A 126,556-nucleotide genomic window follows, 5' to 3' on the forward strand; every position below is an offset into this window, starting at 1 on the left:
CGGCGCGCGGTCAAGGCTTGTGACGAAGCCTGGCGCGCCGCGAAGGCTGTGCGAGTCGCTGGCTGGTACCGCCTGAGTGGGGTACGACATATCCCGTTGGCGGCGGTTTAGGCTGCGAACTGATCGGGTGAACAGGGGTGGTGTCACGAGCAGGCGGCGGAAGACGACTGCAGCTAGACGTTGTTGATACACAACGCCAAGGGAAGGGATGTCGTGTATTACGCCTCACACACGCGGAACAGCTCCTGGATCGTTTCCACGCCACTAAACCAGGCCTTCTCCCACTTGGCGCAGGCGTCCGCCGTCTGTTGGACGGCGGCGGACCACACTTCAACTCCGGCGACTCGCTCGCTGGCCCAGGCCTCGAGGCACGCGGCGCGCGCCTCTTCCACGGCCGCCGCCAGCGCCAGCTCCAGCGACCGCCGCCCATCGGCGCTGAGGTGCGCGGCACCGGCCAGCGGAAACAGCGCGGCACTGCACGACTGCGCCACGTACGCCGCGTTCAGCTCAAAGCCGCGGCACAGCTCGTCACGTGCCACACCGCACTCGCCGTCGAGTGCGTGCAGCTCGCCGACGTACGTCTCCTTCTCGGCGATGGCCTGCTCGACGAGCGCCAGCAGGCGGGGGTGCATGTTGGGGTGGCCGAGGGCCGGCCGCAGTCGGCGCTCTAGCTCGGCGGCCGTGCGCCGCCACTCGTCCTGCCGGGCTGCCAGCTGACGCTCGCAGTCGCGCGTTAGACTCGCCGCCTGGCGACAGTACAGCTGCGCTTGATGACGAAACACCAGCGCCGGGATGCTCGCCGCCTGCGCCGCGAACGCGCTGAACTCGTCACAGAACTCGGCGAAGCACGACAGCTGGTACTCGACGCTCTGAGCGTAGTGCACCTGGAAACGGGCGTAGACGAGGGCGAGGAACTCCTCGAACGTGGCCGGGATGAAGCCCGGACGAGTGACCGCCCGACTGCCCTTCATGGCATAGAAGCCGACCGCCGTAGTCTTTGTCTCCTCCAGCACAGTGAGGATCTTCCGTTTGATCTTCTGGATAAAATTGTTGGAGTCATCCGGGTCCTCAACATCCCCAAATATCATCATCCGCACCTCGGGATCTTCCATTTTTGAAAGCAATGGCTTCTTCTTCTCGTTTTCACGCCGACTGCGTTTCTGCGACTTGGCCGATTTGTGCTTGGCTCTGGTGGCCGTCGGGGTCGTCGAGTCCTGATTGCCAGACACGTCGGCTGCGTAGCTAGATGACCCCGGCGCCTCCCCCGATATGACCGAAGACAGGAACGTTCCCTCGGAGGGCGCCAGATCGTGATTAGCCTGTGTCTCCTCCCCAGCGGCTGAGAGGATGGCCTGTCCCGTCCTGCCACCACTTCCAGCGGGGTCCTTCGCGCCATCCTGGTGGCGGGTGCCGGGCGATTTGTTCCCTTTGGCGCGGGACTTGACGCCGAGTTTTCCCTCTTCCGCACCGCTGTCGAAGGTGCCCTGTTCGACGCCGTCGGTGAGTCGCACGGTAGCGCCATCTGTAACCGTGTCGCGAAACGTTTCGGTCGCAGATCCGTTAGGAGGCAAGCCGGTAGCAGATGGCGCTGCGGTCGACTGGCCCGCCTCCTCCGCGGACGCTCTAGACTGTTCCGACTCTGTCGGAGGGTGCGCGATCGGCATTTGGAAAGAGACGGTGCCGTTCAGGGGAGCGTAATAGAGGTACTGATGACGGGGAACCAACTGCGAGAAGATCTCCCCGACAAGATCCAGAATAGATGTCCCCTCGGTTATGCAAGCCGACAACCCCACCGACTGGTGTTCCCACTCGACGGAAGTTGTCGGCTCGAAGAAAATGCTCAGCTGACTCTCTCTTTTCAAGTTAACTTTCCACGTCTTCTCGTACTGATCTATTCTTTCCGTAAGTTTTTCAATCATAGTTCTGGTTTGCTGTGTTTCTTCTTGGTCGATGCGAACCTCAGACTTAATCAGTGTCTGAATGGACACAAAGCTGTGCTGCATGCTTTCAGACAGCTTAACATCTCCAATCTGACCCCTAATGCTAGCGTCCACCCTTCGAATAGATTCATCCAGAAGCGAGCACAATATTTCCATTTTGTGCTCCAGACTTTTGACGTGCGCCTTTCCCGTCTGGTCAATGGTGAGCAGCAGCCTCCTCAACGACCCGCGATACTTGGAGATCTCATCTTTGCTGAAATTCCCAATAACAGCCTCGCCTTTGTCATCCCGCCGGACCACGGGCCGTCGCGGGCTGCGCTTCCTGGCCGAGCCTCCAGCCGACGAGCCCCGTCTGGTGTCGGCCCGGCCCGCTGACGCCGCGCTCCGCTTCCCCGCCGAGCTCCTGCTGCCCCTTCCCGACCTCCGCTGGGCCTGCTGCCGCGACGCGCCGGCGCCGGCGCCGTCGGCCGCGCCGCCGGCGCCGGCCGCGTGCGTCTCCACGGTCTCCGTCGGGTCGGCCTGCGGGATCAGCTGATCCAGGAACGCCTCCGTGCTGGCGATCAGGTCGGCGCTAAACGCAGTCACGCGCTGCCGGAAGACGCCCGACCGCTCCACCAGATACTCGACGAAGCGCGTCTCGCGCTGCGTCATCTGCGTCAGCATCATCTCCAGGACGTAGCTGCGCGTGGCCGAGCGCGAGCGTGCCTCGTGCTGCGTCATCCAGGCGCGGTCCTCGGCCAGCCGCTCCTGCATGCACTCCAGCTCGGCACTCAGGAGCGACTGTAGATCCTGCCGACGACGCGCGCGGCCCGAGAGCACGCGCGGGTCAGCCCGGCTGGGGCACACCAGGCAATGCAGACCCGCTCGCACATAACGCTAACACCCAAAGGTACAAAAGCACACACATGTTGGGTATATGCGCAGCGAAGGCGCGTGTGTGTGCCTCTGCCACTCGCTTAAAAGCGCACATATTCGACACGCCATATGAATAATTTCCACGCGGATGCATCTACGCACGCCCAATTTCAACCCCCACGAAAACGCACCATGCAGTCCACCAGCGCTGAAAATCGTCGACGTATACCATCAGCGGCCTTCGCCTTCAGGGAACGCTCAGGCGAATCGGCGGGGTGCGAGCGACCCCTCACTGCCCGGAAGACAACCAGCGCACGGTCGAGCGTAACTGCGCGCGCTGAGGCGGGGTGCGGGCGACCCCTCACTGCCCGGAAGATAATCAGCGCACGGCCGAGCGTAATGCGCGCGCTGAGGCGGGGCGCGAGCGACCCCTCACTGCCGGAAAAACATCAGCGCACGGCCGAGCGTAACTGCGCGGCGCTGAGGGCGGGTGCGAGCGACCCCTCACTGCCGGAAAACAGTCAGCGCACGGCCGAGCGTAACTGCGCGCGCTGAGGCGGGGTGCGAGCGACCCCTCACTGCCGGAAAACAGTCAGTGCACGGCCGAGCGTAACTGCGCGCGCTGAGGCGGGTGCGAGCGACCCCTCACTGCCGGAAAACAGTCAGCGCACGGCCGAGCGTAACTGCGCGCGCTGAGGCGGGCTACGAGCGACCCCTCACTGTCCGGAAGACAATCAGCGCACGGCCGAGCGTAACTGCGCGCGCTGAGGCGGGCTACGAGCGACCCCTCACTGCTCGGAAGACAACCAGCGCACGGCCCGATGCGTAACTGCCGCGCCTGAGGCGGGGTGCGAGCGACCCCTCACTGCCCGGAAGACAGTCAGCGCACGGCCGAGCGTAACTGCGCGCGCTGTGGCGGGGTCGCCCGGTAGCCGGCAGCGTCGGCCGGGCGTGTGCCAGCTCCGGGGGCGAGGCCATCCCGCCGCCCCGCGCCCGCCCCGCCCCGCCCCGCCCCGCCCCGCCTCGGGCCGCACGCGGCAAGGTCACGGCAGCACGCTCGCTCTGCAGAGGGGCGCATCAGATGGTATCGGGGCGCTCTCCCCACCCTGCGGTCCTGCTCTGGGGGCCGTGTCTAACTGTAACAGCCGGGATGAGCGGCGGAGGGGAGGAGTGAGAGGGGGGAGGGGGGGGGGCGTCTGCGGTCGGGCACGGATGCACGGGATGTCGGCCATGACTGGTCAGCTGGAGGTCGCCCGGACTGAAAAACGGAGCGGGGTTCCGAAGGGCATCGCCGAGCAATCATAACAGCTCCCGGACAGAGAAGGTAAGAGCCAGAGAGGAGAGGAGGAGAGAAGGAAAGAGAGAGAAAAGGAAGGAGAGAGGGAGAGAGAGAGGAAGAGAGAGAGAGAAAGAGAAAGAGGGAGAGGAAGAGAGAGAGAGAGGGAGAGAGAGGGGGAGAGAGAGAGAGAGCGAGAGAGAGAGAAAGAGGGAGGGAGAGAGAGAGAGAGGGGGGAGAATGAGAAAGGAGGAGGAGGAGGGAGGGGTCGGAGAAAATGAAGAATGTCGTTCCGATGAGTGAATGCAGATAGGTGGATGGAAATGGATAGGTCGATTGATAAGTGAACAACATTTCTAAATGGAACCACACCTCTGATGCCTATGCAAGAAAGCATTAAAAGATGCATCCAACAATAGCCCGAACGATATAGCACAGAATCCTGCCGTCGACGGACGAGCATGGCCGGTAGGTGATGACAGGCGGCGCGCCCGAGGCCGTTACCGCGAGCTGCTCACTGACGGATCGGCAGTGGCTGTCCACTCGCTGCTGGTGCAGCTGAATCTCAGACGAGCGACGGTCGTGTACTGTCGTCTCAATCTCGGACACCCTGAGAACAGTTGTGTTAGGCCAAGTTCCCTTGTCAATAAACATATAATCTCTTCACATCAGCATTGGCCATGGCCCTGCGCAGCGCCCTGTGTTTATGTCGCTGGTATTTACCAGCAGATCTGGCGAGGGGCGGCGATCAGCGATGCACCCCAATCAGTCGTTAATGAGCTCCCATGCAGTGGAACAGTTTGAGGGCCCTGTTATTTTCACCTTTCTTAAACGTGCGCTCCAATTTCAGGGTTGGTGTTTAGTGTTAGATGTATCGCCCTAGCATTAAGGATGATCTAGAACATAATCTGCGCTATCATCGATATAGCATATTTGATGAACGACACAGGCACACGATTTTCTGATAGCACAATAAAACATAACTCACGCGATTAAATCAAGCAGCAATTATTTTCGCGTAAAACTTGCAACACTGATGCAGCTCTTGTGTTATGTTGAACAGCATCGATATGAATGGCTATCCATAACATTGCCAGTGGGTTAAGAGTCTACCAGCGATACCATACACACAATAGTTGTGCTACATAAACACAGCAACATTAAACAGTCATATCGTTGGTGTCAGCAGTGGTCGTAATTGCCACAGATGTCTTAAATACCTGAGCGACAGCTCCTCAGCCTTTCTGTTAAACACGGCCTTCATGGCCTTCAGCTTGTCCAGCAAGAAGTCCCCCAGGTCCTGTTCCAGTCTGCGCCGCTCCCACGAGAGAAACCAGTGGATGTTAGCCGCGGACAGGGACTGCAGCTCGGCCAGGGTTTCAGGCGCAAGAAGAACCTGCATGGAATTGGCCGAATACGATCAGGATAATCAGCGACCTCATTCCGGGAGACCACGATATAAATAGCGCCGCCAGTGACGTGACAGCACTATTTAACTATTTGGCCCTGCCATCACGGTCAAGAAATAAAATTGGATATGAAACGTGCAGAGATATGCTCTTTCTGACAGATATGCCACTAACACGTGTAAAGTTCAGCTGGCTTGATTTCCAGTTTAATGGACATTCAACTTCAAGCTACCGGGTTCGACTGCGGCACCGGCTTTAGACAGCACAGCTGATCACCTCAACGCCCCATCGTCGCTCATCATCACCCTGGAGCTGGCATGTGCCCAACTCACCCGGCGACAGGGGGCCAGCAGCCGGTGGCAGCCCCCGGGGGGCTCCTCCGGCGGCGGCTCGGCCGACGTCACCGTGCCCTCCAGCTTCTCGGATACGTTGGCCAGCGCCAGGCTTGTCTCGGCCTCGAGCCTCTCACTGTAGGCGAGCAGAAGCAGCAGGCGCCGCTCCTGTGCCGACGCGGCGCAGCATAACACGACGAAAGACGAAAAACCGGGTGGGGGTGGGGGTGGGGTGGGTGGGGTTCTTTCTCGCTTGGCTGCGCCCTTACTGTCGGGGCACAGTAGTGGGTAACACGCTGTTCAGATACCGCAAAGCTTGCACATTATCCTGATCAGCCATGGGAGGTTACCACACTTTCGCATCATCCTGACCCGCCTCGGGAGGCTACGCTCTCTGTCAGCAAATAAGGTGGCACACGAGGAACAATACGCGGCTGCTTTACATTTAAGAAAACTGGATTTCCGCACGCAATTTCAGGGAGTGTTCCACACATGTATAGCCTTTTGAACTGAAATAGCCATGTTAACGAGCATTCGGTGTGGTTCAAGTCCTGCCCATCTTAACACGCCTCCAGGTGGCCGGTCGAATACGATTTACTCGGGTGGGGGTAAATTTGACCACCTGAGATCTCAAAAACTGAGAAAGTTTAAGAGACACTTAATTAATGAGACACTTAATTCACAAGACAGGTTGACTTGTATATGAGATCCCTTGTGTCAAACTTTGATAATCCTAGATTATAGCCATGGGGTCAAATAAGAGCACACAAGGTCAACCTTCAGAATGGTGTCTGAAGTGTCCCCAAGCCCCCTCGTGCAACCGCCGTAAGGCTAAACACTTGTCCTAAGCAAAAGACCAATGGCGTTCAACTAAGGTCGGTGACCTTGTCTGACCTTTATGAGGTCAAAGTCACCAAATGACTACGAGATGCTCCTATTTTACCATTTGTCTGTTGCGGCCCCCATTCTTAAAAATTCAAATGAGCAGCAGAAGCTGCCGCATACACCAAGCCCCGGGTAAAAAAGCAGATTAGTTTTGACCTCGGTCTGACCTTCATATCTGACCCTAGGTCAATGGAATTGGATGCTATTCTACGTGCAATCGGTTTATTTCCTATGAAACTATCTCCGATATGTAAGGCTTCGTCTAACACTCGTTGCATCACATTGAACGATTTCATAAAAATGCCCTTCACCGACAGCCATGGTCTGACTTTGATCTGCCTTTGATAAGGTCAGCGACCTTAGAAGATGCATCTAACACTTTTGCATCAAGGGATCCGCTTTTCAGGTTTTTCCACCTTTGTAAAGTTTGGCGCGTTTACGCCGCGCCGTTCGGAAATCATTCTGGAAAAACCTGCGGGGTGGGGGGCTAATTTGGCCCCGACCAAGCGCACGACCAAGACCTAAGACCCTTTAGTTTCTGAGCTAAGCGCCCATGAAGATGTGCAGATTATTTTGTATAAAAGTGAATTGAGATGAAATCCTTGCGATACTCATATACTTTATGTTCGTTTGCACGCACCCGGGTAGCCGGCTGATACCCTTCGCTCGGGTGGGGTCAATTTGAACCCAGTAAGATCTCTGGAACTAAGAAAGCTGGAGACACCAAACTTGCAGGGTGTGTTGATCTGTACGTGAGCTCACTTAAGTCAAATTTTGAGGCCACTAGGTCATAATCTTTGGGTCAAATAAGGTCAAATAAGGTTAAATTCCAGGTTCGTCTCCAAAGTTCCCAGAGCCTAGATAACTGTTCCTAAGCACAAGGTCACAAGCTCATTTAAGATCAGTAACCTTGCTTGACCTTTTGAAGGTCATGGTGATACAAACCATACCAGACTGCTCTGAGCTTGAATTTGAATAAGGGACAAAGATTACGCTAGGCGGTATGCTCTTTAAAAAATGTCGACATGGGTCATCTTAGGTCAATGACCTATTATGACCTTTAAGAAGTCAAATGAAGATGTATGATGCTGTTCCTCCCATCAATGAATTCAAAATGAGCACCGGAAAATACCCCATATAGCAAGCCCTAGAGCAATAAAACAGGTTTATTTTGACCTTGGTCTGACCATCATACCTGACCATAGGTCAACTTAATTTGCTCATTCAATGTTTGTGTTGCCTAATAAAGCATCCCAGAGATGTGTAGCTTCGTCAAGCACTCCGTTGTTGCATCAGATTGAACGATTCCCTAGAAGTTGGCTTTGCTGAAACCATGGCCTGACTTTGACCTGCCATACGTCAGCGACTTTACGAGGTATGTCTAGATTTTTTATACCAAACAATCCGATATTTAATTTTCAACATCTATGCAAACTTTGGCCCGGCTATGCCGTGCCGTTCGAAAACCATTCTGGAAAAACCTTCCGAGGGTCAATTTGACCCCCACCCGAGCGCGTGTTAAGTAAGTTGCATTGTAGATGAATTTTCAGTAATGGGTCTCACAGGGTCAAAATTTATATAATCACTATAGTCGTATATGAATATATAATACGTATATGCTATATGTAGTTATTTTATTAGTATATATGATTATAGTTGAATTTTTGACTCCGTAAGCAAAGTTCGTGACCGAAAATTCATCAAAAATACAACTTACTTAACAATCGTCACGTACATAAATATTGTATGGAGGTCATCTGAATTCCCTTTAAATACTTGCCATGCCTTGCATTGTACAAGTACTGTACCACCACATATAATCTTATGCAGATTATTTAGTGCAGGCTATTTCAAGGTTATTCAGGCATTCATGACACCATAATAACGTCATTCCAGTCCGGACATTCCACTGGTCATGCGGCGATCAAGGCCAAGAAGCATATCATTGCCAAGTTGTTTATATCTGGCGTTCGTGAGTACGATATCCAGATGCAGCGGCCGTCAACAGACTCTTAATCAATGGTGTGCAAGGCACGATGACGCAGTGGACAAATGACGGAATGAAGGGTCATAGTTACTAAAAAGAGAACTTGTGTTGTCTGGAGCAGTCTCTTCCACTTTAAAGTATATCAATAGCTTTAAGTGAGCTTATTTCATCATATCTGATGCTTGATGCAATCTCTTCAAATGTGAAGCATTCTCTTAAAGTCAGTTGGCAGTTTTTGCAGTTGGCTCTTTCGCATTTATTTGTCGCCGTCCCGGAAGTGTAGCCGGCAACGCGCTGTTCCTCACCTGGAACTGCTCGTAAGTGGGCAGGAATCCCTGCATGGTGCGCGCCAGCGTCTGCTGGATCTGGTGCACCTTGTTCACTTTGGACTCCTCCAGCATGCTGATGACGGCCTTGTTGATCTTCTGCTCTAGCTGCGCCTCCTTGCCGGCCTGCTGAGTGTCCACCGCCTGGCGGCCAGCAATGGAACTATTGAACGGGCGCTGTCCAGGCATCCGGCCACATACACGCACACGCTCGCGCACACGCGCGCACGCACGCACGAGCGCACGTGTGGAGACATACACGTATGCGCACACACACGCATGCACGTATACAAACATGCTCGTACGCACGCATACACGCACGCACGCATGCACGCAGCGCATCTCAAGCCACGTGTGACACTGCCGCTGGGTGGCGGGTCGAAGCACATGGGCCCAGCTAGCGGTGTCCATGGTATCAACGGCCCTCGTGAGCGGCTTCGTGAGGTGCTGGCGCGGCGCTCAATATGTGGTCCAGAACACAGCCATCATCAACCTCGTCAATGACCTGTGACCTCCACACAGGGAGGTTCTCCGGCCGAGCGTCGGCTCCATGCATTTTAAGCGGATAAAAACAAGCGAAATATGCTCAAACCATTTTGGCATATTCATGCATAACATCGACTAACACAGGCAGAGCTCAGTAATGGGACGGGCATCTGCTAATTGTAAGGAAGATTTGGAAATGGCAGACCGTGAATAAGCATGGATGAGCGATACTGATGACCACAAATCAAGAGCTAACAGCAAACATAGCGCATAGGCGTAATGGATGTCGCTGGAGCGTTGATCGGCGTCAACACCATCGTCTTCGGCCTCACCTGTAGCTGAAGCTCCAGCTTTTTGGCGTACCGCTCGCGCTCGCCCAGATGCAGAGAGAACACCTCACAGGAGGAGGCGATGTAGTTGTACAGGTGGTCCACTTGGCCCGGCGCCGTCTGTCGACGCGCGTTTGCTGTCACACGTCGCCGATTCAGAGGATGGGGCAGTTGAGACAAAGAAAGTGGCCCGAAATACAGAGGCGTGGACGGAGATGAGAATGAGTGTATCGAGGAGGAGGATAGTGAGTAGCGATGAAAAGGAGCAGGTTGACGTAAGCATGCGTGAGCTGAGATGAGGAAGAAAAAGCTGCCATGGTGATGAGTGGATTGGGGTGGGGATGAGCGGGCCGAGATGAGGGTGAGCGCCCTCCGTTGGTGGTGATTGGGTGGGGTTAGGTGGAGATGAGCGAGCCTAGATGAGTGTGAGCGCCCTCCGTTGGTGGTGATTGGGTGGGATTAGATAGGGATGAGCGGGCCGAGCGAGATGTGAGTGAGTGCCTTCCATTGGTGGTGATTGGGTGGTGTTAGATAGGGATAAGCGGGCCGAGATGAGGGTGAGTGCCCTCCGTTGGTGGTGATTGGGTGGGCTTAGGTAGGGATAAGTGGGCCGAGATGAGGGTGAGCGTCTTCTGTTGGTGGTGATTGGGTGGGGTTAGGTGGGGATAAGCGGGCTGAGCTGAGAGTGAGTGCCCTCCGTTGGTGATGCTTAGGTGGGGTTAGGTGGGGATAAGCGAGCCGAGATGAGGGTGAGTGCCATCTGTTGGTGATGATTGGGTGGTTGGGCGGGGATGAGCGTGAAGTTGATCGTATCATTATCGTCTGCTATGAAAGCCTGCTTTGTTATACAATGTTGATCAGGCTACAGCCCGACGTCGACCTTACGCTCCAGGCAATTACAAATTGCAAGGGACTTCGACCAGACGACCAGAGTGAGCCAGACCACAGTGACCAGACCAGACCAGAATGACCAGAGGGGCCGGAGTGAAAAACACGCGTTTCATTATTAGTGCATGCGACATGACATCTGTTAACGTCACCCAGCCAGAGTTATGCGTAGGCGCAGAGCAGTAAAGAGGTTACAGCTAGATACACCACAGACTACAATGAACTTCGTGGGATAAAAACGAGCGATTCCCTTAGCTGCTGTTACAGAAGCTCCCCGAGCTTGCTCTAGGATTTTACTGATGATTGCTTACCTTGACCACTGCCTCCCAGCATCTCTCCGATTTCCGCATGTTATCCTCCACCTTCTTACGGATGGGTCCGAACATGACGGAGGTGTGCCCGTCCGCCAGAGTTTCCCAGGTGTCGCCATCAGTCACCTCCCTGTCGGCGGCGGGCGACTTCAGCTGCTCATCCGGTCAACTTGTGACAGCCGTACGAAGCGGGTGGCGTCCATTGTAGCGGTGCACACCCATGATCACTAAATGCTGTTTGTTGGGCGACGACCGGGAAGGCAGCAATCCATAGCAATCAGGTCGCAAATTCGAAGTCGCATTTCAAGTGCATACCAAAACATCCCAATCTACACACGAAGCTTCCAAAGACGGTTTGGTACCGGCGACGTGCAGAGAAGACTGTGATCACATTGGCAATCCCGACAGCTACAAGCCACATGGGTGATTACCTCACAATAAAAATAAACCACACTGTCACGCTTCAAATGACCTCACTTTCCACAAACATGTTTGCCCACTCGCTGTGGACTCGAATAACCTCACGCTAAATTGATTTGCTGTCTTGCTGGCCGCCAGATCAAGGACATGGATATAACATGAAAGGAACGCACGGATCGAGAATGAGTCATTTATGATGGCCCAGTCATAGATCAGTCCAAATGCGTCACAAAAACGACGGGCGGAGTTTGACGGCTTCCATAACAGCGGCTTGCGGACGAGGTCGGCTTCAGAGCGCCTCTCGGTCCACCGTCCCCTCATTAGCCGCGGACTGGCATGGGCGTGGTCCGGTGTTGGCTCCGACGCCGGGCAGCTTGGCGCCCAGTCAGAACGTCCGCGCCCGGTTCGGAGAGGCGTTGGGAATAGCAAAGAGAAGGCGACGATACCAGCTCCTGCTAGTGAGATCTTACAGCCCCTGTCGCTAGCCGCGTGTCAAATGATGACCACCACCCAGCAGGCGTGTCCGAAGGCTGCTGATTAGTGCGCAGGGCTGTCGTTCTCCGCCCAACTTACTGCTGAACCGCCCAGCGTACAAGCCGCACTTCAGCCTCCATTACGCCGGGGGGGGGGGGGGTGTGGAGGGAGGGGGTCAAGAGAAGTCCAGGCTGAACCGCTCAGTGTATCACCCGCACCTCAGCCTCCATCACGCCGGGAGGGGGTAGGAAGGGGGTCGGGGAAGGTCTAGCCTGAACCCGACGTGGCATGGGTGTCCACAGATGCACGGACTCCATCCGTCTTGTTCAAAGGCCGTTTCACAGGCGGCAGCCAGCGACACCTGCACCAGTCTCCGTCGGGAGAGGCCGCGTGGCCTCCACATTCCCGCGATCGCCTCGCAGATGTCCGCCTCCTCGCGAGCTCGCCGCCGTCAGTCTGACGACATCGCGAGCACCGCACACGTGCCAGGACAACTGATGAGACCGTCCAGCGCCGAAGCGCCCATGAAGCGGACCAATGCCCTCTTCGCTTCCCGGAGCATCATACGTATAACGCGGGGTTACGTGAGATGCTGAAATTGCCGACCTGGTGAGCGAGGTATCCGATAACTCGCTTCCCCCGAGAATATTCTTGTGCCTCTTTAAGGTCTCCATTGGTTCAATTCGAGTCTGACAGGACATGTGCCAGACGGCCACGATGCTGGCGCGGACTGGCAGTGGTACCGTGTTTGAAGCATCTGAACGAGCCCGGCGCAGGCTGCGACGCCAAGAGAATGGACTTCAATGCTGATAACCACCTTTAGCTCCTCTATACCTCCTTTTTTCCAGCCCAAAGACTCGGCCATCCAGTCTGTGGAGGGAGTGGGGCAACATATAATGCGCGCAGGGCAGACTCGTTGGAGGTCTTCAGGCATGTCAGCTGTAATTCGAGGTGATTACTCCGTCCGGTGAGTTTCTCTGTGTGCACCGTTCTACTGGAACCCCTCAGGTGCCCGCGGAAGACATCGCCAGAAATAACACCGTCCCACTGGAACCACTCAGACGCCCGAGGAAGCCCTCGCCAGGGGTAACACCGTCCTGTTGGAACCACTCAGACGCCCGAGGAAGCCCTCGCCAGAGGTAACACCGTCCTGTTGGAACCACTCAGACGCCCGAGGAAGCCCTCGCCAGAGGTAACACCGTCCCACTGGAACCACTGACGCATACCCCGAGGGAAGCACCTCTCGCCAGAGGTAACACCCCCGTTTTCCCCCTGTTGGAATACCATCAGACGCCCGAGGAAGGAAGCCCTCGCCAGATAATAACACCGTCCTGTAGGAGCTATTCAGATGCCCGAGGAGGAAGCCCTCCGCCAGAAATACAACAGCCGTCCTGTAGGAGCTATTCAGAGCCCAAAGAAGGCCCTCGCCAGAGGCACCACACTCGTCCCGTTAAAACCACTCAGACGCCCGAAGGAGGTCCTCGGCCGTCGGGCTCAGGGTCGCGAGAGCTTCTTCGTGCGCTGCATTTGTAACGCTCCCCGTCCACAGTGGCCGCTTCATCACTGCCGCCAGTGACAGCCGACGGTCAGCGCAATTCGCGGCCGAACAGCAGGCTTTGGTCATTGCAATGGGTAGAGATATCCCCCAGAAGATCGTGAAATGATTCTCATCGGAAAGCAAGATGTGTTCGAAGAAATCCGAGGTCATTGCCATATTTTCCTCAAATTGTCTGCGTATGAACACTTGCTTGTTTTGCCTGCAATCGACTGTTTGTGCTGTAGCTGCAGGGTTAGCGTTTGTGCTGTAGCTGTATTCCATACGGAAGCTGCCGGAGACCCTGCCTCATAATTGCGTGCAGCGTGCTCTTCTTTACGGCAAGATCCTGGGAGCGTGTCTCAGTGAGCGCTGCGGGATTTGGCACGATCGCAACCGGGACCCAGTCTTACACGTACCCTTGTTTCCATTTGTCACCACGCTCCAAATCAGCGGCTTAAATGGAGCTACGTCAACTGACACATGACAGGTATTAGAGCCATTCTTAAATTTGTTGGGCATCCTTTCCACGCCTATGATCGAATCGTAGCGTAAAAAGACACATCTTAGAAGAGAATATTTGTGCCGTCAAGTTGTAAGCATATTGAGTAACATGTTCGCATAGCACTTCTCTTGCTGACATCTGGCAATGGTATCATGCAGATGTCAACAATCTCATAGCCCCGAAGGCTTGCTCCCTAAAACAAAGGTCTGTTCCCCGTAGGTACGAAATGACCGCTCCGTCCAAAACACCGCTGGCCCTCTCCCTGGGTGTCCAGCCCTGGTGGCGCCCCTGCCCATGACGTCAGCACCAGCCAGCCGGCACGGAGCCGTCCGCCTGTTGCAGCAGCTGTCTGAGACCCGCTTGCTCACGACCCGCCCTGGGATGTTATTGCTGGATGGCGCTGTCCACTTGTGCCGGGCGTCGCCACGGCTCCGCGGACAGCCAGGGGACCGCCGGTCCCCGGCTGTGACGTCAACGAGACCAAGGCCGGCGCCGCCGCGCGCGCCCCAGGTCGCGGAAGCGGACCGGTCCTTGTCGGTGGTGCGGAGGACACCGGCGTGCGGACAGGGACAGCGGGCGGTCGGGTCAGCACTCAGACCCGTTGTATGGACGCTGGGCACCAAACGGGCGGGAGCTTTGAAATGTCTCGCCTTTCCCACCCACACTTACCGATAATAATTGTAACAATGACGTATGGTGGCTTCTTTGCCTTTGAAGTTTAAGTGACAACGAGGAATGCGTCCAATAAATCATAAGGAATGTGCAAAGCAGTGCCACAGGACCATATTGCCCGCACCAGCGCCAAATGTCTTCAGCATGTTTTTTTCAGTTTGGTCCACATAACTCATGTCTACCAATAACAATAGTTAATACTAACGACCTCGTAAAAAGTTGCACCCAATCCCATCACACGTATCAGTGCGCCAGTATTTGATAAATCAAAGCTGCTCTCAGTGGCTTGCTTCCTACCAGCTCGCACCGTTCCGTCTCTGCTGGCACGCAATGGCCAGTTAGGTGCACGACCCGATCACATCGTCACGGATATGGGATCACGACTAATCTTTCCGCCTATCTCGACCAGATGAGGAATTTTATGCCTCAATCCTTTCTCGCCCGCATCAGCATAGTGGCTAGCAGGCAAGAGCGACACGACCAACCTATCACTGCTAAGACGGATGGCTGGCTGGTAATCGTCTGAAATTAGTCTGCAAGGTGGAAAAGTTGGACATGGCCGTCGATCATTGCTCAGGAAGTCGTGCATGCATTTTCAAGTTCTGTACAGCCAGCCAAAAAAAAAAATTGTTGAAACATAAGGCCCAGAGAAAATTCAAGTCTCTGAAGAAAGTGGGAAATTGACATTTGTATTTAGATTGATATTCAGGGACTAACCAACTTGACATATGCAACGAGGGCATTCAGTTCCTCGTGTTTCGGCGTTGTGAGCTCAGCTTTCTTAGCGTGATCATAAACACGGGTTGGCACATGGATTGTTGGGAATAGAGCCGATGTCTGCTTTATAGTGACGTTTACCCGGTACGTTCTGGCATATTGAGGGTTGATGACTGAGCCATAACGTTGCTGAACCCAAGCGACGTCTCAAAAATGTCATTTTAGTAAGACATATGCCTTCCTTTTTACCCTAGGAATGTGTAGATTAATTAGGAATGTCCGAAACAATTTCACAGCTTCGATTTTTTACCCATGCGTAAACCTCTAAGACGTTATCATATGACCCTTAACAGCTGGATATCCATGGGCAACTTGGCTTCGTCCAAATTCCTGACAATGCACCCTCTGAATCTTACGCGTAGGTCAGCATCAGCTTTCTGCTTGGTACTGAGTACGCTGACCTGCAAAGATCACTGGAGAGGCCTACACAGACAGGTCAGTGCAACCTTTGCACTTCATATCTGATTCGATGTCGGCTTTTTGTGGGACGCTACCTAATTTCATCTACGCAGGTTGCCAGATTGACCTGGGTTTCGGGGTATTATTGATGCAATGCATGGGTACCATTGCACAGGCTGTGGAAGACCGTGGTTGTACCTACGACGCTTCAAACACGGTGGTCAGAAATTCAAGCTTGTAGTTTACTTGCAGTATCACGATGGCCTGACTAAGGACAGGTACTGTGGGCCATGTTCAGACTTACTTTACCGTCTGTCTATTTATACTCCCGGTAAGTACCCTCTGTATGCACATACATATACATAATATTCTCTGCCTATTGTTGTACAATACCTTATGGTGACTACACGCAAAATGTTGTGCTCACACGTTATTCACCTACGCTGGGCCATGAATTAGTATTGTTTGGCTGTAAGCAGTCGGTTGGGTTTCGTTCAGTAATGCGCTGTAAACGCATCCTAAGCCGAATACATGGAGGCGTTCCAATGGTTCTATGGGGGACTCGTTTTCTGATCTCGCGGCGCTATAAATGTCAAAATAGTAAGGAGAAATCAAACTAAGTCTCTTCCGTGACTTGAGGAGGTTCCACCAAGCAATTCATGGCAAAAAGCCGGCACCGATCACGCAGGTTCTCCGTGGAACACAACCACAGAATATTGTGCAAAACCGGTTCCACGATGAAAATTTGCGTACTTACATATCCAAGTTCGTTGCTTGTTCAAATATTAATGGAATATTAACTAAATTAATATTCTATCAATAATATACATCGATTAATAAAATTGATAGATTGATAGAATTTGACTGACAATTATCATAGCAACTAGATGATACGAAATCCTATCTATCCTCTACAGATTTTAACAAAGGCGTCAAGAAGCCTGAATTAAGGCACACAACAGCTTTGCGGGACTAGTGTTGCACACCAGCCCTTCCCACGCTAGCGCTTAGATGACTAATACGTACATAATCTGGACACGCGGTATTCCACAAGGAACCTATTGCGAAATGCACGGAAACTAGGATAGTTTGCCACTGGGGCTTGACGGCAGAATCGGTCACTGAGGCTGTATGGCGTCGCCTGCCTCTCATCCCGGCGGCAAGGGCGGGCACGGCGCGACGAATCGAACGGTGAACCCCTGTTTTCCCAGACACTTAGCTGAAAACTCTTCTATCGATACTCAGAAAGAAAGTTTACTTGAGGCGTAACTTAAGTTTTTTTTCGTCAACCCTATCAACATAGCCGGCAAACTTTATGCTGAATCCGTTTTTTTTTTGTTTCGGCATCATGTACTCAATTCGTCATTTTACGTTTTTGCATTTGGTCCAATGGGACCAAATTATTAAGTACTCTAAACGTGAAGTGGCAAATAAGCAGATGACGATGAAACAAACACGCCACCGGAGTAACAACGTAAGCTATTTTGATAGCCTGGACGGCAAACCACTGTCTTTTTTTGTTATCCTACTTGTATATTTCATATTTGGTACCGATTTATGTCCCTGTCAAACACTGTTTGCGTGAAAGGGGTGACATATCCAATGTCTGGCATTTCACGGTAAGTGCCACCCATATTAGTGACCTGTCATTGCCCTGGATTGGGCCATAAACTAGTGTTGGTTGAAGCCGGTGAATTACAAAAAAAAATGTCGTAGAAGGATAACAGCAGCTGCTCAAATACTCACACGAGCCCCTCATATACCACGCGTTTGCATGAGCAAGTTTATAAGCGAGGAGCAATCAACAGGGTTTCATAAGCCATAAAGCACTCAAACAGCCATACTAAATCGCTTCAGTGACCTGAGGTCGAATTAGGCAGTGCTCAGTAGAATGCCGTACTAATTCATGCATGATGTCCAGGCTCTAGAAAACAATGAAAACACTAGAAAATTAGAGCGAAGTGGATTGGCCCATAATCCAGAGGGATTTCATGCAGTTGCTATATTGTTTTAAATGCAGTGGTGAAAAGGTGGCATCATGTTCCATTTGTGTTAGACAATACGGAAATTACCTGACACCTACTGGCAATACTGCGTCATTTTTTGATCCCAGTGCCCTACGCTGCATTTGGTGACGTGCAACAAATTATGACAATTAAAAAGCCTATTGTTGACATGGACTCGGTCATGGTCCACTGACCTAAAATGATCCAGGTCAACATTTTGCTCTTAGGAACATACTACCTAGCATAGTATTCGTCACTTATTCGAATACAAAACTCAAAGCAGTCTTGCATGACTTTGGTCGCCATGACCTTCAAAATGTCAAAAAGGTCACTAACCTTAAATGAGCATGTGATCTTTTGCTTGGAACATTTGTCTAGGCTCTGGGGGCACTTTGGGGACCAGCCTGGTGTTTGACCTTGTTTGACCTAATTTTAGCCAAAGATCACAACCTAGGAGCCTCAAACTTGGACCTAAGTGAGAATGTGTGCAGATCAAGACGCCATGTGAATTTGGTGTCCCTAAATCTTTTAGTTCTTGAGATCTCAGGGGGAGGTTCAAATTGACCCCCACTCGAGCGAAGGGTATCCAACCGGCCACCCGGGCGCTTGTTAAAGGGAGTGTCCCACAATGGGGTTTGAATCGAAACAGCCATCATGAAGTTCATTCGATGCAGTTCACAGCTCTCTCCTTAAAACACAAACCCCTCTAGTTTCTGAGCAGCATACCCGTGAAGGTGTGCAGACTTGCAAGGAGACTATTTTAAGGTCACCCAGACATTTATGACGTCATAATAGCCTTATTAAAATCCTGCCATTCTGTTGGCCATGCGGCGTCAAGGCCAATAAAACTAAAATTGACCGTTGTTCATATCTGGCGTACGTGAGCGCCATTTCCAGATATAACGGCCGTCAATTAGCTCTCAATCGATGTTGTGCAAGGCACGATGGCCCAATTTGACTGTTTAAATGTTGACGCATTGAGGAGCATATTTACTAAACAGAGAAATTGTGTTGTCTGGAACAGCCTTTTGCGATTTCAGCACAGCAATAGTTATAAATGGCTCATTTCGTCAGATCTGATACTTGCTTTAATGTCTTCTGACGTGGGGTTTTCCCTTCAGCTGTTAAGACGAGTGCTCATTTCCCGGTCCAGCAGCGTTAAAGAAGCGGGATATCACCGAACGGAGGGAACTAGGTAACTCTGATTATCTCTGGAGACGCTGCCCACCACAAAGCCAGCCCTGGGTCATGCTTGGGCGCAGCGGCCTTGAGGTACACTGGCAAAAGTCTGAACAAAATTGATAAAACTAAAGACATCCATCGATAAAGAGTTGCATGCCTTGATGAGCTTCTAAGGCGTTTTTAACTCACTAGTAAAAACAAAACTATAGCTTTGTTAAGGTTTGTGAGAGTTTCTCACTGATCTGTCGAGGACCACTAGGGTAGAGTGATACAAATGAACTCGATAGACCGTCTTTACTGCACATCACTTTTGCGGCATTGTTCAACCTATGGACCCAATTTGAATTTCACTGTCAGACTTCCGCTTGCCCCACGGGCTTGATCCGATCTTGGATGTTGGTCCAGTTTCGGTTTCTCGACGACTTGTAGAGTGATGTGGCACCATTTTCAGAGATTTCTGATGGCATGGAGCTCATCTTTGCAGTCACTTTGAGGTAAGATCAAAGGTTAAATGGAAGGTCAAAGGTCAAACTTGATCGTGAATCAGCAATGAGCGACACACAACTTTTCTAGAACGTCGTATCTTGCTCACAAATTATGCTACTGTACCTTTATATCGAGGAGTCGAAATCAACAAGAAGCTCTTTGCGGGCTCATACCGCAATTTTTCCTAAGCTGCTCGAGTCCCAATAAAGTGACCTTAATTTGAAGTAACGCTGTCTGCTGCTTGGGAAACACTGTGGGCCGAAAGACAGCTAGACCCACGTATCTGGACACAGGTCAGAGTGAATCGGTAACAAGTACAGTGGAATCCCTTGCAAGTAACGGTGTTCTGGGGCTCGATTGATAACGTTTACGCTCAGTGGGGTGATTCATCCTTTGAAGGGAGATCATTCATAAGCCATTTACCAAAAGAAAAAATACATGCTCTTCCAAATTTACCGCTACATATGAATCTGAAGGTTATGCCTGTATTCAGATATAAGAATATTAATCATGTCCTCACTGGTTATAGCAGGAGGGAGTTCAGAGTAAAAACTGATAGAGCTCTCCCTTCTCTCCTCTAGCCGTTGTACCAGCGAGTAAATGGACATCAAAGACAGCGAAAGGGGAGTTAAATGTACAGAGCGATCATGATTATGAAAAGTAGTAGAGGAACGTGACGGGTGCTGGCCGGTAGTACTGCGCCCATGGTCTCTTAGATGTCGTCACACTAGGCGTTGAAGGTCTGCCCTATGTTTGACATTTGACATTTGGCATTTGACTCTAATTTGGCGTTAAATTAGACCTCGTGAATCAAAAGTAAGTCCAAAAGAGCTCACCAATCATAATAACCCCATAAAGATATTGGACGACCATCTGCGATCCAGGTCTATATAAAAAATTGTTTAGCATTCGACATGACGGCGACGGCCATCTTAAGGTTCTGAACAAAATTATCATGAAGGCACAAGTAGCAGCAAGCCTATTCGATTTCTCTTGCTTTATGGAGCATGTTTCCAAAAAATGCAGTGGTTAATATTTCAGTGTCAAGACTTCTCCAACTTGACGATAGCATGTTCCGGGGACCACGCTTGCACTGTCGGGCGATCGTCACGAGGCTTGCGCCTGCCACCGACGCGAATGCAAACAGCATCACTAATCATGCCGGCTCCCCTGCGGTGGTCAGCCGCGCCCAGCAGCGCATCCTGAGCGCAGCAGGGGGTCCGCCAATGGGATTCGGTTCCGGCGCGCGGGCTACCCCACTGGTCGCCTGAGTGATGGGGGGGGGGGGGGACCAGCGTCCGCTCTGCCTCCGCGGCGAGGCCGGACGCCGGCGGCCAGCACCAGTGACGTCACAAGGCTGCCGAGCGGCGGCCGTATAAATGCGCGCTGGCGGGAGCCTCGCCACTCTTCCCCTGTCCGTTCGACCGTCAGGATGTACAGACTTCTGGTAGTGTGCAGCCTGACGCTGGCCGCCGGCGCCATGCGGTTCTCGGGCGACCCCGCCGCGGCCGCCATCTTGGCCGAGACGCGCCAGCTGAACGCCGACGGCAGCTCGGACGTGGCCTACGCACAGGAGGACGGCGTGCTCTTCAAGGAGACGACCAGCAAGGACGGTGAGCGCCGCGGCTCCTACGAGTACGTCGGCGATGACAACAAGAAATACCGCGTCGAGTACGTGGCCGGCGCAGGCGGCTTCCAGATCGTGAGCAGCACGCACGTGGACAAGACGCCGGACCAGCCCCGCTCGGCGCCGCAGTCGGCGCCAGCACCGCGGCCGGCCGCCAGCCAGCCGGACGCGTGCCAACACCAACACCTTCAACATCAACTACGACCTGAGCCAGCCGACGGCGGCGCCGGCCGTCTTCGCGCCGGTCACGGCCGCCACGACAACGACCACGACGACGACGCGCCGCCCCGTCCGCAAGAACTTCCACACCGGCAAGGTGTCGCTGGAGCGCAACGACAAGGGCTACGTCTACAGCTACACCCACAACGGCTGAGCGCTTCGCTCTCCCACTCTCTTCCCCTCTCTCTAAGCACGACGCGTTGTCGTCGATCTAGTCCAGGGTGGGCGCCGCGCCTCCGGCGGTGCCAGGGCCGTCCGTTGCGGTCGGCTCCGGGCCGCCCCCGGCGTGGCGGTGCCGCGTCAATGCTAATGGGGTCGCTCACGCTTCGCTGCCTTGTTCGTCAGAGGGCGTCACGATCTTCTGTCAGGTGGCGTCCAAAGTCTTCCGCTCTGGCGGAGCGCCGAGAGCCGCGCTGCCTGTGTGGTGGCTACGCCTGTCCAGTGTTTCCTTTCAAGTGCTCAGTACTGCATCGCTGCCGATGCTCCTTGTTGTTTTGTCTGCCTGTGGTATGTTGTTGCTCCTTTCCCTCTCACTATCATGAGCATCGAATGTGTTGTCTCGCGCATTAAAGATAAAACCATGTCCATAACAGTGATTATTACGAGTGCATTCTGCACCATTAAAAATAAACCATATCCACAATAGCAACATCTGAGTTTAGACCTGATGAATGGCAAGCGCAACGAATAGGCTGGTCGCAATTTAAAGGCGAATAATGGGGTTAAGTGAAGGACAATGGCAAACACGTTAATCATACAACAGTAGCAGCCTGCCCAGTGTGGCATACGAAGAGGCAGATGACGTGAAGAATGAACACGTATGTGGTGATGCCAAACATACCTTCAAACAGAAGAGCGCTTATGACGAAACACACTGAACTTCGTTCTACTGATGTATCTACTTCATGGCGTACCTGTTGCCAATTTCATGCGCTTTTTGAGTAGCTACAGTCGTGGCAGATGGTAGTAGCATCATGGCATAGGACAACGGGAGGTGTGCAAGAACGGTGCCGTCCATAACTGTTTAGGACACAGGTGCAATGCACGTTTTTCAATAAAGATTGTATATCCTGCCATTGAACTTCGGCCAATAAAAGCGTCGACACTTTTGTTCTTTCACGTGACACGTTTTCTCATGTTTGGGTGACATGTGGTACAGAAGCAGGCATTTCCGTCGCAATGAGAATTGCCGGCGTATGACCTGAATGTCTCAGTTTCATGCATGGATATATGCAGGAGCTTGCAATGAGAAACACAGCTCAGTGTTGGTCACCAAAAACAAATATTTTGGCGCGCAGCAGGTGGGTAAAAAATTTCTTCCAGGGGATATTATAACAACATAACAGGTTTTCAGTCTACCTGCTTTTAGTGTCTACTTCGATTTTCAAATTCTCGATATTTAGTGGCATGCGTGTTCATGCATGTACAAATGTCATAAGAGAGGGGACACGTGTCCCCCGTTACCCCGCTCCGTAGAATACGTAACTGATCGCGTGTTTATGCAGCAGCCTGGCCACCGAGCAGAGCTCTTCGGGCATTCTGTGGTGAGAAACAAGCAAGTCTTTGCTTTCGAGACAGAATATACGCTACTGTTAGTGCAGGCGTTCCATAAGGGAGAACGCTCTGACTGTGCCGTTATATTGGCACGCGCATAACATATGATAAGCCTGCTTAAGACACACAAGCCTGCGAAAAGGTCGCGAAGGCAAGTCAGTTCGGGTCAGTTCGGTTCCGCCCTAATTCGTTCGGGCTGGACTGATCGCGTCGGGTGAGATCGCTCCGATTCAAGCTCTGTCGGACAGCGCAACTCCAGGGCTGACGTATCGGCGAGGCAAGAGCATTCGGGCGTGGGCCCCGCCGGCTCTCAAGTAATGCCAACATTCCCAACCGAAACAGAGCGGGCATCATCCAAACTATCTTTCAGTGATCCGAGAACAGTACACTGCCCCAAACCGTGCGAGGTCCGGTAAAACCGGGATGAAATACATATTTGAAGAGGCCTAGGCCAAGCATCGCCACCAGATTCCAATCGTTTAAGTTGGGCGAACACTCAGCAATGTTGTTTACCCACCTGCTAACCAGATCATCGCCAACCTGGTCCAGCTGTTCGTACCACGCGTTCTCCAGATCTAGGTACAATTTGCGATAGCTTTTGCAGTGCGTGGTGAACATGGCACTCATGGCGTTTAGGATTTCGTACGCCTGGTCCTGAGGATAGAAACGGAGCGGTAGTTTCCGTGCGCCCGGACCCGTTGAAACGGCCGGGTAGCGTCATCGATTTAAACGGAATGTGCATCAGAGAAAAACCGGTCACAGCACAGAACAGGGCACGCTGATTAGAGAAACAGCGCCCCCCCCCCCAAAAAAAAAAATGACCAGCCAGTACACCACTGCATCATCAAAAACAAAACCACATCCACAGCAGTAGTGCAGAAGTTCAAACTGAAGTGAAGAATGCGCAGGATAAACAGGCCGATGAACTGTACGGAGAATATGGGCACGGCACGGCACCAGTCATGAGAAAGCAGCATATCAGTCGGGAGATACATCACTAGGTTGGCTGAGTAAAATAATAAGTGGAATGGGAGAAAACTCGCCAGTCATGGCGGAGCAAAGCTCAGCAGACTGCAGATGGCGACGCAGATCAGAACGTGGGTACGATATAAGATCAGGTTAGCTGGGCAGCAGTACTTATCAGACGCCATTGTTTATTTCTAGGTCCAGGTGCGAAATGTGTGCATTAATGCAGCGGTTTTGCTCGCAAGAATACGAAAACTTACATGACGCAAACACAGCGCTTGCTCGACTTGTTCTTGTCACGAAGCATTTAATGGAGCCAGACGCCTTTGGGAACCCACGAAGATGGGTGTGACCAATACGTTAGCACGTCTGTCTTCATAAGAGTTTGTCAAGTCAAGAGGTTCGCTGATGAAATGTTCGCGCTAATTCACAGATCGCATTGGCTCAAGAAAATGTGGGTTCCGCAAAAGCAAGCAGGAGAGTTCTGCCGAGCCCAGCCAGTATCTGGTCTGTTGAGGCCAGCCAGTATCTGTTCTGCCGAGGCCAGCCAGTATCTGGTCTGCCGAGGCCAGCCAGTATCTGGTGTCTAATGGCTTTTGGTAGTCGTTGTGGCCAGAACATTAGCACAAACGTCAATGCTTTTGGATCCCCACTTATTGATCAAGGTTGAACGGTCATTTGTTTTCGACCGCGGTAACGTGTACTCGGAAAATTCTGTAAGCCACATCGACCGCTTTCCTATCCATTACTGACTGGAAAGGTTGACTGTAAATGAGATGTTACTCCAAGCCGCGTGGTCTGTTTTGTTTATTTGATCTGTAGTGGTTGCCTGATGCTTGTCTCAATAAAACAAACACCCAAAAACTGGTGGATCGAAAAGTTTGCATCTTGACAGCGCATGACAATGCAGGCAGTGACGTACGTTCGTGTCAATACAATATTTCCCTTCACTCCTTAAATTACGTCGCTGACATTGTAGCTGCGAATCACAATAAATCGTATTTGCGCCAGGCTCAGGCGGACAATGTGTAGTTTTTCCGCCATTTTCATATGTCGCACATTTCCAATTTTAAACGGCATTGGTATGCCGAGAAATCGATGCATCATTCATCGAGTAAAAAAATTGCTGCGATTTAGATAAGTTTAGATAATTTAGTCAACATAGAACATGTTACCCCGTTGCTCGAGTCCCACGCCGGATGAAGCAGATTGCAGTAATATGTCTTGAAAATAATAGCACTTCGTTTCAAAAGCCGAAGGAACTGTAGCGATGAACAATAAATACTACATAATTAACAATAGTGTGTATAAAATCGGCGACCGCAAATATATAGACCTATCAGAAGCAGGACGGGGGGGATCGGGCGGGGCGACACGGTCATAACAGTTCCCGTTAGCTGAAGTTAAGACCAGCTTGGCCTTCGAGCTTGCTCGCAGTCAGTTCTGACCTTCGCTGCCTCTCACCTGCCAGTGATCGAGAGACTCGTCGGTGACCTGCTTCAGGAACAGATCTGGCAGCCCGGTGATGTGGTCCTGGTAGTGCTGCCAGACGGCGTCCATCTCGGCCTCGAGCTCAGTGAGCGGCGCCTCCACCAGCGCCTCCACTGCGGTAGCCTCCAGGTAGCGAGCCAGACGCTTCTGGGCCTGCGTCGGCGTCAAAGCCCGGTCAGGCTCGGCGAACGATGCAGCGCTGCCGACGGCCATCCACGAGCAAAAACGGAGTTTAAGGAGAATGTTCCACATTGGACGACATTGAAGCAAGCATCAGCTGTGATGAAGTAGGCTCACTTCAAACTGTAAGTGAACTTTTAAGTGTAAAATACCGTTCTAGACAACACAATACATCTGTTAGGTAAATATGCTCTGCAATACGTCATTGTTTGATTACGTCACCGTGCCTTGCCCAACATTGATTGATAGCCAACTGACGGCCGTTATATCTGGAAATCATGCTCACGAACGCCAGATATGAACAGCTCGAAAATCATATATGATTGGCCCTGATCGTCGCTTGACTAATGGAATGACATAATTTGAATGACGTTACTATGGCGTCTTGGATGCCTGGGTGACCTTGAATACTCTCCCTGAAATAATATGCACATCAACGCGGGCTTATAGCCAAGAAATCAGAGGCGTTAATGTCTTAAGAAGGGCAGGGCTGTGAACTGCACCGAATGATTTTCAACATGGCTATTTCAGTTCAAATCCCTACGCAGATGTGGAACACTGCTTTTAACTGCTGGCATGGCGAGGAAGCACCAATCAAACTTTGGTTTCACAATCTCTTCGCCACTCCTTCAACGTCTCTCCCGGACGTTGGCTGGGCATTGATGGAGTGAGGATTATCTCTGCGCTCCTTAGAGAGGGCAAAATACGATCGAGAGGGGCACTGCTCGTAGACTATTTTCTATCAGGCGACGTCCGTCATACCTGGAAGTGGTCAGCTGATTCCGTGCCGTCTCTCGTGTGAAATAACTGTGACACATCGAAAGGACATGAGTACTTTTTACGCAATATTGTTTGACAGCGACATGATTTGGTGTCTAATCTGGGATAAAATGGCGTAAAATGACGGATTGGCACATGAGGAAGAAACAGATCAAAGTCCAGAGTTAAGTTTACCATTTTTTTCGGAGGCCTGACGACCAAGGATGAGCTTCACACCCATGCTTATCTGTTTCCGCAATATGCAGCGGGAAGCAAGTTAGGGGCCAGTCAGATAAACGCAAGCGCGAAAAAGGCTATTGATGCTGTAAGGTGACCAAAACGATATCGCTAGCTGAATCCGTCACAGTCCATGTGAACGTCTGCTGAAACATGCCGAGCTTACTTTTTTGGAAGGTCTGGAGGCAATTGAGACAGGATGACCACACTTCAAACAATGAATTCTGAAGCAGGAAACACGCTGTCAGCCTGTCCGATGGTCTCCCACGTGTCCTGAGTTCAAGATGGCTCCATGTTGCTCCCAAATCAGCCCACACCCACCTGAGTGATGTTGAGCGTGCGCCAGGCGTCTCGCCGCGCTGTCCACAAGTCCTTCAGCTTCTTCTTGGCCTGCACCTCGTTCGTCAGGCGGTTGAACCTGATTTCCGAGTACTGGCGCAGATTGTTCAGGATCACCTCGTCAATGGCCACGGCCTCCAGCTCCAGCTGCTCTTCCACCTAGCGGACGGCAGGAGTGGCGCATTGTGTGTGACCGGAAGAAATGCTAAGATGTCCACACAGCATGAAAACTGTACGAAATTTTGCACAGAGCACAGCAATTATATAACTACTCGTTGGAAAACACGTCGGAGAGCAATCGTTGAAAGAATATACTAACGTGACTCAAGCGATGGAAACGTACATTTCATTACTAGCATTACAGATTGGAAGCACTGTAAGACCAGACGTGCAGAGGCGGCCTCGCACCTCAGCGGGCATCTTGTGGAATGCCCTGGTCAGAAGCGGATGGTACTTTCGAAACACGTTCCGCAGGTGGGCGGTGCGTTCCGCCTCCAGGGACATCTGTCTGCTGATGCATTCAGCAATGATTTCGTGACGAACCCGGTAGATCTCGTGCAGGTCGTCCATCAAGGTCGCAAAATCAGCCGCCGAGTACTGTGGATGATGTCTGGTTTATCAATCATGGTTGGATAACAAATTATAAAGAATTGTCTCGTAATCGGACATGATGTCGGCATGAATCCATATCTACTCATGTGCTATTGCGGCGTCGCGGCTGCCGGGTGGTGTCTGACTTGCAACCCGACTACCGCGACACTTGGCGTCGGGGTACCCCTGGGCTAGACCACACGGACTGGGCTGGAGAAGATGACGTCATTCAGATGGAGGGGAAACCCCCAGTCTGGTGTCGCTTTTTGGTCTCGGGCTCGAACGTGGACTTTGTTGTTTGAGCATTTTCAAAAACATATGGTAAGCAAATTAGTTGGTTTTAGTCAGTTGCTTTGCCTTCAGCTTCCCACACTTTTTGTTCTCACACGGCAACCCACGCAGCCTAAAAACCGTGGTGACACGACCGACAAAAGTTCATGGACCAAACAGACCCATCCACGCAGTAACCCCCCAAAGTAATCCCCCTTTGCAAACAAATATGATAACTTCGATGTCAGGTCGTTGGCTTCGTCCTGCAGTCACCAGGGGAGCCGCGAGTGGGGAGCAAGGGAGAATGTCACCTGGCTGTGCCCGGTGTGGACTCCCTGGCAGGAGTGAACATTTTATCGTCTCGGGGACTGGGCCGTCCAGACCATGATTTCAACCACCCAGGCTATCGATACCCACCTCACAAGTCAAATCCTGGTGGCGTCCCTTGGCTCACTTTCATGATGAATACAACTTACATCATCTTCAAGACATTGTCATAATTATAAAAGCAACTGCCATAAACGATACTTCATTAAACAAACCGTTCACCAAATATATGCAACGACCTGAACGACGTCAATCGGAGCTAAGCCTGCGGACATGAGCGAAAATTCAATCCCGTACCTGAACAGTGCACTGAACTGTCTCTCCCATCGCACTGCAGCACGCTCACTTACAGAATAAAGGTATTCAAGAACATACACGCGCGCACACGCACACATTGCGCGGGTGTCCACACAAGAATCCCTCAGCGACGCACCGTGTTGAAGTGGTACGGCTCGATCCTGCTCCTCCAGCTGGTGATGTCGTCCTCTACGTAGCTGAGCAGTGTGTCCAGGCGATGCGCCTCGTCCACGGCCGCCTGTTCGATCCTGGCTTCGACCGCATGCATCTCCCGGCGCCGCTCCTGCTCCAGACGCACGAACCTGGCACGCCCCGGAGGTCAGGTGGGGTCAGCCCAGATGACTGGTGAAGACGCCGGTACTCAGCGGAGGGTGGAAATGTGGACTGTTTGTCTGTCAGCAGTTCAGAAGTTTGTCTGGGCTGTTTGCTAGCAGATCATCACCGTCTTTCTAATCTGCGGTGTCCTGATAGCTTGTACGATAACCAGCAGCTAGCGCCAAAATTAACAAGCTGGAATGACGGCCGTTTCTTCAGCTTCTCTGAAAGTGCGACGGCATTAGTGTTAGTAAGTGCGACGGCATTAGCATATGTTTTGTGCGCGCCACAGAGACATTTCTTGCCTCGAGACCTATAGGTCGAGATGTCTAGGTAGAACAAGCTCGCCAAAAACATTGTCCACAATACCAGGGGTATGATCGCCGATCAGGGTGCATGCATTCACCTTGGAAGGAGCCATCACCTTTCTTTTCTGACGATGGCGACTCTTCCCACAGCTCCACCGTCCGCGTCCTCCTCCTCCTCTGTGTCAGGCACTAGTGCCTCTCGACCTGGATCACCGATGACTGGCAAACCCCGCACCTCCCACACCTCGTCCAGCGGCCGCACGGACATGCTGCTGTCCTCCGAGCCGATCCGCGACTTCAGTCGAGCTCACGGAGGTTGTGCCCCGTCGCGCTGCCCAGCATCGGGGTCATCCTGGCTCACGCACAAAGCACCAGGCCTCCGGGACACCAGCTAAGGCCGGAGACAGGTTGTCTACAGCAAGCAAACATTCCGCGATATTGACGCGATTTTTGGAATATTGTCGGCGATCTGACTGCAGGGGTGTCAGGCCGTTATACAGTGGAAGGAGTCATGAGCACGCCGACACTGGATGCAAGGGAACTGGCAAAATAAACACTGTGGTTGGAAATTAATCACCGAAAATTCCAATGCCTCGTGAAAAGACGCCACGCGAGCCTGTGTTTCAGAAAAAAAATCAAAACGGAATTTGGACCACCTTACATGGGTGATATTCGTTAAGTTGTATTTTTGAGAAGAAAAAAAATTGGCGTAAAGTTGGCTTTTAAATAAAAATGCAGGTTGCTTAATGAAGATGAAGTGTATAATTATTTCAAGGTCATCTAAATTCCCCTTTAATACTTCCAAAGTCATACATTGCATGAGCACCGTACTATCTTAGAAAAAAACATTCATGTTGCACGCGTTTCAAATACGCAACCACGTTCGACATTCCATCCATGCTAACGTTCAACGTGGTTGTACAGAAGGCAGACAAAAAAAAAAAACAAAAAAAAAAACGGCTTGGCCTTGTTTCATCTCGATCATCCGACACGAGGACGACTTACCAGTCCCATCTGCATGTGAGACAATGTGTGCTTAGTTGCCCACAGCCTTGCGCACCCGTAACAGCTAACGTTGCAGTGCCTGCTGGTCACCGCAGCGAGCTCAGAAGGCGTCATGGACACGCAGCGTCCGAACGGCCTCGAGCGAAAGGACACCACTAAGTGCGCAACAAGGGTTTTGAGAACGACTAGCCAGCAATGTCCGTGTATTTCTACATTAGCAAGTAACAGCCGCCGACGGTCGATAGCAACTGCACACACGCACACAATGTACCGCGCAGAATGCACGGCTCAGTCAACGTTCAAGGCAGACGTCCGCCTTGCACAGATCACTCACCTAACACACGGCCATACGGGCAACCATAAAGACAGCCAGACCCAGAAAACGGCCACGGTGGTGCTGTACAGCGTGACGGACATGCCCGCTCACCACAGAGAGCGCTGCGATGCCCCATCACTCATCACCCGAACACCGCCCTACAAAACATCTCTTCAGACAGCAGTCTGCCCAAACACCGCCACCCCCAGAGCCCAGCCTGGGCCCTATTGCACCTCACAATCGGGCCAGAGCACAGCCGCGCCCGCACTAGCCCGGCAGCTGGGCGCGCCTCCGAGCATCGAGGGCGCGCGAGGCGTCCGCCCGCGTCGCCCGCCACGGACCCGCCCACTAGCCGATGATCTCGATACCCTTGAAGTACTCGGCGTCCACGTGGTTGGTCAGCCGCACCAGGTTGGAGTAGCCGTTGACGATACTGGCCAGCCGGGTGTCCTGCAGCGGCGTGGTGATGATGGTGTACAGGTGGCCGTACACCAGCGCGTCCAGCGGCGTGGGCTGGCTGCCGAAGAAGTAGGGCTCCTTGCCGAGCCGCTCCGAGAGCGCCCGGCAGCAGGTGTCCACCTGCGGACGCCGGCGAGCCGGTCCAGGTCACCAGGGGAGCCGCACTGGCACTTGGGGCGCGGCGGCACGTGGGGCGGGGATCAGAGCATGCACACGGGCATGACACCGGCCGGCCGAAATGGTACGTTTACTTGGACAGAACCGCTCATTGCGAACCACAATCATATTCAAGACCCAAGAGTTTCAAGGATGGACTACGGATAGTTCGAAAAACAGAGAGCGCAGCTAAATGCCCAACATTGCTGATCTACCGTGAAAAACAAATGATAAAGGGAAGCATACACATCACACTCCCTTCTTGCCTACACCGTTACAGTGAGATATTTTGAAGCAGCCAGCAGCCCCGCATACACCCGTGAGCAGCGTGACACGAGGGTCAGAAGCACCCCATGTCGCTCTCCACCCACCTCGGCGTAAACGGCATCCAGCGTCTTGTCAGCCCACTGCAGCGCCTGCAGGCGTGCTGCCATCTTGCGGCGACGGAGCCAGGTGAGGACGCCGCCTAGCGGCCATGGCTGGAAGGAGCCGTAGCGCGGCGCTGTGACCGTCTCGAACGTCTCGGCGTCCAGCCAGGAGATATACAGCTCGGCGTTTCCTGGCGGGGGGGGGGGGGGGGAGAGGGAGAAGAACGGTCACGCTCATCGGCAGGTGTCCCACCTCGTCGGAAAAACGGCGGCGATGCTAATGTCAGCTTGGATATCAGGGTAGATCGATTTCAAGAGCATGCATACAGGGCAAACAGGCTGATGCTCTGCGACATCATGATTCCGTCAAGGCAGCCTTTACAGGCCGGGCTGGCGAGTGCACGACGAGCCGATGCAGGCCGACGGAGGTGCCACTGCTTAGACGATGTGAAACCCTTTATGAGGCATGCCCCCGGAGTACACCAAACATGCGTTTCTGGCCACTCTACTCTACTTTATAGCAGCGCTTAACCCACTCACCCAACACATTGTGGACGAGTGAGATAAACGCCTGCATATCTGCCTGGTGTTTGCTGTCCAGGTTATTTAACATGATGCCCTTCTTCGTCACAAAAGCCACAATCGGGTCAAACTCGGAGATGACAAACTTCCCACACCTGTTGAAAAGTGGGGAAAATGCGGTTGTAGATAATGCAACCGCATTGCGATTACAAAAATAAATACCGCGGCAATATCAAAAACCTGCTGAACAAGTACAGAAAGGAAAAACACGCTGACACAAAACATTTCACAGTCTCTTAGATACAACGCAGCCAAATACAATGCTGAACATCAGAAATACAATTGCGAGCAAGCTTTCACATTTTCCTCTAAGCAAAAATAAGTTTCGAAATGCACGTAGATCTTACGATGGACACAGAACGTACTTCGACAAGTTTACAGTGCGATGTACGAAACATCGCCGTAAATACATTTCTGGCAAATCTTCCCTTCATTCTTTGCTCCCGTAAAAAATTGAAACGTATTCCAATAATACTGTCAACTCGGTGTTCCCTGTTATAGCGGTAAAACATCTTCCACACAGGAATTCGTACTAAAGTGAAGAGGCTCGTGTAACCCCACCGAGCGTGCTGCACCATATCCTTACTGTCGGATTCAGCTTCTCCTATTCCTTCACACAGAATTCCTGAATCAATGCACAGTTTCTCCACTCGAGACGACACCTAACTTGGCACATACACCGCCCGAAGATGGCGCCTGCCCCCCCATCGGCCGTCGAGTTAGACCATTCACCGACCTGAGGAGCGGCACCCTGCCGGATGGGGACATGTTCTCGGCGTTGGCCCTCTGCTCCACCGTGTATTCCAGCGAGCACATCTTCAGAAAGGCCTGCACCGCCACACACTGAGCACTGTCCGCCAGCAGTATCTGAGGAAAGGGACGTCTGTCACACCCTCAGACAGGCTGGTATCGGGTGTGAGGTCACACGCGGCTAAACATCAGCTGACGTCTTATGTCCAGATACGAGTTGCTATATTTTGTTCGAGCCTGGTACCGGCGCCAGCCTGAAGACCCGAGTCCAGGCCTGGTTTCAGCAATAGATCAATGCAAACAGCCCTGGCTTCGACTTTCAATACACACAATGCCGGAGAACATGTCCTGGCATTTGTTGGGCGTCAGCATATCTCACACCGTCGCGGACACAGTACCCCTCCAGCAATGCCGAATGATCAGTTCCGACCACCGGTTAGGCGGCATCGAAACTCTGCATCTTTACACGTGACCTCCTAGTGTATCACTCAATCCACTGACCGGTTGGAAAACGATGCATGAAAATGAAGCAATGTCATGGACCATCCAGCGAACGCACTGTCCCCTATTACGTTCATGACGGAATCTGAAAAAGCTGGCGTGACATGAAACGACTCATATGCTGTTATGGTCTTAAGGTATGCAGTATATCTAAGGTACACGCGGTGTGGTATCAAGGCACTGAAAAAAAAACTGAGAAAGCACCCATGCGTTCGGGAGCTACGGCAGGGTCCGGCTGGGGTTTGGGACACGAGCTGCTCCCACACCACAAGCCCGGCATCAAGTAACCATTTATGGGTGATAGACACGTGGGAGCACGAGACCAAAGCGGCTGTAAATACACACCGATGCAATTTCTCACCACTATGGTGCGCGTGTGACAAACGGCGAGCTGTAATGCCACCACAGCTCAACAGGCCCTTGGCCGGGCCGTGGCCACCACTGGCGGCTGGGGCGGGCGGCCGGGCGCCGCTGACGCACCTGTTCGGTGGTGTAGGGCGTGTAGAGCACGGCGTCCGGGGACCACGGCTCCGAAGCAGCCATCTCTATCGAGAGACACTCGGTGAGGGCCGTCGGCATCTTGGGTTGATGGACGCGGCCTGCTGGCAACGACGACAGTCAGCACCTTAGCTCCGAGTGTGGCTGGAGGGCAAACATACTAAAACATACACAAGTGTCATCACTTCTCATTCAGTGTGGTCCTGTACCTCAACAACCTCCTTCAGCAGCACAACAGACCATTCTTTTACATTGGTGACTGTTTCAGTCAATTCTTTTGTCAATGATGACAGTTCCAGCCCAGATTTCTATTATACCAACAATGACAAACTGTTTTCACTCAGTTTTATCAACTAGTTCAAGTTCCCCCTATTGGATACAAAATTGGCAGATAAAGCTTTGGCAAAATAAGCTTCAAGACAGGCCACTATAGCACATGGATAGACCAATGACAGCTTTGAAGTGGGACATCAATGCCTTATATCATTCTCCTTTGACCTGAGATCAAATACACACAACTTTTTGCACTGTATCTGATTCAGTACTCAGTTTGTGCCTATTTGGCCTGCAAAAGACCTTCACACTTTCAATAAAGTTATAATGTTTATCTGGCATGTTTCAGAGCATTAAGTCAGATTGATTAAGAGCACAAAGGCTGTATGCATTGCTGGCACAAATTTGTCCCCTGTGTGACTGCGAAAAAAATTGACAAGGCTAACCTCCTATGGCGGTAACCAGTGAATATTATGATCTTGATCTTGATGATCAGATCTTGCCAGCACACATTGTTCATGCAAGACTCTGCAACTGCTTGGACAGACCAGCATGCAATTTCTAACTCAAAATATCCAAATATAACATATTAAGCCCTCTGCAACATGAACTAATGGCAGGCATGTGGGGTATGGTCAAGCAAGCAATGTATACAGAGACTGGCAACCATGACTGGACAAGCAGTTTAAGGTCAGGATGTACATAACTTATCTGTAAACTTGGCCCCGAGGTGCCATACAAATTCATGAAGAATGTGTAAGCAGACTAGTACACAATTCTTTAATCACAGCTCTGCAACATTGATATCCACCATAATAACATGCTTTTGATCAAGTTTATTTTAACTAATGTTGGCTTGTGATACATAAAACTTTCCTCCATCAAGTACTTGAACATCTTATTTACCTACAAGCCAAGGTTTCTTACAAAATATTGCATGCATATGATAAAAAGGAAGGCATGGAACATATGCACACATTCTCCAAAGTCCATGGCTTATTCCAGTACAAATGACCTAGCAGCAAGAGGTTGTCACTGCATTGGGAAGCTTTTGAATGCCACACTGTGCAAGCAGACAAACATTTAAGACCTGTAGACATGACAAATAATGTACATATATGAGGAGTGAAGTGTAGTATGTAGCTTTTTGGTGGACAATTCAACAATTCAGCATAAGGTACCAGCACAAACAATAACCCACCTTTGAAATAAATAAAAATGATGTTTAACATTGTAGGCAACAACAAACATAGCAAGCATGACCAGGAACATAAAGTCAATGAACAAGCAAAGAAAATATTAACTACAAAATATCTGTTGAAAATGAACACATAAGCTTGCATGCTGAGATAACCAACACACCAATGAAGCGAAAACCTGAAAACTCAATTTAAGCAATGATAAAGCCTATACCTAACTGAAAACCTACATACATGTGCAAATAAAAATGCTTCATAAAAATGAGAATACAACTAATAGAAATAAATTAATAACTGCCAGCCAAAACTGCCTTCCTGCAAAGCTAGCTAGATTCTCCCCAGAAGCCGGTTTGATCAAACACCAATACTCTTAGTTATTTAACCTGCAATTCCAGGAAAACGTGCCGATAAAATCTGGTTACCTCATTCGACGATCAACCACAATTTGATTGACTTAAGACTCACAGAAATGACAAAATTCATTGCGTATTTTCACGTCACAGCTGCGCTCGAAATGCCCCAGGTTTTTGTCTTTAGGTACGGTACCTCAGGTTACGAAAATGGTAAATATATCAAAGGAATGCTCCACTTTCTAAGATATTGAAGCAAACATCAGATATGATGAATTAAGCTAGCTTATGCCTGTTGATATATTTTGAAATCGAAAAGGCTGCTCAATGCAACACAATTTCTCTTTGTAGGAATATGCTCTTCCATACGTCATTCCTTTATTGCTCGTGGAACGTTCGTATCACGGCTCTCACTTGATCAACCTCTTGAGGGATGATGGCACGGGGTGGTAATGTTCGCTGATCAAAATATCGCCATGTGGTCGTGTTTTGTTAGTTTCTCGCGGTGTTCTTGCATCCGTGAGTTCAAGATGCTTGCTTGCATTATCAGACTCAGCTGTAACACCTTTAAAAAAGGAGTGTGAATAAAGCAACCTTACGGGCACGGGCAGGTCAATATATGGAGGCCCCGGATAAAGCGTAGATAGAGCCTTTCGGGCGATCATCGACTCTGTTATCCTCTTTTCTTGCCTTATCCTAAATCGTCGCGACGCCCCGCTAATCCGGGGTAGGCTATATGAGTCAGCCACAAGTAGGCCGAGAGCCCCCCCCCCCCCCCCCTCCTCCTGGTAAGGGGACTTGACCGGGCGCCCAGCGCACGCTCCCGAGCGTTGCCCGCGCGGATAACAGCTCGACGGTTAGCGTCCAAGACGCATGCAGTCCTGCCCCACCGTTAATCTATTCTCCTTCACCCCATAGCCCTGAAATAATATTTTCCGGTCAAGAGAGCTCTAACTTTTGGGCGACTAAGAATAATCTGTGGAAGGCCTTTGGTTGACAACAGTGCCACCTCACGATAGCAGGGAAGGTCCCAGCGACAGCGCAGATCCATCCAATCAAATGTAAAGAAATCAGGGGGAACATGGAAGGCTCCTTATTGAACGGATTAACCCTCTATGTAGACAGATAGGGCCCCGGAGAGCAGCGTAGTTTCCCTGAACAGCGTAATGAGCCCCAAAAGCTTCCACTTTCCATCCTCTCAATCAGTGAAAAAAATTATTTTTATCTACTTATGTGCCATCCATTCTCGCTTGAGACTGCTTGAGAAGCCCCAAAAGCTTCCACTTTCCATCCTCAATCAGTGAAAAAATTATTTTTATTTACTTATGCGCCATCCATTCTCGCTTGAGACTGCTCTTGGTCGCCTTGGTCGCCTGGAAGCCCAAAGAAGTAAATTTGGTTGCGTTTTGTTAAAAAAAAAACTGCGTCTGTTCGGCCGGCCATGCTTCCCTTCGGGCCTTATGAGGCCCCTTCGTGGTCCAGAGGGGACAGAGCCCCGTGGGCCTCCCTCTTCATCCGTCCCCGACTAAGTGGTGTATTTACTCCGGAGAAAAAAAGTCGTCTTCAGCAGGCCTTTCGACCAGCATGGCAAACCTGGCAGACATGGCGTTACTGCTGTTCCTACCTACCCCCAAAATTCCCAACAAATGGGTTCTTCTCTGGATTCATCCCATTTCCTTCCCAAAATTGGTAACCTGGAGTCCAATTGTGAGCGTGTACGTGGAAGCGGGGGGGGGGGGGGGGCTGGAGACCCCACAGCCCCACCGCCCAACCGGATAGAAAACTACACCCCTGACAATAGGACCGTGATTCACACCACATAAATATCAGCATAGTGTACGTCGGAGGGCGGTTCCAGAACGCCGCCTCGGGGAGGAGTCGCGGTAAACGCAGCCTACATCTTCCTCCAAGGTCAGAAATGCATCAAATTTTGCCCAGCTGTGGTCATTGTGGGGCGCCATGGGACATCTCAACCCTGTCGGATCCACGCTTGAATACGCACACTGACTTATGTGCGCGGCGTTAACGTGCTATTCATTCTCGACGCGCTCTTCCGCCGGACGCGAACATTCGTACCTCAGAGGCCACAATCACCGCCTGTAGTCTAGACGGCCCGGTCGGCATCCACCGCCACGAGCGCCGTGAGTCCCCAGTTGCGCACCTCATAGCCGGCCAGCAAGACCGGTCGGCACGCCAAGGTCGGCCGCCGCACCGCTCCCCGATCGGCGCCGCCGGCGCGGGCGCGTCCCACCGCCCCCGCCCGGGAGGCCATCCTCGTCCCCGCAGACGCTGCTCGACTGCCGGACCCTCGCACACGTGCCAACCATATCACCGCAGCCGTATAGGCAACATGACGCACGCACGCACGCACGCCACCACCACAGCAAACACCATGGGAATTTTATCGTCTTTATTGACATTATCACGCCGCGCCGGCGACAGCACAGGCTGCCAGCCGACACACTGTCGCCGTGGCCAGGACGGCAGCGGCCCGTACGTGAAGATTTTGGCGAGCAACTGCAGAGCGGATATGGAACCCGCCACCCTTCCCGCGACCTGGGGCTCCAGGCTGGCCGTTAAACGGCGGAATCATCCCCTCCCCCGGCACATCAAGCTAGTCGCATGGTGAACGCACGTGACCTTGGTGGCAGTTACCTGGCGTCAAACAACTGTGAATATCATATCCGCATCTGACTCGCCCAGTCACCGCCACAGCACATAGTACACCCTGTGCTTGACATTTACGATGCCGGCACTGCGCCTGGTGAACGGCACTAAAGCTGACAATAGCGGACCGATGTGTAATTTTATCGCGCGAAATACTATACACCAATACGCGTCTCGCACAGTAAGCGGGAGCGTGTGCCGCGGCTACAACCATCAGAATCTGCCAAACCATGTATAGCCATGCAAATGCCAACAACACCCCTTCCCCCTCAATCAAAACCCACACCAAATTCTTCTAAGAACCCCAAAGATAAGCAAAACGCCCAGAAGTCAGTGAAAGCAAAATGTTCACGCATCTCATACCGAAAGACGACGGAGAAAACCCACTTGAGCAGTGAATGTCACCTCCATCACCTAAATGCATGGGCTCTCAAAATCGCGTTTTGACGAGACGCATCGAAAGATATGGACAGAGAAGACAAGCACAAATAAGATGAGGTACAACCGCGGCCAGCCCGGGGTCCAGTCGAGGGCGATCAGTCCGGTGTGTGGGTGTGGGTCACAGTCTATTTCTTGGGCTGGTGAATGAAGTGCCCCTGTTGAGAGGGCCGCGGCACCACCTGGCTCGGCTTAGGCTTCTCGTGAATGTGCTTCACCGCCTCCGTAGGGAACTCCCGGTTGGTGTCGTCCGCAGTAGGCTGACCTGAGGTCACGCTCAGCTTCGGCGGACTGCAAGCAATGACATCAGAAGTCACGCCGAAAGCCGCCGCTCGGTGTCGTGGATGGGATGCCTTAGTGGCATGTCAGTGCTAATACTGCAACAATCTGAGGTCAAATGACACACTGGGGCTTCCTCATGATCTCACCTCTGAGAGAACATTCCAATGGCCTGGGTGCTATCAGCTGCAGCTGCTTCCTTTCCATCTCCCTCACTATCCTTGTGTGGCTTCTTCTGCACTACACGTGCACCACCGACTTTCACTGGAAAGAACGCGATGTCAGACAGGACACTAGTAACAGCTGGCACCGCAACTCGCTGAGCTGTAGCTTGCATCAGCCGGCAACACTGGAAAAATTCTCTGAAGCTCACATGCGTCATTCCCCATGCTACCTCACATTGACTTCTGGACATGCATGAGTGCAGGGGCACCATGTCCCGACATTCTGACCGGTGAGGGGCTTAATCCAGGGATCCCACAATGAGATGACTTGTGTACATCAGTGGAGTGCTCCTGACATGAAGGATTAAAAGGCTGATCTGAAGTGGTAGGTCACATGTGAAGCAGAGCTTAAACAGTGCCAAATGGTCAGTCACCAAACTAGAAGAACAGTTCATTGACCATACCTTGTAACAAGGTACAAATGCAATGAAGGGTCAGCATCACCATTAGTTGAAAATTAGCAAAAACTGGAGGGGGGCCAGCACACTTTGGGTCCATTCTTTCTCATCATGGGTATTAGCATATTCTCAAGATGATTAGCAGTATGTGCTCCTCACAGCAATCCAGAGGAGCTATAATGCTTAAGATAACCATGGCATGCATAATATTTCAGTTAAAATGTGTAAAAATGCACAAATTATTTGTCTCCTGGTATTGACAGCATGCTACTTAAGTTTTGAACATATTGGTGAGGCCCACCACCAAAGTTGTCCAAACTTTGATATAGGTTTTCTGAAAGGGAATGTTCTACATTTAAAGATAACATGAGTTGTTAACTGCATTTACAAGGATTATTATGCTTATAGATCATGCCGTTCTGTTGGTAGTGTGCCTGATAGAATAACTAGGGGAAAGGAGAGCAAAATGTGTTTATATTTCAGCCACATGTCTTTATCAAGACAGAATTTATCTTGGTCATCTTACAAGAGGTAAGGTTAACAGTAATCAGTGATGTCTTATCTTTGCTCAGCTTTCTTATATTGGAACAAGCATCAAATGTGATAAAACAAACTCACTTAAGACTAGTGGCATAATCTTTGTTATCTAAGACTGCCCTTGACAACACAATTTCCATATGAACATGCTCCTGATTACACCATTGTTTGATTATGCCATCATGCCTTGCACAACACTGGATGAGAGCCAACTGAGAGCAGCTGTATCTGCAAATTGTGTTGACCAGTGCAAGACATGATCAACTTAACAATGACACTTGTCTTGGCCCTGATCACTGCATGGCTAATGGAATGGCAGAGTTTGAATGGCATTAATACAGTGACACAGGAGCCAGGATGACCATAAAAAAGGTTCCCCAAAATAGTATGTGCATGTTTGCAGGCATGTAGCTCAGAAACTACAAGAGTTTAGGACTTAATAAGTGAAGGGCTGTGAACTGCCCTGAATGGTCTTCAAGATGACCATTTCAGTTCCAAACCCATACAAATGTGGAGCACTTCCTTTAAACCTCCCCTTGCTGTGGTGGTATGGGAGGGGGAGGGGCTGATGCAACCCTCCAAGGTTTTTTTGGGTGTCACTCCTGCTTGATGTGCAATCATGCCCAAATTTTCAGTAGCCCATGGGGCATCCAAGGCATGTGTTTTTACACCAAAAATGTGTTCCTAGCTCTTCTGGTTTGAGAGCAGCAGCAGCTTTAGAGGAAAATTGCATGTTGAACTGTGGTCGGGTGGGCAGGAAACAATGATGCAGAGGAATGGGTGCTCTGGGCAGGCATTGTTACATCAACAGAACCATAAATCATGCATGCATGCTCAAAACACATGGAAGTATATGCCAATGTACTGATAATTAAGCACAAAATACTTTGACATATTTTGTGACACCACAGGGCATGGCTTTGTAGGCATAATGCAAAGCTGAAGTGTTTCATGGAAAATTGGACCTTTGACCTACCTTAATGGGGTCAATTATTGATCTAACAATGCATCACTGGTACTTATAAAAAATCTCACTGAGATCAATGCACTAGTGCTTTCCACTTCCATCTATTTTCATTACTTTGGAAATGCTAGGGGGTGGGGGTGGGGTGAATCAACCCCCTACCAGTCCATGTTATGAACAATTGTGAATCTAGGCAAGGGTTGACCTAGTTAAACAGAACTGGTACTAAGAATTTAACATGCCCTGTCAGGATAAGACATGGCCTCTGAGGCAGAAGTGATGAATCAGAGAGGTGGGGGTGGGAGTGAGGGCAGATGCCCACTGTGGTCGGGTGGCAGGAAACAATGATGCAGAGGAATGGGTACTGTGGGCAGACATTGTTACATTAACAGCCAGCCATCCCCTATTGTTTGGACTATGAACAGACATATAGTTGATGCTATCTCCTAGCATGCCCTTCTTTCCAGCATGGGGTGCTGCTGCTTTTGCACAAATATTACACATCTATGGTGCATATGTATATTTGTGGCCTCCTAACTTAAGATTCAATTCTATACAAATGAGTTGAGACTTAAGAATAAGCAGAAAACCAGGTCAAAATTATGCAAGACTCTATGCCAAAAGGCTGGCTTCTACCAAGATTCTGCTACTTTCTCCTCAAAGCTGGGGACTTCCAAACAAAATGCAAAAATTCCCTATAACTCAGTGACACTAAAATATAGCTGGGAAGTGAAGGAAGCTCAAAGAGTGCCCAACATCCTTTGCCAATGGTCCATGCTTCAGAGAATAGACTGTTGAGAATAAAACCTCAGATCACACAATGTCTCAGCACTTCCATATGGCTCTTTCAGAGGGTGTGCAAATGTAACAAAACCTTGTCCAATTTAAATATTTACCTGCTGGGCTGTGCCCTGCCGCCTTCTGATCAGGATCGTCAGCCATGGGGCCAGGACTATATCACAATCAACTTGACTTTCGCAGCGCCGAGTTTCCTCACACAACTGAAACAAAGTGTGACCACGTGTCACTGCTCGCTGGTTAGGAAGCGAACTTCCGCCTCAGCAATCGCACACGCCATTGGAAATGAGGACGGGTGCAGAATGCAGACGCGTTTTTAATGAAAAAAACATACACACTTTATATGAGGTCACAAAAAGTGGTAACACACGCACGCACACGCGCCCCCGCCCCACGGTACCAAAATGGTCGCGGACGTACGCCTCAATCGCAGCAGCGCACTCCAGCGCATGGTGCAAGCAAGCCCAAACCAGTGGCCGTTGTCGCAAGATTATTGAAATATATGCAGCTGATTCTTACAACTGAAATGAAAACAAATACTAAAATACCTGAAATAAATAACCATAATCTACTTCATACTTAAAGTACCCCATGAGAAAAGGCAAAAACTAAATAAAAACATAAAGCTTAAATTAGAATCTTATATCTGCTTGGTAAAACAGATACATTGCACCACCACCTTTCACTTAAACTTTTTAAAACTTCTGTGCCTTCTTTCACAGCCAGCTGTCAATGACAATTGAAGTAACTTGCTAGAATTTGGCGTTTAACGATAAGCTCTGCACAAGGTATTTATCACTGGAATATTTTTACCATTCAAGTTGTCATACACAGTACATCAGGGATCCTACTGACCAATGCATCTACACAGTGAGCAGCGATCGAGAAGAGACAACAAAACACCTTGGAAATGAGAAGAAATGCTCGGAACTGGTACAAAAACATGTCACGACGTCAAGTGCAACAGTGCACATAACTTTGCATTCCTGATAATTTTGTTAACACTGAAAACGTGCTATGTGATGAGTTTTTGTCCTTCAAATTAAAGAAAGTGCGGTAATGCTATTTTGTCGTAAACGTTGAGATGGCATTTTCATCATTTCTTTGACAGCACTTTAGTAGCCCTCATTTTCTGGTTACCTTGAGCGGCACTCCCAACGGATTTCCCAAAAGAACTAAAATTTCCCAAATCAATACCTTTATCAAGTTGGTTGAGTTATTTTTATATTAACAAACGAAAATTTTGCCACCGACTGGATAAGTGCCACCAGTAAAGACATTTTCACTAGAGGTGAAAAAACTGTTTACTATAATACTCAATTTTCCACCAAACACATGACCTGAAAAAATTTGCTCACCAAGTTAGCTGAATTTAACAAATAAGTAGAATGAAAACATAGTCGGAAGCAGAGAGCTATTCTAGAATTCAGCCTGTTTGTAAAAACGCCCATATTTCAAACCAAGCTGGCATCAACTTCCGAACGCTAGAAAGGACGCAGGCGGCACAATATATGTTAAAGTTACGTTCTGGGTGCGAGTCGCTAACTCGTTTTGAGATTCGTATGCATACCTACACGCCCAGGGTGGGGCTACTGGGGGAGGGGGCGGGGGCACAAGAATATGTATGTATCACTCTAGACAGTGACGGGACTTTGGGCATGCGATCATCAAAGCATACGATCAATTGGACCTAAAATACTGTTCGGGGTATGGCCCCGGCCCGCAGGCCGGATACCCCGTACCCCTTTCGCTGTACCTCCATACTAGGTTAGTAAAAGGACACCTCGCGCCTGTCGGGGTCCCCGGGACGGTGAACGTTTCTATTAAATTCAGAGGCCACCAGTGCTGAATAGTTGGCTTTGTGTACGCTTGAGCTCTGGGAGCCATTCACGAAACAGGGAGCAGGCCACGGTCCGCGATTGTTATTGGATGCCTCCTGCGTTGGTCGGGGCCTCTGAGACAGGGTGCTCCCATGTATCTGTAGGGTGTCAGAGAACACCTCTGTGCTAGCCAGTGAATATTTGCTTAGCTTGGCGAGCGCCGCTTCGAGGCGCTCGCGTTCCCCTCCTCCTGGCCCAGTCACCCAATGCGAGGAACGCGGCTGTGGGGACCAGGAGAGGGGGCTTACAGCGGGGACCAGAACAGCAGAACTTACAAATCGTCCATAGACACAGAGTGCTTAACAGGGAAGCCTGTGTAAACAAGGAGATCCTAGTCCGTCATGACATATTTTCTGACGAGCAATGAGGCAGAATCATAAATCTTGAGACCCCTTCTGCTTTGTTCGGGGTCCTCTGACATTAAAATGCTCAATAAGAAAAATGATAGTGACCTAGTCTACAACGAGACAGTGGAAGGGCCCTGTCAGTTACGGACCCCAGTAACAAAACGGGAGCCTTTCAAGTCATCCGGAACCTGAAATGGTCCAGAGGAGGGTTTTAGCCGGGGTCGGATTACTATAAATATGCTCACATACGTGCTTGGCTGGCACATTTTTTGTCATAGCTTTCTTCCAACCCTTTTTAATTGGATGAATGCTAGATCAGAAGTCTTTTGCAAAGTAGGGCCCTTAAGTATACTTGCCCAGCTTCGTATACGAAAATTTCAGTTCTGCGAAAGAACTTTGTGGAAGAAATTAACGTACCGTAGTACTTGGCACTGTCCGACTTGTCATTTCACATCCCTGATATTGAATGGGCGCTGCCACCGTCCACAGACTATCCAAGTGAGCAGTCAGATAGCGCGCGCACATAGACACAGCCAAAAAAAGATGTCCGGGTTCCTCCCTTTCCCCCAATCCTATCCATTTGGACTCAATTTTTATTTTGCCACCGAAGATGGCCCCTGACAATTAAAAATGAGGCACGGTGACTTCTCACTGAGCTCCCCGCACCATTTAAATTACTACCCTGGCTGTGCCACTGTGGGTGAGCATAGTGACTTCAGCACCCACGCCACCATAGGTACGTTAGGATCACCGGGAGCTGATGGCCCATCTCTTGAGCTATAAAGAGCGGCAAGCTGTGGTTTTGGGTGCGTTTTAATTCATTTTATTGAAAATTTATACCCTGCTTCCTGCAATTGGACGTTTTGGTCCTCATGTCTCGTCGGGTTTGACTATACCATACTTGAATTGGAACTGTTATTGGCGCATCAGCCTTCCTAGTGATAAACTCTCCGTGTTGACGTGCCGAATCAACTGATCAGGTCTATTTTGGTGCTTGAAGGGATATTCTGGTGGTGGAACTAATTTTGTCCCACCTTGACTATGTGGTGACGCAATATCAGTAGGCGGAGCTGGCGCATCGGTGGCGTGATCGTGGTGAGACCGATTTCATGCGGTGACGGCGCCGGGGCCGGGCAGTCGGCGCTAGGTTGCGGTGGTGGTGGGTGTCGCCGGTGGTGTACAGGTCCATCACCCGCATCTGTTGAATTCAGCGAACAGACGATACCAGCACACTTAAAAACACAGAAGGTAAAGTGCACATTTTCCTGCTTCAATGTGTTTCGATGGGTGTAGGCGTTCGTCGTTTGTATGGCAAAAGGTGATAAGTGTTTTGAAGACGGAGCTTCCGGCCTTGACACGCGATGCTCACAGGTTCCCAGGAGTGCGGAAATTAGAACATTAGGTGGACTGAATGCTCAATTTTTGGAGAACTCAACCTCAGCCCTGGGAACAGAGACTGAAAGGAAATGAGTGAAGCTGGTGCTTGGCCATTCAATGTAGGATTGAGATCTTGTGGCTACCATAAGCTGTTGAACTACCCCACCGCTCACTGGGCGTGTCATTTTGTCTCGGTTGCTTTTCATGACCAGGCAATTTTGTTTCATATGATATGCTGTATGCCAATTCCTTGCCCCTCTGTTTTTCATAGATTGTATTGTCATTGGTACCCATTTGATATTCAGTACCTCACCTTTTTTACAATGTATAGCTCTGGAGTTGAGCAATTTAACCATCATTGTATGTGCAATAATGGAAAATAATGGATATTTGAATCAGTTTGGAACCAAGTAATGGGTCAGTAAGCTAGAGCTGATGCCATAAAATGACTGCTGATATAATTTTTTATGTTTTAATATGCTTTGCTTGTTTCCAGGACCAGTATGTCTGCCAAGGGAATATGTGAGGCCACTGGGAAGGACATCTTGAACAGACACCTGGCTGGTGTAGCTGGTGTACAGCCATGCAGGTTTGCTGCTGTGGGGCCTGACACTGACTGGGATGCCCTGCTGAAACAGCATCCATGGCTGGCCACTGAGGTTTGTAAAACTCAGGTTATCTGCTGTTTTTATAGATCTTTTTATCAAGATGATCCTCCTTTTTGTACAGACAATCACCATATTGATCTTTCTGTTTATTGGATTTGCAATATATATATATATATATATATATATATATATATATATATATATATATATATATATATATATATGTATATAATATATAAATATATATATACATATTTATATATTTATATATGTATGCATGTATGCTTAAATATATAATTTTCTTGTTGGCTGGAGCATACTTTACTTACTTTACTGACTTTCTGTCCCAGCCTACTTTCACTGCATTCCCATTTGCAGAAGCTGGTGGCCAAGCCAGACCAGATGATCAAGCGGCGTGGAAAGCTGGGCCTGATCAAGGTTGGCACAGACTTCGCCGGCGCCAAAGCGTGGATCCAGGAGAAGGCGGCTGCTGACACTCAGGTGGGCGTGCCGACCGGGGCCAGTGCCGGGCCATGGCTGGGTGGATGCTATGGAAAACTCATGACATGTGTAACTGCATTAAATCCGGACATCCATATTTTGTTTGTCATCATGTGGTGCTTTTTTCAATTGCTAGAAATTTGCATTAGCTATCCTCCCAGAAATCAACTATACCTTCCCAGTTTTTCAGAGATATTGCGTCGCACGTAATAGTGAAGAATGATGACACGTTTGCGCAGCAGTGCGCAAAAACCTCAAGTAATGGTGGAAAGGTTATCAACGCATACACACTGTCCACGTGTTGCATCGCCATCATATTCTTAAGCTATCCAGTAATGCTAGTCAACAACCCTTCTGCACTTAATGGTGAATTCTAACATCTGTCGTATTATCGTAGCATGTCTGTCCCGATATGGACACAGATAGACCGGCTGTTCGATGTATCTATGCGTATATCTATGACTATATATATATATATATATATATATATATATATATATATATATATATATATATATATTCGATTCAGCGGGTCAGCGCCTATGAAGCTCGGGTGACGGTCCCGGTTTCGTTGTGGCTTCCAGAGTGGGCAGGGCTTCCCAGACCGTTCTGATTATGTCTGCGGCGTGCCCCTCATCTGGCGGCTTCTTGGATTTGGTGCGTTGCTCATTCATTAGCCCACGTGCAGGGGCAGGTCAACAAACCAATTGCAGTAACTTCTAAGTCCTCGCCAAGTCATTATTCGCGGAGAGTGTTTATACAAATTATGGAATGATCCCCGCACTAACAAGAGATGATCGTGTATCTTCCGCCATTGTTGGCTGCGCGTGACAAGTCAGGACAAGGGGCCTGAGCTGGCCAGATGGCCGCGCGTGACGAGTCAGGACGAGGCGCCTGTGCTGGCGAGATGGCTGCGCGTGACGAGTCAGGACAAGGGGCCTGAGCTCTCCAGACGTCAAGACATCGGCTTCGTCTGGGCCTGAAAGGGATTTCATCGTGGCTCGACTGCTCCCTGCAGCGGCTATTCGACGCTGCGTGTGGTCGGCGACAGCGTTGCGGTGTCGGGCGGTCCTGCGCCGCTGGCTGGGACAGCTGCTGTTTCCGTCCTGAAGTCCGGACTCCGCGCATGGATTCCAGGCACGGCCGGTCCTGACTATCGAGTTCTGGCTACGGAGTCGATGCGACGACTCCCTACCAAATGAAGTGGCTGTTGACTCGACCCTGACGTCGAGTACCGCACCTCGCCACCTGGAACATTTGGCTAACAACGGCGGGGCCCGAGACTTGTCACCGGATTGGCTTCAGAATGACTGGCCTGAAGGGTCACGACGCTCAGTGACCTCAGATGGCGAGCGCGTCGACAAACCCCACAAATGCTCTCGCCGAAACACCCGGGCGAGCGCGCCATCCACCCGTCCTGGGCCGACCCGTCCAGAGCCGAGGTCTGGCGGACGCTGGGTGGGCCGGCGACTGGCACGCGGCGGCGGCGGCGGCGGCGGCGGCGGCGGCCGTGTATTGATCGCCAACCCGCCGGCTGGCCCGTCGATCGCCGCCGCCGCCGCCGCCGCCGCCGCCGCCGCCGCCGTCGGCAGACCGTCCAGCTGGCAGCGGTCCCCACGCGGCGCCGCACATCCTCCGGTCACGCGCCTCGGGCATGTCGCCGGTGTCGAGGCGGCCTTCTGATGAAGTCGGGTCGGGTGGGGTCGACCGCGGGCGGGCTATCCGTGCGCCCAGGCGACTGAACTGGGAGTGTGCGATCCTGCTACCCAGTCCGACAGTTCGTGTCTCCCGGCACGTTAAATGCCAAGAGGGGAAGGGGGGGGGGGGGGTCTCGGATGTTTGTACCACAAGGGTTGGCTCATCAGTCGACATAGGCAAAGATCACCACTTTGTACTTTGCAATGCGGGACATTCCCTCACATACTCATTCCCTCACATACTCGTTCCATCTGTAACACATACCCATTCCCTCTGTAACAGAACGCACAGCGTTGCTCAAAATCGTCGTTTCCCACTTGGGAGGGGGAACGCGCAGGTAAAAGCGAGAGCCCTCTCCGTACAGTGGGCGCGTGGTAATGCGGCATGCCTCGGCGTCGGGCAGCACGGTACCCAGCCTGGGCGTCTCCGGTAGTGGTCTCCTGCTTTGCTGGACGTCTGGCAGCACGGTCCCCAGCCTGGGCGTCTCCGGTAGTGGTCTCCTGCTCTGCTGGACGTCCGGCAGCACGGTACCCAGCCTGGGCGTCTCCGGTAGTGGTCTCCTGCTCTGCTGGACGTCCGGCAGCAGGGTACCCAGCCTGGGCGTCTCCGGTAGTGGTCTCCGTTAGTAGTCTCCTGCTCTGCTGGACGTCCGGCAGCAGGGTACCCAGCCTGGGCGTCTCCGGTAGTGGTCTCCTGCTCTGCTGGACGTCCGGCAGCACGGTACCCAGCCTGGGCGTCTCCGGTAGTGGTCTCCTGCTCTCCTGGACGTCCGACGGCGCGGTACCCGGCCTGGGCGTCTCCGGTAGTGGTCTCCGTTAGTGGTCTCCTGCTCTGCTGGGCGCAGCCCGCTTGCTCCGCGCTAGACCTTAATGGCGTGATAACGATGGCTGGCCCGTCGCCAGACGCCGCGCCGCGTGCTACGTGCCCCGCATAGGCGGCGACGAAGTGTGCTGCCCACGCGGCGCATGAGTTTCGGAGGTAATGGGTGTGTAATGGTAATAGAGATAATGGAGAGTGTATACATTCTGCTTGCGTTCAGTAAGATTGTAATGCAGTCTTCGATGTTCTGCTCTCGCCCAAATCCTCACGTGTGAACTAGGCCGATGGCCGGTTGACATGCCACCAGTAAAATACTATGTCCCGTCTCCCCACCGTTAGCGGTGGGCTGCCATTGAACACGTTCGAATCGTGCTTGGATCTCGTGCAAGCAAACCCGCCAGATGCTAGCAGGACGCTGATGAAAGCCGCCGCCCGTTCACGCTCGCCACGTGGCGGCGTCGCCGTGTGTTGACGGCAAGATACGGAGATCAGAAACCTTTTACTGCCGACCGATACGGCACCAGATTACGGACCGCGCCGCCGCCCGGCCTCCGGAGGAGACGGAGGCCCTGGCGTGAGGCTGCACTCAGCTCATTCGGCTCGCCCGGTCTGCCCGTCGCCGGTCACCTGTCGACGCGGTCAGCAGTTGCTGGCGGGTGCCGACCGCCACCCGACGGCAGAAAAAACGCCGCCGTGGCCGTTGGCGCGTTTTCGCCGGTTTTTGCCGGACAGATCGGGCTGACTGCGCGGTGACCGTGCCCGCGGCGGTTTTTTCGGACGTCACCAGGCCGCCGGCCAGGCGCCGGGGTGGGGCGACGGCAGAAAAACGCCCCGTCGCCGGCCACCCTGGCCGTCTGTTACCGGGCGGCGCAGCAGGGCGGGGGGGGGGGGGGGGCACTGCCTCGCGTGACCACTCCCAGCACCGGCGGAGACCACCGCTGACTGTCACGTGATGCCTTCTCCAGGCGGCTTTGGTTATTTTCGGCGGGCACATGACTCGGAGACAGCGGTCGCAGAGACAGCGCTGTCTCCATGGGCCGCGATTGCGGTCAGCGGCAGCACGCCTCCTTGCCGCGCGCGCAGCTGGCTCCGACTCGTGTCGTTTGCGACGGACTGGCAACTGACCGACTGGCTGGAGGCACAGCCAGTTCGCCAAAGCTGACAAGAGGACGGTACTGACGCTGGACGCGCAGGACGCGCTCCGCCCGGAGCGTGTGGCTGGCCAGGCGGCTGTGTCTGGCGGGACCCAGCAGGTCCGGCAGGTCGCAGGACGCGCTCCGTCCGGCGCGGGTCGCTGGTCAGGCGGCTGTGTCTGGCGGGACTCAGCAGGTCCGGCAGGTCGCAGGACGCCGCACAGACCGCTGGCGCTAGAACTCTGGCGCCTGGCTGCACCACAGTGCCGCGCCGCACCCGTGTAAGCCGCGACGCGCGCTGACGCAGAGCGCTGAGTCGCGGCGCGCCGGGAGTCCATCGGCGCCCTTCCGTGTGCGTGCGGCGCCAGGCGCTGCACGGCCGGCCATCCCGTCCTGTGCGGGCTGTCCGAGAGGCGCGCCGCCGCCCTCCGCCCCGTTACCGGCCCGCTCCCTTTCGCGGACGCTGGGCAGACGAGAGGCCGGGCGGCTCAATTACGCGCGCTTCCCAGAACGGCTTCAGTGGCGGCAGGGCGCCTCCAGGGACGTCGGCGCCACGGCCGCCAGTCAGCGTGGCCACGGCCGGCCGGCTGCAGCGCCGTCAGCTGCCGAGAGGGCGGGGCTCGGCATTGATCAGCCACGGCCGCGCAGAGCCCGCCCCCCGGCACCAGGGTACCCGCCTCCGCCGGCGTCCGTCCGGCGGACCGCGTCTCGACCGGCCGGCAGTGGGTTACGTCAGATGTCCTGCGAGCGGCGGCCGCCACGGGGTCCGGCCGGCTTGGCCGGCACCAGCCCCCCCCCCCCCCCCCCGGCTCGGACCGCCTCGGCCGGCCGGAGCCGCGCGATGCACGTGGCTTCATGATGATCCGGACTGATACGTCTGTGGTGGAGCCTAGTCGCTGAGCCGGGTCCGGGGCACTCTCTCTGTCTCGGTCAGTCAGGGTCATGCCGGCTTGTCAGGGACGCTTCCGGTCAGTCAGGGACATCAGCTGGGTGGGATCCGTGTGGACGCCCCCGGTTAGTCAGCCCCCCCCCCCCCTCTCCCATGGCGCTCAGTGGGCCTGGGAGATCCTCAGCCCATATATGACGTCAGCGCCAGGGCCTCAAGCACCCATGACACTCAGAGGGCCTGGGAGATCCTCAGCCCATATATGACGTCAGGGCCAGGGCCTCAAGCACTCATGGCACTCAGTGGGCCTGGGAGATCCTCAGCCCATATATGACGTCAGCGCCAGGACCTCAAGCACTCATGGCACTCAGTGGGCCTGGGAAATCCTCAGCCCATATATGGCGTCAGGGCCAGGGCCTCAAGCACTCATAGCACTCAGTGGGCCTGGGAGATCCTCAGCCCATATATGACGTCAGCGCCAGGACCTCAAGCACTCATGGCACTCAGTGGGCCTGGGAAATCCTCAGCCCATATATGGCGTCAGGGCCTCAAGCACTCATGGCACTCAGTGGACCTGGGAGATCCTCAGCCCATATGTGAGGTCAGCGTCAGGGCCTCAAGCACTCATGACACTCAGTGGGCCTGGGAGATCCTCAGCCCATATGTGAGGTCAGCGCCAGGGCCTCAAGCACTCATGGCACTCAGTGGGCCTGGGAGATCCCCAGCCCATATGTAAGGTCGGCGCCAGGGCCTCAAGCACTCATGGCACTCAGTGGGCCTGGAAGATCCCCAGCCCATATGTAAGGTCAGCCTGTTGGGACGTCACGCCAGTCAGGGATGCCTTCCTGCAAACAGGAACACTCAGGCATGTAGTCTCATCCAGCCGCTCAGGGACACCCTTAATTGGTAAGAGACTCCCTCCACCAGTCACTATACACCAGAGCGAGTCATAAATGCACTATCGGCTGCCTGCCGTTGTCAGTAGAGCTGTAGGTGGACCGTAGGGGCTGTAGTTTTATTTCCGGCTGCGGTCATTCCAGTCACCTCCCTCCCCCGCCCCAGCTCCTTCTTCGCCGTTCTCCTAACATGGAAAGGAACGGAATGGAGGTAGCGTGAACGGTCGGAATGGAGGTAGCACATGGAGGCATCGGTCCTCCGTACGTACGGACGGTCGGAATGGTGATCGAACATGGAGGCATCGGTCCTCCGTACGAACAGACGGTCGGAGTGGTGGTCGAGCATGGAGGTATCGGTCCTCCGTACGTAAGAACGGTTGGAGTGGTGGTCGAACATGGAGGCATCGGTCCTCCGTACGAACGGACGGTCGGAATGGTGGTCGAACATGGAGGTATCGGCCCTCCGTACGTACGAACGGTCGAAATGGTGGTCGAACATGGAGGTATCGGTCCTCCGCACAAACGAACGGTCGGAATGGTGGTCGAGCATGGAGGTAGCGGTCCTCCATACGTACGAACGGTCGGAATGGTGGTCGAACATGGGGGTTTTGGTCCTCCGTACGAACGGACGGTCGGCGCCGCTCACGCAACGTTCCGGCCGGAGTCGGTGGTGACTGGCGGACCATGTGATGAGCTGCATGTCGGGTGACAGCCATCGAAAGTAGCTGAGCTCATGCTCACAGGCGTAATGCGAGGCGTAAAGAGCACTACGGAAGGGTGGCAGGATCATCCACCCACGGTAATGCCATTGGCGGCAACATCCAGTAGAATTCCGCCAACGATGACTCGTAGCTGCACTGGTTTCCATAGATCCCGGCGCCTCGGTGACCGTCGTCGCCGCAATATTTTCGTGCATGCACTGCATCAGAGGCATCAAACGCCTAACGCGTAGACCGCAGCGGGCGCTGGCAGTCGTCTGTGGTCGTTCAGGTCACAGCCAGCGCATCGGAGTGTGCAAGCACAGTCCGCGCCTCTATGCATGTTGTTTGTGGCCGGACGGCGGTGCTGCCTGCGTGCCATAGACCCGGTGGCACGCGGGGGGTTATGCCGGGCAGCCGGACATGGCACGCGGTCCGCGTTCTCGGCCGCCGGCCGTCCCTCCGCGGCTGCTCCGGTTGGACCGCGTGCTACTTTTCGGTAGGTGCCGTTGGCTGCGACTGAGATGGTGTGTACTGACGAAGTGGAGGGGCTGAGCGGCCGAGCTCTGCTGCAGGCTCGGAGTGGACGGGTTAGGCCGGCCCGGCTTTGAATGCGACTGAGATGGTATGTACTGACGAAATGAAGGGGCTGAGTGGCTGGGCTCTGCTGCCGGCTCGGAGTGGCCAGGTTCGGCCGGGCCCGGCTGCGTCAGCTGTTTGTAGCCGCGCAGTCGGCCAGTGTGCCAGTAAGCCATGGCCACCGCCCATGAGCACCGCGCCCTCCGCCCGGCGGGACGGCCGGCTGTCAGCCGACGGAGCTCGCCGACACGGGAGGGGGCGGCTCGGATGGGTCAGCCCGGCCACACCGTCCCGGTGCCCGGTCGCACCGATCTGGCGCCGACCTAGCCGGCCCGGCGCGGTCCGCCGCGGCCCGGCTCGGCGGCACCGTTAGCCGGCCGGTCGTTCGGCTCCGCCGGCGGGCGACTGCTGGCTGGCCGGCCCGCACGCGCCGCGCCCGTGCGGTTCCACCGGCCCGGGCCGGGTAATGGGCACGCGCAGTCGCTATGTACGGACAGAAGTGCCGGCCGCCGGCCGACGGCCAGCGGCCGACGCACCCTGCGTAGTCAGACTCGAGACATGAACTGGGCTCGGGTCGGCAGCGACCGTGGGACGGAGAGGGCGGGGCAGGGTGGCGGCAAACTCCTCGATGGGTGTACGGCGGGGTACGATGCCGACGCGAAACGGACCGTGTCGCCGGCTGACACCAGTGACATGGGCTCAGATAGGCTCAAAAGCAGGCTCGGGGCACTGGTGGAGAGCGATTCGGTAGAAGCATCGGGCGCTTCAGCCGGCGCGAGAAATCTCTCAAAGCTGTCGATGAAGCCATGGGTTGCACATGGGATGGCTTGTTGGCGCCGCCCTGCCGCGCCCGACTCTCGGCCGAGTCGCCACGGGGCCGGCTCTGCCGGACGGCGGCGTGGGACGCTTTCCCGGCCTAGGTTTCCCTGTATTGGGCAACGCGGCCGGCTGGGCCAGCGCGGCCGTGGTGTCGCTGCCGCCACAGATGGCGGTCACTGACGCCGGTCCGGTCCAGCCCGGTCCTGTACAGCCGTCGTTCACCGCGGTGTGCGAGGTACAGCCTATGCAGTACACCGTCGGGCTGCTCCTCGGCCGGCGCTATGTTTGGTAGTCCCGAAATTTGCGTGAGCAATTAATTAATGCTAATTGAACTAGGTAATAAGCGACTTACTCTTAATTTAAAGCCATGGGGATCATTCATTGTTTGTATATTGGGAATGGCAGCCTTCCAGACATAAATGCTTTTTTGTTTTAAACCACGAAGTTTTTAGACGTCTGAGCAGAAGCGCTCGCTGAGCTGATGCTTGCACCATCTCTTAGCATAGCTCTGACCGCGCGAGCTCTGAGCCTCAGGTGAATGACCTCCTCTGGGGCGACTCTGGGGGAGCGTGGGCGCCCCTCTCCAAAGCCGGGGAAGAGCTTCAACCTATCCATTAGGCTGTCCTGTAGCTGTGGTGTATCCTTGACCCTGCTCTGTGATTATTCACCTGCACTAATTTGGCATATCATTGGCATAAGCACACTGATGATACATTTGTGATATAAATCTGGTGGCACGCACATGGTGCAGCAGCTGGGACAATCGCCGGCCCTCGCCGTCCACCCTCAGCGGCACTCTCCGCTAGGACAGTGGTGTTTCGGCAGTACGCCATCAGTGCGCAGGTCCAAGGGAAGGTCCATGTAAACGATCGTTAGCAATGGCCTGAACGCTAAGTCATGGGCTTGCCTCCGTAGAAATGTCTAACTGTGGTCTGGACTGTTTGTAGCGATCTTATCAGTTTGCGGTGTCATGCAAGCGTAAGCGATGGGAAATGTTTGTTGTTCTGCGAGGCTTTACATTCTTCCCGTTCGCATGGAGTACTTGAATGGCTGCTCTCGCCCTTTATTGTAACTCTCCAACAAGCACCCATCGGTGAGCGGTTATGGCAATGGACGTTACCTGACGAGCCCCCCCCCCCGCCCCCCCCCCCCCAATCACCGAACACTTGTTCGCCCTAAGCACCGAAAGTGGGTACACATGGCGGTGGCACCTGCTAAATGACCTCTCACGGGCGCTTCGCCGGCCGCCGCAGCTGTTGGCTAACTGCTCCACGTGAGCAGCGTCGGTGGGATCGGTGGTGGTCAGGCGCGGTGTCGGGTCAGAGCAGCGCTATGACATCCACCGACATTACAGCGGCCTATTCTGAGCAACGTCGGCAGCGAATGAACAGCGAACCTACCGCGAATGAACAGCGAACCCACCGCGAATGAACAGCGGCGCGGCTCACCGTTCGCGTGCGGCGTGCGACCCTAACCCTGGACAATGATATCGACCGCAGCCGCTCAGTGGGAGCGAAAGTCCCGCCCTGAGGTCATCGGGTGCAGGGGTTCAGAATGGAAGCCGACACCCGCCGGCCTTTTGTATCGATAGTGACGTTGCTAGTCTACGTGTGGTCTGCCACTGCAGGGACCCGTTTGTTTGTGACTGTCAGTGAGCCCACAGAGCCGTCCATTCTCCCGACTCGAGCTGTCGGCCGGCGGGAGCGCCGGGACGGGCAGCGGTCTTAATGGCGCCCGGCCTGACGGGCCGGTCGCCGCTCCGCCCGACCGGTCGCCTGTCCATGCCATGCTCTGTGTAACCGGTTTGGCCGGGGCGACCGTTCAAACCGGCCGGAACTTTCGTCCACCGCCCTCTGACCGGCGGCCCGTCCCTCTCTCTCTTGCTCGTCAGATTGGAAAGGCGGTGGGCAAACTGCGCACTTTCATCATCGAGCCGTTCGTCGAGCACAGCCAGGTACGTGCTCCCCCCCCCCCCCCCAACGAGGCCCTCAGCTCACACGGGGTGTGGCTGGTCGGTAGTCGTGGCTCGTCGAATATAAACCCACCTTCGTGCGCGCACAAAGTGCCTTGGGGTCTCTGCAATGCTTTGCCATAACAAAATCACCTGCGCACGGTGTTACTTAATTTCTTGCTTACATCGCACGGAACCAGCGCAGTTTTGCGATCACCCAAGACAACTCGAGTGCATTTCAGCCGTACGTAGAATAGTGGTCAAGGTCTGTCGCGTTAACGGCCCACCTAGCGCCGCCCTGCCGCGGTGACTGCGGCCGCTGTGTACGGCTGCGCTGACGCCCGCCGCCAATTTCCAGGATGAAGAGATGTACGTCTGCATCTACTCGCACCGGCACGCCGACTCCTATCCTGTTCTATCACCAGGTGAGGCCGGGGCCGGCGGCCGCCGCCGACCCGTCTGCCGTTGCGCCGTCCCCAGCGAGGGGCTGGGCTTTCGCGGCGAATCACGTGCCCTGTGTCGGAGTTCACGACAGGATTGAGCTCATGCGGCGGGAGCATGTCCCAGCTGTGAGCTTGCACAGCTCGGGCTGACTGAAGGAGTGACTTTCATAGCTGATCACCGGAGATAGCCGTATGTTAGATCTTAGCCACACCCCCCCCCCCCCCCCGCCCTGACGTTTCCCCCCCGGCGTTATCACCGTGACATCTGACCGTCTTCCGTGGGAGTGAAGGGGCGTCACGATCCTCCATTCGGACTGGCAGGCTGAGGGTTTCGAACTGACGTATTGCAGCGTGTGAGCAGGCTTGGGGCGTGATGCGAGTGGACGGGCGGTGTGGCGTGGATAGCTTCCTCTCTTTGGACACTGACCACCGTTGTGGCGTGGAAGGCGCTGCCACCGCTGTGGCTGTGGGACGGCACTGACACCGTGTGGCGTGGGAGGCACTGACACCGCGTGGCGTGGGAGGCACTGACACCGTTTGGCGTGGGAGGCACTGAGACCGTGTGGCGTGGGAAACACTGAATAGATGACGTGGGGAGACGTGCTCGCTGACCTTGTGAGCTGACCTGTGAGCAGACCTGTGACCTGTGAACTGACTGTGTTGACCTGTGCACCGCAGGGGGGCGTCGAGATCGGCGATGTCGACGCCAAGGCGCTCAAACTGGACGTGCCGATCGACGGGTTCCCCTCGATGGAGGACATCAACTCTAAGCTGCTCACGCACGTGCCCGCCAACAAGAAGGCGTAAGTTTCTCTGCATTCTGCGTACGTTCGTCTTCGGGCGGCATTGGGAGGCAGCGTATCGTCCTCCGCCTGCTATTGTTTTGCGATCGCGTGCGGACCTTCCTCGACCGCACAGTTGATGAGATGCGTGGGCCGCCCCAGCCGCCCAGTGCATCCTGGGCACCTGTGATTTGCAGTCTTTTCCTGGAACTTGTCAAGCCCGTTCAACTCCTGCGCAGCCGCGTCTGTGACCGCGTACCGTCTGTCGCCGCAGGATGCTGGCGAAGTTCGTGGACGCGCTGTACCGGCAATACGTGGAGCTGTACTTCACCTACCTCGAGATCAATCCGCTGGTCGTCAAGCAGGACAGCATCTTCGTGCTTGACCTGGCCGCGAAGCTGGACGCCACGGCGGAGTACATCTGCCGCTCCAAGTGGGGTGTGTATTGCCGAGGAGTTCTCGTCGTCATGGCGGCGCTGGGCATGGCGTGGTTGAAGTTAAGTTGCCGTGCCTCTGAACCTCACCCCTCCGCACCTGATCTGACCTGATCAGTGTCGGCCGTCGCCAGGTGACGTGGAGCACCCGACGCCGTCTGGATGTGATCTGACCTGACCTAACCTTACCTGATCAGTGTCGGCCGTCGCCAGGTGACGTGGAGTACCCGACGCCGTTCGGCCGCGAGCAGTATCCGGCCGAGGCGTACATCGCCGACCTGGACAGCAAGTCGGGCTCGTCGCTCAAGGTCGGTGTTCGGGCGACCATAGCTCCGGTCTATACAGCCCGCCATCCAGCTCCGAACAGCCAGCCGTCCACTGTCACCCGGACCAGACCAGTACCCCTGACGGTCCTCCGTGCCTCTGACTGTACCCCTCAGTCTGACCGTCCCCCATACCCTGTGACTGTGTCAGTAACCCTGACCCCGTCCTGCGCTGCTGACGGCCGCCCCGCTGATAGCCAACCCGCTGACGGCTGTCCCGCTGACCTTCACGCCGCTGACGGCCGCCCCGCTGACGGCTGCCCCGCTGACGGCCGCCCCGCTGACGGCTGCCCCGCTGACGGCCGCCCCGCTGACGGCTGCCCCGCTGACGGCCGCCCCGCTGACGGCTGCCCCGCTGACGGCCGCCTCGCTGACGGCTGTCCCGCTGACCTTCACGCCGCTGACGGCCGCCCGGCTTGCATTTTCAGCTCACGATCCTGAACAAATCGGGGCGGATCTGGACGATGGTGGCTGGTGGCGGCGCCTCCGTCATCTACGCCGACACGATCTGCGAGCTGGGCGGCGCCACTGAGCTGGCCAACTACGGTCAGTGGACGGTGGCATCGGCCCGCCGGCGCTGGCGCCGACCCCGACCCCGACCCACCCGACCCCGACCCCGACCCCCCCCGAACCGACCTCACCCGAACTCCCCCGACCCCCACCCCGACCCCGACCCCGACCCGACCCGACCCCGACCCCGACCCCCCCGACCACCCGAACTCGAACTCGAACTCGAACTCGACCCCGACCCGACCCCGACCCGACCCCGACCCCCGACCCGACCCCGACCCCGACCCCGACCCCGACCCCGACTCGAACTCGAACCCGAACCCGAACCGAACCCGAACCCGAACCCGTACGCAGCCCTGAGCCCGCACCCGCACCCGACCCGACCCCGACCCCGACCCCGACCCCGACCCCGACCCCGACCCCGACCCCGACCCCGGACCCCGACCCTGAACTCAAACTCGAACTCGACCCCGAACCCGAACCCGAACCCGTACGCAGCCCTGAGCCCGCACCCGCACCCGACCCCGACCCCACCCCGACCCCGACCCCGACCCGACCCCGACCCCGCCACGGCGCCGCCCACTCTGTCGTCCGCGGAGTGCAGGCAGGCTGTGGCAGTGACTGGGGCCGTGTCGACGTCTGCGCCGGCGGTGTGGGCCGCTGGCAGGCACTGGATTGGCTTTAGCTGTGCCGTTGGCTTCAGAGCGCTGATCACCTGTTATCGCCATAGCGGGACCAGTGTATCTCATTCCGACTGTCCGTTGTCCTGCGTTATGGGCTGGCTTTAGCGGTCGGCGCGAGGGACCGTGAAGCTTTGTTCGCACTAAGGTCCGTGAGTGGTCCTGATAGTCATCGTTTGTGCGTGCTATCCGTGCTTTATCACGGGCACCTGACAGCTGACGCCGCGTGACGTGCCGGTGGCGATCTCAGTACCGTGGCAGTGTGTGCCGTGCCTGTGTACGGTGGCGTGCGTGTGTACGCTGACACCGGCGGTGCGGCAGGCGAATACTCCGGAGCGCCGACCGAGGGTCAGACGTATGACTACGCCAGGACCATCCTCGGCCTGATGACCGACGAGCCGCACCCGGACGGCAAGGTACGTCACCTGACGGGGCTCCGGTCCAGCCCGGCCTGCTGACCGCACGGCTGACCTCGGGACGCTCAGCTGGGGGAGGGGGGGCCACGGCTGACCTCGGGGCTCTAGCTGGGGGAGGGGGCCACGCTGACCTCGGGACGCTCAGCTGGCGGGGCGGGCCACACGGCTGACCTCGGGACGCTCAGCTGGGGGAGGGGGGGCCACGGCTGACCTCGGGACGCTCAGCTGGCGGGGCGGGCCACGGCTGACCTCGGGACGCTCAGCTGGCGGGGCGGGCCACGGCTGACCTCGGGACGCTCAGCTGGCGGGGCGGGCCACGGCTGACCTCGGGACGTTCAGCTGGCGGTGCGGGCCACGGCTGACCTCGGGACGCTCAGCTGGCGGGGCGGGCCACGGCTGACCTCGGGACGCTCAGCTGGCGGGGCGGGCCACGGCTAACCTCGGGACGCTCAGCTGGCGGGCCACGGCTGACCTCGGGACGCTCAGCTGGCGAGGCGGGCCACGGCTGACCTCGGGACGCTCAGCTGGCGGTGCGGGCCACGGCTGACCTCGGGACGCTCAGCTGGCGGGCCACGGCTGACCTCGGGACGCTCAGCTGGCGGGGCGGGCCACGGCTGACTTCGGGACACTCAGCTGGCGGGGCGCGGCTCGGGAGGGTTGACGGGTGTGGGGCCGCTGGAGACACTTATCTGCTGGTTCTGGCTCGGATATTGACAGCTTCGGTTATTGTCTGGGCCAGTTATTTATCCCGGGGCCTGTTGCGGGCGCAGCACTCACTATCGACAGTATCATATATTGGCCGCTGATGGCAGGCCTCGGCTGTGATGAGCTGGGATGGTGGTGGTGGTGGTGGAGGGGGGGGGGGGGGGGGGTAAGCTGGCAACGTCGCTGTCGTTAGCGGTGCCCAAAACTCCTAAGTTGGCAACGTCGATGTCGTCAGCGGCGCCCAAAGCTCCTAAGCTGGCGACGTCGCTGTCGCCAGCTGCTCCCAAAACTCCTAAGCTGGCGACGTCGCTGTCGCCAGCTGCTCCCAAAACTCCTAAGCTGGCGACGTTCATTCTGATTAGATCATTACACCCATATACACCCAGTATGACTCCTCGTGCATAGCCGTCCGAAGTTGTAGAAGCAAATCGTGAAAAACGAAGACATGATATTTGATTGCTCATTCGTATGCGAAGGTCGTAGTTAAGTTCTGAAGCTAGTGCCATTGTGAACCATGTGCCCGCTATTTGAAAAGTAACACATCTCTGTGCGTCCGCGTATGGAGTGTTACGCATCTTTGTGCGTCCGCGGGTGGAGTGTTACGCATCTCTGTGTGTCCGCGGGTGGAGCGTTACGCATCTGTGTCCGCGGGTGGGGCATAACAGTGATCTTCTGTGTGTCGTATTTGAGGAAATTCTAACTGTTGATCCTGCGGCGGACTGTCCATCCCTGTCGATACACACGCAATATATTTATGGGTTTGAACCATATGGCTGTCTAGGGTTGGCCTGAAACAGTCACGGTTTTGTTTTTTGAAATAAACCTTTAAAAAATGTCCCGAACTGACCCACTTGTTTTGTTTAGAAGAGCTCAAAATATGGTGCCTCACTATGGTCTGTGACACATTGAATGAATTACACGCTGAGGTTTAGCATTATCCATTATGCCGCTACAACCGAGAGAACCAGCTGAAACAACGGCGCATTTCTGATAAACCGTCTGTTTTGCAGATCCTGATCATCGGCGGTGGAATCGCCAACTTCACAAACGTGGCGGCCACTTTTAAAGGCATCGTCAAGGCGCTGCTGGAGTTCCAGACCAAGCTGGTGGAGCACAAGGCACAGATCTTCGTCCGACGCGCTGGCCCCAACTACCAGGAGGGCCTCCGGTGAGCGCGCCAGCCCGGGGCTCCAGAGCGGCGGAACTCTACTGGGAAAACTGAGCCGGGGCCGTGTGTAGTGACTGCAGCCGTGAGCGAGTGGTGTTGATTCATTTTCTAGGCAACCTGTTTGTGTCAGGGTCAACAAGAAATAACGTTCTGAGTGCGCACCGTGCGGTCCGATTACGCACGGAGCTGAATGATTGGGCCATTACCTCCCAGCGTCCAATCACCTTGACAGCGCGAGGAAGCTGGTCAGTCACGGGTAATCTCTGGCTTGCGGTAGATCCTTGCATCATGCCTGTGAGCTTTAGCTGAGCAGGGCAGCGGACATGCGCTGGAAATGGTCCACGTGAGGTCGGGCAGCTGATAGATTCTGTGTCAATCGCAGTCGATTTGGAGCACGATCTTGATAATGCGGATGGGGCCTGACTCCCAGACCGCCACTAGCCGTATCTGTCCTGATCAAACTACCGGTCTAGGCTGCTTCCATTGGAATGTTGATTCCCAATGCACTAGTCCAACGTCAGTTACAAGCCTGCTCACTATTGGCGCTGCATGGTTAAGTATTCGCGTCGCCTTGAAGCACAATGCGTCGTCGTCGATGTCGTGACATTCGTTTGGTGCGGCCATCACCTGAGCAGCTGGTCGCCGAGCCATCCGGCCAAAATTAATACCCAGATTTCGATTTGCACCGCAAAGAGCCGCTGAACAACAGTACACGGCCAGCTGCTTCTGCTCATCATGAGCTGGGCAGGCGTGGTCCCGCGCTACTGCTCATCATGAGCTGGGCAGGCGTGGTCCCGCGATACTGCTCATCATGAGCTGGGCAGGCGTCGTCCCGTGCTACTGCTCATCATGAGCTGGGCAGGCGTAGTCCCGCGCTACGGCGTAGTCCCGTGCTACTGCTCATCATGAGCTGATCGGCGTGGCGATGTGATATTTCCCCGACTCTCAGCCATGCTGTGATGGGGAGGTGTTGTGAGCAGCTGTCTGCTCCGCTGGCCCCTCCGCGTATTGGCCCTCGCTAGGTCGTATTGGTTGGGTTCTGTGCGTAGCGTGCGTATTTAGTAACGTTGTGTGGTGTTATGTGCGTGTATGTGGGAGCAGGCCGCGCTGGGCCGTTTTGCGTCCCTTTTATCACCATTGATTGTTTATAATTGTGCTCTGGAAGTTTGTTCGAATTGGAGCCGGTCACCCAAGATATCCGCCCGCGCTGTGCACCTGGCTGCCGTCCCGCGGAGTCATGCCTGCCGTTGGCCCGGCCGTCCTCACCACCGGCCCTGGCCACGCCCCCCGGCGTCTCCAGTCTCCCGCGCCGCTGGCGTCACGTGCCGTGTCTGCGCCACAGGATCATGCGCGAGACGGGCCGCTCACTGGGCGTGCCGGTGCACGTGTTCGGCAACGAGACACACATGACGGCCATCGTGGCCATGGCGCTGGGCAAGCGGCCGATCCTGAGCGAGCCGGAGGCGGCGCAGCACACGGCCAACTTCCTGCTGCCGGGCGGACAGCAGCAGGACGTGGTCAGTCGGCCGCCGGCGCCGCTGCTGAGCCGCTGAGAGCATTGATATGGACTGGAAGGATGGTGCGAGTGTTCGACCGATCCGCCGTTTGGGATGCAAACTGGTCTGAGGGGCGGACTTGTACAAAGTCCTCAGTTATTATCAGCATCACGTAGACGTCCCTTAAGCTGTCGCTGCCATCACGCTAATGCTGGATAATGCGTGTGCAGCACCAAAATAACTCCGCAATACTTATGCCATATTTAAAGCCATTGCCATCAGCGCCGCAGCTGCTGCGGCGTCGCGACGTCTGTCAGCACGCCACGCCACCAGGTTTGAATAGTACCGATCGCCGTTAATCTGAGCAGCCATAAGACACGCCGAGCCCTCGCGTCGCCGTCCCGCCGCTCCTGTCAGCCGCGGCCCTGACCCGCCCGCTTCCTGTTGGCAGCAAAGCCCGCCGCCTCCACGGAAGGTGACCGCTCCGGCCGTGAACAGCACAGACGGCGGCAAGAAGGATGTGCTCTTCCACCGCGAGACCAAGGCCATCGTGTGGGGCATGCAGACGCGCGCTGTCCAGGTCAGGCCAATGCCGGGGTGAGGTCAACAGCAGGTCGGAGCCAGGCCAGATGGGGGCGTCGTCACATGCGCTAGGTCAGGTCATTGTCATAGAGACGAGGTTTTGCGGTGTATGTGGAGTCGCTGTCAAACAGGTAAATACTGAGATGTGCCAGGTCAGAATCTGCTTTGTGCCGGCATGGGTCGGTGGGCTTCCTCGTGCTATGCGTGCGGAGGCGACTTCTAATGACCAGGCATGTGTATCAAGCCCCGCACACGCTAGCAGGATAGGTTCCCGACTTAGTAGTGGTTGTACCGTGGGAGTGATTCTGTCCTCAGGTATCTTTCGTTCGCTGCGATCAATGTTTGTTCGTGATTGATTCCCCGCCCCCACAGCACTCAGACCAGGCCGCCCCACGGCCGTCCCGTGTCCACAATCTTGTCTTAACTGAGCCACCCGGCCTGTCCGCAGGGCATGATGGACTTTGACTTTGTCTGCTCGAGGAAGGAGCCCTCCGTGCAGTGTATGATCTACCCGTTCACCGGCGACCACAAGCAGAAGTTCTACTGGGGCCACAAGGAGATCCTCATCCCAGGTACGGGCCAGCACTCGGCGGCCGCTGAGCGAGCTGACCGGGCGCGCGTGGGCCGCGGCGAGTGGTGCCGTGCTGGAGGAATGTCCTCTAGGCGTGACTGAATTCTCGTCCTGCTGTGGTGGAGGAGACGCCGGCTGGTTTCCGCCCGCCTCACACCGCCGCTCGCTGCGACCCAGGTCAGGGAATCGCCCAGTCATGAACGGCCGGTGTCGTGCTTGGTCCACGTTAACGCGCCCGCTGCCGCCGTCCGGCAGTCGGGTGATATCTCCCCTCCCGCGCCGCGCCTGGATGTTGCGCACTCCCACACATCGTGTCGGACGGGGCCGGCGCGTCCCTCGCGGTCCGCTGGTACCTCAGTGGCGTGCGCCAAATGTGTAACGTCTGACGCCGCCTCGTCCGATCGCCGACAGTGTACAAGAGCATGGCGGACGCGATGCGGAAGCACCCGCAGGCGGACGTAGTGGTTAACTTCGCCTCGCTCCGGTCCGCCTACGAGTCGGTCGTCGAGACCATGCAGTACCCGCAGGTGGGTGGGGACGGAGGGCCGGCTCCGGCGAGGACCTTGGCTGTGTGACGTCACGTGATCAGAAATTAGTCCGCCATGTGCTGCAATGTCGTGCTGTTCAGTACGTGCGCGCGCGTGTGTGAATGTTATTATTTATTTCGCACGAGAATCGATGACGTGGCCTCCGATTTATACAGCGAATGTTGCCAATGTGGCCACACTGGCGTCATGCCTACGATGCGAGCCATTGGTTGGCGTTGGATGAGCTATGGCCGTCGCCTGAGTGTGAGTCAGCGCGTGGCTGCCGTCAGGTCCGGACAATTGCCATCATCGCCGAAGGCATCCCGGAGAATCTGACGCGCAAGCTGATCAAGATGGCCGACCAGAAGGGCGTCACCGTCATCGGACCGGCCACCGTCGGTACGCCGGCGGCCGACGCTCGGGGGGGGGGGGGGGGGGACGTCACCACACACGCAGCGCCCTGTTCAGCGGCGGGCTGGGGTGCTCCGGTGCCACCGTTCCCCGCTCGCGCCCCGTCTGGCCCTGGCCTCTCCTCTGATGACGGTGTGACCCAGAGGAGCGGTCATTATCAAAGGGACAACAGTCACGGCGGCCATCCACGGGATCGTCGTCCCGCTCATGTTAAGGTTCTCTCCTCTGTTGGAGGCCCATTCTGCTATTCACTCTCCGTGCTTTTGTCGCAGCCTGTAGGCCTGGTGGCATGGGATACTATGACTGTGTTAGTGCAGGTTTGTGCGTTCCATTTCCTGCTACATGGAACAAAATGGCTACGATTCTTGCTCTACTCTGGTACTGATGTCGTCGAATCTATTTCCGCAGGCGGTATCAAGCCGGGCTGCTTCAAGATCGGCAACACGGGCGGCATGATGGACAACCTATTGCTCTCCAAGCTGTACCGGCCCGGCAGGTCAGTGGCGCCCCCCCCCCCCCCCCTCCCTCTCCGCTCTCCGCTCCCCGAAGACGCTGTTGTGTCGGCATGACGTGTTGTCTTCGGTATCACCACAGCGGCTCGTCATCTGCTGTTCTCACCTGTGGCGTGCGGCCGCTGTGTTGTAGCTGTCTTGTTTTAGGCCCCTGGAGCAGTCACCAGTGCCGAAACAGTGGCGCTGCAGTATGCCATGTTCGCCGCCGCGATTGGGTTCAAAAGACTACGAACGGTATTCTCCCTGTCAAACCGTACCAGGACGAGGACAGTGAACCCTTGCAGCCCCACTGCTCGCTCCAAACACAGCTGTCTGACGGACGTTACCCGCTCCGCCGCAGCGTGGCGTACGTGTCGCGATCGGGCGGCATGTCCAACGAGCTGAACAACATCATCTCGCGCTGGACCAACGGCGTGTACGAGGGAGTGGCCATCGGCGGTGACCGCTACCCGGGCACCACATTCATGGACCACATCATGCGTTACCAGCGCGACCCCAGCGTGAGCAGAGCGGGCGGGGAGGGGCCTGATGGCCGGGTGGATAGCGTGTCAGAATCCCACGTGGTGGCCCCGGGATCGAGCCGCGGTGGCACATGGGCCCTGAGCGCTTACATGGTCAATCCTGTCGTAAGCGCGGGTTCGAGTCCGCGGTGACACCATGGGCCCTGAGCGCTTACATGGCCAATGCTGTCGTAAGCGCGGGTTCGAGTCGCGGTGACACCATGGGCCCTGAGCGCTTACATGGCCAACGCTGTCGTAAGCGCGGGTTCGAGTCGCGGTGACACCATGGGCCCTGAGCGCTTACATGGCCAATGCTGCCGTAAGCGCGGGTTCGAGCCGCGGTGACACCATGGGCCCTGAGCGCTTACACGGTCAATGCTGCCGTAAGCGCTCCGTATAAGAGCATGACGACGTGCGTCGCGCTCGTTTTAACGGAAAAAGGGACGGTGCCGGTGCCCCCCCGGTGGCCGGCGCCACGTGCTGTGTCGGCGGACGGTGGCGCCGTCGCTCGCCGCCTCGGGTGACTGTGTTGCCCCTGCCGTGTGCTCTGGGTGGGCCGTCGCTGTCGGCTGTCTGCTGACGATGCCGCCACCGCCGCCGCTGCCGCAGGTGAAGATGATCGTGCTGCTGGGCGAGGTGGGCGGCGTGGAGGAATACGACGTGTGCCAGGCCATCAAAGAAGGCACGCTCACCAAGCCACTGGTGGCCTGGTGTATCGGCACTTGCGCCAGTGAGTCTGCCCCTCCCCCCGCTTCTCGTCCACTGCACTCTTAAAAGCTGGCTGGCTGCTGTGCTTGAGGAGTATCGTTTGAAGGCAGTAAATTCGTATCGAACGTCACAGCATCTAAACGTGATGCATAACAGGGCAACTTTGGGTGGAAGTCTGATGAGGTTTTCTACAGTAGTGAGTCGGTCAAACCACGGGCAGGTCCGCCCCCGCGCCAAACTCAGCTGGTTCCACGTCCGGCCACTTCCCCGTCCCGTGCGTGTGATGTGCGGGCGTTACACGTGTTATATCGCCTCAACGTCTCGGGGGCGCTTCCGTGGCACGGGGTTGTATACAGTGCTGGTCCCTCTGCATTGTAGACGACGCCTCCCGTACTGTTACGTGTGTCTGTTCGCACTCGCCGTCGTAAGAAGCCCATTCATAGTTGCTATCGCACAAGTATTCCCCGCCTGTCGTATACTGCGAGCCCAAATCTCGCCTGCGGGCAGCTCAGCGCGCCCCAGCTTTCGTCGAGCGAGCGCGAGGCCCCGCAGGGGACACTCCCCGTCCGGGACGCTCAGCCGGCGGCCGTCGCGTGCTCGCGCCGGGCCGCGCGGTGTCCGGCGTCCGGCGCCACCCCGCCGCCCCGCCGTCCTGACGCCGGCGCCCTTCCAGCCATGTTCACGTCGGAGGTGCAGTTCGGCCACGCCGGCGCCTGCGCCAACGGCGAGCTCGAGACGGCCGTGGCCAAGAACCGGGCGCTGGCCGAGACGGGCGCCCACGTGCCGACCACGTTCGACCAGCTGGGGGAGACCATCGGTGAGTGAGGGCCCGGGACGGCCCGACGGCCGCCCGACCGGCGGATCTTCCGAGCGGCGCCCTGTTCACGTCAGCAGTCCGCCACCTCACTGCCTTGCCGCACGACCACGATCCAGTGCTAGCCTTGTGGGTTCAGCGAGTTGCTGACTGCTTACTTCCCGACCGCCGGTCCCATCGCTTGTCCAACTTGGTCTCCGCCTCTAAGCGTGCCTCCCGCCGCTAGACCACAGCTCTGCGTAACCTGCACGGCCTTACCGCCACCATCCCGTCGCAGCGCACCGCGGCCAAGGCAGCCGCGCGTGTGTCACTTCGCCACGTCCGGGGGCCCAAGTAACGAACAAAATGCACGCCACGTGTGCCCCGTCCCGCGTCGGCCGTCGGCGGCCGTGTGACCCCCTCTGCCCGGCAGGCTCTGTGTACCAGGACCTGGTGTCGAAGGGCGTGATTGTGCCGGAGCCGGAGGTGCCGCCGCCTACGGTACCCATGGACTACAACTGGGCTCGGGTGCGTGCCACGCCGCGGCCGCCATCGCGTAGCGGGCAGGGGTCGCTGGCATGCGACCGTCGACTGGCCAGCGCGCACCGCTCTCGCCTGGCAGGGGCAGAGGGTTGAGTCTGGACAGCCTCACAACACTCAGGCGAGGGGGTTCGTAGCTCTGTAGCCAGCGCGATGCGGAAGACAGATATAGGTACAGAAAGGTGCTGTTTGGGCCAGTGACAAAGCTACGGGCGTCTTATGTGGCATTGAATTGTTTCAGAGGCCACGTTGTCGTGGGTCGTTATATCTGTCGCCCAATCCTGGCGGATTACTCGAAATACATTACGCTACGTCTGTGACAACTGTATGGCTATCCTGCCTTCCAGTCCACTTTGGTCCGACCTTGTCATGCATATTTTTTGAGAGGATGAACACTAACCGCCTTCTTGCACTAGCTTTATAACTTAAGGCGCTGGCCAGCCGCCATAAACAGAACTTATCCCAACAAAGTATTGGATGGAAAGGTGTTTTGTGCGTCTGTTCTTTCCACGCAACTCCACAGACGTGGCGTTGGTTTCATGAAATATTTGGGGATGTAGTTGCAGCCATCTGATACGACTTAATTTCGACTGTGCTCACCACTCTGTCCCCCCCCCCCCGCCCCCACCCCCTATCGTGTTTCTTCCTAGCCCTAGACCGTCCCTTTCTTGTCCGTTCGTCGCCAGTCTGTCCCTCTTGCCCCCCCCCCCCCCCCCCTCCCGCTTCCGCTTCATCCCGAGTAACTAACGGGTCTCTGCGCTGCGACAGGAGCTGGGGCTGATCCGCAAGCCGGCCTCCTTCATGTCAAGCATCTGCGACGAGCGCGGCCAGGAGCTGATATACGCCGGCATCCCCATCACGGACGTGCTGCGCCAGGACATGGGCCTGGGCGGCGTGGTGGGCCTGCTCTGGTTCCAGCGCCGCCTGCCGCCCTACGCCTGCAAGTACTTCGAGATGTGCCTGATGGTGACGGCCGACCACGGCCCGGCGGTCAGCGGCGCCCACAACACCATCGTCACGGCGCGCGCCGGCAAGGACCTCGTCTCGTCGCTCGTCTCCGGCCTGCTCACCATCGTACGTGGCCGGCGCGCTGGCGGCGCCGCTGTCGTCCTGTTGGGAGGGGCCGCGCTGGCGGGGCCGCTGTCGCTGTCCTGTTGGGAGGGGCGGCGCTGGCGGGGCCGCTGTCGCTGTCCTGTTGGGAGGGGCCGCGCTGGCGGGGCCGCTGTCGCTGTCCTGTTGGGAGGGGCTGCGCTGGCGGCGCCGCTGTCGCTGTCCTGTTGGGAGGGGCGGCGCTGGCGGCCTGTTGGGAGATGCGGCGCTGGAGGCGCAGCGCAGCGTAGGACTGGTCGGAATTCGGAACAGCTAGCCGTTAAATGCGTCACTGGGTCATTAAATGCATCGAATGCGTTAACTCGTTAAGTGCTTTTTAGTTTGGTCACACGACGCAGGCCATTGGAAACGAATTTTGCGACATTTTAGAGCATTTTGCATCAATGACGGATGTCAGGTCACAATTAGACAGCACTACGCAAGATGTAAATAACGTATGATCAGTTGCTCCACAGAGAGAATGCCTGACTTATACCAGACCGACCATCCTACTGAGACGCGATGGTGTGGTAATGGTTGATATGCTGTGGTTGGTTGAGCTCCTTGCTGGCCCGCCGGCCTCTGAGGGGAGAGGTGTTGCCGTCTGCCCTGTTGCCGGGGGTGTGGCAGCACCCGGCTGAGTCCAGGTCAGGTCGGATGGTGACCTCGGCCGCTCCGCCCGCAGGGAGATCGGTTCGGGGGCGCGCTGGACGGTGCCGCGCGCGTCTTCAGCGAAGGCTACGACTCCAACCTGCACCCCAATGACTTCGTCAACATGATGCGCAAGAAGGGACAGCTCATCATGGGCATCGGCCACAGGGTCAAGTCGGTGAGAAGTGCTGACTCGCGCGCTATCTTGAGTGTTACATGTATTTGATGTATTGTTCATTTTCACTTGCCGTGGTAATTCTTATTACACGGAGTAAAGAAGACCTGCTGACGATGAACCTGGACAGCGTGATGGCTGGAGGTAAGTGTGGCAGTGCGATTGATTAAGGTCTATTATGTTCAGAGCGCGGTTTGTTTAAGGCTCACCTGGTGTATAGCGGCTTTTCGGATCTTGGTGCGCGCCTTATCGTGGAGGGTTTGCTAGTTCCGTTTGTACTGCGCCACCGCCCACGACTCTGGGGATCTGCCAGGGAAGCTGTCTGCAGACGTCCCTTCCTACTATGTATGCTTCTTCCGTTCCCAGATCAACAACCCCGACAAGCGCGTGGAGATCATCAAGAACTTTGTCAAGGAGAACTTCCCGGCCACGCCGCTGCTGAACTACGCCCTGGAGGTGGAGAAGATCACCACGTCCAAGAAGCCCAACCTCATCTTGAACGTGGACGGCGTCATCGCCACTAGCTTCGTCGACCTCTTGCGCAACTCTGGCATCTTCACGACGTAAGCTCTCCACCAGCAGCGGTGACTGTCATGTCGACACCGCCAGAAGTACGCCAAGCCATCCGCCGGCGCACGCCTCTTGGTCCAACATGTTACGTGGGCCGCAGACGCGTGCACATTGTTGTCTGCAGCCAGCGGTGACGTAAGCAGATGTTCATAGCGAGGCAGCAGCTGAGGCGACTGGTGTCTCGTACCATGGAGCTCAATAATTATGTCGAGCACGTTCGTCGATGCTGGTAAAATCTCGTCATTGGCATTGTAGCGCACCGGCTCAGTTAACTGAGCCCCTTAAATTCTTGTTGATGTTCGTGGCATGCGCGAATAGTCCCTGCTTCAACCCAGGCTGGTATTGCTGCAAGCACGTTTTGCCTGGTTGTGTCCTCCGTTCAGGTTGTGCCCTGCTAGATCGTACCGTATTTGACCGCGGCCTCCCTGTGTGCCCACTCCTCTTTGCTCGCGTCACATCGCCGCGCCTCTGTGCTCCGGCAGTGAGGAGGCCCAGGAGTATGTGGAAATCGGGGTCCTGAACGGCCTGTTCGTCCTGGGTCGCAGCATCGGCTTCATCGGTGAGTCCCGCTGGCGTCCGCGGACGCTCCGGAGCGGGCCACATCCCGCAGCTGGGGTGGCCGAGGACTGGTAACCGCTGAGCCGCACAGCTGGCCAGCGGACTTAGCGCAGGCCGTGTGCAGGCGTTGTGCTGAGGCCCGCGTAAGCTGTGTTCCACCCCGCCGCGCTGGAAGACAGCTTCTGCCGTCCGGCCGGCGGCGTTTGGGCGCAGACGCCGACCGCGTCGCTCCGTGACCGCTGCTGACTGCCGGTCCGCTGCGTCCAGCTGCAGCAGCGGTCTGTGGAGCAGTGCCGCTGCCCTGCAGCTCAGACTGCCTTCCCGCCGCTCTTTCCGTGTCATCACCCGAAGCATTGCGCAACTGAGTATGCCCGTTAGGCGCACGCTGCACCCTCTACTCCTGCTGACCACGCGCGTCCTGCCGCAGGCCACTACCTGGACCAGAAGCGCCTGAAGCAGGGACTGTACCGGCACCCGTGGGATGATATCAGCTACGTGATGCCCGAGAAGTATGAGGCCTACAACTTCGAGGGCGCCCAGCAGTAGGGCGCATGCGCTGCGGGCGCCCTGCGGTGGCGGTTGACACACCTGGCCGCCGGACGGGCCGGGCATGTGGCGGGCCCCGCCGCGCCGCCTCCAGCAGCGTGCCGTGCCGTGCCGTAGCCAGCTCTCCGTAGCCGGCCGTCCTTCCTCCACAGCCGACCGGCGGCGCCTGCGCTCTCTCTCTCGACTTCCTCCGTGTCTGTCCGTGTGACGGCGACCGCGGCTGCGGCTCGCCGGTCGTCTCCCTCGCATGCGGGGCCAGGTTCGGCTGCACGTCCTCGGCCGAGGAGCCGGCGCATGCGCACCTTTGGGGGGGACGCTGGTCATGGGGGGGGGGGGGGGCTACTGCCGATGTCGCCGGTCCGGGGTCGCACTGTCGGGCGGGGAGGGCTGGGCTTGGCTGGGCGCGCGCAGCCCGTCGCGCTGGTAACGGCCGCCCGTTTCCAGCGTCTACAGCGGCGGCGACCCCGGCGCACCCGGCGCGCCGCCCGCCGCCAGCGCCGACGAGGCCAAGTGCTCCGTCAGCTGAGCGCGCGACCACGTGACTGGCCGGCCGGCCGGCTCCGGCGAGATTATGCTATTTTTGTAGAAATGCCCTCGCTGTCTGCGGGAACGGCGTGCTGTTCCGTCGCAGATCTGTTAGTTTCCCGCTGGATCGCAGGTAATGGAGCGAGATCTTGGCTGCTTTTAGTTCGCCGCGATCGGGGTTGCTTTTAACGGTCCTTCGCACATCGTGGTACCCAATAGTGGCGAGTTATTTATTTTAGATGTTCAAATGTTTAGGTTCGCGGATGAGTGCGCGTTTGGCCCAGAAAAGACCAGGGCCGCTTCCGGCCCGTGGGGGTGGGGAGGGGGCGGCGGCAGGGAGAGCTCATCGCTCTCAGCCGGCTTCGGCGGGGCGCGGGCGCACACGGACGAAGGGAACTAGAAGTGCTGAACGAAACGAAACATATCAGAGCGTGTCTTGGCCGCTGTCGGGCCGCGTTCGGTCCTTGCCAGCGCTGGGTGTTGTAGTGTCTCGGTGTTCAAGCGGCGCCCGTAGCCGCGCTGTAGCAGGCGGTCCGCGGTAGATGCTGGTGAGGTTCGTGCGTTGTCCGCCAGGGTGGCTGCCCGAGGACGGAGTGGCTTGTCGATGCTTTTACGGCGTTCTGTCGTGGGCGTAGGGTGTCCTTGCTTCGCTAGGAGCGTGGTATCAAATCCGCGCAAAGGCTGCCGTTTCTCAGTGTTCCAACTTTTCGGTGTGTTCCAACTTACCTGTTTACCAGCGGGAAATTTACGGTTGACACAGGGAAGCGCCCAGCGCCAAATTGGATGATGCGTGTGGTCAACGGTGCATCGTATGACTGGGGGGGGGGGGGGGAGGATGGAGGCCAGAAACGCGTCACCTCCACCCAAGCATTTTCTAACGGACGCAAGTGGGGCAGGTGCTCCTTTTCACTGGTGTTGCCATGTGACGAGGGGCCCTGCTGCCCCTCTGCCCCCCCTGGCTTGAACCCGCCCGCGGTCCGGCCGCGCGGCGGTGCACCGACCTGCGTCGCCTTCCTCCGCGCGCCGCTCCTACCGGGTGCGCGGAGCGGCGCTTCCTCCTGTTCAAGGCGGCGGTCGGTGCGGCCGGCCACTGCCCGGGGCAGCTGTGTCGCTGCCCGGGTGTCGGGAGACTTCCGTATCGTTTGGCGGCAGGCGAGCGGCCCTGTGGTGTGATCATTGTTGATGTTAATATTACGTGGTGATTGGTAGATGCACAATAAAAATGCAAAATGTTGCCGGCCGCGTGTGGGGCACCAGTGATTCTGGCTGAACCCAGTGAACTGCGTGGTGCCGTCGCCAGCTAGCGTTCGCGTATCCCTGCCGCCATCGCCCGCTTCCGAAACCCGATGACTGTTGAAACATTCCGCAAGTGTCTTGAGCCCTCATGGGGAGAATGATTGTGCATCACTTCTTGTAAGACAGCGTCAAGCATCAGATTCGCAGGCCGGTAAAGTGAGACTTGTCACGGAAATCAGCTGGGAAACTTGACTCATGGGGCCAAGGGCAGCTAAATTACTCTTTGTCTCTTCGCACATTGGGGCAGTTTAACTGCGCTCCCAGAGTGGGCTCAGCTCTCCTGTGCACATCGTTTGATGCCGTAGTCTTACACACCTCATTAGTTGTTCATTTTTATTCGCAGGAGTCCTCGTACGGTATGAAACCATTGCGTGGAAGTTAAATGTCGTTCATCAAACGACTCAACACACATCAACAGTGTAACAAGCTTGGGTTCCGCTCTATTGACCTGCACGTACCTACATGAACGCACTTTGAGGCTTTGTTGTCGAATTCTACATCACCGACACCACAGCTACCACTGACCCCCGACCACTGGCTGATGCCTGGAGCCCACGGGCGCGCCGATGTCAGATCAGTTTGCGCCAATCACTAGTGTTTGCGAGATTTGGGTTCCCAGCAAGTCGTAAACGAATGGCAGTAACACATCACAGGAGCATCACATGTCCAGCATCACGAGTTCGGAGACAGACTGGATGGGTCTTCACCCCCCAGCCCAGACGCCCTCTCTTCTGTGGGCCCGTGCTCTCAAGCTGAGCTGTGACTAGACTGGAGTCGTCAGGAGCGGCATAACATAGCTACGGAGTGTGAACATCCTCTCCACCACGGCTTGCACTTCCCGCGACCGCGACCGCTCGGTGATCCACGCGATTACAATTCGACACACGCACCGCCACCCCGACACCACCGGGCGTCCCTGCCGACTGATCGCTTACTCTGTCCTCGTCACCCGCACGCACCGCCGTCCCAGCGTCGCTGTGTGTCCCCGCGGCCTCCTCACCGTCCGCGTCCTCATCACCAGCCTTCCCCTTCACCTGCCCCCCGGCGTCACTGGATGGCTCCACGGCGCCGCCGTCCAAGTCACCGCCCTCGTCACGAGCGGGGTCGGCCGGCAGCCGGAGCAGCGCGCGGTACTGACCGCGCAGCGCCGGCCAGCCGAACCGACGAGCCAGGGCAGCAGGCGCGCCGTCGGCGGCGGCGGCGGCGCGCGCAGCGCCTGGGCGCCGGCACCACTGGCGCAGGCGCCGCAGCAGCTGGCCGGCCGTGCGGAAGAGGTGGCGCGCCTCGAACCACTCCGGATAGACGAGGGCGGACGGGCAGAGTGGCGTGCAGCCGCTCGCCACCGCCTCCAGCCTGCCAGAGGGCGGGGGGGGGGGGGGGGTTCAGCGGAAGGGGTGGCGCGCCTCGAACCACTCCGGATAGACGAGGGCGGACGGGCAGCGGCGTGCAGCCGCTCGCCACCGCCTCCAGCCTGCCAGAGGGCGGGGGGGGGGGGGGGGTTCAGCAGAAGGGGTGGCGCGCCTCGAACCACTCCGGATAGACGAGGGCGGACGGGCAAAGTGGCGTGCAGCCGCTCGCCACCGCCTCCAGCCTGCCAGAGGGCGGGGGGGGGGGGGGGTCAGCGGACGGCGCCCGACGAGAGCGGTCGCCCGGCCGCGCCGCCTGATGGGACTGGCGGCCAACGTAGGCGACTACACGCCCCGTTCTCAGGCGGAGCCAGCTGCCATCTCTGACAGACGGGGAGCTGGTGACAAGCAGGGGAATAATCGATCGAGTGTGAGCTCCGACTAGTGAACGGGTGTCTAACACAGTAAGCGCAGGGAGAGGACATCCGATGGCGATGCGCACCACCAAACAACATCCTGGCGGTCCCGGCACCGGCCGCGGTACAGAACCGCCAGCTGACGCTAATTCAAGCTGGGCGGGGTATACACGCAGCACGGAAGACTTTGCCACTGGCGTCTGCGCTGGCGGGAGGGACTCACACAGCCACGCCGAAGAACTCGTGGTCGGCCGTGGAGACCACGACGTCAGCGGACCTCAGCACCTTCCAGTAGTCCTCCTTGGACTCCAGGTAGCCCCAGTTTTCAATGTGATCCTGAAACGAGAGCGGATGAGCATCGCTGTTTAAAGGAGTTACCGGCCTCGGTCAGTAGAGGGTCCCTGCGACACAGACGGCCGGGGCAGACATCTTCCAACCTTAAAGCGTTACAGTAAGAACAATTACCAAAAAATATTGACGAAATAAAGCCTTATTCCTAAAGCAAAAAACAAGTGGCTCCAAGACTATTTCCACGCGCTGGTAAAGCCTAAATGCATTGAACAGCGAACAGCGGCGCCAGTGTTCAGCGGATTTAAATGTGGGTATCCATGCGCTTGTTCACGAAAACTTTGCTTTTCGAGCGTTCTAACCTGATGCGAAAGATATTGCCGACGCACTTTTGACTTGACCAGGCGAAACAGATCAACGCGTTAGCACCCACCACGGGAGCAAGTCTCGTCGTCGCCGGCTCATGCACTCAGTGTCGTCGCCATCCTGACGCCCACCAAGCGTCGGCCGAAGAGGCGCACTTCGGCTGGAGCCGGCGGCGCCCCGACAGTGGCGCCCGGCCTCACCGCCAGCTCGCGCCGGACCTCACCGTCAGCTCGCACCTGACCTCACTGTCAGCTCACCCCAGGCCTCACCGTCAGCTCGCGCTGGCCCTGGACCTCACAGTCAGCTCACCCCGGACGTCACCGTCAGCTCGCGCTGGCCCTGGACCTCACAGTCAGCTCACCCCGGACGTCACTGTCAGCTCGCGCCGGACCGCACCGTCAGCCCACCCCGGGGCCTCACCGTCAGCTCGCGCTGGCCCCTGACCTCACAGTCAGCTCACCTCGGACGTCACCGTCAGCTCGCGCTGGCCCCTGACCTCACAGTCAGCTCACCTCGGACGTCACCGTCAGCTCGCGCTGGCCCCTGACCTCACAGTCAGCTCACCCCGGACGTCACCGTCAGCTCGCGCTGGCTCCGGACCTCACCGTCAGCTCACCCCGGGCTTCAATGTCAGCTCGCGCCTGACCTCACCTTCAGCTCGCGCTGGGCGCGCTCGAACTCCGGAGGTGCCTCGTCGCACCGCTCGCCCAGCACGGACAGCCGGAAAGGTAGGCCCTCCTCGTGCAGCTGCGTCATCGTCTCGAAGAAGAGTGCCGGGTTCTTGTCATGCTCCCTGTATCAGGAGGCGGCGTCAGGACTGGCAACGGCGGAGCAGCGCGGACGGCACCGGGTCGCCCTTCGGCAGCGCCGCGCTCACAGCAGTGTGGTGCTGGGCATGGGGGAAGTAAGACGGGGCAAGACCCTGGCCCGACAGCGAGACGGAACGGGCGACTCAACCTCGGCCCGTCAGAACGGCGCCTGTGTGCACACCCAGAGCACACGGCTGCGCATGGCTTGGGGCGCGTCTCGAAGCTATATAACACATTATATATATATATATATATATATATATATATATATATATATATATATGTCTTATATAGCTTCCTCCGTTCTAATGTAACGATGAGAGGACTGCCATTCGCCTAGGTTTGACTTGATGGCCCTAAGCTTGCTTCGCGCATTTTTGTGGTTGTCAGTGCTCTTTCAATCGCATGCCTTTTATCAATCTATCTTTAAAAGAGCTGACAGCGCCCGCCTGAAGTCAGAGAGCGGCGCTCGGAAAGAGCGAGTGTGAGTTCCGACTGCTGCCTCCTTTACCGCAGTGTCCGCCTTGTCGTTCCTAGGAACGTCGGCATGTCCAGGCGACAAACCGAAGGCAATACGCTTACCGATCCGTTCGAGGGATGCAATAAATCGCATGACCTGGTCTGATAAGACGTGTGCTGTTTTCAAGTCATGAGTGGCTAGAATGCTGTTCGAGGAATCGACCGGAATAAAAAGCCGCTCCATTCGTTGCTCCACCGCAGCGGCTAAGGCTTCCTTAACTGCGAATAGTTCAGCGGTAAAAGCCAAACAAAAAAGACAGTGTAAATCATTTCGTCTAGCTGTCGCACGCTCCAGCACATCCTGTGTCTGTCTCAGACCTTGAGCCATCTATGTACATGCGAAAGTACGCATTGTAGTCGGCGCACATACGCTGGAGAAACTCAGAACGAAACTCCTCAGCACTTGTCAATCTTTTGGCCGGGAGATGAAGCGAGAAATCGCAGATCGGTGCTGGGAGGCCCCATGGCGGGCATGGTGGGCCTATCACACGAGTGGTGCCCTTGCTTCTGATGTCACATCTCGCAAACTCCTCTTGACCCTCACAGCCAGAGGCTCTGATGAGCTTACTGGCTGTGATGAGCTTACTGGCTGACAGTGGCGGTTCGTTCACGCCAACCAAGAGACTGGAGATAGGAATGGTTCTAACTGGAAAAGACTCAGACAGCTGCCGGGCCCAGCCAGGGCACGAGTTGAACCCAAGAAGGCGGCACCCATCTACCGCGGTAGGAGGCATGTAACACCACTCACCATCGGTGTGGCCAGAGGATGTGCAGGGCCTGTAGCACCTCTCACCATCGGTGTGGCCAGAGGAAGTGCAGGGGCCTGTGGCACCACTCACCATCAGTGTGGCCAGAGGAAGTGCAGGGGCCTGTGACACCACTCACCATCGGTGCGGCCAGGGGATGTGCAGGGGCCTGTGGCACCACTCACCATCGGTGTGGCCAGAGGATGTGCAGGGGTCTGTGGCACCACTCACAGTCGGTGTGGCCAGAGGATGTGCAGGGGTCTGTGCACCACTCACCATCAGTGATGATGATGATTTGGAGTTTTAGGGCGCATCCACTGCTAGAGGTCATGCAGCGCCCATAACTATCGATTCATGCAGAGCCGTCAATCAGAGAAGTGCATCAATCAGGTCACCCTATAGAGCCATGATGATCGGCCCTAGCATCATGATGAGAAGATTACAGGAAAATCTATAGCGCGGAGGAACTGGAGCACTTTACCAAACCCGACGATGTTCGAAGAATCCCCTAAAAAGTCGCATAGCGTGCGACTCTGGACGTGGCGTCCGAAAAACTGCGCTCTCGTTGCAGTAAGGTGGCGGCAAGCGACCAGTACGTGATGCACGGTCAGTGGATCAGAGCATCGACCGCAGCATGGTCTGTCGCCAGCCAATAGCAGGTGACGGTGCGTAGCATATGTGTGACCTATGCGTAACCGGCAAAGGGCAACTTCTTCCACCCTATTGTCCCGAAAGCACGACTGCCATAATCCAATGCGGGGTTTCACCGACTGCAGCTTGTTGGCGCTCAGCGAGTTCCAGTACAACTGCCATCGCTTCTGCATAAACAGCGACACTGCGGGGTACATGTCTTGAGCAGGTAGTGGTGTTATAGGAATTCTAGTCCCTGTCGTGGCGCGCTTTGCTGCCGCGTCAGCAATATCATTTCCGCATATCCCCACGTGACTTGGGATCCAGCATAGAACGACCGTTTTTCCTGCTCGATCCAGTGAGCTAAGACGAGATTGAATGTCCTGAACCAGTGGATTCGACGGGGAGAAGCCGCTAACAGCCAGCAGGCTGCTCAAGGAGTCGGAAAGAATTAAATGCAGATTGCTATCGCCCACTTCAATAAAACAGGGAGCTTTGCTGATGGCTGTAAGCTCGGAAGTGTAGACCGACGCGTGTGAAGGCAATGTGAATGGCCGTGTTATGGATCCGCACACAAAAGCGCGCCCTACACCTGCATCCGTCTTCGAACCATCTGTATAAGTCATCATGTACCCGTCAAAGGGGGCTATATGCTCTAAGGCTGCGCCTCTGAGTTCCGTCATGAGGACACGTTGCTTTTGCATATTTGATAGAGAGACATCCACTCTTGGCGATGCTAGCTCCCAAGGAGCAGTCTCCATGGGTTTAGGTCTGATGACAAGCCGTAGGTTCAGGCCGCTCGCATCTAAAAGCTCTCTCATTCGTACACAGAAGGGAGAAGTTTTAGGTGACCGTTGACGTAGAAAAAGCCTTCGTAAGCTACGCGAAAACACTGCTTTGTAGGTGGGATGATCTGGGAACTGCGCCAGCTTGCACGTGTAGCGCAGTCCCAGCATCTGCCTTCGCAATGCTAGTGGGGGCTCGTGAGCCTCCACCAGAAGACTGTCTATGGGCGATGTCCGAAAAGCCCCTGTGGCGATACGGAGTGCGGCGTGATGCACCGTGTTCAGAGTACGTTTGATCAGGTCTGATGAGCTGTCGTAGATAAAACAGCCGTAGTCAAGTTTTGAACGAATCAGGGAGCGGTATAGGAGTAAGAGTGTCTCCTATCAGCACCGTATGACGTACGTCCCACGCACCTTAGGATGTTAAGAGATTATGAACATTTGTCGCGGAGATTTCTGATGTGCTCACGGTATGTTAGGCGTCGGTCAAAGCGTATACCGAGAAATTTCGCGGTATTCTCATTGGCGACGCGTTGCCCATACAGCCTGATTTCCATATCAGGACAGTGACGGCGACGACGACAGAAATGAACTGCAGTTGTCTTCGATGTAGAAAACCGGAAACCGTTAAGCACACTCCACTTCTCCAGACGTGTGACAGCCAGCTGCAGCTGTCGCTCCATCGTGCGAGTGGTCGATGAGCTACACCAAATAGCGAAGTCGTCCACAAACAGAGAACGGCTGATCCCATGTGGAAGCGTGTCCCCTATGTCGTTTATCATCACTGCGAAAAGAATGACACTTAATATGCTGCCCTGAGGCACACCATTGTCCTGTGGATACCTGTCGGATTGATAAGAACCAACACGCACCCGAAAGAATCTGTCAGTCAGAAAGTTTTGTAAAAACTTTCCCATGTGACCACGGATGCCACAATCGAGTAACTTCATCATAATTCCATGTCTCCATGTGGTGTCATAAGCTTTTTCTATGTCAAAGAAGATGGCGCCGGTATGACGCTTGCTACTAAATCCGGCTCGCACTGCGGTATCAAGAGTTAGATATGGTCGATCGTGCTCCTGTTCTTACGGAATCCGCACTGAGCATTCGTGAAAAAGTTCTGGCGTTCTAAAGTCCACGAGAGCCGCACATTCACCATTCTTTCCATGAGCTTACAAAGCGAAGATGTGAGGGCGATCGGGCGGTAGTCAAGAGCGTTCGTCCCACTTTTCCCGGGCTTTAAAATAGGCACTACTATTGCTTCTCGCCAGATTGGCGGGAAGTCACCTGACACCCATATGCAGTTGAAAACTGCCAGCAACGCTCGTAGTACACGGGCAGGAAAGTGCCGTATCATATCATTGTGGATGAGGTCGGGCCCCTCCGCTACACTACGCAGCGAGCGAATGGCCGCTTGAAGCTCCATCATAGTGAAATGTTTGTTGTACGTCAGGACGTCATCTGTACAAAACTTAACCTGCGAAGTTTCACATCGTGCCCTGTGCCGCAAAAACCGTGCATCGCAGGTGCCATTTCGGCAACGGTCTAACAGGGCTTCCCCAATGGCTTCTGCCACATCACTTGGGTGAGTGATGTCTTGACTTCCCACTCGCAGTACGGGAAGGGAAACTGCTGGATGCAGTCCAGCGATTCGCTTAATGCGGCCCCATACCTGTGACGTCGGCGTGTGGCGATTTAGTAAATTGACGTAGCTGCGCCACGATGCACGTTTCGCCTCTCGTATAGTGTGGCGTGCGGCCGCGCGTGCTTGCCTGAAAGCCAAGAGGTTTAATGTGCTGCTGTGCCGGTCAAAAGCCCTAAAAGCTCTCCGACGTGCACGAATAGCGTCGCGACACTCGTCGCCCCACCAGGGTACAGGGGTACGACGAGGGCATCCGGAGGTGCGCGGAATGCATCCTTTCGCCGCATCCAACACGAGAGACGTAAATTCCTCCGTAGTCGGAGTTGCAGAGTCGAAATCGTTGGAAAACGTTTCGTCCAGGCGAGTCTCAAATCCCCTCCAGTCCGCCTTCTTGAAATTCTAACGCTGAGGTCGAGCACCAAGAACAGTACCACCACGGTACCGAACCCAGACCGGAAAATGGTCACTTCCAAGGGGGTCCTCTGAAGCATCCCAGGTGAAGTGTGGTACCAACTGCGGACTACAAATGCTCAGGTCTAGCACCGACGATTGTCCGGATGGCAATGTAAAATGCGTTCTTGATCCTGTATTTAAAACGCAAAGACCTTCGTCACGCACGAGAGCCTCACATAGTCTCCCGCGAGTGTTCGTGGAAGCACACCCCCACACAGTGTGATGTGCATTAAAATCGCCTAAAACGAGTAGAGGGGGAGGAAGTTGAGAGACTAAGTCTCGTAGTCCTCCAGATGGAAATGAAACCCCAGGTGGCAAGTAGAGAGAGCAGACAGTTATGGTGCGGCGGTTGAAATTCACCGTTGCTGCGACAGCCTGCAAGTCTGTTCTCAACACCAGACGCCGCGTAGGTACGCTTTGGTGTACAGCCAAAAGAACGCCACCGTAAGCAACGGTGTCTGTTCGCATGTCAGTGCGGAAGGTAGTGTACCCTTTCAGGCTGAAGGCCGCATCAGGCTCCAACTTGGTCTCCTGGAGACACACGGCTACCGGGCAGTGCGTGCTTAAAACTGTCTGCAAGTCCTGGGTGCTTGACCTTACACCTCTACAGTTCCACTGTAAAACTGACTGAATGAAGAGGCTTTAAAAGCACTGTAAGGTTTTAAAAGAACTCAGCAGCGCTAGAGCCTGGCCCATGGTTGTTGGTTTTGTCGTCAGAACCCGAAGAGATCGGGCGGATCCTGGGTCGGATCCGGGGACTACCGCCATCTGTTGGCGAAATCGGCCCCGGCGGTCCACGCTTTTCCGGACGCCCCGTCCTAAACTGAGCCGGCGCGGGCGACGCCGTGGTCCTAGGCGGCGGTGGTGGTGGAGCACCCATAGACGGGTCTCTCCGCGAGTCGGAGTGGCCTGAGGGAGCTTCCACACGCTTTCGGGGAGGTGGGACTACCTCCCCCGTGGGAGCAGGCCCGGGGCCCGCACCCGACAGCCGACTGGCTGCCTTTGCCCTCTCCTGCTCCTGAAGGCGTGCACGTTTTGCCTCGCGCGCCCGTCTCTCCGCCTCTTGGCGCTCAAGGTTGTCCAGTTTCCGTCCCAACGTCTCACTCAGGGTTGTAGGACGTGATGCTCCTGGGGAGGACGGCTGTGAAGCCGGTGATCGCGCGCTTACTGGCGAAGACCGAGAGGTTCGGCTCCGGCGGGCCACGGTCCACTCATTGCTTTCGGCTGGTGTGGGGTGGGGCGGCGAGGTAACAACTGGCGCGCTGGCCTGTGCCTCAGAGGGGGCACAAGGTGCCAACGAGACGGGGGACGACAGTGTTGCCGATGCTGTGGCGTGCACCTGAGACGCCGGTACAACCGACAGCCCGAACGATGTAAGCAGTTTAATGAACTGCGTTCCAGTCATCTGGTCTAAGGAGACCTCAGGTGGGACATGGGCCTTGGCCGCCGTGGCATATGATGTCTTAGGGTGGCTCAGTTCATATAAGTCCCTTGCTTCCCGAAATGAGATGTTCTTCGTGGTTTTTAGTGCGATGATCTCCTTCTCTCTGGCGTACGCCGGGCATGCGCGATCAAAAGTGGAGTGAGGTTTCTGGTTTTTCCCACAGTTCACACACCACGGGTTCGCTGCAGTGCACTGATCGCTCGGGTGCTCCGGAGAAGCACACTTGCCACATGCTGGCTGGTTACGGCAGAAATCCCTCGTGTGTCCAAACATCTGGCACTTAAAACATCTCATGGGGTTCGGAATAAAAAGGCGCACCTTCACCTTCACATAGCCTACCTTTACTCAGATGGTATGTCAGGACGATTAAAAGTCAGTACGATATTGTTGGTGGGGACCAACTCCGCACCCCTGCGCACCTTGATGCGGCGAGCATCTGTCACTCCGAACTCGGCAAGGCCGTCGACTATCTCCTCCTCGCTGACATCTTTCAAGTCAAAGCAGTTGATGATACCCTTTGAAGAGTTTTTTGTCCTGTGAACCTCAACGGTCATCGCCACTGACACGTCCTTTTTCCCTTCCGCATCCCGCACGCAGTACACAAACCTATCCGAAGTCATTGCCCGTTTCGCGTCCTCTCCATTCTGAAACTCGACCTCGATCCCACCGTCCTTCAGCTTATCACATCGGAGCACCTTTCCAAAACGATCACACCCATTTCGCCTTTGAAAGGGCGAAAGGGAAGACAGCGCCTTCTCGGCGCCTCGAAAAATCAAGATTCGAGGGGTAGACGCTGATGCGCTACCTCCTGTACCCTCTGTCCGCCCCCCTTTCGGGGTGCGGGTGTTTTTTTATTTGAAGTTGCCATAGGTGTACGGTTTAAGTATTCGGCACCGAGGCTCCCCACCCACCTCGGAGCCCAACTGGGGGACGGCCCACTCACCCAGGGGGTGGTGGTACCGCCAGGGCCACCCCGGTGCTATACGGGGCGAACGACGCCTCCCGCACGGCCAGGTGTAACCGGGGAGACCCCTCCCCGTCCTGACCGTGGTTCAGCGCCGCCACCCCTTGACCCCTTAAGCCGCTGCGCGCGGTCAGGTGCCCCAAGCGGAGACCCACAAAGAGCACCCAATCGCAACGCGAGCGACAAGCCGCTAGACCCGTGTGGGGCCCCACGGACCCCCCACGCCCCCGGATATTCTGGCCAAAGTGGAATGTTGGGACGTGCCGTGACTGACCCGCACGACGCGCCCCTCAGCCACCAGGATCCGATCAACCCGGGGACGTGGGCGAGGGGGCACGGCGACCCCGATAAAACGAGGATGAGGAATGGTGATAGGGCCGGATGTGGGAGTGCGGGTGAGGTGGAAGGAGCGAGTGGGACAAGGAGCAGGAGCTCACGCACCGACAGGGTCGCTACGCCCTGAGAGGACCAGCTTGCGCTGTCCACCCGTTACCGAGCTGGGACCCGAGGGGGCGCTAGTCCCCTACACCGACGACCGAAGCCGGTGCCCTGCGGGGGGCGAGGGGGCACGGCGACCCCGATAAAACGAGGATGAGGAGTGGTGATAGGGCCGGATGCGGGAGTGGGGGTAAAGTGGAAGGAGCGGGCGGGACAAGGAACAGGAGCTCACGTACCGGCAGGGTCGCTACGCCCTGAGAGGAACAGCTTGCGCTGTCCACCGTTACCGGAGCTGGGACCCGAGGGGGCGCTAGTCCCCTACACCGACCGAAGCCGGTGCCCCTGCGGGGCTCACCATCAGTATGGCCAGAGGGTGTGCAGGGGTCTGTGGCGCCACTCACCATCGGTGTGGCCAGAGGGTGTGCAGGGGTCTGTGGCGCCACTCACCATCGGTGTGGCCAGAGGATGTGCAGGGGCCTGTGGCACCACTCACCATTGGTGCGGCCAGAGGATGTGCAGGGGCCTGTGGCACCACTCACCATTGGTGCGGCCAGACAATGTGCAGAGGTCAGTGGCACCACTCACCATCGGTGCGGCCAGGGGATGTGCAGGGGCCTGTGGCACCACTCACCATTGGTGCGGCCAGAGGATGTGCAGGGGCCTGTGGCACCACTCACCATTGGTGCGGCCAGAGGATGTGCAGGGGTCAGTGGCACCACTCACCATCGGTGCGGCCAGAGGATGTGCAGGGGCCTGTGGCACCACTCACCATTGATGCGGCCAGAGGATGTGCAAGGGCCTGTGGCCACCATCACCATTGGTGCGGCCAGAGAATGTGCAGGGGTCAGTGGCACCACTCACCATCGGTGCGGCCAGAGGATGTGCAGGGGCCTGTGGCACCACTCACCATTGGTGCGGCCAGAGAATGTGCAGGGGTCAGTGGCACCACTCACCATCGGTGCGGCCAGAGGATGTGCAGGGGTCAGTGGCACCACTCACCATCGGTGCGGCCAGAGGATGTGCAGGGGCCTGTGGCACCACTCCCATTGGTAGCGGCCCAGAGGATGTGCAGGGGCGTGGCACCACTCACCATTGGTCGGCCAGAGAATGTGCAGGGGTCAGTGGCACCACTCACCATCGGTGCGGCCAGAGGATGTGCAGGGGCCGGTCCTCCGCCGACTCCCCGAGCCGCGCGCCCAGCGCCACCCCCGGCAGGCACAGCGGGAAGTACAGCACACGGCACTTGGACCGAATCTGTAAACGGCCACCAATGTCAGCGCCGCGCCGCCGCTGGCGTCTCGTGCTGGTGCCTGGTCCAAGGGCACAAGTGGGCGAGTGATGAAGGTGTAGGGCTCCAAATCGGGAGGTTCGATGCCAAATGCAGTCAGCGTTTACTGACACCCAACGCCAGCGGAGTGTGGCGATGTTAATAATCCTGGCAGGCGCAACAATAAAAAACAAACGACGACCACTTGTGGGCTGCCCCAGACCCACACCAGTCCGACCCGTCATCATCGTGGTAGACGGTTTCAGTAATCACACACGACAGGACCCAGCGCTGATGGGCTCACAATGGTTTCGCGTCAGCTGGACAGGACGCGCGTGACATCGGTCTTAACAGTCACATGCTAAGCAAAACATTATGTTCCAGCTACAGTTGGCGGCTACTTGGCATCGGACAACTAGTTGACGCCAGCGTACCTTATCAGCCAGTCCTTTGGGGCGATAGTCCGGTTGTGTCTTCATGAAATGGTTTATATTGCCCAAAAACGACTCCATGTTATACCCGGAATTGAAGACGACCTCGTCGGCAACCAAGCTGAAACATTGTTCCTAATGCGTTACAATCCCACTGCCGTCTTCACGGGCACTTGTCTGCAAACACACACCGAGGTCACTGTGATATCTATGCCTTACAAATGGTAACGGGGTCAGCAGCATCTGCCACCCACCATCACTTTTCACCCCCTTCACACACATCGACACACATCCAGCGGCCGCTGGCGAGCGCAGCGAAGCGCCGCCCCGACTCGGCTGGCGGCGCTCCTCGCCGCTCCGGCTCGGCTCGGCTCCCTCCGTCCACCGGCGGCCGCCCTCCCCCCCCGCCGCTCACCAGGCAGTGATCTGGTTGTAGCCGTATTGGAAGTCCGTGTCGGTCCGCTTCCGCACCGGGTATACCAGCTGGTTTTCGTGGAAATAGAGCACCTTGTGTGGCGCGGCCAGGTCCGGCCGGAGGCCGCACAGCTCGGCCAGTGGCGTCACCGATGACGTGAACAGCACGCTGCCAGCACGCGCAGTGACGTCATCCTCCCCACGCGGTGACGTCATCGGTCGTGTTGGGTGCCGGGGCCGGGACGAGGAGCGTGTTGCAGAAGGGCGTAGGCGTGCCACCGTACGGGAGCCGCGACAGGCACAGGCGGGCTCACCGGTTGACGTAAATGCTGCGCCCGGTCCAATAACTTAACCCACGACCGTTTCGATCGCCAGGTCTAGCACATCACACAGCGAACGTGACATGGCGGAAACCAATAAAAATAATCATGCCATGCCATGGCTATAGGCAGTACAGTTCCAACGCTTCACAGCCGAGTGTTGAATTCGTTGTTGCATAACCTGACATCCTAGCACCAGAGCCTGGCGCTACGGCCGACAGCCGCGACAGTGCCGTGTTTCTCACCTGAACTGCTGGCGTGGGATAACCTCAGCCAGGTGGAGCGCCGAGGTCCTCGCCCGCCAGTGCCACTTTCGGCCCGACATGGTCGTCAGGTGGCAGCTGCGCTCGTCCAGCTGCAGACCTGCCGCGACACAGGTCAGGTCAGCTCATACGCGGAGATAGGTCACCAGGTGCTGGCGGCACGACACGGCGCAGGGCCACAAAGCAGGTTGCACGGATGGTGTCTGCCTGTCTGGAGTCACAACAACCGCCACATATGAACTGGCGGCATTCGCGGGACCAACGCACGCGGAGGCCCTCCGACGGCACAGCACGGCGCTGGAACCCTCCATTACACAAGCGATCTTCGCATCACCCGTCACGGTCATCCGCGGACCCCAGCGCGCGCAGGAGACCCGCTGGCGGCCGGCTTACCAACCTTGCGTCAGTGTGGTGATCAGCTGGCGGTGGGAGCCGGCGTAGAACACCTCCACGAGGAGAATCATAGCGCCGCTCGCGGCCGACCGCCGACTTCCCTGCCGACAGGGTAGGTGTCGGCAGGGTGACGTACAGGGCACCGAGCAAAAACAAGAGCCAGCCTCAGTCGCCGGGATTCCCCGAGCATGGGGTCCTGAGGGCAACGCCTTGGCTCTAATTGGTCAGCTCGAGTCACAGACACATCCACAGCCCTTTACGTAAATGAGACGCAATAAGGTATCGATATCACAAGTGGCTATCATGTATGCATCTCTGCCCCCGCCCTGCTCGCCCGCCCCGGATACCGACGCCGACGCGGCGGAGCGCGGCAGCAGTGTATTCCCTCCCAGTGAAGAGCAGCGTATTCCCTCCCCAAATGAGAGCGGCGGTTCATTTGCCTCTACCAGAAGGCTTCCAACTGGAGACGTTCTCATGTCAGAAGGCTTCCCACTGGAGACGTTCTCATACCAGAAGGCTTCCAACTGGAGACGTTCTCATATCAGAAGGCTTCCCACTGGAGTCCTTCTCAACGCACCCGTTGCTATGTGCAGTGCTGTGTGATAAATGGCGTATAAACGACGTTTGAAGGAGGTGGGCGCGCGGTCACGCATAAAACACCTGCAGCCAAGTAAGATCTGGCGTTTTCGGATATGCTCTGTAAGAAATTCACGCCACGTATTTCAAGATGTTCAGTGTCTTAAAACACTTGCCACGCAGAATGATAAAATGCTCCTTGTAGGTCAAGCACTTATGAAGCCATATCCCAAAAACCGGGCCACCGTACTGCAAAGGATCGGCCGTCCATACAGCCTAAACACCATGCCAGGACACTGACACCGGCATCGACAACAGTGGATGGAAACTTCTTCGAGGTCAAAACCCGCAAACCGTTGAGCACGCTCCACCGTTCAAAGCCGGTCACAGCCAGCCGTACATGGCACCACATAAACGCTGTCGTGGCGGAGTTGCGCCAAATGACGAGATCATCGACGACAAGCGAGCGATCACAGTCTGGGGAAGACTGTGCCTGATATCATCAATCATGACGGCAAACAACGCAACATTTGAAACACTGCACTGAGATACATCGTTCTCTTGGTGTATCTGTTCGAGCGCCTAGAAGCGACATGGACTCGGAAGAAACGGTCAGCAAGAAAGTTCGCAAGAAAAGTACCCATAGCTCCGCGTATGCCATACTGGAACAGCCTCCGCAAGATGACATATCGCTAGGTCGTGTCATGAGCCCTTTCGACGTACAAGAACGCAGCCCCTCCGTGGTGCTTTACTTTAAAAGTAAAGCACACACTAGTGTCCAAGGCTAAAAGATGATCAATCTTGTCACGGTTTTTTCCTGAAATTACACTGAGTGTTTGTAGAAATACTGTTTCTTTCTAAAAACCAAGACAACCGTGTCTGATCATTTGCTCCAGAAGTTTGCACATGAAGGAGGTAAGCGCAGTTGAGCGGTAGTTCAACGGAACCGTCACACTCTTACCGCGCTTCAGTAGCGGAACTATTAGTCCCCGCTATTCCACTCCTACTACTACTCCTACCTACCTACTACTATTAGTACCTACTACGCTGACTTCTCCCCCGGTGGGGCCGAGCTTCGTGCTGGTTAAAAACGTGGATGGGAGAAGCTTTCGAACAGCGAGCCCCTTCGCCATCCGTCGTGAACTAGAGCTGCACGCTGGCGAAGTGGCAGTCGCGAAACCGCTCCAGTCAGGAGCCCTCCCAGTGAAGGTGTTAACCAAACGTGCGCCCACGGTGGGGCGCACGTTTGGGTTGACCTCGGCCAATACAGAGACAGCGTTTCGAGTACGAAATCTGCGCATGTCGAAGCGGCGATCACGATGCAACACTTGGCGACGAGGATGGGATCGTGGACGGGATCGTCGCGTGAAAAGTGGTGCAGTGGAAGAGTGCGGTACCGGGCTACAGGTTAGTAGCGGGCCAGTGCGGGCAAGATGGCGGCGGCCATGGACGCGGACATTGTTGATACGGCGGTGTTTTGCCGGGGCCGGAGGTAATTTGGATTCGGAGGGCCGTGTGTGTTGCCCAGGAAGTGAGGGCAAGGCTGCGCTGGGAACGTGGTGTGCCCGGGGAGTCAGGGCAAGAGACCGTGCCAGGATCGCCGCTTGGCGGCGGGGTGTGGACGGTGGCCATTGTCCCAGCGCCGCGCGGCGCGAAGTAGTGCCGCGGTCGGCCGGCAGAAGCGCCACCATCGGGTGACGTAGCGGCGGGCGATCAGCTGACCGGCGGCCGGCGGAACGACCTTGGATCAGCTGACCGGCGTCGGAAGCCATGGAGGCGGGTTTGGCGTTGCCGGGGGTGGCACAGTATCGTCCAGGGGATGACTTCCGAAGATGGGTAAAAAGTGTGGAAAGATATATGACGGCAGTGAACATTAGGGCACCAGAACGAAAGTGCGCTGTGCTGTTGCACCTCGTGGGGCCTGATGTGGCCGAAACGTACGAAACCCTGCCAGAGCCCGAGGGAGCGTTAGAGGACGCGTTCGAGAAGTGCAAAGTGCAGCTCGATGCGTACCTGGCGCCGGCAAGAAACGTCATCGCCGAGCGCATGGCGTACCACAAGATGGTGATGCAAGAAGGGGAAGACTTCGAACACTTCCTGGGTCGCCTCAATGTTAAGCTGCGCCAGTGTGGTTACCCAGCTGCGGAAATGGATCGGGAGCTCCGCGATCGCTGTGTGGCGGGCTGCAGCGGCCCTCTGCGGGAAAAGCTTTTCCGTAAGGCAGCGACGCGGGGTGACGCCCTGACCCTGGCGGAGGTGCGCGCCGCCGCGCGTGCTCACAAGGACGCCGGTGACCTGGCAGAGCAAATGGCAGGCGGCGGAACGAGCCCGGCCGACAGCGGAGCTCGGGCGGAGGAAGCGCTGCCGGTGCAGGCACTGCGGCAGCGGCCGGCGTCGGGCCGACAGCCACCGCCGGGCCAGTGCTACCGCTGCGGGGAGGCAGGCCACTGGCGGCGAGACTGCCAAGTCGGGCAGCGGGGACCCCGCCTGTCCGGTCGGGACCGGCAGCGGAGCGGCCCAGCTGGACCGCGGGGGCCCCAGGCGGCCCGGCAGGACAGCAGCGGAAGGAGCAGCGGGGATCGCCGACTGGCTGGGCGAAGCACTACGGCGCCAGACAACGAGCCGCCGATCCGGCGCTGTTTCAAGTGCGGCGACCCCGGCCATCTCAAGAGAAACTGCCCGCTGCGGGGACAGGTGGCATCCGTGGAGGAGGACGTCGTGTTGACAGTGTCACCGGCACAGTTGCGGCAGCGGGACCGGTTGCCGCTGGTGACGGTGTCGTTAACGGGAAGCTGCTACCGATGCTGGTTGATACTGGATCACCGGTATCGATCATGACCGCGAACTGCATCCCCGGACTGAAGCTGACTGCATCGGAGCTGCGGCTCAAGTCGTTCACGGGCCAGCCGGTGCCGGCGCGAGGTGAAGCAGCGGTCGATGTCGAATATAACGGACAGCGCAGACGCCTGAGCGCGGTGGTGAACGATCAGTCAGGACACCAGCCTGTCCTGGGACGTGACTGGCTGCGGGAAATCCGGCTGGATTGGCAGTCAGTGCTACGGATCGGCCGGACGAGCGAGGCACGGACGCTGGAGGCGGTGGTGACGGCGCACTCGGAGGTGTTTTCCGAGAAGCTGGGGAAGATGGCGCTGCAAGCTCACCTGACTCTGAAGCCGGGAGCGACGCCGCGCCGGCTACTGCCGCGCCCCGTCCCGTACGCGCTGCTGCCGCAGGTGGACGCCGAGCTGGAGCGGTGGGTCAGCGAGGGCATCGCTAGGAAGGTGGACCCGTCAGAAGCGAGCTCCGGCTGGGGCACGCCGCTGGTGCCGGTGCCGAAGGCGTCTGGAGGAGTGCGGCTTTGCGCGAGTTATAACCTGACGGTTAACCCGCAGCTGATCGTCAAGAGTCACCCGCTACCGAGGCCGGAAGACGTTTTCGCTGGAGTCCATGGGCGGCTATTCTGCAAGCTCGACCTGCGGCATGCGTACCAGCAGATGGCGCTGGATGACGCCTCACAGGCGATGACGACTGTCAGCACGCACCGAGGCGAGTTCGTCATGCAGAGGCTGCCGTTCGGCATCGCCAGCTCGGGAGCGCTCTTTCAAGAGGCCATGGATAGGGCGCTCGAGGGACAGGAAGGCTGCAGGTGGTACCTCGATGACCTGCTGGTTTTCGGTGAAGAGGAGCAGCAGCTGCTTCAGCGACTGGATGAGGTCCTGAGCAGACTGAAGAAGTTCGGACTGCGGTTGGCCGCGCAGAAGTGCAAGCTGATGGTGCTGGAGGTGGAATTCCTCGGGTGGAAGGTGACGGCAGACGGCATCACCCCGACGGACAGCGGCATCGAGGCGGTGCTGAACGGGCCGGAGCCGAAGGATGTCAGTCAGCTGCGGTCACTGCTCGGCTCGATCACGTACTTCGGACGCCTGCTGCCCGACATGTCTACGGTGCTGGCGCCGTTGTACGCGCTGATGAAGAAGGGCGCTCCGTGGGCATGGACACCGCAGTGTGCTGCAGCGGTAAAGAAGGTGAAGATGATGCTGACGAGCGCACCGGTACTGATGCGGTATGATCCGACTCTGCCGCTGAAACTAATCACGGACGCGAGCGCTGTCGGTGTCGGAGCGGCGTTGATGCACGTGACGCCAGACGGCGCCGAGCGGCCTGTAATGTTTGCGTCACGGACGCTGACGCTGACGGAGCGCAAGTATGCACAGGTCGAGCGGGAGGCAGCGGCGGTGTCGTTCGGGGTGAGCCGATTCCACCGGTTCCTGTATGGCCGCCCGTTCACGCTGGTGGTAGACAACCGCGCCCTCTCGCGGATCTTGAGTCCAGACAGGAATCTGCCCAGCCTGGCGGCGGCGAGACTTCAGCGTTACGCGCTGCAGCTGGCCGGCTACTCGTACTCCGTGGAGCTGCGGCGATCTGAGGAGATGCATGTGGCCGACAGTCTCTCTCGCCTGGCCGTGCCATGCAGCAGCAGCGAACAGAAGAAGGTCGACAGTGACGAGGTGGCCGGCAGGTACTTGATGTATCTGGACGGAGCGGCGCCGGTCCTGACGGCGGCGACGCTGGCGGCGACGACGCGCCGCGACCCGGTGCTAGCCAAGGTCACGCGGTCCGTGCGGTGTGGCTGGCCCGGTGAAGTGGAGCCGGAACTGACCCCGTTCAAGAGACGCCAGGACGAGCTCTCTACGGACGGCGAGTGTCTGGTGTGGGGCGGACGGACGGTCGTTCCTCAACAGCTTCGGACGCGAGTGCTGTGTGAGCTCCATGAGGGTCACCTGGGGAGCTCAAAGATGAAAAACCTGGCGCGCCGGTACGTGTGGTGGCCGGGTCTGGACGCCGAGCTGGAGGGGCTGGCGCGCGACTGTGCCGCCTGCGTGGAAAAGAGAGGCGCACCACCGCACAGTGAGCGGCACCCCTGGGAGCCGGCCGGCGGACCCTGGGACAGGATTCACGTGGATTATGCGGGTCCATTCCAAGGAGCGAATTTCCTGATCGTGTACGACAGCTACACAAAATGGCTGGAGGTGGTACCGATGCGAGACACGGGAACGGTGAGCACGGTGCGCGAGCTAAGAGCGATGTTCGCTCGATTTGGCGTGCCGCAGCAACTGGTGTCGGACAATGGGCCGCAATTCACGTCCGCCCAGTTCGCAGAATTCCTGACCTGTAACGGCGTACGGCACGTCCGAGTGGCGCCGTACCACCCCAGCAGTAATGGAGCGGCAGAACGAGCCGTCCAGACAGCCAAGAACGGGCTAAAAGCGGCGCTCCGGGACGGCGGCTCGCTCTCGCGCCGTCTACAGCGATTTCTGCTAGCCTACCGCGCGGCGCCACACGCCGCCACGGGGCGGTCACCAGCTGAAATGATGCTGGGTCGCAACGTGCGGACGCGGCTGGACCTGCTGCGGCCGCGCCCAGAGGACCGGACCCGCGAACAGCAGCAACGGCAGTGGGCAGCGGTGGGCGGTAAGCCCAGAGAGTTCGACATCGGAGACGCTGTGTGGGCCCGCCGCTACAGCGGCCCGGAGAAGTGGAGGCGCGGGACGGCGGCGGCGCGGACCGGTCCGGTGTCATACGAAATTGAAGTCGGCGACGCGTTATGGTCAAGACACGCCGACCAGCTGTTAGCGGCGGAGCCGGCGGACACCCGGGCGGAGCCGGCGGGCATCCGGGCGGAGCCGGCGGGCACCCGGGCGGACTCAGCGGCGGAGCCGGCGGGCACCCGGGCGGACTCAGCGGCGGAGCCGGCGGACACCCGGGCGGGCTCAGCGGCGGAGCCGGCGGACACCCGGGCGGGCTCAGCGGCGGAGCCGGCGGACACCCGGGCGGGCTCAGCGGCGGAGCCGGCGGACACCCGGGCGGAGTCGGCAGAGACCCGGGCGGCCACAGCGGAGTCGGCTGGCGCCCGGCTGGAGTCACCGGCGGAACAGCGGAGAGAGCCAGCCAGCGGTGCCAGCCAGCCGTCAGCAGGCGGGGCAGCCGGGAGGCGTCGGGACAGTAACGCCGAGGCCAGAGGCGACGACGGCACAGCTAACGGCGGCGCGGTGGTCGGCACGGGAGCTGTGCGCCGGTCAGAGCGGCGCCCTATACCGACACGGAGGTTGGTGGAAGAAATGTGACTTGTGAGGCAAAAGGGTGTTCTTCCAAGAGGGAGGCAGAGTGTAGTATCGTAGCATAGCGGATGCCCAGCGACATCTGTGATGCAGTTGGGCAACCAACGAGTCGCGGTGGCGCTACGAGCGCCATATGGTTTAAAAAGGTGTCTGGCGCGTGGCACGATGGGGCACACGTTTGGGTTGACCTCGGCCAATACAGAGACAGCGTTTTGAGTACGAAATCTGCGCATGTCGAAGCGGCGATCACGATGCAACAGCCTGGGTCCCTCCCCAGCAATGCCGCACATGTCAACGCTTCGGCCATACTGACCGGACCTGCCGGGCTGCACACCCAACCTGCGGCTGCTGCGCGGACTCCCACTACACGCGGGAGTGTGACACCGAACACCTGCGCTGCGCCCCATGCAAGGGTCCACACGCAGCTTGGGCCCGCCGGGTCTGTCCCATCTGGGATATGTAGCGGGAAGCGCTGAGGGAGCGCCATGACCCGGCAGCGGCCCATGACCCGCTCAACGAGAGCTCCACTCTCAGGAGTGGCCCATACCACAGGAGGCGTACCCTCGCCCTCGCCCTCCCCCCACTGACACCAGCTCCACAGCGTCGCCCCCTCCACCCTCCGAGTCCTCTTGAGGAGCCCGAGATATTGAGCTGTCGACAATTCACCGAAGCTGGGAATCGAGAGGGGGCTACTCCCCTACACCAGCCGCATTCGGTGCCCCTACTGGAGTCAACGAAAAGGATAAAGTCGCCCATTGACTGCACAAGTAGTAAGTGTCCGCATGCGAAACGTTGTACTGGACATGGCATGTCAGCGAGTAAGATTCGGAGGGCTGCAGACAGCAAAGTGAAAAGTTGTGAAAACAACTCCCCGAGCAAAGAACCAAGATCTCCACTCTTTCATTCGCTCGTTATCCACCGCCCTCGTACGAACAATCCCGGCACCAACGTAAGTCGACGTTGTGTTAAGTGGACGCAAAAGGAAACGTCTGCTCCCCTACACCAGCCGCAGTCGGCGCCTCTACGGGGTCAACGAAAAGGATAAAGCCGCTCATTGGCTGCACAAGTAGTAAGTGTTGGCACGTGAAACGTTGTACTGGACATGGCATTTCAGCGAGTAAGATTCGGAGGGCTGCAGACAGCAAAGTGAAAAGTTGTGAAAACAACTCTCCGAGCAAAGAACCAAGATCTCCACTCTTTCATTCGCTCGTTATCCACCGCCCTCGTACGAACAACAATCCCGACACCAACGTAAGTCGGCTTTGTGTTAAATGGACGCAAAATGAAACGTAACGCAATGAGGCGAAAGAAAACATACGCAACTGAAAGCAATGCCTGTGCCAGAACACCACTACAGCAAAGCCAGCCGTGTGCGGAACAGCAACACGCACGCGTCGACTGACCTCCCTTAGCAAGCGAAGAGCATCGATCAGTTGTCACAGCAGCAGGCAGGACATGTTGGGGAGTTCGCAAAACGCTCATACAGGGCGCAACACAAGCAAGGCGAAAGTCACCAAGGACTTTGACTAAGGGGAGAAAGTCATACGAGTGTCATAATTACAAACAACACGCCACGGACAGCAACTGCATCTCGCGACAATAATGAAGGCTGGACACTGAACTTGCCACTTCGAGGAGGTACGCGTAAAATGTCTGAGGTGGCAAGTGGAGTGCAGTAGCTTGTTAAATGATGGCCCTGGCGTAAGACTAACAGCCATTCCTCTGAAGCTACTGCATCGGACTCGTCAGTGACTTCAGCGATGGGTCAATGTTCTGTCCACGGCAGTGGAGTTCCACCACACCATAACCAGTGATAATGTTTTGATGATTGTCGTGACACAACAGTTGTCATTATACCGCGAAACTGCAGACACGTTCAATATTGGACAATCTCCGATAAATTGGTGGTTTATGTGATGTGATGTACGGAGTCGTACTGTATCGGTAGACGGCCTCCGCTACTCCACACTCCTTAGAGGGCGTCTCTACCTTACAGTAGTAGACTGTGGTCCTTCCAGGTTCGCGATCTGGCGTCAGATGCGCTACGAGAACGCCACGTACGCGGTCGCAGAGCTGACGGCAATTTCATTCCAGCTACTGGCCGCTGGGACCGGTACGGGATCATCGCGGAGATCGGCCCTCACCGCCGCTACTTCATCCGCCTGCCCAGCGGCCGGGTGTTGACACGGAACCCGCGTCTCATCCGCCAGCGGTACGCCCCCAACCGGCCGGACGCGGCCGAGCTCTCGCAGCCGCCAGCGGCCGCGCCCCCGGCGCCGGCGGCCGCGGCGGGCACACTGCCCCCGCCCGAGCCGGCCCCCGCTGGGGATTCGGGACGTCTGAGTAAGCCGACCCCAGCTCCAACCTCCCCGGCGCCGCCGCGACGGTCTGCACGGGTCGCGAACGTCTAATTGAGACCATGTGAGTGAGTGGTCAGGCACACCGTGTGCGGTAGATTTAGTATTTTTTATAGGTTTAGTATTCGACCCCGTATTTTCGCACTGTAGCCCCCGTGCTTCCGCCGCCGTCTTCCTACCGGCCCGCGATCGCGTCTCCCGCCATACCTGTCGTGTTCAATTCTCTAGTGTACGCTCTCATCCCTCGCGTAAAAAAACAAAATTGTGTTCGTCATTCGATCGCGTCCCGCGGGCTGAATGTGTTCGTCATCCGATCGCGTCCTGCGGGCTGAATGTGTTCGTCATTCGATCGCGTCCCGCGGGCTGAATGACTGGTGGGGGGATGTGCGAGTACCGAGTATAGCGCGCGAGTAGTAGTATCTAGACCGAACGGTAGATGGCAGAGCGTCTCGCGGAGTACAGAAATACAATCTGGTGCCGACCGCCGACTCGTGTGCACGTTCGCGAAGACAGACTCGAACAGTCATGACATTTGTATTGGCCATGTGTATAGCCGCACGGGAATTGCAAGTGCGTACACAATAGTTTTCTGTATACTTGTGCTGTCCAGGAGGAGCCAGAAGAACTTCCCAGTCTGATTGGCTTCGTGCATCGAGTGAGGCTGAACTCAGGCTACGAAGTGGCTCCGGTACAGCAACGCCTGCGGCCTCTGCCCTATGCACTGAGGGAGGAGGTGCGGCAGCATCTCGAGAAGCTGCAACAAGCTGGAATCATCGAACCAGTGGACTCATCTCCCTGGATCTCGCCCATCGTGGCGTCAAGACGCCGGAATGGTCAGCGGAGGCACTGCGTGGACCTCAGGAAGTCAACAAGGCAGTGGAAGCAAGCGGACATCCACTTCCCCGACATGCAGGACCTGTTGGAGCAGCTGCAGGGAGCTACGGTGTTCGGCAGCCTGGATCTGAAGTCAGCATACCACCAGCTGGAGCTGCATCCTGATTCGAGGTCCGCTGACAACGTTCATCACCCATCAGGGCCTCACGCGGTACAAGACGTGCCCGTACGGGTTGAAGAGCCTGCCTCAAGCCTTCCAGAAGGTGATGAAAGCTGTCCTCCGAGGCATCGATGGAGTGCAGGTGCTTCTGGATGATGTCATCATCTTCGCTCACACACCCAGTCAGCATGAGGTGCAGCTGTCAGCCGTCAGGGAGAGGCTCAGCCGACATTGCATTACAATGAACATGCACAAGTGCAGGATGCGCCAGCGAGAGGTGGAGTTCCTGGGCTTCATCGCCTCACAGCAGGGGGTGGCAGTCAACCCGGCCCGGGTTCAGGCTCTCCGAGACCTGCCCCCGCCCTCAGGGCTGAAGGATCTGCAGACCATGTTGGGCCTGTTCGGCTTCTACAGTCTGTTCGTCCCGAGCTGCAGGGCCCTGGTGGAGCCGCTGCGCCGTCTGCTGCGGAAGGGGGCGCCACCGTTCCTGTGGACGCCCGATCTGCAGGTGGTCGTGGACGCAGTGCGGCAGGGCATCCTCAAGAGCCAGGTCACCACGGACGCCAGCGACGTGGGAGTCGGAGCAGTCGTCTCCCAACTCCACGCGCAGGGCGAGCGAGTGGTGAGCTTCGCCTCCTGCATGCCTCAACCCAGCCCAGAGGCGCTAGTGTAACGGAGCGGGAGGCTCCGGCCTGCGTCTGGGCTGTCGAGAAATGAAGGAAGTACCTGTGGGGAAAGCCGTTCTGTCTCCGGGTGGACCACGCCGCTCTCAGAGCTCTGATGACGTCACCGGGGGTGGGCCGAGCCGGTCGCCCGGTGGGCGTCACGTCTGATGGCCTACGACTTCACCGTGGAACATGTGAAGGGCGGAGACAACCCAGCTGACGGCCTGTCGAGACTTCCAGCGGGGGAGGAAGGCGACGTGGAAGACGATGTCGTGGCAGGTAGCTGCGGTGACCGCCCAGCTCGAGGCGGTGCAGCGGGACGAGCTGCTGTCTGCGACCGGACGGGACCCGGTGCTACGGCAGCACCCGAGTCGGACGGCTCGGTGGACCTGGACGCTGATCGACCGGCATCCGAGGCGGAGCAGTCCGAGGGGACGTCGGAGGCGGACCCGTCCGAGGAGACGCCTTCAGCACACCAGCCAGCCGCGACAGCTGCAGCCGCGGCGGGTCAGCTGGGGCTGGCGGGCGGGCCGTCTGGTCCGAGTGCTGGCGGCGATCGAACGTCAGGTGGCGCTAGTGGTCAGCGGCCAGAGGGCGCAGATGTACGCGGGGAGTCCAGCGGCGTTGTGCGTCGGGCAAACCGGAGTAAGAAACCGCATGAGAGGTTGATTGGGATTATGTAAGGGGCAACGTTCTTTCAAAGGGAGGAGGAATGTGGTGTATGGCAGTTGTTTAGGTACGCGCCTATGCGCCAGGCAACTGGCACAGTTGCGCCAGAGTTGTTCCTGTTGTTTTTGGGGGAGGGGGGGGGGGGGCTTGGTGTGTGGCGCGCGTGACGGGGGACGTGACCGGGTCGGTCGCGTCGAACGTTATGTTATTTCCATTGTTGTGATTACCGAGGCATTGGGGCAAATACTGACGGTAACACCTCACGTAGTGTTGGGTCGGACAGCGAGAGCGGAACGGATATTACAATACTATATGGTACATTACATTGTAATATGTAGCAGTGTTCTTTACTCTTATGATGCTGCTGTTTTGATGGAAAATTGACTATTTTAATCAATTTTCCAGTGGATTTAGCAAGGAAGTGTACAAAGATCAGTGATAGGAAGTGATGTATAGGTTTACTACCTGAAACAATCGTAACATGGAATACCTGCATTCAGCCTAGCAAAAATAATCTGCTGCACTGGATACCTACAAGAAATCTGTGCTTGGATCCTCACAATGTGAAACTCTGGCCAGGCCAAATCACACTGAATTTTCAAATTATCGGTGTGTAAAGAGATTGTTTGGCATATGTCTGCCTGAAACTACATTGGTGATATCATGATTCCTTGAAACATTGGACTCTCTTACCATTGGAGTTGGTGGCACCTGTGTGCTAAGCCATAAGCTCTTGGATTGAGAGTATGTGCTGAAATTGTCCCCATGATGTCACTGCTTTGCTGTACATGTACAGCATGCTGTACATGCTGTGTGTTTTTTGCAATCTTGGTTTATATTGATGTTATCATTTATTACATGTAAATAATTTTCTCTCCCAAATAGCTAGTTGAATGCATGCGCAATCAGATAGAACATAGCAGGATTATTCTCCAACGTCTATTTTTCAAGAAGCATAGTGCATTGAATTTCTGCTGATCATTTTAAATGAGCGCAAGCAGTGATGACATCTTTATTTCATTGTTGTATCGTGGCCTCGTGTCGCATCGTGGTCGTAGTTCATGGGCGCACCGCGAGTGGCGCCACTGTCGGGCGTCGCGAGTCAGTCGGCCCGCAGCCGCCCAGGGCCGGGCCGCCGCGCCGCGCGGTTGCTTGTTCCTATTTTGTAGACTGAACTAACGTTAACGTTAATAAACAGTTTGGAGACACAACACAACAACAGCTGCGAGGGCCCGTGGAGCTGAGGACCGGCAGGACGTGTGGGACTGCGAGGACTGGCAGGGCACGTGGGGCTGAGGACTGGCAGGGCGCGTGGAGCCGATGGCAGCAGTGTTTGAAAACGCGGGTGATCAATCGGCGGGCTTCGGGAGTCTCGTGACTCGGTCGACGGGACAGGGCAGTGTCGTGTCATCCATTTATTGTCAGTGTGTCAATGGCAGGACAGTGACGGGGTCCGATAGCCCTGGGACGGGCTCAGGGCATCAGTTGCCACAAAGGCCCCAGGAATGACACGTGGTCTTGCCGTAGCGGCGTGCCGCCATTTTGGACGTTAGTCCAGCGAGGGCCCGGCAGAGGCGCTGCGTCGTCGGGTCAACGACCTCCAGAAGCGCAGTTCGGCAGCTCGCCGACGGAGGCGCCATGGTAGCCAGCGGTGGTGTGACTCGCGAGGCGGCACGGCATCAGCTGATCGGCCGGAGAGGAGTCGAGCCGGCCGGCCGGGCGCGAGCCAGCTGATCGGACCGTGGGAAAACAGCTGAGATCAGTGCGCCGGAACGAACAGCTGATCGGGACGTTGTAAAGCTGAAGGGATGGCGCTGCCGGGAATGCGTCTGCCCACGGTGGCACTTTACCATACAGGGGAGGACTTTGAAGGGTGGGTTTGGTGGATTTGGTGGCCGTGAACATAACTGATACCAATCAGAAATGTGCAGTGCTTCTCCGTCTGGTTGGGCCGGACGTCGCAGATCTCAGCGAGACGCTGCCGGACGAAGACGCGACGGGAGATAACTTTGAAAAACTTAAGAAGAAGCTCACGGCGTACCTGTCGCCGGTCAAAAGCGCTGTGACTGAGCGGGCTGCATACCGCCAAATGAAAATGCAAGGGGTGAGGAATTCGAACACTTCCTAGGGCGACTCCGGATTCAAGCACAGAAATGCGGCTATACAGCGGCTGAGATGGACAGGGAACTCCGAGACCGGTGTGTCGTCGGAAGCAGCCCCGGGCTGAGAGAAAAGCTTCTGCAGGAGGCGGCGACCAAAGGAGACGGGCTGACGCTCGCGAACGTCCGGCAGACAGTGCGGGCGTACCGAGACATGCGTCAGCTGAGCGCCCAGCTGAGAGAGTCAGCCGGCAGTCACAGGAGTCGACTGTGAGGGGACGGCCGTGAACACAGTGCGGCCGGACCGGCCACAACGGCCACAGCGGGGCCAGTGTTTCCGATGCGGATCCAGACAGCATTGGAAGAGTGACTGCCCGGTTGGGGTGCAGGAGCGTGGCGCTGCCGACCGGCCATCGTCCGGGGATAATGGACGGCGTGAGGAGCGGCGGCAGCAGGGACAGACCCGCCGTCCCCTGCCTGTCCGACGCTGTTTCCGGTGTGGGTCGGACGCCCACTTACAGCGCAGCTGTCCGCAGCGCCGCACAGTGGACCATGCGACTGAGACTGAAGGAGGTGTGCCACAGCGCCTCGAGGACATTCTCCTGCAAATCGACATCCCGAGCGAGAGGGATGGCCTGCCACTCTTCACAGTGAGGATCAACGGTCAGGACATCACGATGATGATTGACACCGGCTCGCTGGTGACAATCGTCGGCAGAGATGTCAAGATCCCGGGACTGCGCATGCGGACATCGGAGCTACGTCTGCAGTCCTACACCGGTCAGACGGTGCCCCTCCGCGGAGAGGCAACGGTGGAGGTGGAACACGCAGGCCAGGCCCGGTCACTGTGACTGGTGATATGTGACCGACACCACAGCTCCGAGTGGATCCGTACCCACTGCCTGCGCCAGAGGACCTATTCGCGAACATACGAGGTCGAGTGTTCGCAAAGCTGGACATACGGCGGGCATACGAGCACATGGAGCTGGACGAGACGTCACGGGACCTTACCACAGTGACGACGCACCGCGGCTCGTTCCGGATGGTCCGTATGTCATATGGCATCGCCAGCTGCGGCTTCCTGTTCCAGCAGGCAATGGACAGGGTGCTGGAGGGACTCCCGGGCTGCGTGTGCTACACTGATGACGTTCTCATCGCAGTGGAAGACGAGGCAGAGCTGGTGACACGGCTGGACCGGGTCCCGACTCGGCTGGAGCGTCACGGCCTCCGGCTAGAACGCTCAAAATGCACCCTCGGGGCGAGCGAGGTGTCTTACCTGGGATGGCGGATCACCGCGGACAGCATCAAGCCGGAGGAAGACGAGACAGCCGCGCTGCTGGAGGCGCCAGAACCACGTGACGTTCACCAGCTCACATCCCTGTTGGGATCGGTGAACTACTACAGTCGTCTCCTGCCCGGGCTCGCGACAACGCTACGCTAGCCCCACTGTACGCGTTGCTGAAGCGCAGCTCGCCGTGGAACTAGACGCCGAGATGTTCGGCTGCAGTAGATGAAGTAAAGCGGCTGCTCGCGAGCGGCCGTGTGTTGGTGCGGTGTGACCCCGCCCTGCCACTCAAACTGGTAACAGACGCCAGCGCCACTGGAGTCTGCGCGGCTCTGATACACCGCATGCGGGACGGCACAGAACGATCGATCATGTTCGCGTCGAGGACGCTGACAGCGACAGAAAGACGTTACGCACAGGTCGAGCGGGAAGCCACCGCCGTGTAGTTCGGGCTTCCGAGATTCAGCAGGTTCCTGTTCGGCCGGAAGTTCACTCTCACCGTGGACAATCGAGCTCTGTCCCGGATCCTGAGCCCCGAGCGCGACCTCCCCGGTCTGACCGCGGCGCGTCTGCAGCGGATCGCCATGGAACTGGCAGCATACCAGTACAGCGTAGAGGTACGCAGAACGGCAGACATGGCGCTCGCGGACAGTCTATCGCGGATGGCGCTGCCGTGCAGCGGAAACGAGCGGGCGGAGGCGGACAGAGAGGTGGCGGGAGTCCACTTGTTGTTCATGGACGGCGCGGGAGCGCCGCTGACAGCCCGCGAGATCGAAAACGCCACCCGGCGCGACCCGCTGCTGGCGAAGGTGCTTATGTATATAAGACACGGATGGCCGACAGAAACGGAGCCGGAGTTGGCGCCGTTCCGACACCGGGAGGCTGAGCTGTCCACAGACCACGGCGTGGTACTGTGGGGAGGCAAAGCGGTAATACCCCAGAAGCTGCGGTCGCGGGTATTGCAGGAGCTGCACATTGGACACCTCGGCAGTGCCAAGATGAAAGGAGTGGCGCGCCGGTACGTGTGGTGGCCGGGAATGGACGCAGAACTGGAGGCACTGGCGTGGGATTGTACCGCATCTGTAGAAAAGCGAGGAGCCTCGCCACGGAGGGCACTGCACACCTGGGAGCCGGCTGGCGGCCCGTGGGAGCGAATCCATGTGGATTTTGCCGGGCCGTTTCGGGCTCCAGCTTCCTCGTGGTACATGACAGTTTCAGCAAATGGCTGGAGGTGTGTCCGATGAGAGACACGGGCACAGAGAGCACGGTCCGGGAGCTGCGAGCCATGTTCGCTCGTTTCGGTATACCACGACAGCTTGTCTCCGACAACGGACCCTCAGTTCACAGCGTCGCAGTTAGCGGAATTCTTGAGTGGGAACGGTGTACCATAGCACCCATGGCACCATACCACCCGAGCAGCAATGGGGCTGCCGAACGAGCGGTCCAGACCGTTAAGAACGGCCTCAAGGCGGCGCTGAGGGACGGGGTCTCCCTGTCTCGCCGGATGTGCGCGTTCCTGATGGCATACCGCGCGGCGCCACGCTCGACGACAGGTCGGACGCCGGCGGAAGTGATGTTCGGGCGCCCGATGCGCACCAGGCTCGACCTCGTGCACCCAAGCATCACACGAGATGTACAAGAGAAACAGCAAGACCAGCGGGAGGAAGGTCGCGCCAGTTCAGGGTAGGCCAGACCGTGTGGGCGCGGACATATGGCGGCCCCCGACGGTGGCGGCGCGGCGAAGTGGTAGGCATCACGGGCCCCGTCTCGTATCAAGTAGACGTCGGCGGGGCCGTCTGGGCCCGCCATGCGAACCAGCTCCCGCCAACAGCAAGACGGGAAGAGCAGCAGCCGACCGAGTCAGTTCCGCTGGAGCCGTCGCAGGCAGCGTCCACCGACCCTGCTCCCGGCTGGCAGCAGCATCAGATCCCGGAGGCTCACAGCTCTCGGGGAGAGAGAAGAGGAGGAGGAAAAGCGACCGGCACCGGCCAGGGAAGGAGGCAGGTGGTCGCGACCAGACCAACACGGAGCCGGAATCAGCTCAACAGAACCGAGCTCCTGACGGGCCGGACGCCGAGTACCAGCAGACGGGGCAGCCGCGCGCCATCAGCGCGCCGCCCCTGCGAACGGGACAGGCGCACACGGCCAGCGCGCCGCGTCACGAGACGCAGCCGCGCCGATCAGCGCGCACCATCCGACCTCCGCTGCGTTTCAGGCTGTAGGGGAGCTCCAGTATGGGGGCGGAGGGTGTTGTATCGTAGCCTCGTGTCGCATCGCAGTCGTAGTTCATGGGCGCACCGCGAGTGGCGCCACTGTCGGGCGTTGCGAGTCAGCCGGCCCGGAGCCGCCGTGCCGCGGGGTTGCTTGTCCCTACTTTGAAAACTGGATTCACGTTAACGTTAATAAACAGTTTGCAAACACGACATGCATAATTCTGACCTGTGTGCTCAAATAATCAAGTATCACTGACTGCTATGAAATAGTGTTCTGGCCTTGGTTCACAAAAACTCAGTTTAACTCGCTCATGGCTCCAGCATGCTTTTAACATGCTTTCAAACGAATACTTGCGGTCTCGCATGCCTATTTGCAACTTAGATGTAACCACTGACTTGTAGACAGTAAAGTAGGAAACTTTCCAACTTTCCAAATTTGTGCAGACCCTGACAATGGACACCAAAAGTAAACAATCATTCCAGCTCCCACATTCTAATGCCTGATGCCTGGTAATAAAGGCTATGCTACAGGAGATAGAGATGACTAATCCAAAAGACCTTGATGACCACAACCAAGCATGGGGTTAGAGGTGCATGCTCCAGGAGCGTCAGTATAGTAAGGACATCTCGCTACTACATTCTAGCACCGGATACCCCGGGCGTGGAAAGGGTTGCCCAAAATAGGACGGTAGGATGAAGGGTTTTGAAGTCCTGTGCCGAGTGTAAGGTTTCAAGGTGATTTGCTACAGGACTATCAGCACTCTGGTCACTGTTCCACCGTCCGTGTGCCTCACATAAGTTGCACTACGTTTTGCGAAGAATACTCGCAGGGGGTGTTTATGATACGTCAAAACTGTTGAGAAACCGTGGGAGACTTAAACGTTTTCAGGGCATTGAAATGAAAAGAATGACAGCTTACAAACAAGATCACGCTGAAATAGTTGGTCAGACACCAAGTCAGCCATGATAACGTCAGTCGTCCCTGTAGATTGCACATCATTTTGGGAGGACGCACATTACCTTCTACAATAATATCAGCCGATTTTCAAAAGATAATTGGACTGTTCTTTCTTGGCAGGACGACGTGATACACCATCTGGATGGTTTGCCGCCCTGAGGGCGGAGGCCAGCCCGCCATAGAGCCGACCCCAGGACCGTCCAGGAAAGCCGCCGAGACCCCAGCCCTTCAGCCTTCGCGGAGAACCCAACAGACCGAGTCGATGACGACAGCGATGGCGATGACTTTGTGGATCCCCCGTCACGTCAGACCGTTTGACCTGCTGGCGCCCGCGGTGGTCCGCGGCGTCCCCCTCCCCTACCGCCTGTGGCTAACCCAACGGCCGGTGCGCACAATAGGCAAGATGCAGAAGTCCATTCTTCAAGACCTGGACAATCACTCTAAGCATGACCCTACATGGGACAAGGCGCTGTCGGCATTCATGACAGACTGGTGCGCCGCACAGGTCCGCAGGACTACGTCGAGGAAAATTGAGCGCTGGGTCGCGGAACATGTCATGTCAAGTTGAGGTCATGGAACGGCAAGCTGGGTATTTAAACAGACAATACACCATAGAAATGTTCTCATGCAGGCTGTTTGCTCTCATTTCAGTGTTATGATCATTGCATGTTCAGATGCCTTGTCGTGGAAATATCCCGGCCTCCCAGTAAACGCCTATAGCTACAAGCTTAGGCTTAGTGGGGCTTTACTATCTGAGGCCTTTTTAGTCGTTCCAAATACAAAGTTTGAGGTGATCGCACGCCTTTAGGTTTAAATGTGCTTGGGGAAGTGTGCAAGATATCTGGTGTGTACACGTATTGAAGCATAGAGGTGGTGCGCACAGGAACCTACAATGTTTGTCTTGGGGCACCCAGCTGCTCCCTCCATGCCTGTACCGGTGCTGGCCCGGCTCGGGCTGGTGCTGTATGTGGGGCTGAAAAGGAGTCTTCGTCTTCGTCGTGGCTAGGAAAGCGGGGGTGGCTTGATACGATGATGTGTGACGATGGTGTGTTGTAGTTGATGGTTTTACGATGACGATGCGTTCGTATGCGGACGGGGAACTGTACGCTGTGCTTGGTGCAGTCTCCTTTTTGGCTGCATGAATCACTTGGACAGCCTGTGAATGTTGTTTTATTATGTCTGTGAGAAGTCCTTTGGACGGAATGAGTTGTCTGGTTTAGGCGGAATGCGTCTAAAACGTTCGTCGTTTCGTGTCTGCTAGGGTGAGTTCTGTCGATCTGAATACACTTGCATGGCGTGTTGAAGCTGATGATCTCTGGTGCGACCCGCCGTGTCGCGGCTGCTGCCGCCCGCGCCGTTCGCTAGCGGCCTCTGTCGGCCGGCCGTCAGCCGCCGCTGCCGACCGTGGCGGCACATGCGCGGCCAGGGGGTCGGGCCGGGGGCCGGGAGCGCGAGCGGGGGTCTGAGGGTACATCCCAGGTTCTGGTGTTTCGGTGTTCAGAAATACACACTGTTCTGCGGTCAGGACAAGTGGCGACGAGGATGAGATCGCGAGAGCTTGCTTAGTGCCTAGTGTTTGCCGCCGGCCAGTTTTTTTTTCTCGTCTCGCTGTGTAGTGCGCAACTTCGCCAATCTCGCCGCCATATTGCCCGCCGCCGCGCCCACTGTGCGCCGCGTCGTAACATGTCGCTGCCGGTGCCCGCTCCGTATCAGCCCGGGGAGGACTTTGAGCGTTGGCTCCAGGACTGTGAATACTACATGACTGCCAGCAATGTCACCACCGGCCCGAGGAAGGCTGCCACAGTCCTCACGCCCCTCGATCTGGACGTGCAGGGGCTGGTGAGCACGCTGCCACATCCGGACGATGCTCCCGCCGGTGCTCCGGAGTACGACGTGCTACGGCTGAAGTTAACCAAGCACTACGCTACACATGTGAACGTGACCTTCGAACGGTCCCAGCTTCAAGGTTTGTCGCGAAACGACGGCGAATCTTTCGAGGGTTTTGTCGCCCGCCTCCGGCTACGCGCTGCGCGGTGTGGCTATGACCGCCAGCAGCGTGAGGACATTATTTTGCAGCGTGCTGTCTCCCGGTGCCGCGATAAAGACCTGCAAGTGAAGTTTTTCCGCGCACCGCAGCTAACCCTGGCAGCTGCTGTCCAGTTGGCCGCCGAAGAGGAGGCGACCCGCGCTCTGGTGAGCGAATTGAACGCGCTGCCGCCGCCCTGTCAGCCTGTGGTCAGGCCTTCCCCGGACCCGCACCCCGGTCAGTTGTACGCCGTGTCGGACGTTCGCTGGCGTTGCCACAGTCGCTGACACGCTCCTGACGTGTGCCCGTTTCGGAGCGCTCGCTGTTTTGCGTGCTCGCGCCGCGGCCATACTCGTGCCGGATGTCCGAGCGGCCGCGGACGAGACCGCAAGCCGCCAGCCGCCGTTGTCACGTCAGCCCGCCCGGGGCTGGCATCCGGGGGTTCCGGTGCGTCCATCGCACGCTCGCCGGCCGGCGCGGGGCTGGCGGCTAGGAGCGCGCGCAACTCCCGGCGTCAGGAGTGAAGTGCGCACAGCCCTCGGCGACTGGAGGGGAGTTCGGCGCGCGCCCAAGCTGCGCAGTGCATGTACTGTGGTCGAGATGGGCACTGGGCCGCGGACTGCCGCCGCCAGCAGCGTGAAGCCCATCCCACGCACCGCGTGGACGAGTCGTCAGGCGGTTCCGGTGCCGAAGCAGACCAGGCCGAGACCTTCTATCACATCCGGCCGCTGGGTGGGACGGCCTCGCCGGCGCCGGTCGAAGTTGATGTGACTATCAACGGCACGCAAGTAATCATGGAGGTCGACACAGGGGCCAGCCGCTCTGTTATGAGCAAGACGCTGTTCAAGAGAAACTGGCCCCCAGCTGCAAGACAAATCAAGACCTACCGGGGTCACCTGAAGACGTACACGGGACAGACGGTTCCGGTGACTGGAACGACCGTGGTGCGCGCGCAATACGGGACACAAACGGCACTGCTGCCTGTGCTGCTGGTCACCGTCGAGGGTCCTCCCCTGCTGGGGCGGGAGTGGCTTCAGCACCTCGTCCTTGACTGGCGCGCTCTTTTCGGTGGCCGGGGCACCGTCCGGAAGATGGAGACCAGCCATGATCCGTCTGATGACCAGTGTCCTGCACCGCCGCCCGGCGTCACCTCCGCCGCTACGTCCTCGGCTGTCAGTGACGTCGCTGCGACCACTGGGGCTGTGGTTCCGCCGACGGCAGGACGCCACGGGCCGGGTCCTGCCGCTTCTGGGCGGCGCTCCTCCGCACCGTCGCGGCCTACCTCCCCTTCAGCCGGGGCAGTCGACCTGCCCGCCGATCTGCGGGACCTGCAAGACGAATTCGGTGTCCTGTTTGAGCCGGGCCTCGGGCACTACAATGTCAGGCGGGTCCGTCTGGACGTGAACACCAGCGTCACCCCGCGCTTCTTCAAATACCGGCCGCTGCCTTTCGCTCTCCGAGAGGCGATAGAGACCGAGATTGACCACCAAGTGACAGCCGGCATACTCCGACCAGTCGAGTCGTCCCGATGGGCGGCCCCGGTGGTGCCCGTCAAGAAGCGAGACAGAAGTGTGCGCCTGTGTGGAAGTTATGACGTCACATTGAACGTCGCCAGTCCATTGGAGTGTTACCCGCTGCCCCGGGTTGAAGAGCTTTTCACCACTCTGTCTGGTGGGGCTCAGTACACCGAAATTGATTTGGCGGAGGCTTATCTACAATTGGAGCTCGATGAATCATGCCGCGAGTACCTGACCATCAACACGCACAAGGGCCTGTTTCAACCAACAAGGCGCTGTTACCGCGTCAAGAGTGCCGTTTCTATTTTCCAGCGGGAAATGGAGACGCTTTTATCTGGCGTTCCGCGCACAGCCGTCTACCTCGACGACATATGTGTTACAGGCTCGTCACCTTCAGAGCACCTGCGCAACGTCCGTCAAGTGCTGGAACGGCTCGCTCGAGCTGGCCTGAAAGTCAACAAAGACAAGTGCGTCTGGCTGGCGGACCGGGTGAACTATCTTGGCTACAGCATCTTGGCAGCCGGAGTGCAACCGACGCCCGAGAAAAGCCGAGCGATGCTCGACGCACCAGACTCGACCACTCTGCGCCAGCTCCGGTCGCCGTCGAGGGACAGCGGTGTCGCGTCCGCCTCCCTGATGGGCGGTCCTTCGTACAACACCGTGACCACGTCCGCCCGCGTGTGGCGTGCTCAGTGCCTGAGGTTCCCCAACCTCTGCCTCTTACCCCGGCCCCTGCGCCACGCGCGCCGGTTCATGTGACCGTGCCTGGGGTTTCGGAGCCTGTCCCGCCGCCCCGCTCTGCGCACGTCCCGTGCGCCGTTCCTTCCCCGCCGCGTCCCGCCCCTGCCTCTCACCGCGGTGTCCCCCCACGCCGCCTCCGGTCTGGTACGGTGATCAGTGTGCTGTCGGGGTGATCAGTGTTCGTTGTGCCAGGTCCGACCCGCGTTTTCATCTAAGTGTGGGGGAGTTGGTACGACCCGCCGTGTCGCGGCCGCTGCCGCCCGTGCCGTTCGCTGGCGGCCTCTGTCGGCCGGCCGTCAGCCGCCGCTGCCGACTGCGGCGGCGCATGCGCGGGCAGGAGGTCGGGCCGGGGAACCGGGAGCGCGGGCGGGGGAGCCTGCGGGTACATCCGAGGTTCTGGTGTTCCGGTGCTCAGAAATACACATTGTTCTGCGGTCAGAACACCTCCGTCGCATGAAGTGATGGGTCTCGTAAAAGTGCGGGACAACGGCGGGCTGCTCATCCCGTCGGCGTCGGCGTACGCGATCGTTATGGCAGCGGAGCGGCATTTGACGCTTTGCGGAAGTGTGGTAAGATGGACCGAGCTAAACTGTCGCTGAGTATCCAGTGCAGTGTCCTGGCGTAGTTAATGACTGAACGCAGCCACCAACTGTTCCCTGGTGTGCAAGACCACATGTTCCAGCCGCGAGCCGATGAGTGCCATGCTGTGGTACTGGTGAAACAGAACGTGGCCAGGCATCTGCGTGTCCGCCTCCTTGCCTATGGACAAAATGCTACAGTGAGTTGAATGCTCCGTACCCATGTGAGGCACAACCTGTACAAGCAGGTGCTCTTTGCACACCAGTAGTCAAATACATCAGTAAATACCTGTGCTGGTGACCGTAGGTAGATTTACTAGTTGCATACCTTTGGGGCTGTAAGGTGCATGGACATGCAAGTCCTGTGCATTAGCATTGTTAGTAGTACTGTGTACATACTCTGAACAACATGGTATACTACGCGTAGTTTTGGGACTGTAATGTGTGTCGACGTGTAAGTCATGTGCATTAACGTTGTCAATAAGCACGGTGTACATATTCTGAATAGCATGATATACTATGCGCATATCGCGGTGCCTACACAGCTTGCGGGAGTACCGAGCCGGCGGTGCTGGACATAGCTTACGGCCTTGTAACGTACCAAATCGAGACATGAGCTCTGGTCTGATCTGAGTGTGGATGGGGACACACCTATTCTCTCGCGCAGGTGGACAGCATGCATGCAGTGCATACAAAGGGATAACCTAACATAGCATAACAGTGCCATAGTGCACTTCCTTGCACCATTTTGCACTTTGCCAAGTGCACTAAGGTCCTGTACTTAAACGGCTGCATCTTTTGTACTATTGAACTTAGAGGGCTGAAACCTGGAACAGGAAGAAGGCCACTGATCAGGCTACACGCTGGTTTTTCGTTTTTCAAAATCGAACGGTAAACACCGGAGCTACAGCAAGACTAAGTTTTTATTATTTTTGACGTGCCGACTTTTCGATTTCTTCACCTAATTTCATTATTTGAAGAATAGTTTAGCTGGAACCAGGATAAAGTTAGGTTATTTGTTATGCTCTTTAACCGAATGGCAAAAGAAAACCCAATTTCGAAAATTTAACACATGCGACTTGGCCCCAAGTATGGGGTAGACTTGCAAGTGTCTCGTAGTCGACTGCTTCTATAGTTCGTAAAATGCAATGGATATTTAACATGGGGTTATTGCCCAGAAATAACTTACCGTCCGATTTGCTTCTTTCAAAAAAAAAGAATGAAAGGGAGCATCAAGGCGAGTACAGAGACGTTCGAGATTTTGAAATCTGAACCATAGGTAGCGCCACAGTGGCCAAAACACAAATTTTAACAACGGTTTCTTGCACCGAGACATTACAATAGCAGAATAATATGCGCAATGATAGGACGCAACTTTTGGTTTCTGTTTTGAGAAAATCGGCTTGTAAAAACTCAAGAAAAACTTGAAAAACTAAGTCCGAAATGGTTAACTTTGGGTTCTAGGCCTGTTTATCCGGGCTAACAGTATCTTCCATGGAGCTATCATTTACAACATATAAAACAAGAACATCTGAACAATGTTCTGTGTGAACAACGTAGCGATGTGCTCAGTGGTTCCTGGTAACCAGGCGCTCAAACTTTAAAGTGGTTATTGTCGTGTTGAACAAAACCACTGAAGCTGGAAACACAAAACCCCAGAGAATGATTGCTAGGGCAGTGGCACATGTTGCGGCTTTTTTGCAATCCGTGCACATGAAAGCAAGTTACGACGAAAAAACAACAAAAAGAAATGCGATTTTTTAACGAAATTTTTTTGACTGTTTTTTATGTTTAAAAGTGAACCAACTATCGAACAAGAACGCTGAAGGTTGTGTTGGATGCAGAATGTCATTCCGCATCGTGTGACATTAAAAACGTCAAGTTCTGATTGGCGGTTCCGGAACCACAGGCAAAAAACAATGTTTTGGGTTACTGACCTGTAGAACCTAAAGCAATCATTTTGTAGAAATTCCAAACACACCATCGTCTTAAGCAGATAATTGTGCGTCGCTTGGCGTTTGATTTAACGGAATCGGTTGATAAAAACAGGAGTTATAATCGAAGAACCATAGCAACGTACGTGCACGCCGAAAATTGGCCAATTTTCGATGTTTTAGTGAACATATAAGCATGTAGAATACATTTGCAAGGAAGCTTAGGTTACAAGAACTGACCGCCTTTGCACGCTCTATCCAGCCATGGTCGAAACTTTAAGATATCTTGAAAATTTGTCGAGTTTTAAGGAAAAAACACTTGGATAAGACCGTGCAATGCTAAGTCTATGGCACTACGACTTGAAGGGTGGTTTCGAACCAGCACACACAGAGACGCGAGAGTAATACCTCCAATGTCAAATGTAATGCTCATTTCAAATCTGGGCTTGATTTTGAGCTCAAAGTTCAAAATTTTCCAAAATTTTGAGAACTTCTTTTTTCCTCATTTTTAAAGTTCACAACGTTGCAACTTATATCTCTTACATGATAAAGTACTTTTAAAAGCGTGAATTCGCATCGCCATGGAATTGTCTAGAGAATAAAAGCCGTTTCAGGTCTGTATCTTGTATACTTCTGGAGTGATAGCGGACAAAGGCAATTTGTGTGCTAATCACAAGACAGACCACTTTTCTGCAAAAAAAACCTTTCTCGTCACTGCAAAGCACACCATACATGCCCATTTGGACGGGCTAAACGCCACTGGCCTCAACAAGTTGCTAACGATGTAACTTCTTGCGTTAGAGCCAGTCAAATGCATGGCGTTGTCAAAAAGGGTCATTTTTCAATGTTCAACATGAAAACAAAGATAGAAAGCAGAATCTGACCAAGAACTTTAGGCCTCAAATACGGATGAACCTGTCAAGTTCTGGAATAAAATGCTACAAAAATTGACATTTCCTGAAACATGCCATGTTATTAACAAAAAACCAGCTTTTAGCACTAATTTCAATGTTAACCTACGACACAACGATATCACCAGGTATACGTATCAGAAAGCTTGGCAAGACATATGCGGTGTAGAAAACCATGGGCAACACGAAGATGACTGTCAATTTGATCTCAAAGCAACAGTTTTCGAAAAAGTGGCCAATTAACTTTTTGATCGAAAATTATTCATATTCCTATTTTTCAAGACCAGTAAATAACTCTCAAAGAGCAATTCATGCATACCATTAGATGTGAAAAATGATTTGCCATCCAATGAAATTTGTTTTTTTTATAACTGTACAACTTTAGGAGATACCGCCGAAAGAGTTCATACAGAACAGGCCAAGGTTGTAAGAGGTCAAATTTCAAAATTACGCGATCTGCAGTTTGAAAACATCATTCGATGGGCAAAATCATTCTGTGTTGGAATATGACAACAGAAAGAAGCATTTCTTGTAACTTTGGAAGCAATAATTTTTCAAACGTTAACATGCAGAAAAGTACCAAAACCTACCCGCACTACCTAGTTCTCTTTAAAAAAAAAGCGGTGTAAACCGGTCTCTACTCTAGAAAACCCTTAGTTTTTTACGAGGATTCCAAATCTGTCGTTAGTTTTGAACCTAATCTTTTAGTTTTTGAGTTATGAGTAAAATAAAAATTTCACATGCTATACTAATGGCAACTTTGATGCTCAATAAAACACACCTAAATGAACGCAATCCAGAAAATAAGACTGTTTGCACACTCAGGAGGACAAGGCGCATCGAACCACATCAAAAAAAAAAAATGACGAGGAAGCTGGAGGTGGACAGGGGGCGGCGGGTCATGGAGAACCAGAAGTACGGCATCGCTCGCAGCGCAAATGGTCGCCTGCCGAGCTGAACTGGTTAGCGACGGAGAGAGAGAGCTGGGCGCCGTGTCGAAGGCAACTGAGATGTTCCGGCATTACCTGCTGGGTAGGCCCTTCAAGCTGAAGACAGACCACGAGGCTATCAAGTTCCTCCAGAGATCGAAGCCCCCATCCGGTCGCTTGTACCGATGGATGGAGAAGCTGTGGGAGTATGAGTTCGAAGTGGAGCACGTTCCAGGGAAGACCATTCCACATGTGGACGCCCTGTCTCGACAGTATGAAGGCAACGTCGAGAAGAAAGGCCACCGTCAACGGAGTGAACTGCGTGCGACCGCACCAGAGTTCGTTCCCCGAGGGATCGAACGCAGAAGTCTGGAGCGACCGACCATGCACGAAGAAGGAAGAGAGTCAAAGAAGAGAAGAAAGAAGCTGAAGAAGTAAGAAAGAGAATCAAAGAACACAAGAAAGAAGTGAAGGGTCAGATACGCCCCGAATGAAGACGCACAGCGAAGACGCCCTGTAGTCATCACAAACCGAACAGTCAAGGATGAAGTTGAAGTGGATGCAGAGGCTTCTTTAGCAGAAGAAACTGAAGGAGATGAAGTCCGCAGCCTGTTAGAGTCTTCTATGGGGCCAGATCGTAGCAAAGGAGCTGACTGGATCTCGACAAGAAGAGTTGGAGTTCTACAAGAAGGTGGATGGTCTAGTTCTCATCCAGGGCGGGGGGGGGGGTGACTGTAGGAAGACGTCAGATCATGCCACAGCTCAACTAATCGTGCCTCGGAAGCTGAGAGAAGGATTGATTCGGCTAGCTCACGACACTCCGCTTGCAGCATACGGCGAAATAAAAAGGACGTTGGCGAGGGTGACTCCACGTCACTACTGGTGGCGTGTGAGGCAAGATGTGAGGGTTTTTGTCCAGAACTATCACTCCTGTCTACAAGTGAAGGCCAAGAACATGAAAAGTAGAGAAGACCACGGCACCGTTTCTGTCACTGGAAAGCCCTCGTCAGAGCGGGCGGCCGACATCCTGGAGCTGCCGGCGACCGCGGACGGTTTTCGATACGTGTTGGTCACCACTGATTACTTCACGAAGTGGGCGGAGACATTTGCCCTGAAGAAGCAGACGGCTGAAGCGGTAGCTAGGTGTCTGCTACGCGTTATCCGCCGCTTTGGAATCAGACTCCCTCCTAACCGACCAAGGTCGAAACTTTGAGAGCACCTTGATTCCAACTCTCTGCGAGCTGTTGGGTACCGAGAAGCTGAGGACAACGGTCTATCATCCTGCCTGCAATGGACTCGTAGAACGGTTCAGCAGAACGCTGATCGAAGGCTTGAGTCACTACTGCGAGGATGGCACCGTGGACTGGGTCCGTTGGTTGCCGCTGACAACGTTCGCCTACAACACGAGCCAGCACTCCACCACGGACGTCTCCCCGTGGGAGATGGTGTTCGGAGCTGAACCGAAGACGCCGGTCAACGTGGAGCTGTGCGGCCAGCCAGAAGAGCAGGTGAAGAACGTGTCGCACTGCGAGTACCTGAGGCGTCTGAGAAGGAAACTGCAGCAACTTCGCGAAGCGCGCTGTTGAAGATACACAAGAATCCGTCGAAAAGGGTGGAGGAGGGCCAGTCTCTGTTGAACGAAGGAGATCAAATGTACTACCGAAACTCTACTAAATCAAAAGGCAAGAAAGGGAAACTGCAACCACGGTTCGACAGTCCCCATCTGGTGGTACCGGTTCGTCAGCCAGATTACGTCATACAGAATGGAAGACGGAAGCGACTGGTTCATGGATGGCATCTGAAGCTAGTCGGGACTGGGAACCTGACTGCGCCGACGACCGCGTGTCAGGGCCGGTCCTCACACGGTGGACCAGCCAGCTGTGTAGCAGTTGGCGACGGACCCGCCGGCTACGCAGCAGGTGACGACTGGGCAGCTGACGTCTGGACAGCTGGAGGCGGACCAACGGATGGTGGACCAGCTGGAGCTGGACCAACGAATGGTGGACCAACTGGAGGAGGACCAACGGATGGTGGACCAGCTGGAGGCGGGCCAACGGATGGTGGACCAACTGGAGGCGGACCAACCGGTGGCGGACCAGCCAGGGACGGATCGGCTGCTACGTTCCTACTGTGGGCTTCCTGGACTCGGCGGAGCAGCAGGCGGCGATACCGGAGGAATCAGTGCGGACATCGGGGCCGCAGCCGGAGGCTGTCCTACCAGTGGCGCCGTCTGGAGCGGATGGAGTGTTGATGGTGGCGCCACCTGTGGCACCCGAGCGTGTGGGTTCTGGAGTGATGTCACGAACGAGGTCTGGACGTGAAGTCAGACGTCCGCGACGCTACCTGGACTAAGTTGAGTGTGCAGGTGTTTTGGTTCACCTGCCATACAGTGTGAGAAGTGAGTTCTTTTACTTGTTAGATTGCACGAGAGCTGACAACTAATGTGATTGGTTGTCGGGAACATCTTATGTTTGGGGCCGTACAGTGATCTTTGGGTTCATAGACTAGAAGTCCAGTTTAAGGAAAGGGGGATGTAACGGTCGGGGCTTAGCTGAGCAGTTCCGGCGGGCACGGGGAGTGCGCGCCCCGCTGGGGAGGAGCGGGTGGCGGCCGGAGGATACGGGTGTGGTGAGAGTTGCTGAGATTGGAGATTGGCTGGTGTTTGGAATACAAGAGATTTTCGAAGACGGACTTTGACTTCTCGAACGCGTAGAACGAGAACGAACGCGAGCACAACAACTGCAAATAATTATAATGCTTCGGAACGCTCATGATTTCATCATTCTATTTGTTATGATCTTAGCCTAAAAGCTGCTTTCAACAAGTTGTTAAAAGATGTTCCACATAGGAATGTAATAGTAATATTCATCTAGCCTCCCCTTCAAAGTTGTGCTGAGTTGACATAAGCCGCTACATCCTACATATAAACTTTCTGTTAGTAGCAGAACTTTTTAAAGCTTGGTAGGAGAGGCTGAAACCATTTTTTTGGAAGATGGAGTTCCCAAGGATTTTTGGCCTCTGCTACTTTTAGTATGGGGTTTATGTGGGAAGGGGGCGTTGGAGTGGTGACGCTCCTTGGGATGTGCTACACCATCTTGAAAATGAATTGTCTCACTCAGCACATGAAATACTGCAGGATTGGTTTCTTGATAAATACTTAAAAATCAAGTTTGCTTAAAAGTCTTGGAATATTGATGAGTTTTAAAGACGTTACGAATACAGATTAGCCCTGTGCTTGAAAGTATTAGCACCCAACTCCCCTCTCATGACTAGATGGAATCTTTTGATGTTCTGATCTTCTATAAGGTAAACAAGAAAGTGTGTGATTCCTATGTGAGACTTCAATGACATAGTTAATGACACAATAATTAGGCAAATTAGCCAATTGCTCTTACGTTTTAACTGCATGTAGAAAATGGGCATGCATTAGCAGTGACATTTCAGTTATAGCACTCGTTGTCTTGGGGTGAACAGGCCCTATGTTTTACACTAGCCACCTGTAAATCACCCAACCAGTAGCATAATGCCAGCAAGTCACCATGGTGTTCTCAATGTGTAGGCTCTGTGCATACATGCACAACCCCGTCCTGGACCAGAATGCCCCAGCATAGCTTGATCTTGCCAAACTGTCATCCAGTGGAAAATCTGCCACAGAAAAGCAGTTCCCATGCAGGGAATGCTCTTCATGTTAATGCTGGTTAGTGTCATTGCCATGTCACCACTGGTGTATGCAGATTTAGTCATCTATGTTTCTGCACCTTCAAGGGTATTTCATGTGTAGGACTTCTTCCAGTGTGGCTCCTGCAGAATGCAATATAAATATATGGAGCAGCAACAGGCTGCTGCGTTCAGGAGGAATGCCTCAACTGCAATACCAGCTGCTGCTTTAGAAATATCGCAGACTGCCCCTGCATTATGTGTGGACCCTCCAGCCGCACCAGCAGCTCCTTCAGCCCCTTTGGCAGACCTGGCAGCCCCACCAGCAGCGTGGACGTCCTCTCCTGCAGCGTGGGTGGTCCCTCCCACAACGCCAGAGGTCTCACATGCAGTGCCAAGTGCTGCTCCAACAGCGCTGGTGGCTGGCGTGTTCGTTTGGGTAAAAGACAAACATGTCTGCTGATGTGACACTATAGTGTGACATTGGGACAGGAAAGGCAGGCAACTAAGACAAAAAAAAAAATTAAGTGGGAAGCCCTCAAAAACATTGTTGCTCAGCATGGTCACAACGTCGCGTGGTCCGAGCTGCGCGGAAAGCGGTACTCACTAGTCAAACAGTACAAGGAAATTAAAGACAGTAAGAACTGCAGTGGCGCGGGCGCAGTACGTTGGCAATGGTTCGAAGACATGGACTCAGGCTGCGGACGTCACCGCAAAGCCCGGGCACAGAATCGTGACCAGCCCGTAGAAAGTGGTGCCATACAACCACCGTCCTTGGTACCGTCGTCTGCTGACGCCTGCTTGGGAGATGACGATGACGGTCTGTCCCCGGGCGGCAATCCCAGCAAGAGGAGGGGGAGGAGGAGGAGGAGCAAAGCTGGCAGCTCGTCCCCACAGACGTGGTCAACGTGATGAGAGAACAAGGTAAAAAAGAGATGACTACTGTCGTGAAAAGCTTGAACTCTGTTGCAAGTCTCTAGCTAACAAGTGCATGATCAGCATCACCAAAGTTAACACACATTCTTTAATAGCAATCATGTAAAACTGAGCATTTGAAGAAAACTGAAATGTTTTCTACACCAACAAATTTGAGTTGTGATCTGTCACAAAACCTGGCAAACACTGTTCATGCATACATGCAATGAACACTCTTCTCATTGCCAACGCAGCAACTGTGTGTGGTCCTATAATATAATTATATCAGGACAAGGCCGACCAGGTTGCATGGCCTTTGTATACTCCTCAGCGAAGGGTTCCAATTGCGGCGTTGCACACAAATGGGGTGGATAATTTTTGACTGGCCGAATGCAAGGAAAGAATCAGGACTGTGAATGCTCCAATGGAGAATTATCTGATGGAAAATTAACCCCAGGGAAAATTTCCCCTGACTGAATGCACCCTGAGAAGGTTGAAGTGGGATGAGCAGTCAAACCAAACAGAAGACATTTGCTTAGTCAATATACTGCAGATTTCATACTGGTTGATACATTTCTACCTTAAAAACATATCCCAGATCACTTTACACCCAACTAGTGGGGAATTGAGAAGATACATGCAATACTATTGGTGAGCTCAACCTACACACCCTGCTGTTAGGTGTAATAGGACATTAAAAATATAAAACTGCTGGGACTACTTTTCATTCCTTGGCAGGTAACCCTACAGAGCAACAACTTGATAACATGTCCAAGACCTGGAGCTTCATTATCACTATATTTCAAGCTCCTCAGCAAAAGCTATCAAAACTATATATGACACACTGTTTTACTAAAACTTATCAGTATTTGTTCAAGAGTTTGATGCAAGGAGAACTTTATTTAGTTTACTCCAATCAAAAATATTTTAGCTTTGAATGCAAATCTGAACCAAAATTACCAAATCATATAATTTCAATCACAATATGCCATGCATCTTCAGCTGCAACAAGTTTTCCTGGTCCACGCTAACACATCCTCTTCACACACAATGACTTTCTTGGACACTGTGCCTCAAAATGCTGCAAAATATTGCCATGACATTCTTAAATAGCCCATTTCTCAAAAACCCAAACAGTCTTTTTGTGAGCAGTGCACCAACTTAACTCTCAAATTTAGATAGACAGACACTTTCCTGTTTGGTTAGCTCCCCCCCCCCCCCAAGATACTTCCGCAGTTCAGGCATGAAATAATGTCCAATGCCCTCCCCAAACATACTCAACTATTTGTTAGGGAAAATCACAGGAATCTTCAGCCATATACATCAATACCGGACTGCAAAAAAATACATGTTACAACAAGCATGCCCTTGGAAAGTTCACACAAAATCTCTCCCCAAATTATTTTCAGTTATTTCTTGCGGAGGCAATTCAAAAACTTTCCACGTGTCCTGGCATGGGTTTAACGCACGCCAGCGTGATGTTATGCGCACCAACATCGCGTAGGAGTCCGGCGCAACGGATTCATTGCTTGCACGCTGGCACGAATGCATACTGCATAGACCGTAACATACCTGCAGTGATCCCAATGCCCCTGCACGTCCTTCTGCTTCCCGGAATGTGATTCTTCCCCACCACTCACTCCTGCCTCACCCCATGCCACGGTTTTTCAAAAAGTATCTAATGGTGCTAAAACTGCGATTGACACTTCAGCCCTCGCCTCGTGCGCTGATGAGCCGCCCTATCCGTCGGAGTTTTTTTTTGTAGGCCAATGCAAGGCCTCCTTTTTCCCTCGACGGACCTAAAGCCACCTCCGAGGGGGGGGGGAAGTTACTTCCGGCACAAGGCCAGGCAACGATTACGTTAAACCGGCTTATGCTGTCCGGCGCAAAGCAAGGGAAAGGGTATTCGTAAGTGACGTTACGTTCACCTGGCTCATTTTTGTCCAGCAAGATCATTGCAAGTAAATCAGACCGCAGCGACAGATATATTTATTTCATGACGACATAGCACGCATTCAATACGTTTGAACGACAAGTGAACCTCCTCGCCGGCCCTTCCGCCTTACTCCTGGGGTGCCGTGTGTCCTGCGTGGGGTGTCCGTGTCAGCGATGGCCTTGGCTCAGCTGAATTGTCGGCGACCTGTGCGATGGATGGATGCCGGCCTGCTTCATCGCAGCAACGGGGAGATCAGCCCCGGGCTCCGCCGCCCGGCACGACCTTGAGGTGTTGTGCGATGTTATTGAGTCCTGGAAAGTCCTGACTAAGAAAAACCAAGACTCCTAGCCAATAGGAGGAAAACCTGCAATATTTGCCAAATTATGCAGGAAAAAAACCCTTTATTCAAATGAAGATATCTAATCCTGTACTGTGTAAAAACTCAGAGGAGAACGATCAAATCAGGATAAGAATCACAGAGGAGAGAATGGAGGTTGAGCGGGAGCCGATTAGCGTTGGTGTAATTGATGAGCGGCTGTCTTGATCGTTGATATACCGGACACACCAGGAGGAAGTGATTTATTGTGAAAGGGATGCCGCAGCGATGACACAGTGGAGGAGTGCGTTCGATAAGGTGGCAGTGGGTGATTTTGGTGTGACCGATACGCAGTCTGGCAAGCAGCACTTCCTTCAGGCGATTATCTTGATTGATTGTCGGCCAGTGCTGAAGTATGGGTTTGATTGGGTGAAGATGATGAGCGCGTTGATCCCATTCGGATTGGAGAAAGAGACGGAAATGTGAATTGATAGTTGCTAGAATATCAGAAACGGGACAGTGAAGATGATTACGTTCCGGAAGCATGAGACTTCGTTTTGCTTCTTCGTCAGCAGTGCTGTTTCCCCGAATATTTGCGTGTCCAGGTATCCAGAGAAATATTACGTGAGTTTGTTGAGGAAGGGAGCAGAGCGTTCGTAGTATCCCGTTTAAAGTTGGGTGGGATGAGTTATGGAGAGTGATTAGAGCTTGTAAGGACGAATGAGAGTCAGTGCATATGACTGCCCTTTGTAGATGGCCTTGCTTGATGTAGAGCAGGGCTGCCAGGATTGCTGTTAGTTCAGCCGTATACACAGTATTGTAATTTGACAGGCGGTTTGATTTGTGGTAACTATGATGTACGAAGGCAGCTCCTGTGCGACCATCGCGTCGGGAGCCGTCAGTACAAATAAAGGTGTGCTGGTCATATTCTCCTTTGAACTCAGCGAAGAGTGCATGCACTTCGGTTTCTGATACGTTTCGTTTTGTGTGTTTAAACGGAGAGATTACGTTAGGTATAGGGTCGCCCCAGAAGGGTCGGGGACTGGGAGTTGGGTTGCAGGGAATGTCGGGGAGATTAAGCGCTCGCTGCGCTCGAATAACACGAGTGCTGATGGTTGGATGCTGGAGTTCCGCGTTGGTAAGTGTGCGGTTGGGGCGGAGGTGTGCGAGGGCGTTGTATGTTGAGTTACCAACGTGGCCTGTGGCGCGTGCGTAAAACCTGAAAAGTCGTAATTTTCGTCGGTGTGATAGGGAGGGGATATTCGTGTCCGCGAGCAGATTTGGGACCGGGGAGGTGCGAAGTGCACCAGTCACTATGCGGGGGGCTGTGTTTTGTATGGCCTCCAGGGTTTCGACTTTTTTGGAAGAAATATCATCAAAAAGAAAGCCATTGTAGTCCAAGATCGGGCGTATCAGGGACGTATAGAGGCGGAGGAGTGCGTCTGTCGGCGCCCCACTCCTGCCCTGCTATGCATTTCATTATGTTCAATCGTCTGGCGCATCGTTGCTTAAGGTCAGCAAAGTGAGCATTGAAAGTAAGACGACGATCTAATGTTATTCCGAGGTATTTAAAACTGTCAACTAGAGGAGTTATTTCACCATTAAGATTCAGGGGGGTGGGAGTTTGAACGTTATTTCGCCTAGAGAAGATAATGACAGTCGACTTCGTGGGTGAAATCTGCAGTCCACACCGTGCACACCAGGCGTGAATATCATTTACAGCTAATTGTACATAATGCAGTGCGCGATCGACATTAGCATGCGTATGCCACACAGCTAGGTCGTCCGCGTATAAAGAATACTGAAAATGTGGAGAAATATTATTAATATTATTGAAAACATCATTTATCATCACAAGGAAGAGGGTTGGAGATAAGACACTGCCCTGAGGAAGACCGTGAGCCTGCGTCGTCGGAGAAGAATGAGTATTGCCGCAACGCACAGAAAACGTCCTATCAGTTAGGAAGTTTTAATGAAAGCGGCGAGCCGGCCACGAACTCCGATTTCATGTAGTTTGATGAGGAGGGCACTTTTATTCACCCTGTCGAAAGCGGCCTTTAAAACCACGAATAATGCTACCGTAGTAGATTTGGTCTGAAATCCGAGCTGAATGGAATCCATAATGTGGACCAGGCTGTCCGCCGTGGAGCGGCCAGGGCGAAAGCCGTTCTGAAAAGGTGAAAGAAGGTGATTTGACTCAAGGAACACCCTGATACGTCCGTTGACCATTCGTTCGAATATTTTAGAAGCACAGCTAGTAAGAGAGATGGGGCGATAGCTCGAAGGGTCAGAGGGAGGCTTAGAAGGTTTTGGTATAGGGATAAGTGTGCTAGAGCGCCGTGAGGGAGGGAAGGAGCTGTTGACCCACATATCGTTGAAAGCCGACAGAAGGTTGGTGAGTCCAGACCTAGTAAGATTTCTAAAGAAGGGGTAGGCTAACTGGTCTGGACTGACAGAGGTGTCTCCGCACTTACTGATCGCAAGGTCCAATTCATTGGGTGTGAAAAGTACGTTGAATGTCTCAGTGTTAGCAGACGTAAAGTTGAGTGCGAGCAGTGTAGCACTAAGTGTGCTAGTGATCTGTTGGGAATACTGCTCGGATGATGATACACGGGCGAAGTGTGTGGCAAATTTTGTGGCGATTTCGAATGGTATGCTGTAGTGTTGGTTGCTGACTACAAGGTGCGGAGTTTTATAATGTGGCGTGCGTTTGTTTGTGAAACACCGAATCAGTGGCCATATTTTAGAAAGAGGGGTAAAGCAGTTGAACGTATTTGAAAATTGCTCCCAGCTTTCCTGTTTTGCGCGTTTAATGATTATATCGGGTTGATGTTTAGCTCTGCGAAACTCGTCTTCATGCGCTCTGCAAATGTAATTACGAAAGGCACGCATAGCCCGGCGCCGCAGGGCTAATGCGCGCTGACACTCATCGTTCCACCAGGGCGCATGTTTGTGCCCTGGTCGACGATGAGTGTGTGGAACGAACTGGTGCGCTGAGGCTAAAATAGCGTTTAGAAATGTGGGGAGGTCGGGAGTTGCGCCTGACGGGTGTGCCTCATCTATATAATTTTGGAAAGATGCCCAGTCCGTTCTGCGAACATTCCATCGGGGAAGAAAATTGAAGTCTATTTGCCCTGATGGGACCTCTAAATTTATATGGATCGGGTAGTGGTCACTAAAAAGCGTGTCTGATTGAACATTGTGCGTAAAGAGTGGTGCTATGCGTGGTGTTGTTAAGGCTAGATCTATAACAGAGTATGTCACTGTGCCTCCGTGCTGATGTGCATGCGTAGGTGTCAGTTCATTGATACATATGAGGTCATGAGTGTCCATGAGTGTGTGTAAAACTCTCCCCCTTGCTTTTGTCGTGCTATAACCCCATGCGCGATGACGGGCGTTCAGATCCCCAAGAAGGAGACAGGGCGAAGGAATTTGGGCGAGTAAGGCGGATAGATCAGCTGAGGAGACAGGGCTAGTGGGGCTAATGTATATAGAAAGAAGAGTTAGGTCTAACTGTGCTAATTTTACGTTTATTGCAACTGAATTGAAATGAGTATTAAAATGAACTCGACGATGCAGAAGGTTATTTGAGACAAACAAGGCCGAACCGCCTCGGCGCGGGGTTTCGTTTACGTTATGTGTGTAGAGGCAATAACCGTTGATCTTAAAGCTATAATTAAAAGAATCCGAGTCGTTAAATAAGGTCTCTTGAACGGCGGCTATCAATGGTTTGTTTTTTTATTATATATTCCTTGAATTCTGCCCAATGGGATACCAGAGATCTCGTATTCCATTGGAGCAAGAATTCACGGAACTGGGGATTCATTTAGGGCAGGGAGGGAGACCATCCAGCGGAGCGGCAGTGAGAGAGCGATCGAGGGGCGCGGCGGCGGGAGCGCGTAACGGGTCGGACTCGGCGTTCGACTGAGGGACTGGCCCGGGGGGTTGGCGCCGGGACCGCGGCGGCTGAGGCATCGGATGGGGCTTCTTGGGACGCCGGCACGGGTGGAGTGGACCAACAGCGACGTATTAGGGTGGGAGAGAGGCTCTCCGAGTTTGGTGGGGCGGGTTCCTGCTCAGGGAGGCTCGCAGCCGCCGGGTTCGCTGTGACAGTCGGCTGGCGCGGACTCGATCGTACGCAGCACTGGACGCGGCTGACCTGCTGGGGAGGGGCGGCGTGCTGAGGAGGAGCGTTGTGCTGAGGCACAACACTGGTTCGATACCTTAGGCTCCTTAACAGGACGCGAAGGAGGGAGGGAGCGCCGCCGCGGAGCTGGTGTTAGAGGGGGAGGATGAGGGTACGCCTCCCGCGGCGTGGGCCACTCCTGAGGCTGGAGCACTCGGACCGGTGCATAGGCCGCTGCCGCTGCCTGCTGCTGGCGCTCGCGCAGCGCCTCGCGCTGCACACGCCAAGCGGGACAGGCGCGGCGGTCCCCAGCTGCGTGCAGGCCTTTACATGTAGCGCAGCGCGGGTTTTCCGCGCCACACTCCCGCGTGTGATGAGGGTTGGCGCAGCGGCCGCAGGTCGGGCGCGCAGCTCGGCAGGTCCGGTCAGTGTGGCCGAAGCCGTTGGCAGGTGCGGCACTGCTGGGGAGGAGGGATCCAGGCCTTTACTGGGACCATGAGGTACCCGCAGTGGATTGCACGTGGGAGCTTTAGCCCCCTGAATCTCAGGCGGACGAGTGGGTTGGGGCCCAGGCCGGGACGGCGGGAGGGCAGGCGCACAACCTCGCACACCCCTTGCTCGGTCAGCTCCTCTAGCAGCTCGTCGTCCGACAGCTCGGTGAGATCCGGGCTGTAGACGACCGCCTGGGTGGTGTTCAGGCGGTCTGCGATGGTGGCCGTGACCGCCCGCCCCAGAAAACTGCTCAATTTGAGCAGGGCCTCTGCCTGATGCTCCGAAAAAACCTAACTAGCAGGGCTCCCGAGCGCAGCGGCTTGGCTCCATCCACTTTACCGGCGCAGAGCTCGAGCTCCCGACAGATGGCAAAGGGGTTCGTCGTACGGAAACTTTTTCCGTCAACGTTTCCAATGAGCACGAAGCTCGGTCCTTCCGGAGTTAAAGTGGAGGGGGGTAGACAAGCCCCTCGCCGGGCCGGTCGCCGGAGGGGAGATGTTGATGACACCTTGGGTCTTAACCTTAAAGTTAACTTAAATTAACTTAGTAACTACTTATCAGAACGACTTAAAACTAAAAAACACAATTCCGACACACCTTAGGCTGTCGACAACCACGAACCAGCCACCCGCCCCGTCGTCCTTACAGCGGCTGACAGGTGGCAGCACTTCCTGGCGGCGGGAAGGGGCGGAGCCTAAATTATGGCGTGAGCGCGGGACGCTGGAGAAATACACTGCTTACTGTTTTGAAATTAAGATAGGCGAGACGGTATACCGTGAACGCTACCAGGGCAATGCGTGACGGAATTTTAACAAAAATACCACCACCACATTGCCCCACAACGACAGAAAACTAACGCAGAGACGGAGCAAGCTGAAACACGACCGCCGCGAATCACGCAGCAAACCGGAAGAGTCGGCGTGGGCTTCGCCTAACTCTGGGCTTCGTCATTTTCGCGCCCGTTTCGCGCAAGAACTCGCGCCTGTTCCGTGCCCACTATGTTCGATTTCATGTTGTTTTTTGTGGGTCAATGTAACGCCTCTTTTCCCCTCGACGGACCTAGTCATTTTCGAGGTGGGACTTACTTCCGGCTTACGGCTAGGCAAGAATTACGTTTAACCGTCTTATGCTGTCCGGTGCAAAGCAAGGGAGGGGGTATTTTGAAGTGACGGTAGGTTAACCCTG

At 55.6% G+C, this 126,556-nt stretch overlaps 6 protein-coding genes across 11 annotated transcripts; 2 read left to right on the plus strand and 4 right to left on the minus strand.

Annotated features, from left to right (window-relative positions):
- Window positions 1-218: 218 nt before the first annotated feature.
- LOC119097552 (uncharacterized) lies at window positions 219-29,480 on the minus strand. Its single transcript, XM_037220584.1, has 16 exons — window positions 29,076-29,480; window positions 28,473-28,638; window positions 27,260-27,448; window positions 26,834-27,010; window positions 25,310-25,489; window positions 23,397-23,533; window positions 11,025-11,154; window positions 9,829-9,945; window positions 8,990-9,154; window positions 5,813-5,980; window positions 5,292-5,467; window positions 4,576-4,681; window positions 2,434-2,729; window positions 783-1,188; window positions 456-599; window positions 219-305 (listed from the first exon to the last, which is right to left on the minus strand). The coding sequence occupies exons 1-16, from the start codon at window positions 29,225-29,227 to the stop codon at window positions 219-221; spliced, it is 2,796 nt and encodes a 931-aa protein (XP_037076479.1). The 5' UTR covers window positions 29,228-29,480.
- LOC119097586 (uncharacterized) lies at window positions 20,889-21,974 on the plus strand. Its single transcript, XM_037220630.1, has one exon. The coding sequence runs from the start codon at window positions 20,912-20,914 to the stop codon at window positions 21,893-21,895; it is 984 nt and encodes a 327-aa protein (XP_037076525.1). The 5' UTR covers window positions 20,889-20,911; the 3' UTR covers window positions 21,896-21,974.
- Window positions 29,481-30,154: 674 nt separating the features above from the next.
- LOC119096682 (metaxin-2) lies at window positions 30,155-35,547 on the minus strand. 2 transcript variants are annotated; one of them, XM_037219574.1, is made up of 6 exons: window positions 35,489-35,547; window positions 33,577-33,698; window positions 32,582-32,712; window positions 31,804-31,940; window positions 31,267-31,454; window positions 30,155-30,859 (listed from the first exon to the last, which is right to left on the minus strand). In XM_037219574.1, the coding sequence occupies exons 2-6, from the start codon at window positions 33,673-33,675 to the stop codon at window positions 30,629-30,631; spliced, it is 786 nt and encodes a 261-aa protein (XP_037075469.1). In that variant the 5' UTR covers window positions 33,676-33,698; window positions 35,489-35,547; the 3' UTR covers window positions 30,155-30,628. The 2 variants fall into 2 exon arrangements, with proteins under 2 accessions (XP_037075469.1, XP_037075470.1); XM_037219575.1 differs by having other exon boundaries at window positions 33,577-33,695; window positions 35,489-35,508.
- A 2,264-nt stretch (window positions 35,548-37,811) lies between these two features.
- LOC119096869 (death-associated protein 1) lies at window positions 37,812-42,193 on the minus strand. Of its 5 annotated transcripts, none has more exons than XR_005094091.1 (4): window positions 42,142-42,193; window positions 41,820-41,924; window positions 38,950-39,064; window positions 37,812-38,812 (listed from the first exon to the last, which is right to left on the minus strand). XR_005094091.1 is itself a non-coding variant. In XM_037219849.1 (3 exons), exons 1-3 carry the CDS (start codon window positions 41,863-41,865, stop codon window positions 38,650-38,652), a joined length of 324 nt encoding a protein of 107 aa, XP_037075744.1. In that variant the 5' UTR covers window positions 41,866-41,930; the 3' UTR covers window positions 37,812-38,649. The 5 variants fall into 5 exon arrangements, 1 of the variants encoding a protein (XP_037075744.1); XR_005094090.1 differs by having other exon boundaries at window positions 42,122-42,167; XR_005094093.1 differs by lacking the exon at window positions 42,142-42,193 and adding an exon at window positions 42,100-42,127.
- A 2,879-nt stretch (window positions 42,194-45,072) lies between these two features.
- On the plus strand, window positions 45,073-73,362 carry ATPCL (ATP-citrate synthase). The gene is given in 28 exon segments (XM_037219339.1): window positions 45,073-45,196; window positions 45,822-45,984; window positions 46,312-46,434; window positions 55,854-55,916; window positions 56,272-56,319; window positions 56,321-56,338; window positions 57,035-57,159; window positions 57,413-57,576; window positions 57,786-57,880; window positions 58,324-58,441; window positions 59,407-59,501; window positions 61,217-61,374; window positions 62,717-62,891; window positions 63,322-63,450; window positions 63,901-64,024; window positions 64,435-64,550; window positions 64,841-64,949; window positions 65,370-65,457; window positions 65,814-65,973; window positions 66,583-66,703; window positions 67,355-67,498; window positions 67,908-68,002; window positions 68,783-69,088; window positions 69,789-69,932; window positions 70,296-70,492; window positions 70,982-71,058; window positions 71,485-71,566; window positions 72,048-73,362. Coding segments are annotated over 27 exon segments (3,312 nt in total). The 5' UTR covers window positions 45,073-45,196; window positions 45,822-45,828; the 3' UTR covers window positions 72,130-73,362.
- A 556-nt stretch (window positions 73,363-73,918) lies between these two features.
- Window positions 73,919-120,317, minus strand: LOC119097553 (glycosyltransferase-like domain-containing protein 1). Its single transcript, XM_037220586.1, has 10 exons — window positions 120,074-120,317; window positions 87,363-87,459; window positions 86,948-87,065; window positions 86,384-86,551; window positions 85,972-86,089; window positions 85,406-85,524; window positions 76,492-76,633; window positions 75,410-75,522; window positions 74,636-74,777; window positions 73,919-73,969 (listed from the first exon to the last, which is right to left on the minus strand). Exons 2-10 carry the CDS (start codon window positions 87,427-87,429, stop codon window positions 73,919-73,921), a joined length of 1,038 nt encoding a protein of 345 aa, XP_037076481.1. The 5' UTR covers window positions 87,430-87,459; window positions 120,074-120,317.
- Between the last annotated feature and the right edge of the window lie 6,239 nt (window positions 120,318-126,556).

This window comes from Pollicipes pollicipes, unplaced genomic scaffold (genome assembly GCF_011947565.3).
Source record: "Pollicipes pollicipes isolate AB1234 unplaced genomic scaffold, Ppol_2.1 Scaffold_4295;HRSCAF=5057_pilon_pilon_pilon, whole genome shotgun sequence".
Classification (NCBI taxonomy): Eukaryota; Metazoa; Arthropoda; class Thecostraca; order Pollicipedomorpha; family Pollicipedidae; genus Pollicipes; species Pollicipes pollicipes.

What these genes read in the sequence shown, in the direction of transcription:
- LOC119097586 (XM_037220630.1), top strand. Translation starts at nt 20,912, where the DNA reads ATGTACAGACTTCTGGTAGTGTGCAGCCTGACGCTGGCCGCCGGCGCC.
- LOC119097552 (XM_037220584.1), bottom strand. Translation starts at nt 29,227, where the DNA reads ATGTCCGTGCGGCCGCTGGACGAGGTGTGGGAGGTGCGGGGTTTGCCA. An exon ending in AGCTGGAGCTTCAGCTACAG is followed by an intron (nt 9,155 to 9,828) that starts GTGAGGCCGAAG and finishes GCTGGCCGCCAG; the next exon opens with GCGGTGGACACTCAGCAGGC. An exon ending in CCACTTACGAGCAGTTCCAG is followed by an intron (nt 5,981 to 8,989) that starts GTGAGGAACAGC and finishes GCGTCGGCACAG; the next exon opens with GAGCGGCGCCTGCTGCTTCT.
- LOC119096682 (XM_037219574.1), bottom strand. Translation starts at nt 33,675, where the DNA reads ATGCCGACGGCCCTCACCGAGTGTCTCTCGATAGAGATGGCTGCTTCG. An exon ending in CGCCCTACACCACCGAACAG is followed by an intron (nt 32,713 to 33,576) that starts GTGCGTCAGCGG and finishes CCCTTTCCTCAG; the next exon opens with ATACTGCTGGCGGACAGTGC. An exon ending in TGGATGCCGTTTACGCCGAG is followed by an intron (nt 30,860 to 31,266) that starts GTGGGTGGAGAG and finishes CGGCGTCCGCAG; the next exon opens with GTGGACACCTGCTGCCGGGC.
- LOC119096869 (XM_037219849.1), bottom strand. Translation starts at nt 41,865, where the DNA reads ATGGCTGACGATCCTGATCAGAAGGCGGCAGGGCACAGCCCAGCAG. An exon ending in GGCAGGGCACAGCCCAGCAG is followed by an intron (nt 39,065 to 41,819) that starts GTAAATATTTAA and finishes CGTTCTTTCCAG; the next exon opens with TGAAAGTCGGTGGTGCACGT. An exon ending in ATTGGAATGTTCTCTCAGAG is followed by an intron (nt 38,813 to 38,949) that starts GTGAGATCATGA and finishes CATTGCTTGCAG; the next exon opens with TCCGCCGAAGCTGAGCGTGA.
- LOC119097553 (XM_037220586.1), bottom strand. Translation starts at nt 87,429, where the DNA reads ATGATTCTCCTCGTGGAGGTGTTCTACGCCGGCTCCCACCGCCAGCTG. An exon ending in GATCACCACACTGACGCAAG is followed by an intron (nt 87,066 to 87,362) that starts GTTGGTAAGCCG and finishes GTGTCGCGGCAG; the next exon opens with GTCTGCAGCTGGACGAGCGC. An exon ending in ATCCCACGCCAGCAGTTCAG is followed by an intron (nt 86,552 to 86,947) that starts GTGAGAAACACG and finishes GCGTGCTGGCAG; the next exon opens with CGTGCTGTTCACGTCATCGG.